We start from the raw sequence: 121,896 nt of genomic DNA, 5'->3' as shown, positions 1-121,896 counted from the left end.
ATAAAAGCGTTTTTAGTAGTTTGAAAATTGTAACAACTCTTTATTTATTTAAAATGTACAACAGAATTAAATAGTCACTCAGTGTTTTTCTTATACATGTTTATAAATTCGCAGAAATAAAGACACACTTTATAATGGACACGAATTCAATTGAAAAACACAGCAAACTTTAAGGCACTCAGTTGATGTTAACTCTGATAAACTCACTCACGACTGCAACCTCTGTCACTATTTATAACACTGCCATCTGCACTCTAGATTGTTCTTTAACTGTCAAAATTCGAATATTCTAGATCTTACTAATACATACGCCATCTGTGGTGTACTTTCTACCATAGAGAATAGACATAGAGCGGAAACTCTCCTGTCAAAGACCTAACTCAGTTGTCAGAAACCTAAGTGGTGAGAATGTATTAGTAGAAAAAACTATGTGAAAACAAAAACAACACTCGTATGTGTAACTTTTTTGAGTAATTTTTTGTTTGAGTTTTTTTCGAGTTTCCGCTCTATGTTCTCTATGCTTTCTACAATGTTCTTTAACTGAATATTCGAATTCGAATACAGCGTTGCCAACTTACGATCAAATCAACTGAAAGCAGTTTGCTATTACAGCACTGTTATTTGAAAGCATTATGCTACTTTTAAATCAGCCCTTAAAATCGTTATATTTGAATTCAAGTACAATTTCGTAACAATATGAAGGACTGCTTAATGAAAGTTAAAGTCAAACATTTTAAAGCTGAACTTGGAGAGTTAAAAAAAACAGAAAATGGCTTTGTGCCCAAGTGGATTAGAAAGTGAATTCGATTAGCCCCTAGTAAAGTTTGTTTTTATTCTCAAACATTACTTGGATTACTTAGAAAACCCTCAGTACGTGTCATTTAACACAATAAGCCCCCCTTGGTTACTTTTATTTCATACGTTTGGAATGTGAAATTTTATGAATTTAAATAAACTATTCAACCAATGCGTAGTAATCAGGTGAGAGCGTCTCGGCTACAAATACAACAAAGGCAATTTTTGTTATATTGGGAAGAACAGTAATTCCGTTTAGATTCGAATACAATTGTTCAATGAATAAATAAGTAAAACCCTCTAGTTTTGTTTTAATACATACATTTTATCTTACAATTCGAATTACGTAGCAACTGTCATTTAAGAAATTCAGCCCCCTTGGGGTCCTCACATTTTCCACTAAAGCTACGTTTCCGCATACACCGTAATCGGTGCCGATAACGAAAACTGAAAAACGTTTCTGAATTGTTTTCGTTTCAGTTGGGTGTCTTGCGGCATAAAACAGAAACGAAATTGTTTTTTTAATTTTGGATGTCGCACATTAAATAGAATTTCATTATTTTCGACGAAATCTATTATTTTTTTCTCTTCCGATAAAGAAAATGTATTTTTTTATTCATTTTGATTTGAAATAAAAAAATAATTAAAATAATTTCGTTCCCACAGCACCGAAAACAACCTACTTGAAGTTGTTTTCGTTCCGGCCCCAAATGACAGGTTTTTCGTTACTGATCGGTGCCATTTCGTTTCCAATTTTCGTTGCCGATTTCTGAAACGAACTTCTTTTCGGTGCAAATGTATGGAATTTCGTTTTCGGTGCCGATTACGTCGTATGCGGAAACGTAGCTTAACTCCTAGTCCCTTAATGAAAAAATTGCACACTTTGTTTTGTATATTTTTTTATTAATAATTTTATTTCTTGAAATTGCATATATTTATATATTATTTGAAAAAAGAGATGGGGGCGGGGGGGCCGTAGAAGAGAAATTGCATAAAAATATAGAATATATATTTTATATAAATGGAATACAAACTAAAATAATAGAATTAATAATAATAATAAAAAACCCTACAAATATAAGCTTAAATGAAATAAAGAAAATCTTATAAATGGTGTTTATATGAAAATTGTAAATGTGTTACTTGTTTTTTTTTTGGCCATGGTAAACAAAACTTTTAAACTTGTTAAGAAAATTCAATAAATTTTGAATTTAAATTAAGAAAAAGAAAAGCTTTGCTGTAAATACCACCAGTTTTTTCAAAGTTTTATAATTTTTTTTTTATTATTAATTTTTTTCAATACATTTTTTTTGTTGTGCAAAATAAAATTTCTAAAAAAATATTAAATTATTTCATTTTTAAAAAAAGGAGAGAGAGTTAAAGTTTAAAACGAAAAAAAAACAAAAGCCCTTTTGGATGGAATTGTTTAAAAATAAAAGAAAAAATATAACAAGTAATAAAATTTAACGTTATAATAAAATTAATTAGAGGAAGAAGGTTTTTAATAAATCAAAAAATTAAAAAAAAAAATCTATATTAATATTAATTAAGGTAATATTAAGTAAAAAAAATTTAATATTTCAATAAATGTTGTAGCAGGTCTGGGATTTGTTGGTTAAAAAGTAGAAAAAGGACTTATTATTTTGTTTAATTAAAGACTTTTGCCAGTGTGTGTTAGTATCGTTTGCATTTAGATATCATCGATATCAATCTCCTCGCCATCATCGTCCTCATCAATGACCTTCTTGGCCACTTGCTTAACAGCCTTCAAAGGCTCCACACGAGCACGATCATTATATTCAATCTCCACCTCTGAATCTTCATCATCCTCTTCTTCTGAGGAATCCTCCTCCTCGGCCTCCTTAAGCCATTGTATAAAAGGTTTGGTCTTTTCATGTATCTCAGTGGCCACATCCTTGGACACATACTTCTTGCTCACCTTTTGCGACCACTCCAATATCACTTTCTCATCCAAAATGTCGGCATCATAGAACAACTTAAAGACACCAGCCACTTTGGGTAAAAGTTTGTCCTTGTGCAAGGCAATGACCTGTTCAATGCCACCAATCAAATAGCGCTGAGCCTTTTGATTGTTATGAGTGAAACGCAATAGTAAGACACGATGTTTGCGCACATCTTGTGGTAGATTCTCGGAGAAGAGTAATTCGGCCAACACCAAAGAGGCCTTGTTGACAATGTCCAAACGTTCGGCTTCGATCAGGAGATCCTTGTGTTCGGCCACCGATTCCAATTGGCCAGCATCCAACTTCTTCTTGACAATTTCATAGAAAATGTCAATGCGTTCCTTTTCGGTTTTATCGTAGTCATCCGAAATGGTCATACTCTTGGCGCCATCGGTTAAATCTTGCAGACGAGCACGTATGGCTTCCTATAAAGGGAGAGTTAAATGAAAGTGGTCAATAAGGGGGGCCGCTACAAAACGCAAGTTGTATTATTTGTTAGTAAATGAGCGAAAGATGGTGAAAATGAAGTTTCGGATGCAAATATTTTAAAATGTTTGGAAAGAATACTCATTTTGATGAAAATTAAAAGTAATAAAAATTTAGGTGATGTTTTTAGTAAACAATTAACTTGTCTTTAGAATAACAGTTTCTTTCTTTTGAAAAATAAAGTTATCGATAACTTTTTTCTTGAAAAACAAAGTTATTGATAACTTTTCTTACGAATAATAAAGTTATCGATAAATTTTCTATAGAAAACTAAAGTTATCGATAGCTGTTCTATAGAAAAATAAAGTTATCGATAACTTTTCTATAGAAAAGTAAAGTTATCGATAACTTTTCTATAGAAAAGTAAAGTTATCGATAACTTTTCTATAGAAAAGTAAAGTTATCGATAACTTTTCTATAGAAAAGTAAAGTTATCGATAACTTTTCTATAGAAAAGTAAAGTTATCGATAACTTTTCTATAGAAAAGTAAAGTTATCGATAACTTTTCTATAGAAAAGTAAAGTTATCGATAACTTTTCTATAGAAAAGTAAAGTTATCGATAACTTTTCTATAGAAAAGTAAAGTTATCGATAACTTTTCTATAGAAAAGTAAAGTTATCGATAACTTTTCTATAGAAAAGTAAAGTTATCGATAACTTTTCTATAGAAAAGTAAAGTTATCGATAACTTTTCTATAGAAAAGTAAAGTTATCGATAACTTTTCTATAGAAAAGTAAAGTTATCGATAACTTTTCTATAGAAAAGTAAAGTTATCGATAACTTTTCTATAGAAAAGTAAAGTTATCGATAACTTTTCTATAGAAAAGTAAAGTTATCGATAACTTTTCTATAGAAAAGTAAAGTTATCGATAACTTTTCTATAGAAAAGTAAAGTTATCGATAACTTTTCTATAGAAAAGTAAAGTTATCGATAACTTTTCTATAGAAAAGTATCGATAACTTTTCTATAGAAAAGTAAAGTTATCGATAACTTTTCTATAGAAAAGTAAAGTTATCGATAACTTTTCTATAGAAAAGTAAAGTTATCGATAACTTTTCTATAGAAAAATAAAGTTATCGATAACTTTTCTATAGAAAAGTAAAGTTATCGATAACTTTTCTATAGAAAAGTAAAGTTATCGATAACTTTTCTATAGAAAAGTAAAGTTATCGATAACTTTTCTATAGAAAAGTAAAGTTATCGATAACTTTTCTATAGAAAAGTAAAGTTATCGATAACTTTTCTATAGAAAAGTAAAGTTATCGATAACTTTTCTATAGAAAAGTAAAGTTATCGATAACTTTTCTATAGAAAAGTAAAGTTATCGATAACTTTTCTATAGAAAAGTAAAGTTATCGATAACTTTTCTATAGAAAAGTAAAGTTATCGATAACTTTTCTATAGAAAAGTAAAGTTATCGATAACTTTTCTATAGAAAAGTAAAGTTATCGATAACTTTTCTATAGAAAAATAAAGTTATCGATAACTTTTCTTTTGAATAATAAAGTTATCGATAAATTTTCTATAGAAAAATAAAGTTATCGATAATTTTTCTATAGAAAAATAAAGTTATCGATAACTTTTCTATAGAAAAATAAAGTTATAGATAACTTTTCTATAAAAAAATAAAGTTATCGATAATTTTTCTATAGAAAAATAAAGTTATTGATAACTTTTCTTTTGAATAATGAAGTTATCGATAACTTTTCTATAGAAAAATAAAGTTATCGATAACTTTTCTATAAAAAAATAAAGTTATCGATAACTTTTCATTCGAATAATAAAGTTATCGAAATAGAATAGCAGAGCTATCGCTAACATTTCTAATACCAAGAAAAGAAAAATATGAAATTTTGTTCAAATCAAATATTTGGTATAAAGATTTGTTTTTAGTAAAAATGATTAAAACGAACTAATGAAGAAATTCTGAATTGTCTCACTCACCTTCGACACATCAACACTCCAATCTTCATCGTCATCAGTCTTCTCCGGCAAAGCGGCACTAATTTTTGCCTCCGTTTGACTGGCCTGATTGCCGCCATCCGAATCATCGGAATTCTTGCCCATCGAATTGTTAGCATCACCATTCTCACCGTTCTTACCCTTGGAACGTTTAGCACGCTTGCCCTCGGTCAACGAAGAACCCTGGACAGCCGGGTTAATAGTGGGTGGATTTTTCAAAATGAAAGTATTAACCTTGTGATGGACTTTCAAAAGGCCATGGAAACCACAGGCCTTGCAAGACTGAGAAATGGTTTGATTTTTGGCCGAAACAGTTAAATCGGTTTCGGGATTATCGCATTCGGGACACAAGACATATTTGCGGATGAAACCGTCCAAGAGATCTTGTAGTTTGGCAGCATCATGGGAGCCATTCACAATGAAACGTTCATTCTTAAAATTGAAAATGGAAATTAAAAAAAAAAACATTTTATTTGGGGAAAATTCTTCAATTTACCTTGTAATCAAATTGAGTTTGAGCACCCAATTCACAACCAAAATACTTGGTTGGATAGGTGGCTGGTCGGCCAATGGCCCTAGCAACTTCGGCCATATTGACAATGACGGTTTTAATGCCATTACCCTTGCCCTCGACCTTGGCCAAAATGCGCGGCATTTTGTAGCGATAGAAAATGTCAGTGACATTGCGATTAACATTAACGGAACCCATTTTGAATAAAAGTCTGTCTCAGGTTCACAACAATTAAATATTTCCGTAGATTTCCTTTGTTTGTGTGTTTTAGCGTGTTTTTGTATGTGTGTAAAAGCTTTAAGCCGTTTTTGTTAACAATCCAAATTCTTTAGTCCCTTAAAGGATATCCAAAATTGTCTAATCCTGTTTGTTATTTTGTGATGATGAAATTAACTCAAATAACGCTCAGATAGTTGTGTGTGTGGGCAAAAAACCTCATTACCAGCGGCGACAAAATCGTTTTCAATAAACATCAACAACTGGTTTAAGTTATAATAGGAATCGTAGGTCTCCTCTGCTTGGCCACAGTTTGCTGACGACTGCAGTATGTTGTTGCTGTTGTGGGTGTTGTAGGTGACGTTTGGAATAAAAGGTTTAAGATTTTTATTTTTTGATTTATTATATGGTTTTATGCAGTTTGGTAAATTCATGAAGTTTGTTTTTGTTTTTAAGGACTTTGGTTTAAAGTTCAAATTGAACGAACAACGAGTTGGTTGGTTGGTTGGTTTTTAGGGTTAGAAATTAATTTGCTGTTTGTTTGAAACTGTAACTAGTTTCAAATGTCCTTTTTTATATATATTGTTGTTGTCTTTAGTTATAATTAGTTAATATAAAGTTCTTGTGATTATTCTTTGTATTGATTTTATATAAGGGCTTCTTTATATTTTTGTTTTATTTAATAATTCTTGTTGAATTTATTTGATTTGATTTGTTTGTTTACACTCCTCCTTTTTTGGGTTTAACGCGGATGTGTTTTTAATTTTTTTAGAAATTTTTGTTTTGCTTTTTTTAGAAATTTTTTTATCAATTTTTTTTACATTTATATGTTTAATATTTTTTGTGTGTATGTGGTATTTGTGGTTTATTATTTATATTTATAAAAAATAGTTTTTGAAATTCGACAAACGAGGGCGCGTTTTTAATTCATTGAATAAGAGCCTCACGTTTCTCTAAAAGGTTGAAGTTTCCGATGTCTGTTACTAGAAAATTTTGAAGTCCTGCAATAAAAAATATATAAAGAAATCATTAAAATTAATTATTGGTTTTTAAAATTAAAAATTAAGTTTAAAAAGTCCTTAACCCAATTCTTAAAAATTTAATTATTTTCTAAAATAATAAATCTCTTTCTTTTTAGCCTTGACCGCTTAGTAGTTTTGAAATAGCTGAAAATCTATAATTATTTCCATATACACACATCCTGGCAACATGTTATTTTGCTGCCACCATGCAAGAATTTCCATTTCAACAACATTTTTTCTTTATTCTTTCATTTACATTTCAGCTGCCATGTTTTTAAATGTACTAGAAACACGTAATGCTGAATTGTAAACAGAGGAGGAGAGGAGGGGAAAACAACAGCAGCAGTATTATTACGAAATGTTAAATTTACTGCAGTAAGTCATTTATTTGAAAAGTTGTAAACAAACAACAACAAAACAAGTAAATCAAATACCTACTATACATACATGCATACTATTTTAAAAACGAAAAGTTTTGTCTGTGAAAAGCACACTTTTAGGCGTTAAAACTAAAAAAGCACACAACATTTTACCCTTAGTATAGAGAACAGAGAAGAGCAAATTAATGAAAACAAATTAAATTGTGAAATTTCATTCGATTACTTTACTTTTCTATAGAAAAGTTATCGATAACATTTGTTTTCTATAGAAAAGTTATCAATAACATTTGTTTTCTATAGAAAAGTTATCAATAACATTTGTTTTCTATAGAAAAGTTAACGATAACTTTGATATTTCATAGAAAAGATATCGATAACTTTTGTTTTCTATACAAAAGTTATCGATAACTTTTGTTTTCTATACAAAAGTTATCGATAACTTTTGTTTTCTATAGAAAAGTTATCGATAACTTCTGTTTTCTATAGAAAAGTTATCGATAACTTTTGTTTTCTATAGAAAAGTTATCGATAACTTTTGTTTTCTATAGAAAAGTTATCGATAACTTTTGTTTTCTATAGAAAAGTTATCGATAACTTTTGTTTTCTATAGAAAAGTTATCGATAACTTTTGTTTTCTATAGAAAAGTTATCGATAACTTTTGTTTTCTATAGAAAAGTTATCGATAACTTTACTTTTCTATAGAAAAGTTATCGATAACTTTACTTTTGTATAGAAAAGTTATCGATAACTTTACTTTTGTATAGAAAAGTTATCGATAACTTTACTTTTGTATAGAAAAGTTATCGATAACTTTACTTTTCTATAGAAAAGTTATCGATAACTTTACTTTTCTATAGAAAAGTTATCGATAACTTTACTTTTCTATAGAAAAGTTATCGATAACTTTACTTTTCTATAGAAAAGTTATCGATAACTTTACTTTTCTATAGAAAAGTTATCGATAACTTTACTTTTCTATAGAAAAGTTATCGATAACTTTACTTTTCTATAGAAAAGTTATCGATAACTTTACTTTTCTATAGAAAAGTTATCGATAACTTTACTTTTCTATAGAAAAGTTATCGATAACTTTACTTTTCTATAGAAAAGTTATCGATAACTTTACTTTTCTATAGAAAAGTTATCCATAACTTTACTTTTCTATAGAAAAGCTATCGATAACTTTACTTTTCTATAGAAAAGCTATCGATAACTTTACTTTTCTATAGAAAAGCTAGCGATAACTTTACTTTTCTATAGAAAAGCTAGCGATAACTTTACTTTTCTATAGAAAAGTTATCGATAACTTTACTTTTCTATAGAAAAGTTATCGATAACTTTACTTTTCTATAGAAAAGTTATCGATAACTTTACTTTTCTATAGAAAAGTTATCGATAACTTTACTTTTCTATAGAAAAGTTATCGATAACTTTACTTTTCTATAGAAAAGTTATCGATAACTTTACTTTTCTATAGAAAAGTTATCGATAACTTTACTTTTCTATAGAAAAGTTATCGATAACTTTACTTTTCTATAGAAAAGTTATCGATAACTTTACTTTTCTATAGAAAAGTTATCGATAACTTTACTTTTCTATAGAAAAGTTATCGATAACTTTACTTTTCTATAGAAAAGTTATCGATAACTTTACTTTTCTATAGAAAAGTTATCGATAACTTTACTTTTCTATAGAAAAGTTATCGATAACTCCTGTCTTTTATAGAAAAGTTATCGATAACTCCTGTCTTTTATAGAAAAGTTATCGATAACTCCTGTCTTTTATAGAAAAGTTATCGATAACTCCTGTCTTTTATAGAAAAGTTATCGATAACTTTACTTTTCTATAGAAAAGTTATCGATAACTTTACTTTTCTATAGAAAAGTTATCGATAACTTTACTTTTCTATAGAAAAGTTATCGATAACTTTACTTTTCTATAGAAAAGTTATCGATAACTTTACTTTTCTATAGAAAAGTTATCGATAACTTTACTTTTCTATATAAAAGTTATCGATAACTTTACTTTTCTATAGAAAAGTTATCGATAACTTTACTTTTCTATAGAAAAGTTATCGATAACTTTACTTTTCTATAGAAAAGTTATCGATAACTTTACTTTTCTATAGAAAAGTTATCGATAACTTTACTTTTCTATAGAAAAGTTATCGATAACTTTTGTTTTCTATATAAATATTATCGATAACTTTGGTTTTCTATAGAAAAATAATGGATAACTTTTGTTTTCTATAGAAAAGTTATCGATAACTTTTGTTTTCTATAGAAAAGTTATCGATAACTTTTGTTTTCTATAGAAATGTTTCGATAACTTTTGTTTTCTAAAGAAAAGTCATCGATAACTTTTGTTTTCTGAAGAAAAGTCATCGATAACTTTTGTTTTCTGAAGAAAAGTCATCGATAACTTTTGTTTTCTATAGAAATGTTTCGATAACTTTTGTTTTCTATAGAAAAGTTATCGATAACTTTTGTGTTCTATTGAAAAGTTATCGATAACTTTGCTATTCTGTAGAAATTCTAAAAAAAAGTTTTCGACAACGTTATTATTCTGTAGAAAAGTTATAAATTTCCCGTTAAATGCCTTGACATTTATCATGACAACATTATAACACTGCGCCAAAATTGTTTGTGCTTACATAACCTTAACTCTTCTATATAATTTAGCTAAACTGTCCTATTATATTAAATAGGTTCGTTTAAAAACAGTTGGGTTTTAGGTTATAATAGAAATAGAAACAATAAAAAATTATTTGGTATAAACCAACATGGTGCTAGACTGACTGCAGGCATGTAATGAAAAACGATTTACATTATTGATTTTTTGTTGTTGTTGTTGTTTTGTTAATGTTCCCCACTATAAAACATGTGTTGTGTTCTATTTTGTTATTGTTTTATTTTACGTTTATTCTCTGGTATTTCAGATAAATTTTAATTATAATGTTTCAAACCAAGCAAATGAACCAAATTCTTACCTATGACTTAAATAACGCCGATGTGAATTCATGCACGAACTAACTAGCTTGCTCCGTTGAGGTGGAGATGGAGGTGTTTTCTGGTATACTGGTGTTTCTGCAACAATGTAGAGAAATAAAGAAAATTATTATTATTAAATAAATAATTGATATAATTGGTTTATTCCGCAATAAATTACAGATTTCTAAAAGATTTAATTGGATTTTGGCAAATAGTTTCGTGGGGTATTACACAAAGATTTATGGCAATTCGTTTTTATATTTAATATTATGCTGGCATAGTTTTTACGTTCATAATTATGAAAACATTTGTATAAACTTTTAAAGTTGTTACAAAAAAAAAGAAAAATAATACTTTTATTTTCAAGAGAAAAGTTATCGATAAATTTTATTTTCTAGAGAATAGTTGTCTAAAAAATTTATTTTCTAGAAAGAAGTAATCGATAACTTTAATTTTCTAGAGAACAGTTGTCGATAACTTTTGTTTTCTATAGAAAAGTAACGATAACATTTATTTTGTATAGAAAAGTTATCGATAACTTTTATTTTCTCGATAAAAGTTATCGATAACTTTCATTTTATCTAGATAATTATCGATAATTTATTGCCTCTAGAATAATTTTCGATAACTTTTGTTTTATTTTGCAAAGTTATCGATAACCTTCATTTTGTAGAGAAAAGTAATCGATAAATATTATTTTCTGCAGAATAATTTTCGATAACTTTTATTTTCTATGGAAAAGTTATCGATAACTTTTGTCTTCTGGAGAAAAGTTATCACTAAATTTAGTTTTCTATAGAAAATTTATCGATAGCTTTTATTTTCTAGGAAAAAATTATCGATAACTTTTATTTTCTATGGAAAAGTTATCGATAATTTTTGTGTTCTATAGAAAAGTTATCGATAACTTTTGAGTTCTATGGAAAAGTTATCGATAACTTTTATTTTCTATTAAAAATTATCGATAACTTTTGTTTCCTATTCAAAATTATCGATAACTTTTGTTTCCTACAGAAAAGTTATCGATAACTTTTGTTTTCAAGAGAAAAGTTATCGATAACTTTTGTTTTCAAGAGAAAAGTTATAGATAACTTTTGTTTTCTATAGAAAAGTTATCGATTTCTATAGAAAAGTTATCAGTAACTTTTGTTTTCTATAGAAAAGTTATCGATAACTTTTGTTTTTTATAGAAAAGTTATCGATAACTTTTGTTTTCTATAGAAAAGTTATCGATAACTTTTGTTTTCTATAGAAAAGTTATCGATAACTTTTGTTTTCTATAGAAAAGTTATCGATAACTTTTGTTTTCTATAGAAAAGTTATCGATAACTTTTGTTTTCTAAAGAAAAGTTATCGATAACTTGTGTGTCCTAAAGAAAAGTTATCGATAACTTGTGTTTCCTAAAGAAAAATTATCGATAACTTTTGTTTTCTAAAGAAAAGTTATCGATAACTTTTGTTTTCTAAAGAAAAGTTATCGATAACTTTTGTTTTCTATAGAAAAGTTATCGATAACTTTTGTTTTCTAAAGAAAAGTTATCGATAACTTTTGTTTTCTATTAAAAATTATCGATAACTTTTGTTTTCTATTAAAAATTATCGATAACTTTTGTTTCCTACAGAAAAGTTATCGATAACTTTTGTTTTCTATAGAAATGTTTCGATAACTTTTGTTTTCTAAAGAAAAGTCATCGATAACTTTTGTTTTCTATAGAAAAGTTATCGATAACTTTTGTTTTCTCTAGAATAATTTTCGATAACATTTATTTTCTAGGTAAAAGTTATCGATAACTTTTGTTTTCTCTAGAATAATTTTCGATAACATTTATTTTCTAGGTAAAAGTTATCGATAATTCTATGAAAATTATTATTGGCTGCTTCTATTTTCCATGAAAAACTTATTCAAAATTTGTAAATTTTTTAAATTAATTCTAGGTTTAAAATCCTTCTCTTTTTAGCTCGGCTTTATCGTTCATGGCCCTAAATCTATATGCACTAAAACACGAAGGACATTAAAAACTGCCAGATATACAAAAATTTATTTTCCAAACACAGGACGACAAAACCCTAAAAAGGAAATGATGAAAATAAAGCAGAATAGACAAGAAAAAGACCAACTCAACTGTTAAAGTATTAAGACTTGAAAGGAAAATGTATGTATGTATTTGCCACAGAACAACAAGGCAGGAAAAGGAAACCTTATTAAATCCAAAAAAAGAACAGAACAGAAACTAGAAAAATAATTGAAGATGCCTGCCTGAGATAATAAAGTATTGATTTAAAAAAAAATGGTTTTTGATGTTTAAAGCTGTTTTCAAAATATTTTTTTTAAGAATTTTTGAAAAACTTACTTGTGTTAGGTTTATGGTAGGCGTAAGACACCACAAATTGTAATAATGTTAAAGAGCCCACCATAAGATGATGATGCTCTTGTTTTTTATGTAATTTATTCAACACGTTTAAGGATATTTCACAAAAAGGCTTGTAATTGAAAGAAGAAATGTAGAAATGTAAGAAAATTATAATCAAAAGCACTCGCGTACACTTAATTAATTGTCTGGTTTATAAGATACTTCTTAAATTGTTAGTAATTATTAATGGTTTTCAATTAATAGCACAAATTGTAAATCTAAAACAAAATATAAGAAATTTAATAAAAATAATTTGAAAAATTTGTTTAATTTAAATAAAAAGATTTTTTGAATATTTTTTTTTTTCTTAAATGAAATTTAAATGTTTAGTTGCTGGGTTTTTTTTGTTTAAAAAAAAGTAATTTATTTCCACTTCCGTTTTGTTTTTTTTTTAATTAATTTCTGTCTATGTTTGTTGAAAATTTCTGTATATGATAATACTTTTGGTAATTAGCAAAAACCACTTGTGTTTTTTTGGTTGATTAAAGTTTTCTAGGTGTTGCACGGTTCAGCTCTTGAAAAAGACTAAAAGTTATGTCCTTATGAAAGCATACTTTTAGGTTTAGCAAGAGTAACTATTTGAAAAATATTACGCTCTTTAAAATTCTTGCTCATTTTCTCTGAATGCAAGAATTTCTCACAGTTTTTTTATTCTATTTTTGAAGTTAATCCTTTTAAAATTTCTTAAAAGTATTGTGTACTTTTAGGCTGGTTATAAAAATATAAAAAAAGTAAAGCATATGTTGAGGCTCTAGAGTATTAAATTATATAAATATTTATCACTAAACAAATATTTAATTTACGTCATAATAAGTTATTTTTTAAGATACTTGTTCTACTCTCTATTTCACAAGTTTTCTTTATATTATACTCTTTCTCTCTGTCTCTTTTTTCATTAACCATAACAGCGCATGCCTTTTTCCTTACAAATCCTATTTTCTTAATAGTTTATATAAAATTCCATGAAAAAACCCTTTTATAAGTATCATTTGTATTGCCTCAAAAGATGTGTTTCTGATAGATGTTTTAAAAAGCCATCGGGACTGCTGTTGAAGCTGTTTTGTTGTAAACATAAAAAGTTGGGTTAGAGTGTGTATTTAAAGTGTTAAGGTACAATTGAAAAATTATTATGCTAGGTTGAGTATTTCAGCAGAGCCTTATTATGTTTAGCAGCCTGTATTGTATTGTGCCTATGACACCTAGCAAAAGGAGAATGTATTTGAGCAAAAATAACAATTAAATAAAACCTAGGTATTATTTAGCTAATAAACCAGAGAGTTCATTTAAGGTTAAATTAGCAAGAAGACTTTAAATTTTATCACAAAATGTAAAAGCATGTAATTTAGAAAGGTGGGTATAAATTAATTTAATTAGTTTTAAGAAAAGACACTCATTAACATCCTACAAACAGATAAAATCTTAAAATATCTACAAAAATTGGGTAACATACGTCTTTAGTATAAGACCTAGTATTTAGTATAAGACCTAGTCTTTAGTATAAGACCTAGTCTTTAGTATAAGACCTAGTCTTTAGTATAAGACCTAGTCTTTAGTATAAGACCTAGTCTTTAGTATAAGACCTAGTCTTTAGTATAAGACGTAGTCTTTAGTATAAGACGTAGTCTTTAGTATAAGACCTAGTCTTTAGTATCAGACCTAGTCTTTAGTATAAGACCTAGTCTTTAGTATAAAACGTAGTCTTTAGTATAAGACCTAGTCTTTAGTATAAGACCTAGCCTTTAGTATAAGACCTAGTCTTTAGTATAAGACGTAGTCTTTAGTATAAGACGTAGTCTTTAGTATAAGACATAGTCTTTAGTATAAGACGTAGTCTTTAGTATAAGACCTAGTCTTTAGTATAAGACCTAGTCTTTAGTATAAGACCTAGTCTTTAGTATAAGACCTAGTCTTTAGTATAAGACCTAGTCTTTAGTATAAGACCTAGTCTTTAGTATAAGACCTAGTCTTTACTATAAGACCTAGTCTTTAGTATAAGACGTAGTCTTTAGTATAAAACGTAATCTCTAGTATAAGACGTAGTCTTTAGTATAAGACGTAGTCTTTAGTATAAGACGTAGTCTTTAGTATAAGACCTAGTCTTTAGTATCAGACCTAGTCTTTAGTATAAGACCTAGTCTTTAGTATAAAACGTAGTCATTAGTATAAGACCTAGTCTTTAGTATAAGACCTAGCCTTTAGTATAAGACCTAGTCTTTAGTATAAGACGTAGTCTTTAGTATAAGACGCAGTCTTTAGTATAAGACGTAGTCTATAGTATAAGACGTAGTCACAAGTGGTTTAGTATAAGACGTAGTCTTTAGTATAAGACATAGTCTTTAGTATAAGACGTAGTCTTTAGTATAAGACCTAGTCTTTAGTATAAGACCTAGTCTTTAGTATAAGACCTAGTCTTTAGTATAAGACCTAGTCTTTAGTATAAGACCTAGTCTTTAGTATAAGACCTAGTCTTTAGTATAAGACCTAGTCTTTAGTATAAGACCTAGTCTTTAGTATAAGACGTAGTCTTTAGTATAAAACGTAATCTATAAGACGTAGTCTTTAGAATAAGACGTAGTCTTTAGTATAAGACGTAGTCTTTAGTATAAGACGTAGTCTTTAGTATAAGACGTAGTCTTTAGTATAAGACGTAGTCTTTAGTATAAGACGTAGTCTTTAGTATAAGACGTAGTCTTTAGTATAAGACGTAGTCTTTAGTATAAGACGTAGTCTTTAGTATAAGACGTAGTCTTTAGTATAAGACCTAGCCTTTAGTATAAGACGTAGTCTTTAGTATAAGACGCAGTCTTTAGTATAAGACGTAGTCTATAGTATAAGACGTAGTCACAAGTGGTTTAGTATAAGACGTAGTCTTTAGTATAAGACATAGTCTTTAGTATAAGACATAGTCTTTAGTATAAGACGTAGTCTTTAGTATAAGACCTAGTCTTTAGTATAAGACCTAGTCTTTAGTATAAGACCTAGTCTTTAGTATAAGACCTAGTCTTTAGTATAAGACCTAGTCTTTATTATAAGACGTAGTCTTTATTATAAGACGTAGTCTTTATTATAAAACGTAAAACCTATTTAAAAAGAAGTAGTTGCGAAATTTTGCCTCATCCGCCAATTTGTTCTGATCGAAGCAGAAGGCTCTCTCTGGGATACGCTTCACCTTAGAACATAATATCTGAAATTGGCTTGATATTTTCTTTGCCTCAAAAGATGAGCAGTTCTTTTGGCTTCGAAACCAGAAAGAGCGAAAAAAAGTCATCGAATTAAAGTTAAAAATTTTAAAAATTACGAATTTTTAAGTCATTCAAACATTATAATCGGCTAAAACCGAATTATAGGAAACTATCCCTCTTGTTATAACAACAACATTACGATTTTCCTATGAAATTATTTGCTTTTTAGGTTTAAACTCGTGTTTAAGTGTTTTTCTTTAAACTGTTAACTAATTTCTCTGTATTTATTAATTTCTCATCCCCCCTTTTTAGGTGCTAATGAATTATTCTTAAGATTTTTCTTTATACTTATTACAAAAACATTATAATGAATGTCATGTCGTTATTTTCTAATAAAAAACACAAACTAGCAACAAACTATTCAAGGTTTTTTTTTATTTTGCAAATATTCACATGTGTGAATATCATTCATACATATAGAAATCTTATTTTTATTTTATTTTATTTTTTTTTTAGTATGCAAACACTTAAGATTGAAAATGTATTATTTCTTATTTGCAAACTCATACAATTTAAGAGACGAACAACACCGAACACCAACGTCATCATTGAAATAATTTATGCTCAAACAAATTCTATTTTTTATTTTCTTTCTGAATTTCATACAAATAAAAAAAGCAAGCAGCTAACAAACAGAAAAATAATCTAAAACCCACAATATACAACACTCAACTCAATCTCAAAGTAAAACACACAAAAATTAAATGTAAATATAGAAAGAAATATGTACTACTACGTCATTTCACAAAAAAAAATAAATATGTAAATAAATTAAAATTTATGAAATTTAAGATAAAAAAGACTTAGTTTTGCTGCAGATTTTTCTTTAAAAGTTATTTACTTTTTATCATAAAGGTTTGTTTGATTAATTAGCTCATTTTCTTGTTTTTTTGTTGTACATATTTAACAGTTGACACGTGCTATTTCAAAGATAAATTGAAGGTATGATATCTATTTTGTTTGCAATTTATGAAAGAAATTATTGTTGTTGTTGTTACCTCACATGATATAAATTTTGTGAATGAGGCAATTAGTTTTTTAAATGTTATGTGATTTATTATAAAGAAGATAGGAAAATATGGTGCTACTGTTTAATAAATATTACAATAATATTTTTCAATAATTTTACTGAAATTTTAAAAAAAATAAAATTGTTATTTTTTTACCATTATACAACAATATAAGGTACACTCAGTAAAACATAAACTCTCAATTATACAATTCTTGTAACGTCAAACAAAAGAAAATATAAAAAATATGAAAAAATCAAAATCAAAGTTTGACGTTATAGGGGTAAATATTGAAAACTCTCCCTCTGTTTCTACCTTTTACAATTATTGTATCATGTTTTTTACTTAATAATAATTATTTGATTTAAGGTATTTTATATACAAATTTTTATTTCAATTTTAGGAATAAAAAAGCATTTTCAGGAATAAAAAAGCTATAAAAAACTAAACAACATTTTTAAATTTTTTTTTGCAAAATTTAAAAGTTTTTTTTTACAAACAAAATTCTTCATTATTTATTAAATTTTTTTTGGGAAATTTTGAAATTTTTTTACAAAAACATTTTTAAAATTTTTAAAAATTAATAAGAATTAAAATAAATATACAGTTTTTACAAAAATAATTTGTGTAAAAACTGAATTTTGAAAAGTTTTGAAATTGAAAAAAAAAATTTTGAAAAATTATAACTTTTGTTTTCTATAATTAAATTATCAATAGCTTTCGTTTCTATAGATTTTCTATAGAAACTAAAAGTTATCGATAACTTTTCTATAGAAACTAAAAGTTATCGATAACTTTTCTATAGAAACTAAAAGTTATCGATAACTTTTCTATAGAAACTAAAAGTTATCGATAACTTTTCTGTAGAAACTAAAAGTTATCGATAACTTTTCTATCGAAACTAAAAGTTATCGATAACTTTTCTATAGAAACTAAAAGTTATCGATAACTTTTCTATAGAAACTAAAAGTTATCGATAACTTTTCTATAGAAACTAAAAGTTATCGATAACTTTTCTGTAGAAACTAAAAGTTATCGATAACTTTTCTGTAGAAACTAAAAGTTATCGATAACTTTTCTGTAGAAACTAAAAGTTATCGATAACTTTTCTGTAGAAACTAAAAGTTATCGATAACTTTTCTGTAGAAACTAAAAGTTATCGATAACTTTTCTGTAGAAACTAAATGTTATCGATAACTTTTCTGTAGAAACTAAAAGTTATCGATAACTTTTCTGTAGAAACTAAAAGTTATCGATAACTTTTCTATAGAAACTAAAAGTTATCGATAACTTTTCTATAGAAACTAAAAGTTATCGATAACTTGTCTATAGAAACTAAAAGTTATCGATAACTTTTCTATAGAAACTAAAAGTTATCGATAACTTTTCTATAGAAACTAAAAGTTATCGATAACTTTTCTATAGAAACTAAAAGTTATCGATAACTTTTCATTTTCTAGAGAAAAGTTATCGACAACTTTCATATTCTACAGAAAAGTTATCGATAACTTTTCAATAGAAAACATCGATAAATTTTCTACTTTTATTTTCTTTAAAAAATTATCGATTACTTTTCCAAAGTTACAAAATTTAAAAGAAAAAATATTTTTTCAAAAATTTTGAAAAAATATTTTTGTAAAAAAATTTTAAATTATATTTTTGTAAAAAAAAATAACATATTTAAACAATTTTTAAAACAAAAATAATTTTTAAAAAAATATTGAATAAAATAATGTTCTATAGGGAATGCTTGCTATCAAATCCAAGTAAATGTTCGTTGTAATTCAGATACAATTTAGATTTTTATAAAATAAATTTGGTTTTTTTATAAATCAAGAATTTTTTTTATTTTTTCTTAAATTTTTTATATCAAAATTTCAAATGTTTAAAGAATTTCGTTTAAAAAAAATGTAAAATTCTTTTAGTAAAGACGAAAACAAAAATTTCTTTCATTAGTCCCGGTCCACACTGTGAAACATTTGCTGCAAAACATTTGAGTTTGTTGATGAAAGGGGAAAGAGGAATGAAAAAGGGAACTTTGTTTCATGTACATGAAGTTTTTGTTGAGTATGTCATCCACATTTATTCGTTCGTATTCGTACTGTACAGAAATGTCAAAAACTGAAAAGCAAAAACTTCACTGTGTGGACACAAATGCAGTTTCAAAAGAGAATTTAAAAATGTTTTGCAGCAAATGTTTCACTGTGTGGACCGGGACTTACTGTAACTAATTCAATCAGCTAAACTTTTTATAAAAACATGGGATAATTCTAAAAGAATTCTAAATATATGAATTTTTTGGTAATTGCCAGTTAATTATTAACTGAAACCTAGAAAGATGTAATTTAAAATGATATACAAATTATTGTGTTATTAAAACTAAGTGAATGTTCTTTGTAATTCCCATACAAATTTACCAAATGACATTCACAGTGAATGAACTGTTAATGCTTGTTATCAAATCCAAGTGAATGCTCATTGTAATTCACATAAAGAATTGCCAGATGCAAATCACAAAGAAATTCTATTTTTCTTGCAATTTTCAATGACAATTGTCCACTATAGTGAGTTTTTCACTTATAGACTTTAAAATTAATTCAAAAAAGCTTTCAAAGGTACATTTATTCCTATAAAACCTAAAATGCTTAACAAACTTAAAACTGGCCATAATATAAATCTGTTCATACTAAAAATTACCTACAGCTGTTAAGTTTTCAATCTAGAATGAGTACTAATCTTTAAAATCTAAGTGTAACAAACTCCTTAAACATTTCTAGTCTTATGAATTTCTACTCTAAATCATGCACTTTTCTCATAAACAAAACTAAGCCACAAAATATAAATACTATGTATTTCACAATGGCAAATGAATAATAAAATAAATGTACATCGTACATATATTTTACTGTTGACGTTGTCTTGGAAGCTAAAACAAACTCAACCAAGTTAAACAAAATTGAAAAAAAGAAAAAACAATTAAAATGCATTATAATATAAAACAAAAACTACAACATTAAATCACCTTAGTAGCAGCAATGAAATAATAAAAAAAAGTAATGGTTTTTAAACTCAACAGTGTACAATCAAAATTTTGTTGATTTTTTTTTGTTGCTTCTCAGCTTTTATTTATTTTAGTAGTCTTAACGACTTGTTTAAATAATATCGTTCAGAGCGTATTTATTGAAGAAAACCGGTCTGATTTTGTGTTGTATTTTGTTTGTTTTTTTTTTGTTGGGTACATTTCAATGATGCACACGTCTTAAGAGAGGAAGGAGGAGGAGGGTGTGTGTGGTGGTAAAACAAGTAAAAACAAAGACATTAAAAAAAATTATAATCATTTTTGGAAATTAAACACAATTTGTGAAAGAAAAAAAAACATTGAAGATTGCAGTTTTTAATGGAAATGATTAAAATGCTAGAAATATCAATAAATAATTTACTCTAAAATTTGTATAATGTTCAACAAAATATTATGACAAAATATAAATTTTAAACCCAATTGCCATTTATAATATTAGCTGAATCATTGTAAGATTTCCAGTGATATATTGTGAATGTTATCAATCTGTAAAAGTACTTTTACTTTTGTTAGTAATTTATGTAAAAACTTGTTATCAATCTATGTGAATGAGTTACATCATTAAAAAATCCCTGTTATCAATCCTATATGGATGACTGCATTGTCATTCACAGTGATTGATAACAATATAGACTAATTCTGGCAACACCAAATTGTTGTTGTCATGACCGTGTGAATGTTTGTATTTTCATTCACTGTGTTTGATAACACAAAATTTATATCATTGGATATCTTAAACTTTCATAAAAAATAACTGTATATTTAACACTTACCTGTTATTCTTTCAAAAGTCATATAAAAAATATATTCCTTTGCACGGGGTTTCCTCAAAATTTGTATCCACTCAGTAATAATTGTTTTGTTAATTTAATTTAAAGAAAAAAACGAACTCAAAAAAATTCCAATAGAATTATATGAATTCAGCAATTTTAGCAGCTTTTAGATTTCAATTAGAAATTCATGAGAAGAAATACAAACAAAAAATTTTTAAGGTTTTTGTTTGCAAACAAAATAAAAAGAAAAACTAAATGAGGAAGAGTTTTTTTTTATATATAGATTATTTTGCAAATGGAATTTTTTGTTTTGTTTATCTCGGTTTTGCACTCAGCACAAAAATATGTGGCTTTTGTGTGTACCAGAAAAATAAATAATTAACAAATTTGTATTAACTGCAAAGAAAAAAAGAAGAGAAAAAAAAACAAGAAATGAATATAAGAAAGAAGACAATGATATGGATTATAAATACACAACAACAACAAGTATAAAGAAAGAAGAACTAGGTACATAATTGCAATTTTTTGTTATTGTGTTGAAATTGAATTAATTATTTATTGTATTCAAATGTATATAAATAAAACTTGTATAAATAAAAAAAAAGAAAAACTGACACAGTATTGTTGCTAAGCATGCAATTATGTGTGTTTACTAGGTTTTACTGGTGTTTTTCCCCGTTTGCAAAATAAACCAATCACAAACAAAGAGTTGCCAAAAGTAAAATTTTAAAAATTTTTAAAATTAAAAAAAAATCTATAAAAATTTTGAAATTAAAAAAAAAATCTACCTATAAAAATTGAATAATTAAATTAATCTATAAAAATTTTGAAATTAAAAAAAAATCTACCTATAAAAATTGAATAATTAATAAAATATAATTATAAAAAAAATATTAAAAACCATTTTTGGTGAAAAAAATTTGTTGAAATAATTTTGGGTGAAAAATAGGTTATCTCAGCCAGTTGTGGGCCAATTTTCTCGATTTTAAATAGGAATTTAAGCGGATATATTGATGTATTAATCATGGATGTAAGTTGTTTGGTAACTTCGGAAAGTTTATTTCAACATATAGACAGGATATGGCTAGTTCGATTTCCCTGTCTATAACGATCCAGAATATATATACTTTATGGGGTCACAAATGAAAAGTGTAGAAATTACTAACAAAAATTTTCACTCTAGGGCCTAGAGTCTAGGCCCTAAAATAAAAATTTGGTAACGAATCAAAGTGCAACCCTTAAACTAGACTTTAGCCAAAAAAAAATTTTTGAAATATTTATTTGAAAATTGGTGTTACTCCATTTGATATTCTTTAAAATATACAAATTTTTTATATCTTTTTCGTAAAATATATCCTCCTTTCTTTTAGAAAGAAAATTTATTAATCCATTTTCCACTTTTCCGTCTACATTTCTTGGCAACCCTTAACTTTAGTAATTTTTTTTCTTGGCAAAAACAACAAAAAACACACTTCAAAACCAAGAAAAACACACACATACACATAAACCACCACTATTTCCCTACAACAACAAAAAACATGAACTGTTCCCTTTGGACACGTTCTCCACCACGAAAAATTACAAATTTTTCTCGAATTTTCCAAAAAAATTTTGTCAATTTAACATTACTTTTTTCACTATATTTAACACGTCATTTATTTTATTCGCTTAGCCTTAAAATTAAGCAGTCCATCATGAAAAATTGCAAAAACCTTTCAAAGCTCTTTTTATTTTATTTTTTGCAATTCTTGTTGGCCTTTGTCTAACCTCACTTTATCTCTTGAAACGACTTGAAAAAAATTCCCTTTCTACATTTATTTACCTGGATTTTATAGTTAAAACGTAAACGTTTTTTTTCTTACGAAATAAAACACTGTTTTAAACAAATAAAATTTGTATAAAATGCACAGAAAATTTTGAAATTGTATAAACTTTTTAAAAACGTTTCGCAATTATTTCACAACGATTGCAATGCAGCTAAGTATATAACCTCTTGAAAAGCACAATTGATAATAATCGTCGTTTTTTCTTTGTGGCAATATGGCGTAGTTGGTGGAAGAAAAGCAGAAAAAAAACAGAGGCAGAGTTGTAGTTTTAGGGTAGCAAACAGTAAAACAGCTGTTTGTTGTTTCTAATAAGATTTAGGAAGTGTTCGGTTAAAAGAAAAGGAATATGAAGTACACATAGAAAAAATAATAGCTTAAAATATAAGAATTAAGCAATTAATGTTTATAATAAACTGATTTCAGTAATTTAATGTGAATTATTAAATAAACAACATGAATTTAAGTTCATATACTTTACTTAATGTCTGTTTAATAAATAAAACTTATACACTGAGAAAAATTATTATATTTCATGAAAAAATCATGATTCAATGTTTTTCTCGGTGTATGATAGTTCAGCAGAACGGAAGGAAGTGTTTTTAAATCCGGTTTAAGTTTTTTTTTAATTTTATCTATGTATAAAGGTTTATTTATAAATATTAATGAAAAAAACACATATTTTTTGGTTTGTATTTCAGAAAAATTTATTTTATTTAAAATTTTTTATTCATTGAAAGTAAATTTGTTTTTTTTGTTTGTTTTAACATAAATATTTTCTATTTAAAAAATAATACTGTGTTTTCTGGTAGAAAGCACTATATACTTCCTGATTTTTAACGCAAAAATAATGACTTCTTTAATTATACTTTGTTAAAATGCCCTTAACAAAAAATTATAAAAATTGTAGATAAATTTTGTGAAATTACTGCTGTTGCTCTAAGTTTATCTCTGGATAGAAAAATCTTGCATTTTTACCCGGCTGTTGCTGAATCTGGCGAGAGGTTTCGAAACAAAAATTCATTTTATTTCAGATTGAGCTGGGTAAATATTGCTTCGTATTTGTAGTATGCTGTGTCCTTGGGGTAAGTAAAAATACAAATAAAACTGCTTGATTTTGCACAAATTGCTCTGCTTGGCTTCCTTTTTTGTTCCTTAATATTTCCACTGGCATCAGCAGACATAAATATTTTGGCCTGGAAGTTATAAAATGTCAGCACGGGCGGCTTTTTAGTATTTTTTTAAAAACAGTTAACGACTTTTATACATTTAATATGTCTGCTTTTAGACACAGCAAGTTTACTTGAAGCAAGTCCATTCGATTCTCTTTTAAACTTGCGGAGGAGCTCGATTTGTGATCACTCATATTTCTGAACAAAAATCGATTTTTTTATATAAAAACTCAAAATATCTAAATTCGCTAATAACTTGGCCAATAAGAGTTTATTCAATAAAAGGAGCTCGATCTGTGATCACTCATATTTCTGACCAAAAATCGATTTTTTTATATAAAAACTCAAAATATCTAAATTTGCTAATAACTTGGCCAATAAGAGTTTATTCAAGAAAAGGAGCTCGATCTGTGATCACTCATATTTCTCATCAAAAATCTATTTTTATATATAAAAACTCAAAATATCTAAAATCGCTAATAACTTGGCCAATAAGCGTTTAATAAAGAAAAAGAGCTCGATCTGTGATCACTCATATTTCTGGCCAAAAATCGATTTTTTTTATATAAAACCTCAAAATATCTAAATTCTTTAATAACTTGGCCAATAAGCGTTTAATCAAGAAAAGCAGATCGATCTGTGATCACTCATATTTCTGACCAAAAATCGATAAATAAATAAAACTCTTGTGTGGCATGCAGTGCCGTCGCGTTGTCGTAGGTGTTCTTATCATCCAGTTCAGTTCAAAATAAGTTGGTAATCATCGATATATAGCGCTTATCGTTGACGATGATGGCCTGGACATATTTCGTTCTCAATGAAATATGGTCCGATGATGCCTCCAGCTCAAAATCCACACCAAACTGTGACTTTTTCGGGATGCATTTTAAGCTCTTGGATCTCATATGGATTGGTATCGTCCCAAATTCGACAATATTGCCTATCAACTGAAGTCCCTATTGTAAGACCCATAACCATATACTCCAAAAATTCCTCGGGAGTTTGTTCCCTGGGAGTTTTTTTCCATTGTATTTGAATAGGAAAAATGGGAAAAGGGAAAAAACTCCCGGGGAATTTTTATTCATAATTGGGCTGCTAGGTGATCAAGTCCATTATCTTCAAGTTATATACACACCTAAATACTTTTAAGAGATTTACACGGTGACTTTTCAGACAGGCAACTTTCGTAATTCTTTTTTCCATTTGCTTTTACTCTCTTAAAGTCACCAAAAAAAATCATCATGTAAATCTTGTATTCTACGTTTGACTTGGACTTACCTATTTCCTTTATATATATAATTTTTAATGTCAAGACTTGACTTGTCCCTTATCCACTTAATCCAACCTGCTTAAGGCAATCTTAAGATCACTGGTTATAACAAAAGTGTTGGCAGTTTGGACTTTGGGGGAAAATTCAAGCTAAAAACACTCACAAATAAACAATTCACAATAACAGCAATGCTACAGGTAATAAAGAGTAATAAAGATTAAATTTAACATTAAGATTTTATTAAAATTAATTAAAACAAACCTTTACTTTCATTTAGGGTAATTCATAATCCCAGGAAATTTAGTTTGTATCTTAGGACATTCACTTATATTTCCTGTTAAAACCTCGGAAGTATTCCAGCATTTTGTTTTACAATTCAGTCTTTCTGCAAAAACAATAATTTAATAAAAAATATAATCTTAAATATAATTTTAAAACAAACCTGCAAAATGAATGTTTTAAAACATTCTTAAAAAGCTTATTCAAAATTTCCTCCACTCGCCTCATCATCCTCCTGTGGCAATTCCACCTGCAGACGATTTATGCCATAACGTATTTCACCTTTAATCTGTCTGAGACGTCTCAGTGATGTGGAAGAAATACTTATGTACAGATTTTTGCCATTTTTATTACTCATTTCCCGGCTGTTTATCAGTGTCCAGTCCAAGGTATAAAGCGTATGATTTTGTGCCTTTAGAATCTTAAAGATGGCGTTATCATCTAAATTGGGTGGCGGTATTGAAACTTTGACAATGGAACGCCGTGGCAGCTCTTTTACGGGTATAACATCGTATTGCGCGCCTGTGCTTTTCAGCGACAGTTTGATGATGAAACGTTTAATGAAATTCAATGATTCCATATTCTCACATTGCACAATTTTGATGCCATACTTCCAATGCATACCATCGAACATGGCAATGTTGGTGTTGTTGGTTCGCTCCACCTCATGCACTAAAGCTTGCAGCAATTCTTGTTCGATTTTAGACCAGGATATTTTGGGAATTTTAAAATCTTTTTCATTGCGATCGATGATGGCAATTTGTAGATCAGGGTTGTTGGTAATGGTGGGATAGGTATCATTGTCAATTGTGGATCGCGGAGATTCTGGCATATCTCCCCTTGGATTTTTCGTATACATTTCATTGGAGTTTTGCCAAGAGCTGCTGGAAGTTTGTGGATAGCTTTTCGTATTTTCGAATGTCCAAGATCTACTATGCTCGCCCGGCTTCTGTGTTGTTGGTACCATATCAGAGTTTGTAGGGAAACTCCGACGACTCCTCTTCTCCCTGCTAGCCATGCTGACTTCCTCATTGGAGACATGTGCAGTGGAGGTCATGCTTTTGTTGGCCTTCAAGCCAAACTGGTTTTCAAATTGTCTCACCATAAAACGGCTGGTTTCTTGAAAGCGTGTCTCTTGTTCACTGAGTGTATGGGGATCAAGGGATTCTAGCTTTCTCAAATAACCCAGAGCTTTGTAATATTCTTGTCTGGCTCTATCCTGCTCACAGTCGCTGTCATCCGATAAAGAAATGACCTCCATGGCATGAGGGGTTTTTGAACTTGTTTTTGAGCTGTCGGCCTTACGTTTTAGTTCTGCTGTAACCGGAATTCTCATGGAAGTGTATGCATGTGATGTTTTTCTAGGATCCGAGCTTCTGCTTAAAGTTTTTGTTTTGTCTTCAAAGCGATTGGCGGGACTTTTTGTTGAACTGTCAGACTTAGGTTTTAGTTCTTCAGTTATAGGATATGAAGTTAAGGTTTTTCTAGGATCACACCTCCTGCTTGAAGCTGTTGGCTTGTCTTCATTATTGGGCTGACAAATATCAAAGCGATCGGCGGAACTTTTTCTTGAACTATCTGACTTACGTTTTAGTTCTGCTGCAACCGGAGTTTTCGCCGAAGTGAATGAATGTGATGTTTTTCTGGTATCCGAGCTTCTGCTTAATGTTGTTGTTTTGTCTTCAAAGCGATTGGCGGGACTTTTTCTTGAACTATCCGACTTAGGTTTTAGTTCTTCAGTAACAGGATATGAAGTCAAGGTTTTTCTAGGATCACACCTCCTGCTTGAAGTTGTTGGCTTGTCTTCATTATTGGGCTGACAAATATCAAAGCGATCGGCGGGACTTTTTCTTGAACTATCTGACTTACGTTTAAGTTCTGCTGCAACCGAAGGTTTCACCGAAGTGTAGGAAAGCTCTTCTGGGTCCTCTTCATCTCCTATGTTATTAAGAAAATCATAAATTTGTTTTTCCAACATGGTTTTTTTAGATTCCCCCAAAGTGTTTGCTTTAGTTTTTAAATCGATATTCAATGGTGATCGGCCAGCTGCAGCGCACTCAACTAAAGAACTATTTCGCATTATATTTTGGTTCGAAACATCAGAATGAAATTGACTTGTTATAGTTTGGGGCCATACTGATCTTTGGCCTGAATTGCCGCTCGTTTTATTGTAACTTTCGACTTCCGGATGGCCATAGTTCCAGGAACTATTTGGCATTTTGTTGGTCACCAATGTTTGTATTTGTCTCGGCTCATTTTCAAACCTGTGGCTTGAAGAAAATTCTGCTCGTGGTATATTTGAGGTGGACTGGTTAGCTCTCATTTCATTGCCTGCTGCTTCATAGTTCCAGGAAGTATTAGGTATTTTAGGGGGCATCAAACTATTGCTTGCAGTTGAAGAAAAATCGGATCTTGGTCTATTTGAGGTGGAATGGTTTCCTCTCATTTCATTGCCTGCTGTTTCATAGTTCCAGGAACTATTTGACATTTTGTTGGACATCAAACTATTGCTTGCAGTTGAAGTAAAATCGGATCTTGGTCTATTTGAGGTGGAATGGTTTGCTCTCATTTCATTGCCTGCTGCTTCATGGTTCCAGGAACTATTTGGCATTTTATGGGGCATTTGTTCAATTTCCGTCTTAATCTTACTCCTTGCAGTTGCTGGATATACTGCTCCATGTTTATTTGAGGTGAAGTTATCAGATATTGTTTCCAATTTAGGCTCAAAGTTACTCCTCTCAGTTGAAAATCGTTGTGACATTTGTTCAGTAGAAGGATATGCTGTTCTATGTCTATTTGAGGTAAAGTTTTGTTCCAATTCAGGCTCAAAGTTATTCCTTGCAGTTGAAGTACATTCAATTCTTTGCCTTATTGTTGTATAGTCTCTTCTCATTTCATTGTAACCTGCTGCTTCCGGCTCACCATAGTTCCATGAACTGGAATTTTGTGTAAATCCCGACATTTGTTCAAGTTCCGGAAATTCTGCTCCATCTCTTTCCATTTCATTGTAGTTTTCTTCATCCCAATCGTGGTAATTCCAGCCACTATACTGTCCCCTGAAATCGTTTGAAGTTTGTGTTTCTGGGTAATCCAACATTTCATTGTTTATACCCAAAATTTGTTCATATCTTTTAATCATTTTCAGATATTTATTTTTGTACTTTTGTTGTTTATACGTTAAATCCGTGAATTCAGTCAGATTACGCAAAAAGCGAAGAGCTCGCTTGTAATTGGATTTGGTTTTAGATGATATATGCCGTCCAGTAAAACATTCCTCCTCCTCCGGCTGCTGGTTATTTAGGCCTTCAAACTCATGGTCATAGCTTGACCTGGAAGTTTGAGGAAAATCTCGTCTGAATGGATTGTCTGCCATGCTATCTCTAGAAAGGTTGTCGTCATCTGTATCAAAATAGTTAACTGACAGTTGAAAGCCTTCGTTTTGTTGTGGCGTATTCATTTCGTCGTCTATTTCTTTTCTGATACCATGACGTATTTCGAAATTACGAATCTTTCTTTCACATCTACGTAATTTTTTTTTGTCTCGACTTTTTAATTTGCCCTTATTAGTAAAATATTGATAACGCTGCAGGTAATTTTGATAACAGTTATTAGCGTTTTTATCAAGAAGTTTTATCTTATCTATGTCTTCCTTTCTGTCTTCCATATCAAGCTTGGTTTCAGCTGTGTCATTTTGCCAAGTAGGTGGCGGCGGTGCTACAATAAACTCTTCCTCTTTACATTCAATATTCGTGTTGGCATTAGTTGTTAATGTGTTGAAAGTTTTATCATCAAAACCCCCTTCCGGAATCTGCGCTGCCGGTATAAGCGTTAAGCTAAAACCTTTAAATGCATCGCGTACCTTTGTTACACAGTTACTGAGAAAGTCCTTAGAGAAGGTGTCCTTGCACTGTATTAAAAAGAAGCCTCGATATATCTCACCCGAATCATAGCGGGGAATTGGACAGCTTTTATTGTGTAGCAGGTATTTATATAAAATATTACTCATTTCATTTTCTATCATTGGCCATTCGGCCACCACTGGCTTCAGCTGGCCATTACTTTCGTTAGCCAAAGCCATGCACAGTTCATCTGTAATGACCTTGGTTGGCTTTTTGTTCTTCTTATCCTTAGGCACATATTCCTTATTTGGCGCCATACTAACTTCATCTCTAATGATCTCAGTTGTCTCTTTCTTCATCTCCTTGGGCGCCTCATTCACCTCCTTCTTTACTTCAGCCTTTGATTCCTGGTACTTTAGGCATTCATCAACCACCAGTTGAAATTTTTGACGATCGCTCTCATCATTTTCGTGAGGCGTACCATTTCGTGAATTATTTTCTATTTTCGCCAATATAAAGCAGGCTTTTGCATAGCGCGACTTTATAATATCGCCATAGGACTTCCTTCTCTTAGAGCGTCCCGGACGCTGCTCATTTGCATTATTTTGATTTGTTGTTTGTGTGTTTGTTTTTAAATTGTTTTGTTCCATATTTTGTTCCCACGAGTTGGCACGTAAGGGTTTGGACAATCCATGCAGTGACGGCGTACATGGACTAGGCGACTAATGTTTTACAACCGACCCGTGCCCTGACGTCGGAGGGGAGCTGTTAGCGACTAGTCCTCTTTAACCACTAACTAGCCATTCAGGTTCTCGGCACAGCTACCAACCACCTTAACCTTACAAGTGGGGGAGGGGGAATTGTGGATTTAGGAAAAGGAATAGAGAAAGGAAAATGCTAGGGAGGAATGACAGTTTTGGTCCGCGGGCAGTGACAAGACACGGCCTAAGCTATGCCAATCCTAGTGATCATTAATTTGGTATTAATTAACACTAAATTGATAATCACTAGGCTTGACACAACTCCCCCTATCCGCCACCTGGGGACGCGCTCGATGGGAGACTGACAACTCCACACGAGTTAAGCAATCCTTTTCTGCGGATCTATTGAGGCTGGATATTAGAAAAGATGGTGTGGTTTATTCGGCACAGAATTACACACCGACTTGTGAAGGATCTGTTTTGAGGACCTGAACATGATCCTTCAGGATATCACAAAGAGACAAATGAGCAGATGTAACTGTGGACTGTGACGCTACGTACCATATGGCGACCCCAAACATCGATTTATTGAAATCAAAATTTGACGACAAATTGATTGCGAAAAATGGATCTGTCAATTGGTCGTGCGATTTGACACCTATATTACATGAAGTTACTGATTTATGCTGATAAACCAGCAAAAAATTACGCTTGAAGGCTTGTTCGAAAATCTGACCCAAAATTGGACGTTTAGAATGCGTTCCCGAAATAGTTTTCAAAAAGCATAACTTATTTTGAATTTTAATTGGCCATAGCAAGTTGAAAAGCCTAAAACCAAAAGTTAAGCCTTAAATTCTCTGCAAACTTCAATAGGACGAAATTGTATTGAAAGTTTTTTAAACATCAAAATAGGTTATATTCGTAATAGTGCATCACTGCTGCATAATGAAAATTTTTGCGCGCAAAAAGCCATTATTTGGCATCACTGTTTAACGTCAAACTCTGATAATGCAAATGGCGGCTAATAATGCCAACTTAGCGATTTGACTAAAGGATTAAACCAAAAATTTTAACGCGGAATTAACCTCTAAACACAAACACCTGTTTTCTGCAGTGAAAATAAATGAATAAAATGTAAAATAAATGAATAAATTTTAAGAAATAAAATTTGTTCAAACATTTTAAAGAAAATTCTACAATGTGGTAAGACTTGAAGTGGAATAGATTTAAAATAAAGTCAAGACCATAGATAAATATAGATCGGACTGTCCTGTCAAATACCTAACTCAGTTGTAAAAAACCTAACTCAGTTGTCAAAACAAAAAAATTATTCAAAATTATGTTATTTTCACTAATACAAATCTCACCATTTTGACAACTGAGTTAGGTATTTGACAAGAGAGTTACCGATCTGTGTGTATTTATCTATGGCTCAATGTACTATATTTCTGAATGATCAAGAAATATTTAATTTTTAAGAGATTTTATTTAAAACAAGCAAAAGTTTATATTAAAAAATATAGTTGTTGAAATTATTTCAAGTTTCCAGAATGACAGTTTTCCCTTATAGAGTTAATTATAGGTTGAGATAAGAACAACTCAACTAATTAGCCAGACTAAAATACAGATCACAATTCTAAAACATAAAATAAAAAAGTTTAAAAAACAGACTAGAGCAAAACTACAAATTAGTTAGACATAGACACAGCACAAAGTTTCTGCTAATGACAACTACAGAGATTCAACAATACTAATGAATTCGCCTTGTTATAAAAGATATTTAAAACTACTTTTGTAAGACAAAGCTCTCTTGCTTAAAACTTATTAACACAAAAGCATTAAGTGTTCAAGAGAGAGTCAATTTCTTAGAAATTTATAGCTGTTAGTAAATTAAAACAATACAGATTTTATGTTTTTTTTTTATTATTATTATTTTTATAATAATTATAATTTTATTTAAGAATTTTCTGGTTTTTTTATGTTTTTTTGAAACATTTTTTTGTTTAAAGATTGGTTTTGTTTTATAGATTTTGTTTAATTAATATTATTATTATTATAATTTGTGGTAATTTCAAGAATTAAACGAAAAGCTTAAAGCTTTTAACGTTGAGTAATTACTTTAGTAATTAAATATTAATAATACTTTAAGCTAATTATAATTAATTTGTTTTAAGATGTATGTTTTAATAATAATATTTTAAAGATAAATATATTTATTTAGTTTTTTTTGTAATAATATTAAGCTTATTTAGGAGTTATAAATATAAAAAAAAATTAAACTCAAATAAAATAGAAATAGAAATATTTAAAAAAAAATCAAAACTATAAAAAATTTTTTGTTTTAAAATAAAAACTTAAACATATTAACAAAGTACCTATGTTTTTAAAATGTTTATATATACAAATGATATTTAAAGAGACAGACAAGTTTAATTTATTAGAAATTTTATTTCTTTTGATTTTTTTTTATTATTTTAAGATTTTTTTTTAATATTTTTTTTTGGAAAAATAACCCTATATACATTTATTTTATGTTTATTTAATGTTTTTAATTAAAAAATTAAAAAACTCAAATTATTAATTTTCATTTGATATTTTTATAAAAAAAAAAGTAGAGAGTAAGTAATGTCTAAATATTTAATTTACACATTTTATTATTAAGTACTTAATAATATAAACTATTTAATTTAGTTATAATAATTTCTTTTTTTTATAAATTTTATTATTAAATATACTTTCAGTTCTGTTTAAATTTATTTTTCTTTTTTTATGTTTAAAGATTCTTCTCAAAATTTGTTCAAGTTCAGTTATAATGGTTTTTGGTTTTTATTGATATTTTATTTCTTAAAAAAAAAAATGTTTATGTTTTTGGCAAGCTAATATTGTTGGTTGTTGTTTTATAGAAAGTATAGATTTTGGAATTATGTAATTTAATTAAATTTTAAGAAAGAGTCATGATGTCTATTTATAGATTTAATAAGCCTTATTTGTTTTGTAGCCTTTAATTTGGTTGTACTAATTTTTAAACAAATATTTATATAATATAAAGTATAAAATAATTACAGAAATTTAATAATAATAAAGAAAACTTAACAAAAAGTTTTCATAGAAAACAATTTTATATAAAAATTTAAGGACTTTATAATAATAAAGCCCTTAAGCTTAGAAAACCAAATGTAAAGCAAGAAATAATAAAAAAGAGTAATTCTTTAACTTTCTCCGTTGTAGCAAGAAAACAGAGATTGTAAAAAATCTTAAAAGAGAGAGTAGTGTTTTATTAAAAGAAAATTTAATTTTAAACATTTCGTTTAAAAAGAGTTTGGTTAGTTAATTTAACACAAATATTTAAACATTTTAGAGCTTTTGGCTTAATTGAAGCGTTTTGTTTACATCAACAAAGGCATCACTGTAAATGAATGTCTATCACTAAGAAGAAGAAGCTGTAAAGAAATAAACAATTTAACCAACTCTAACCTCAAAATAAATTTGTGCAAATTCACAACATACTGCAGCAGTTATAAAGGGAAGTGTATTTAACAAAATATCATAAATCTATAAAAAAATTAATGTTTACGTTTTAATTTAACACAAATATTCATAAATTTTAGAGCTTTCAACATAATTGAAATAAAATACATGGGAAGCCATGTATTTTGTTGTTGTGTCAGCCATACAATTTGGGAAAGAGTAAATATTTTTAGTATTTTTTACTCTCAGTTGCGCCTTTAGTTCTACTCTATGTTCGTAACTATAAAATTCTATTGCTTATATAGAAATGTTACATGGAGACCGCATGTGTTTGTGTGTGGACATTTATTTCCCAATAAATCAAGGCATATTCACATTCAAACAGCTGACAGCTTGTTTGGTTCTAGCTTCTGTCAAAGCTTGTTTTTATATTTCATATCTACACATATTCTAAGTTTATTAACAAAATATTTGTTTTAAACCACCACTATTCAATTATCCTCTCTATGTTGAGTTTTAAAACGAATTTTTTTTAAATCTTTCATTTCTGTTTTTTGACATTTGATAAGACCAATTGTAGTTATTGTAGAATTACCAGCACTTTATATGAATTCACCTTGCCAATAAATGTTTTAACATAAACGTTAATTTTTTCTTTTAATATTTCTGTTTTTACTTTGCAAAAGTAGAACAGAACCAAAGAAATTGAGTACATATTTATTTCCTAGATTATTGCGCGTGGAGACACCATGTAACGAATGTCAAATGCCTTCATCAAGGATGGAAAAGTCAATGCAATAGTACTTTTCAAAAAAAAATTGCTTAAGTGAATTTTTGTAGATTTTTAACTAATAATAATAATTATATTTATAAATATAACCAAATAAAGCATTTAGTTTGAGTAAACTGAAGATATATTATATTCTATTTTAACATTTTTTGTCAAAGCAAACAATATTTGCAATTTCCATCCCTGTCAGGATATCAATTTATTTTGAATGACAACTTATGCAAAGAAGAAAAATAAAATTAAAACGTTGCGAACTGGACAAATATTTCAAGTATTTTGGGTTCTAACTGGCAAAATGAACTGTTAAACATAACAAAGGTCTTGTCTATAATGATATTCTTTGGATAATTGTATTGAATATCCCGGCCGGAGCAAACAAATTTCCAAAAACTTGCGGCCTACTGTAAATAACAGGGGGACAATAGCAATTGGATATTTTTGTACCAGAAAGAAACTTTGCTGGCAAAATAAACTCCTAACTTAAGCTAAACATAACAAAGGTGTTCTCTATAATGATATTCTTTGGATAATTGTATTGAATATCCCGGCCGGAGCAAAAAAAGTTCAAAAAACATGCGGCCAACTATAAACAACAAGGAGACAATTGCAATTGGAAATTTTTTACCCAGTAAGGAAATTTGATGACAAAATATTATGCTAACTTAAGTTAAATACAACAAAAGGCTTGCCTATAATGATATCTTATAAAGAAATCATTACATTTTAAAGCCATTTATGTTAAATTCTATTTTTTTTTGTAAAATAAACTAAACCCTTTCTTTTTAAATGTTGAAAAATAAACTTTCTTTTTGATACATTACTCCTTTAAATCTCTTGTTTTATTTTCCTTAAATTTTGAATAAATTTCTTGCTTTTTATGGTTTAATAATTACTCTTCTTATTATTTCCTTTTTAGTAAAAAGAATATTAAAGAAAATTTAAAGAATTTTCAGCCAAATTTGGTTTTTCTTTTTGGGGAAACTTGCAGTAAACTAAATTCTCTTACAGCTTCCTTACTCTTACTTTCTTACACTTACACTCTTATTTAAGAACAATAAGAGTTTTTAATAACAAATTAATTTATTCTTCTTTGAAATAATTTCAAATAGATTTTTGAAAGTGAAACGTAAATGAATACTAACTACAGTACAAGAAATAAATAAAAAAACAAATAATCTTACTTAGTTCTCCGTTTAGAAAGTGTCACCAGCATACCAGGGATGTATCCAAGGAGCCGAAGGCGGTGGTGTGGGTGGATATATAGTGGGCGAGGGTAGGCCATGGGCACCGGCTGCCGCAACTCCCGGCAGATGAGGAGGATAGGGATTAACTAAAGCGGGTGCTGAAAAGGGAGCGGCTACACCGAATAAAGCTGCCGAGGCGGCGGCCGCATGGGCAGCCAATGTAGCCGAAGAGGCAGAGGCCGTGGAGGCAGCATTTGCTGACGCACTGTTATGATTGTTTGCATTATTACTGGAGGTGGAGCTGTTGTTGTGGTTGTTGCTATTTGAGGTTAAAGAAGCCACTGAAAAGTTGGAGGATTTATTACCCACTGTGGCTGTGGAGGAGCTGGAAGCCAACGAAGAGGCTGAGGCATTCGACGAAGATCTTTGATGATGATTATCTGTGTTATTGTGATTAGCAGAAGAGTTTGCATGGCCACTGCTAAACATGGACAGAAAATCACTAGCGGTGGCCGCCAGGGAAGAGTGAGCTGTATTAGCATTACGCTGGTGGTTTGAGGAGGAACTGGAGTTGTTTGAAGATGCAGAACTGGAACGTTTGTGGCCGGCTGAAGCAGCTGATGAGGCAGCGGCCGCTGTGTTAGAGGCACCCAACCAATCAAAGGGATTGGCAAATGGATTAACGGCACTCAAGGTAGAATTGGCGGCCGCAGCACTTAGGGGAGGACTTAACATGGTGGCAGCAGCTGCCGCCGCTGCTGAATAATAAGCAGCTGCACTTTCTGCAGCAGCAGCGGCGGCTAATTGATGGGCGGCCGACAGTCTTTGGGCAGCAGAGCTGGCCGTAGTGGAAGCGGAGGTGGAGGAACTACTATTGCCACTGGTTTTATGCGAGTGGGAGCCAGAAGAACTTGAACTGGTTTTACTTTGGTTTGCTGCTGCTTTCTCAGCATGTTGTAGTTGTTGTTGTTGCTGCTGCTGATGCTGGTGATGTTGCTGTAAGAGTTGCTGTTGATGCTGATGGAATTGTTGCAAAGCATTTTGCTGCTGTTGCAATAAATGTTGTCGGGCTGCTGAGGAAGCTGAGGTGGCTGATGATGATGTAGAGGATGAGGATGACAACGGGGAGTACAACATATCAAGCGCATTGTGAGGTGGCGGTGGTGCTAAAGGTGTTTTGTGGCTAGAATTTGCGTTTGATTTATTACTGATACTGCTGCTGCTGCTACTGCTATTAGCAGCAGCTGAAGAAATAGAGTTTTCCGCTTTCGCAGCACCATTTGTGGAATGATGTCTGGAAGAGGAAGACTCTCTTTGTGTTTGTGGTTGGTGTTGGTGGTGGTTGTGATGTTGTTCTTGAGATGTTGCTGATGTTGCCGATGTTGCAGCTGCTACTGCTGCGGCTGCTGCTTGTGCATGTTGTCCTCCCCAGCCCAATTCCTAGCTTATACGCGATCTCTTATTGGGTGGTTGCTCTTGATTTCTTATCATGAATGTCAGTTGGGTCATGTATTTCAAAATGTCACGCACTTGCACCAGCGGTATATTCTCATTGTGTTGCCGGTCATGCTCCATCAAAACCTTTAATTGGTGTCTAGGAGAATAATGAAAAATAAGAAACAAAATAAGATTTGACTTGACTTGAAGATTTAATCCTTTAAACTTACCTATTGCCCTTGTACAGTTCCACACCCAAAGCCTCGATCAAACGCTTGCACTGATCCAAAGGTACTTGGGGATAGAAGTACTTCTGGAAATCGGTCAATGTCATCAGCTGCTCATTGTCATTGTAGGCCTTCATATTGATACACGGCACCAGATTGTTCTCCACATAGACCTTTTGCACTTTGTAGGGCTGCATGTTTAGATTGTTGGCGGGTATTTCGGGTATAACATTCAGGCGCTGGGCATTGTCGGCCGCGGCTGCTGCTGCCAGGGCGTGACGCTGTAAATGCATACTGGCCGAGTTGACCTGGGAGGAGGCAGATGAGTTTGATGAGCTGCGACCATTTTGCTGCGAGTGATGTTGAGCCACGGCGGCCGCCGCCAATCTCTGTTGGCTTTGTTGCTGGGCCGCGGCTGCGGCAGCCGCCTGTTGTTGCTGCTGCTGCTGTTGTTGTTGTTGCTGCTGTTGTTGTTGTTGCAAATAGACTGAGGCAGCTTGCAGAGACCTTCGGGGGGAAGATAAATCGATTACTTCCATTGGTGTGGGTGTAGTAGAAGAGGAGGAAAGTTGTGGTTGTGAAGTGTACGAGTTGTGGTTAAGGTGGTGGTGGTTGTGGTGGTTGTATGCAGTCAGTTTCGTTCGACCGGCCGAGGGCGAATGGGAGGAGGAGGAGGACGATGAAGAAGAGGTGGAGGGTGAAGGCAGCAATGAAGCTGCCATCGTATTTGTGGAGCATATGACACTCTTTTGCCGGCTGCCTCCCGTTGAGGAGGAGCTAGAGGAGGCGGAGGAAGGCGAGTGCGCTGCACTACTGTGGGCAAAGTGTGAAGGCAGTTGTGGCGTTATGGTTACATGGGGATTAGGTACTATAGACACTGAAGTGCCGCCAACACCCAAAGCCCCATTAGCCGGTGATATGGGCGGCGAGATAAAAGGCACAAAGGTATTGGAGGCATTAGTTTGTATGAACGTAGAGAGATCTGGATTTGATAGTACCTTTTGAACTACCGCTCTCATTTCATCGTTCATTTTGAATTTCTTTTCAAAATCTTCCAGGGCGGCGGAAGAATTTAAAGGTACTGTACTGGCCGCTGGACCAGAGCCAGCAGTGGGACGTTGAGCTTTACGCTGAGCCTCTAAATTATTGACGGGAATCAAGGGCGGCACATGAGGCTTAGTAAACTGGCCATTGTTATTGCGTGCAGCTGTATCAGTAGCCTGTGGTGAGGCTGCACTAGCACTTGGCGTTGTGGATTTTGCCTTATTGGGATTGTAGTCCAACATGGTAATTAAATCTGTATCCAGGGGTAAAGAAGGCAAGGGAGGGAAAGGATTCTTAGCATTATTGCCCAATAAACTGCCAGAATTTTTAAATTGCTGGGTCAAAGCCAAACGTTGGCTGGGCGTTAATTGATTCCACAAAGCCAGATTATTGAAATCTTGTGGCGTGGCCGGTGCCGAAGAGGCAGCTAAATTGAAATTATTCGCCAGCAAAGCATTGGCATTTGAAGAGGCCGAGGCCGTGGAGGGAGAGTGTGATTGTTTGTGATTGCTCAAGCTATTGGGAGAATGTACGGGATTCAGGGAGGTATTTATGTGTCTTTGTTGTTGGTTTACTGTTTGGGAGGGTCTCTGTTGTTGTGTTTGTTGTTGTTGTTGTTGCAGCAACGTTTGCTCGATACTAGACCTAGAAACATTATATACAAGTTGGATGATGATCACACACATTGGTTGGTTTGATTTAGATTTTTTTTCTTCTTTTTTGTTTTTTTTTTTTTTTGTGGTAATTTTAATAAACAATTTTAATCTTTTTCTGAATTATTTAAATTATTTCGAGTTTTTATAAAGAATTTTTCAAATTTAATTGTAATTTTTCTTTTTCATTTCTTCTTAAAAGGCAAATTATTGAAAATATTTGTTTAAATAATAAAAGCGAATAGGTTTTTTTTTTACTTAAAATACCAACATTTTTAGATAAAATTAAAGGGCTGCCTAAAAATAAGATCGCAAGAGATGTTTTTGAAGGGTTTTCTAAATATTTCGTCAAATTTAAGGAAATTTATAATTTTTAGACAGGAGGAATTTATGGGGATTTTAAAAAACTTTTTGGGAATTTAAGAAATTTAGGTTTTTCTTAGATTTCTTTATAATTAAATGAATATATACAATCAATTCATTAAATTTGTGTAAAAAAAGTGAAAAATTTTTATCTGGGGAAAAACATTTTTCAAGGAATTCTTTACAAACCTTTTGGGAATTTAAAAAATTATTTATTTTCTTGAAATAAATACAAAGTTTAAAAGAATCTAATAATATTTTTAAGAAATTTATAATTTTTAAATTGAAGGAATTTATGGGGATTCTATAAAACTTTTTGGGAATTTGAGAAATTTATTTTTTTTGATAAATTTCAATAAATGAAATCTTAAATTTATGTAAAAAAACATGAAAAAATTTTATCAGGGGAAAAAAAATTTCCCCGCAATTCAAAAATTTATTTGGGAATTTATATAAAAATTAAGGATTTTTTGGAATAAAAAAGGAAATCCTTTCCTTGATAAATTACTTAAAATTTTAAATGAAACTAATGAATTATTTTTATGGGGACACATTTTTTTGCAGGGGAAACTTTTGGGAATTTAAAATACCTATTATTTTCTTTCATTTTCTATAAATTTTAAATTAATTTAATGATTTTTTCTTAAGAAATAATAAATTTTAATAAAGGGAATTTTGGGGATTCCCAAAATTTTTTTGGGAATTCAATTAAAGCTTTATATTTCCACAATTTCTTAATATTTCTTATAAATACAATTAATCCCATGAATTGTTTTCAAAAAATACACAATTTTTAAAAGTGGGCCTTTTGGGAATTCTACAAAAACTTTTTGGGAATTTAAAAAAAATCAATTTTTTGGATTTTAAATTAATCTAATGATTTTTTCTTAAGAAATAAAGAAATTTTATTTGGGGAAATTTTAGGAATTCCAAAAAAAACTTTATTTTTAAAATGTCCCCATTTTGGGAATTCAAAAAAAAAAATTTATAATTTTAATAAATCCAATGAATTACTTTCAAAAAATTTTGGGATTCTAAGAAACTTTAATTAAATTAATCTAATGATTTCATTTTAAGAAAAAAAAATAATTTTAAATAAGGGAATTATGGGGATTCCTAAAAAAATTTTGGGAATTTAAAAAAAAAAATATTTTTTTTAAATTTTTTAATATTTTTCATAAATCCAATTAATCCCATGAATTGCTTTCAATAAATACACAATTTTTATAAGTGGGCATTTTGGGGAATCTACAAAAACTTTTTAGGAATTTCAAAAGAAACAAATTTTTTGCAATATTTTTAAATTTTTATTACATGTAATAATTTTTTTCAAGAAATAAACTAATTTTTTCTCTTAGGAAATTTTGGGGATTTCCAAAAAATTTTTGGGAATTTGAAAAAAAATTTATTTTTTTTAAATTTTTTAATATTTTTCATGAATCCAATTAATCCCATGAATTGTTTTCAATAAATACACAATTTTTCTAAGTGGGCATTTTGGGGATTCTTTAGAAATTTTTTAGGAATTTCAAAAAAAAAATTTTTTGAAATGTTTTTAAATTTTAATTACATGTAATCATTTTTTTCAAGAAATAAGCAAATTTTTGTCTAAGGAAATTTTGGGGATTTCCAAAAATTTTTTGGGAATTGGAAAAAAATTAATTTTTTTTTAATTTTTTAATAGTTTTTATGAATCCAATAATTCAATGACTTTTTTTTAAAGAAATACTAAATTTTTATGTGTGGGCATTTTGGGGATTCCTAAAATACATTTAGGGAATTTGAAAAAAAATGAGTTTTTCTACAAAATTAATAGTTTTAATGAATCCAATTATGTTTTTTTAAAAAAAACACACAATTTTTGTTTTGGGAGATTTTGGGGATTCTGAAAAATAGTTTGGGAATTTGGAAAAAAAAATTTTTCTACAAAATAAATAGTTTTAATGAATCCAATTTGAAAAAATATAAAATTTGAGGATTGAAAACAAAACTAGAACAAAACTAGAACAAAACTAGAACAGAACTAGAACAGAACTAGAACAGAACTAGAACAGAACTAGAACAGAACTAGAACAGAACTAGAACAGAACTAGAACAGAACTAGAACAGAACTAGAACAGAACTAGAACAGAACTAGAACAGAACTAGAACAGAACTAGAACAGAACTAGAACAGAACTAGAACAGAACTAGAACAGAACTAGAACAGAACTAGAACAGAACTAGAACAGAACTAGAACAGAACTAGAACAGAACTAGAACAGAACTAGAACAGAACTAGAACAGAACTAGAACAGAACTAGAACAGAACTAGAACAGAACTAGAACAGAACTAGAACAGAACTAGAACAGAACTAGAACAGAACTAGAACAGAACTAGAACAGAACTAGAACTAGAACTAGAACAGAACTAGAACAGAACTAGAACAGAACTAGAACAGAACTAGAACAGAACTAGAACAGAACTAGAACAGAACTAGAACAGAACTAGAACAGAACTAGAACAGAACTAGAACAGAACTAGAACAGAACTAGAACAGAACTAGAACAGAACTAGAACAGAACTAGAACAGAACTAGAACAGAACTAGAACAGAACTAGAACAGAACTAGAACAGAACTAGAACAGAACTAGAACAGAACTAGAACAGAACTAGAACAGAACTAGAACAGAACTAGAACAGAACTAGAACAGAACTAGAACAGAACTAGAACAGAACTAGAACAGAACTAGAACAGAACTAGAACAGAACTAGAACAGAACTAGAACAGAACTAGAACAGAACTAGAACAGAACTAGAACAGAACTAGAACAGAACTAGAACAGAACTAGAACAGAACTAGAACAGAACTAGAACAGAACTAGAACAGAACTAGAACAGAACTAGAACTAGAACAGAACTAGAACAGAACTAGAACAGAACTAGAACAGAACTAGAACAGAACTAGAACAGAACTAGAACAGAACTAGAACAGAACTAGAACAGAACTAGAACAGAACTAGAACAGAACTAGAACAGAACTAGAACAGAACTAGAACAGAACTAGAACAGAACTAGAACAGAACTAGAACAGAACTAGAACAGAACTAGAACAGAACTAGAACAGAACTAGAACAGAACTAGAACAGAACTAGAACAGAACTAGAACAGAACTAGAACAGAACTAGAACAGAACTAGAACAGAACTAGAACAGAACTAGAACAGAACTAGAACAGAACTAGAACAGAACTAGAACAGAACTAGAACAGAACTAGAACAGAACTAGAAAATAATTAGGAATTAAATTTTATATACAATAAAAAAACCACAGCCTCTTTTAATCCAAAAATATTTACATTTAAAACTTAAAAACTAAAAACCTAAACGATTTATATTCTTTGGCTAAATATTTATTATTATAGGTGGTAGAGATTATAAATAAAAAAATTGTATTCGCTTTTATTATATAAAACATATTTTATAAAATGATTATTATATTGATTTTTGGTTTAATAAATTGTGATTATATTTTTGATAATAATTATTATTTATCATTATTATTATTTTAATTATTTTGTTTAAATCTGTTTGTACACGCATTATATATAATGTATCTAGGAATTGTTTGGTTTTCTTTTTTTTTTTTTGTTGGCGTAAAGTATATATTTCATTATTACCATAAATATAAATATATTTCATTTGAGATTTTCCGTGGGGAGTTTGGTTTTTGGTAAAAGGAGTATTTTTTTGTTTGTAGTTTTATATTATTTTTTATTAAAAAATTCAATATGGTATTTCAGTACGTAAGGCAACAACAAGAAAATAAACACAAATAGTAAGTAGTAGAGTATTTTTTTGTTGATTTTGTTTGGGTTTAAAATTGTTTATATTCAAATAAATAGTTTTAAACAGCAAAACAAACAAATATGTACTTAAAACAAATGTTGTGGTACGTATAGTAAAGGAGTTTGTTTTAAAGTAGTAGTAGAGAGAGAGAGAACATGTTTTATTTTTTTTTAATAGCAAATCAAAACAAAAAGTTAAATTTAAATTTAAGAACAAAAAAAAAAAAAGATTATGTTTTTCAAATGTTGTAGTTCTTTTTTTTTATATGTATATAAAATAAATTATAAGGAAATAACATTTATTTATATTATTTTCAAACAACTTTAGCTACAATTTAAAGTTATGATTTCCAAAAAAAAATTCTAAGAAAGCTTTAAAAATGCATGCAGTAACAAGCTTTTGTTATAAGAAATAGTTTAAAAAGTTTTAAAATTTTTAATAAAAAAAAATAGTCGTAACACGCATTTTTTTGTTTATAAAATATAAAAATTAAAAATGTTTAATTTTTGTAAATTATTGGATAAAAATTAAACTGTTTTAAATAAATTTATGAAAAAAATCAACAAAAAATAAAGCTTATATTACGACTTCTAAAATGCTAATCTTTCACAGACATTTACAAATATATATTACAACAAATACAAGACTTAGGACTCCCTCAACTAGAAATTTAAAGGAATTTAAAAAAAAATTATTTTTTTAATTCTGTGAATTTTGCTTTCAAAAATACCATTTTTTTTTTTAGGAAATTTTTGAAATTTTAAAAAAACTTTTTGCAAATTTAAAAAAAAATATTTTTTTTTATGAAACAAAATTGTTTCAAAGTAATCCCCAGACATTTTCTTTGAATAATACAAAATTTTATTTTGAGGAAATTTTGGGTATTAAAATTTTTTTTTTGGGAATTTAAAAAAAATAATTTTTTTTATCAAACAAAATTGTTTCAAAGTAATCCCCAGACATTTTCTTTGAAAAATGCAAAATTTTATTTTGAGGAAATTTTGGGTATTGAATTTTTTTTTTGGGAATTTAAAAAAAAAATATTTTTTTTATCAAACAAAATTGTTTCAAAATAATCCCCAGACATTTTCTTTATAAAAAACAAAATTTTATTTTAAGGAAATTTTGGGAATTTAAAATAAATTTTTGGGAATTTAAAAAAAAACTTGTTTTTTAGCAAAAAAAAATAATATTTTAAATAAATTCAATGATTCCTTAAGTATGCTTTCAAAATATAAAAAAAATGTTATGAGGAAATTTTGGGTATTGAAATTTTTCTTTGGGAATTTAAAAACAAAATTATTTTTTTATCAAACAAAATTGTTTCAAAATAATTGTTTCAAAATAATCCCCAGACATTTTCTTTATAAAATACAAAATTTTATTTTGAGGAAATTTTGGGAATTTAAAATAAATTTTTGGAAAAAAAAAAAAATCTAGGTTTTTAGCAAAAAAATTAATATTTTAAATAAATTCAATGATTCCTGAATTTGCTTTCAAAATATAAAAAAAAATTGTTTTGAGGAAATTTTGGGTATTGAAATTTTTTTTTTGGGAATTTAAAAAAAAAATATTTTTTTATCAAACAAAATTGTTTCAAAATAATCCCCAGACATTTTCTTTGAAAAATACAAAATTTTATTTTGAGGAAATTTTGGGAATTTAAAATAAATTTTTGGGAATTTGAAAAAATCTAGTTTTTTAGCAAAAAAAAATTAATATTTTAAATAAATTCAATGATTCCTTAAGTTTGCTTTCAAAATATAAAAAAATTGTTTTGAGGAAATTTTGGGTATTGAAAATTTTTTTTTGGGAATTTTGAAAGAAAAAATATTTTTTTATCAAACAAAATTGTTTCAAAATAATCCCCCAGACATTTTCTTTTAAAAATACAAAATTTTATTTTGAGGAAATTTTGGGAATTTAAAATAAATTTTTGGGAATTTGAAAAAAACTAGTTTTTTAGCAAAAAAAAAATAATATTTTAAATAAATTCAATGATTCCTGAAGTTTGCTTTCAAAATATGAAAAAAAATTTGAAGAAATTTTGAGATATTTTGGGGATTTTGAAAAAAATTTAGGAATTTGAAAAAATCATGTTTTTGCAAAAATGTTTAATATTTAAAAAAAATTACAGTTTACTTTTTGTGAAATCCAAAATTTTTTTTTGGAAAGTTTTGGGAATTCCAAAAAACTTTTTGGGAATTTATTAAATTTTGTTTTTTTACAAAAAAAAATTACTATTTCGTAGAAATCCCATGATTGATTTGAATTAAAAGTATTCCATGACTCTTTTTTTTGATAAATCCATATTATGGTTCTGGGGATATTTGAGGATTTTGAAAAAAATTTTAGGAATTTGAAAAAAATCATGTTTTTTCCAAAAATTATTAATATTTAAAAAAATCACATGTTTACTTTTTGGGAAATCCAAAATTTTTTTCTGGGGAAGTTTTGGGAATTCCCTAAAACTTTTTGGGAATTTAAAAAATCCTGTTTTTGTTTTTAAATTTAATATTACATATAAATAACATGATTGATTTTAAGAAATTCTAAATTTTTCTGTCGGGTAATTTTGGGAATTTTAAAAAATTTTTGTGGAATTTAAAAAAAAAACTATTATCATGTTCTAAATTGATCTACAAGATCATTTTTAAAGAAATACAAAACGTTTTTCGGGGAAAACCTGGAAAAATTCTGCTAAATTTAAATGTCTCTCTTTTAACAGCCTAAAAGTATGCAAAACAATAGCACGCCTAAAACTATACATTTAATATTTAAAACTCCCTGCCTATTGTTTAAATTAAAGCATGCACAAAAGAATTTTATTTTATTTTTTTTGTATACAAAATATTGAATTTAAAAACTACAACAATACGAAAAACATGAGTAAAAAAGGAAGAATTTTTAAAAAAAAATATGTTTATAAAAAAAGGGAAATATTGAAATTTATTTTTTTGTTTATTTTATAATGAATTTGTTTTCCATAAAAGTAGAAGAAAAAAAACTTTTTTTTTTGAACTAAATTAAATGCGTGCACAACAAAATTTTTTTTTAAAATTGAAAAAAAAAAATCAACAATAAAATTTTGAATTTGAAAAAAAGGTGCTCTAATTTAATAAAATCAATTTAATAAATATAAAACTATATTAACAAAAGGAAATTAAAAATAACAAATTTAAGGCACCTTTTTTTAAAAAATGTAATTAGGGTGTTTATATATGGTATACCAAAACCAATAATGTTATCAACAATTAAAAGCCAATTTTACTCAATTAGTTTTGTAAAAGTTTTCTTACATTTTACGCAAAATAATTGATTTTGTTTTTAGAATTGAGAGAGTGAGAAAAAAAAACGAATTACAACTAAATTTGAAAAACACAATTATATATTGAATGTAATAAATATAACAAAGAAGAAATTATATTTTATTTTTTGTAAATGATTGATTGTCTACTAAAAAAACTTTTTTTTTTGAAAGTATTGAAATTTGTTTTCTGTGGGAAAATACTTACATATGATTGGCATTTTGTTGTCCTGCCGAACGTACTAGGGGAGGTGGAGCATTACCCTGGCCATGACTATTCACCGGTTGCATTGATATGGTGGCATTGTTGTACGCTCCATAGGGTTGGCGATTATTCAAAATGAGATTCTCCATGGGATTGCGATATTGATTGCGGGAATTGGCGGCATGATTTTGTTGGGCTGCCGCCTGCTAGAAAAATCATAATATAAAAAGAAAACAAGTTGAAAAAAGCAATTCAAACTAAATTGTTAAATATAATTCAAGTATATAATATTTATCTTCAAAAACCCAGTTTTTCAAATATTTTAATATGGTTACTTATAATTTTTTCAAGTGGTTACTCGAGTTTATTTCAAGATTTTGTATAATTTTTTCCAGCTTTTAAACAATTCAAGATATTTAACTGCAAAAATTTGCTTTTTTAAAATAATTTAATGTGGTTACTCGCTATTTTTAAAATGGTTACTTGAGCTTATTTCAAAATTTTGTATTACTTTTGCATAATTTACACAAATCAAGTTTTTTATATTCAAAAATAATTTGTTTATTTTATTTAAATATGGTTACTCACTCTTTTTTCAAGTGGTTACTCTAGTCTATTTCTGAATTTTTTGTAAACATGTCTTTAATTTATTTTTATTAAGCAAAAGTATTATTAAAAACCAAATTTTTTAAAATAATTTTATGGTTACTTTTAATTTTTTAATGGGTACCCGTTCTAAATTAAATTTTATTGAATATTTAATATCAAATTATTAATTCACTGTTAATTGTAATTAATATTATCTTCAAAAAACATAAAATATTCCAAGAAATCGATGGTTACCCGTTAATTTTGCAAGTGGTTACTTATAAAAAAAATAAAATTTTGTCTTTATTTTATTTAATTATGCAAAATTATTATTAAAAACTTGATTTTTTAAAAATAATTTTATGGTTACTTTCAATTTTTTTATGGGTACCCGTTGTAAATTAAATTTTATTAAATAATTGTTATTAAATTATTAATTCACTGTTAATAGTAATTAATATTATCTACAAAAAACATGATTTTTTTAATAATTTTATGGTTACTTGTAATTTTTTAATGGGTACCCGTTTTAAATTAAATTTTATTTGATATTCTTTATCAAATTTTTATAAGACTTTTAATAGCAATTAATATTATCTTCAAAAAACCTGAATTATACCAAGAAATCTATGGTTACCCGTTGATTTTGCAAGTGGTTACTTATACAAAAATAACATTTTGTCTTTAATTTATTTTTATTAAGCAAAAGTATTATTAAAAACCAGATTTTTTAAAATAATTTTATGGTTACTTTTAATTTTGTAACGGTTACCCGTTCTAAATTAAATTTTATTAAATAATTGTTATCAAATTATTAATTCACTGTTAACAGTAATTAATATTATCTTCAAAAAACCTGAATTATTTCAAGAAATCGATGGTTACCCATTAATATTGCAAGTGGTTACTTATAAAAAAAATAAAATTTTGTCTTTAATTTATTTAATTATGCAAAAGTATTATTGAAAACCAAATTTTTTAAAATAATTTTATGGTTACTTGAAATTTTTTAACGGGTACCCGTTCTAAATTAAATTTTATTAAATAACTGTTATCAAAATATTATATCACTGTCAAGAGTAATTAATATTATCTTCAAAAAACATAAAATATTCCAAGAAATCGATGGTTACCCGTTAATTTCGCAAGTGGTTACTTATAAAAAAATAAAATTTTGTCTTTAATTTATTTTTATTAAGCAAAAGAATTATTAAAAACTTGATTTTTTAAAAATAATTTTATGGTTACTTGTAATTTTTTAATGGGTACCCGTTGTAAATTAAATTTTATTAAATAATTGTTATCAAATTATTAATTCAATGTTAATAGCAATTAATATTATATACAAAAAACATAAAATATTCCAAGAAATCGATGGTTACCCGTTAATTTTGCAAGTGGTTACTTATACAAAAATTAAATTTTCTCTTTAATTTTTTTAATTATGCAAAATTATTATTAAAACTCAGATTTTTTAAAATAATTTCATGGTTACTTGCAATTTTTAACGGGTACCCGTTCTAAATTAAATTTTATTTAATAATTGTTTTCAAATTATTATACCACTGTTAACAGTAATTAATATTATCTACAAAAAACATAAAATATTCCAAGAAATCTATGGTTACCCGTTAATTTTGCAAGTGGTTACTTATAAAAAAAATAAAATTTTGTCTTTATTTTATTTAATTATGCAAAAGAATTATTAAAAATTTGATTTTTTTAAAAATAATTTTATGATTACTTGTAATTTTTTAACGGGTACCCGTTCTAAATTAAATTTTATTAAATAATTGTTATCAAATTATTAATTCACTGTTAATAGTAATTAATATTATCTTCAAAAAACTTAATATATTCCAAGAAATCAATGGTTACCCGTTAATTTTGCAAGTGGTTACTTATAAAAAAAATAAAATTTTGTCTTTATTTTATTTAATTATGCAAAAGTATTATTAAAAACTTGATTTTTTTTAATAATTTCATGGTTACTTTTAATTTTTGAATGGGTACCCGTTCTAAATTAAATTTTATTAAATAATTGTTATCAAATTATTAATTCACTGTTGATAGTAATTAAAATTATCTTCAAAAAATATAAAATATTCCAAAAAATCGATGGTTACCCGTTAATTTTGCAAGTGGTTACTTATAAAAAAATTAAATTTTGTCTTTAATTTGTTTAATTATGCAAAATTATTATTAAAAACATGATTTTTTAAAAATAATTTTATGGTTACTTTTAATTTTTTAATGGGTACCCATTCTAAATCAAATTTTATTAAATAATTGTTATCAAATTTTTATATCACTGTTAATTGTAATTAATATTATCTTCAAAAAACCTGAAATATTCCAAGAAATCGATGGTTACCCGTTAATTTTGCAAGTGGTTACTTATAAAAAAAATAAAATTTTGTCTTTAATTTATTTAATTATGCAAAAGTATTATTAAAAACTTGATTTTTTAAAAATAATTTTATGGTTACTTTTAATTTTTTAATGGGTACCCGTTCTAAAACAATGTTATTGAATATTTGTTATCAAATTATTATATCACTGTCAAGAGTAATTAATATTATCTACAAAAAACATGAAATATTCCAAAAAAAAAAATGGTTACCCGTCAATTTTGCAAGTGGTTACTTATACCTAATATTGAAAAAGGTACTTAATATTGAAAAAGTACCTAATAATCTCTATTTTTATAAATATATTTATTTAAATATTTTAAACAAAATAGTGGCCCCTTAAATAAATAAAAAAATACATAAATAGTTTTGTTAGAATTTAGTTTTATTTAGAAACTGTATCACTTTTATGTAAAAGTACTAAAGAAAGATCTTAAGATTATTAAAAAAAAATATATTTATATCAAAAGCTAAAATGTTAAGAGTTTCAAAATGTGTACTCGTATTTAAAAGAGAAAGAAACAAATGACCAGCATTTAAAAAAATTTGTTTTTTTTTTAAAAAGTAATTATTTTTGTTTAATTAAAAAATTTACACCAAAAAAAGTAGTAAGTAGTAGGTAAAATTAAATAAATTACAAACTTAAATCACTAATTTAATAGTATGTAAAATTAAAAAAAAAGACAAACACAAATAAAAGTATTTAGTTAGAATAAAATATTAAAATTAAAACTAGTTTAAAAAAAAAATACTAAAAAAAATAGAGTTTGTGTTATATTTTATAAAAAGTGCATATAGTAGAGATGATGTGTTTTATGATATCCTGAGGGGCGGGGGGGTCTCTCCTTGAGTTCGTTTAAACTTTTCATTTTAGTATATTTTTTGGTTTATTTTAATTGTTTTGTTTCAAACAACTTTGTCCTGTACATAATTTGCTTGTCTTTTGGATTTGGATTTAGCTTGGAATTATCTCCTTTGTCTTGAACGTTTTGTGCCATTGGCAGCCGGGCCTGATTGTGAGCTACTAGTAGTGTATTGTTTTCTGTGTGTAGTGGTGTAGTTGTTGCTGTTGTTGCTGTTGTGTTGGTGTTGGTTGACGTTTTGGGAGGCTTGATAGGCTTGATGTAAATACATCTATAAATGGGAGTGAGTTTTGGAATGGATAAACAACTAATTAATATTGAGTTTTTTTTTTTTGGTTTGTTTAGGTTTGATTACTTCAAGGCAACAAGCAAACAATTAACACTACTACAGAAAAACAATACAATAATCTACACTACACTAGATTAGATTAGACTAGACAGACTACGTAACGATTTTAAAAATACAGGATTTTGAAAACTAAACTACTTTACTTACTAAACAAAAAGGAGAGGAAAGGGTGGCTGGCCATTTATTTATTTAATGATTTAAGGGTTTTATTGAAACAAATTATTATAATATGGAAAAAAGTACTTAATATTGAAAAAAGTACTTAATATTGGAAAAAGTACTTAATATTGAAAATAGTACTTAGGTACTAAAGGTACTTAATATTGAAAAAAGTACTTAATTTTGAAAAAATATTGAATAAAGTTGAAATATTGAAAAAAGTATTAATTGTTAAAAAAGTACTAATATTGAAAAAGTACTTAATATTGAAAAAAGTACATAATATTGAAAATAATACTTAATATTGAAAAAAGTACTTAATTTTGAAAAAAATATTGAATAAAGTTGAAATATTGAAAAAAGTACTAAATGTTAAAAAAAGTACTTAATATTGAAAAAGTACTTAATATTGAAAAAAGTACTAAATATTGAACTTTATATGGAAAAATGGATTTAATATTGAAAAAAGTACTTTATATTACAAAATGAACATAATATTGAAAATAGTACTAAATGTTGAAAAAAGTACTTAATATTGAAAAAAATACTTAATATGTATTAAAATTTTTAAAAATGTTCCTAATAATAAAAAAGTACATAATATTGAAAAAAGTATTTAAATTGAAAAAGGTACTTAATATTGAAAAAAGTACTTAATATTGAAAAAAGTACTTAATATTGAAAAAAGTATTGAATATTGAAGAAAGTATTTAATATTGAAAAAAGTACTTAATATTGAAAATAGTACTTAATATTGAAAATAGTACTTAATTTAGAAAAACCTACTTAATATTGAAAAAAGTACTTAATATGGAGAAAACAACCTAATATTGAAAAAAGTACTTAATTTAGAAAAAAGTATTTAATATTGAAAAAAGTACTTTATATTGCAAAATGTACATAATATTGAAAATAGTATTAAATGTTGAAAAAACTACTTTATATTGAAAATAATACTTAATATTAAAAATAGTACTTAATATTGGAAAAAGTACTTAATATTGAAAATTTAGAAAAAAGTACTTATATATTGAAAAAAGTACTTAATATGGAGAAAAGTACTTAATATTGAAAAAAGTACTTAATATTGAAAAAAGTACTAAATATTGAACTTTATATGGAAAAATGGATTTAATATTGAAAAAAGTACTTTATATTACAAAATGAACATAATATTGAAAATAGTACTTAATATTGAAAAAAGTACTTAATATTGAAAAGAGTACTTAATATTGAAAACAGTATGTACTTAATATTGAAAAGAGTACTTAATTTTGAAAAAACTACTTAACATTGAAAATAGTACTTAATATTGAAAAAAGTACTTAATATTGAAAAAGGTACTTAATATTGAAAAAAGTACTTAATATTGAAAACAGTACTTAATATTGAAAATAGTACTTAATTTACAAAAAGTACTCAATATTGAAAAAAGTACTTAATATTGAAAAAAAGTACTTAATATTGAAAAAAGTACTAATATTGAAAAGAGTACTTAATATTGAAAAAAGTACTTAATATTGAAAAAAGTACTAATATTGAAAAGAGTACTTCATATTGAAAAAAAGTACTTAATATTGAAAATAGTACTTAATTTTGAAAAAACTACTTAATATTGAAAATAGTACTTAATATTGAAAAAAGTACTAATATTGAAAAGAATACTTAATATTGAAAACAGTACTTAATATTGAAAACAGTACTTAATATTGAAAATAGTACTTAATTTAGAAAAAGTACTTAATATTGAAAAAAGTACTTAATATTGAAAAAAGTACTAATATTGAAAAGAATACTTAATATTGAAAACAGTACTTAATATTGAAAATAGTACTTAATATTGAAAATAGTACTTAATATTGAAAATAGTACTTAATTTAGAAAAAACTACTTAATATTGAAAAAAGTACTTAATATTGAAAAGAGTACTTAATATTGAAAACAGTACTTAATATTGAAAATAGTAGTTAATAATATTGAAAAGAGTACTTAATATTGAAAACAGTACTAAATATTGAAAATAGTACTTAATTTACAAAAAGTAATTAATATTGAAAAAAGTACTTAATATTGAAAACAGTACTTAATATTGAAAACAGTACTTAATATTGAAAATAGTACTTAATTTAGAAAAAGTACTTAATATTGAAAATAGTACTTAATTTAGAAAAAGTACTTAATATTGAAAAAAGTACTTAATATTGAAAACAGTACTTAATATTGAAAATAGTACTTAATATTGAAAAAGGTATTTAATATTGAAAAAACTACTTAATATTGAAAAAAGTACTTAATATTGAAAAGAGTACTTAATATTGAAAACAGTACTTAATATTGAAAATAGTACTTAATTTAGAAAAAGTACTTAATATTGAAAAAAGTACTTAATATTGAAAAGAGTACTTAATATTGAAAACAGTACTTAATATTGAAAATAGTACTTAATTTACAAAAAGTACTTAATATTGGAAACAGTACTTAATATTGAAAAGAGTACTTAATATTGAAAATAGTACTTAATTTAGAAAAAGTACTTAATATTGAAAAAAGTACTTAATATTGAAAATAGTACTTAATATTGAAAAAGGTATTTAATATTGAAAAAACTTCTTAATATTGAAAAAAGTACTTAATATTGAAAAGAGTACTTAATATTGAAAACAGTACTTAATATTGAAAATAGTACTTAATTTAGAAAAAGTACTTAATATTGAAAAGAGTACTTAATATTGAAAACAGTACTTAATATTGAAAATAGTACTTAATTTAGAAAAAAGTATTTAATATTGAAAAAAGTACTCAATATTGAAAAAAGTACTAAATATTGAAAAAAGTACTTAATATTGAAAATAGTACTTAATATAGAAAAATTACATAATATTGAGAAATGTGCATAATATTGAAAAAATTACTTAATATTGAAAAGCGTACTTAATATTGAAAACAGTACTTAATATTGAAAATAATACTTAATATTGAAAAAAGTACTAAATAGAAAACCTAATATGGAAAAAAATAATACTAAAAAACTTAATATTGACAAAAAGAAATTAATATTGAAAAGAAGTATAAAATATTGAAAAATATACGTCATATTGAGAAATAACTTGATACTGATAAAATACTTATTGGAAAATGTACTGAAAAAAGAACATAATATTGAAAAAAGTACCTAATATTGGAAAAGTACTAAATGTTGAAAGAAGTACCTAATATTGAAAAAAGTAGTTTATTTTACAAAAAGTACTTAATATTGAAAAAAGCACTTAACATTGAGAAACATACTAATAAAAGTGTTTAAATTTGAAAAAGTTCTTTATATCGAAAAAACTACTTTAAAGTGAAAAAAGTACTAAATATTGTAAAAAGCACCTAAAATGAAAAAAGTACTTAATATTGAAAAAAAGTACTTAACATTGAGAAGCAACTTGATACTAATAAAAACACTTAATATTGGAAATATACCGAAAAAAGTACCAAAATATTGAAAAATGTACTTAAATATTGAAAATAGTTCAAAAAATGACTTAATATTGAAACAAAGTCATTGATAATTTATGAAATTGTTTAAAAATCTATATAAAAATATCATAAATTCTTTAAAAATTTTCCTATAATTACAACTATTTCAAAATAAATCGAATTAACTTTATAAAAAGAACCATTACTATTGCTATAATTATACAAAAGGCAATTAAAACAACCATCATAGCAAAACCACAACTAATTTTAAAATGTAAAAAAAAAGAAGAGAGAAAAAAACAAGACCTTTAGTACCATTTGACAATAAAACCGGGGCCCTTCTTGAAGCTTAAAATCACAAATAAAATAGTTTTTGTTTTTAATCATTGCTGTTGTTATTATATTATAATATTATTGTTGTTTGAAATTATCTATTTGTATTTAGATATAGACAACAACAAAATAAAGTTGTTTTTGTTTATTTTCTTAAACAAAAAACACACATTCACAGAGAAGAAGCAATAGTAATGACAAGAGTCTACAAGAGGAGAAGTAAAACAAAAAAAAAAAGCATGCAAAGAGTAGAATAAACCCAAGAGTACTAAATACAAGTAGTAGCAGCCAGTCAGACTGTATGACTGACTGACTATATGAATGACTTATAAAAACAATTTGTAGTAAAATCTAATAATGATGTTGTAGCTAGCTGTGTTTATATATAAAAAAAAATCTATCTATGTATGTCGTCTGCATGTTTAGATAGTTAGTTACAAATGTATCTAGTAGTAGTTAGAGTAAAGTGAGTTTGATGTTTTTGTATAAGTAGGCCAACTTCTTTTGTAGTTTCATTTTATTTTTCTTAAATGCCTTTCTAACGTTGTTTTATGCTAAAAAAAAACAACAACAGCAAATTGTTGTACATATGAATGTACATTTTTAACTTCAAGTATGTTTTTACATTTGAAACGACACGACAGACACGTCATATGCGAAGTTTATTCATTGAATTTATGAGATTTATTTAAAAGATTTATAAAACCAAAACAAATAATAGCAAATAAATGACGTTTTAAGATGAAAAAAATAAAATAAAATAGTGGTAATTGGTTTTGAGGTCACAAAGTAATATAGAAAAATTAAATAGAAATAGAAATAAAATCAATAAGAAAACTAAAAACTGAAACAAGTACTAAATGGAAAAAAGTACTTAATATTGAAAAGAATACAAAATATTCTCAATTCTAAAAAAGTAGAATATTTTGAAATAGTATTAAAAAAAAGTACTAAATATTGCAAAAGTACCTGATATTTATAGCAAAAATACTAAATATAGAAAAATGTAATTAATAATGAAAACAAGTATTGAAAAAGTACTTAATTTTAAAAAAAATTTAATAATGAAAAAACTCTATCTTCAAAATAGTACTAAATATTGCGCTTAATATTGAAAAAAGTTCATACATAATATGCAAAATAGATCTAATATTGAATCAAATATTGAAAAAAAAAGTACTAAATATTCGAAAACGTATTTAATATTGAAAAAAGCACGCATTGTTGAAAAAGTACTAAATATTAAAAATAGTACTAAATATTGAAAAAAGTACTAAATATTGAAAAAATACTCAATTTTGAAAAAAGTATTTAATATGGAAAAATAGTACTAAATATTGAAAAAAGTACTAAATATTGAAAAATACTCAATTTTGCAAAAAAAAATTATTTAATATTGAAAATAGTACTAAATATTGAAAAAAATACTAAATATTGAAAAAGTACTCTATTTTGAAAAAAATACTAAATATTGAAAATAGTACTAAATATTGAAAAAAGTTTATAAATTGAAAAACGTAATCAATATTGAACAAAGTACCTTAAATTAAAAAATTTTCTTAAAAAGTACTTAATATTGAAAAAATTAACACATTATATTCAAAATAGATCTAATATTGAATCATGTATTGAAAAATGTACTAAATATTCGAAAACGTATTTAATATCGAAAAAAGTACTCATTGTTGAAAAAGTACTAAATATTGAAAAAAAGTACTAAATATTGAAAAATACTCAATTTTGCAAAAAAAAAAAATTATTTAATATTGAAAATAGTGCTAAATATTGAAAAAATATTAAATATTGAAAAAGTACTCAATTTTCAAAAAAGTATTTAATATTGAAGATAGTACTAAATATTGAAAAATGTTTATAAATTGAAAAACGTATTCAATATTGAACAAAGTACCTTAAATTAAAAAATTTTCTTAAAAAGTACTTAAGATTGAAAAAAGTTCATACATAATATTGAAATGCACTTACTTAATATTGAAAAAAATGAACACTTTATATTCAAAATAGATTTAATATTGAATCAAGTATTGAAAAAAAAGTACTAAATATTCGAAAACGTATTTAATATCGAAAAAAGTACTCATTATTGAAAACAGTATTTAATTTTGAAAATAGTACTAAATATAGAAAAAAGTACTCAATATTGAAAAAAATACTCAATTTTGAAAATAGTATTTAATATTGAAAATAGTACTAAATATAGAAAAAAGTACTCAGTCTTGAAAAAACTACTAAATATTGTAAAAAGTACTAAATATTGAAAAAAGTTTATAAATTGGAAAAGGTAGTCAATATTGAAAAAAGTACCTTATATTAAAAAATGTTCTTAAAAAGTATTTAAGATTGAAAATAGTGCTAAATATTGAAAAAATTACTAAAAATTTTAAAAAGTACTCAATTTTGAAAAAAGTATTTAATATTGAAAATAGTACTAAATATAGAAAAAAGTACTTAGTATTGAAAAAACTACTAAATATTGTAAAAAGTACTAAATATTGAAAAAAGTTTATAAATCGAAAAAGGTACTTAATATTGAAAAAAGTACCTTATTTTAAAAAATGTTCTTAAAAAGTACTTCAAATTGAAAATAGTGCTAAATATTGAAAATAGTATTTAATATTGAAAATAGTACTAAATATTGTAAAAAGTACTAAATATTGAAAAAAGTTTATAAATTGAAAAAGGTAGTCAATATTGAAAAAAGTACCTTATATTAAAAAACGTTCTTAAAAAGTACTTAAGATTGAAAATAGTGCTAAATATTGAAAAAAGTACTAAATATTGTAAAAATTACTCAATTTTGAAAAAAGTATTTAATATTGAAAATAGTATTAAATATTGAATAAAATACTCAATATTAAAATAATTACTAAATATTGAAAAAAGTACCTTATTTTAAAATTGAAAATAGTATTAAATATAGAAAAAAGTACTAATTATTTTGAAAATAGTACTAAATATTGAAAAAAGTAGTCATTGTTGAAAAAGTACTAAAAATTAAAAAAGTTTATAAATTGAAAAAGGTAGTCAGTATTGAAAAAAGTACCTTATATTAAAAAATGTTCTTAAAAAGTACTTAAGGTTGAAAATAGTGCTAAATATTGAAAAAAGTACTAAATATTGAAAAAGTACTCAAATTTTGAAAAAAGTACTTAATATTGAAAATAGTACTAAATATTGAAAAAAATACTCAATATTGCAAAAAGTACTAAATATTGAAAAAAGTACCTTATTTTAAAAAAATGTTGTTAAAATTGAAAACCGTGCTAAATATTGAAAAAGTACTCAATTTTGAAAACAGTATTAATTTAGAAAATAGTACTAAATATTGAAAAAACTACTAAATATTGTAAAAAGTACAAAATATTGAAAAAAGTTTATAAATTGAAAAAGGTACTCATATTGAAAAAATTACCTTATTTTAAAAAATGTTCTAAAAAAGTACTTAAGATTGAAAATAGTGCTAAATATTGGAAAAAATACTAAATATCGAAAGAGTACTAAATATTCGAAAACGTATTTAAATCGAAATAAAGTACTCATTGTTGAAAAAGTACTAAATATTGAAAAAGTACTCAATTTTGAAAAAGTATTTAATTTTGAAAATATGTAGTAATAAATATAGAAAAAAGTACTAAATATTGAAAAAGTACTCAATTTTGAAAAAATTACTTAATATTGAAAATAGTACTAAATATTGAAAAAAATACACAATATTGAAAATAGTACTAAATATTGAAAAAAGTTTTTAAATTGAAAAAGGTACTCAATATTGAAAAAATTACCTTATTTTAAAAAATGTTCTTAAAAAGTACTTAAGATTGAAAATAGTGCTAAATTTTGAAAAAATTACTGAATATCGAAAAAGTACTAAATATTGAAAAAGCACAAAATATTTTGAAAAACGTACTCAATATTGAAAAAAAGTACTTAATAATGAAAACTGTATTTGAAAAGGTGCTCAATATTGAAACATTTTCTTACTATTGAAAAAAGTACTAAAAGTACTGAATAAAAATAAATATTTAGGGCACTATTTTCCAAATCCAGGCGACAAGTTATAGTTTCCCTAGTTTTGTCAACTATTTTGGTGATGTTTTGGCAGCGAAGCCTTGACAAAAAAAATAAAGAAAAACTTGAATTTAAAGACGACATTCCAGCTTTTATGAATTCGTACTAAAATGAACTAGTGAGTCACTGATTCCAATATTTACATATGGTAACAAAAGAAGTACCTAGTCAATAGAAAACATCCAATGATATCTATAGTAAATAGCATTGTCTGGGATATAGTAAGTCCCTAGTACTGGTGACTGTGTCACTATTGACATTTCCTGCTGGCTTTATAAGGAAAACAAAAATGAAATATCAAAAATTTGTTTTGATTTCATGCAAATTCTAAGCATAGAGAAATCCACATAGATCAGAAACTCTCCTGTCAATGAAACCTAACTCAATTGTCAATAACCTAAGTGGTGATAGCTATTTTGAGTAATTTGTTCTCATTTATAAAAAAAAACTAACCTATTATCACAAATCTACAAATTTTTGGAAGAAAAAAACCAAAAAATTTCTAAATTTCTAAAAATTTATGAATGATTTTCATACTATCTTACAATTTCTATTTAAATTTAAAGCTTTTTTGCAATTTTTTTATAAAATATATTAAAAAATGAAGTTGACACTTCAACAGTTGGTTCAAAAATCAAAAAAATGCTTAAATATGGACTCAAAATGGCTTTGAATCATCAGCAGTGATAAAAACAAAACCTTCAGCAAGAGACCTTACATACACAATAATAACATTACATTGGCTTTATAAGTCTCTTGCCAGGCCCTAGCCAAAGATGTTATAAACATAACCATTAAAAGCCAATGACACAAACAACAGACTCAACTGTATACATATGTTGTTTATGTATATAAATATCCCCGCAAAAATAAAACTTAATATTTCCCTGGCCTTAACAACAATAATGGACTGTTTGTGTTAAGAAATCTTAAGTAACAGTTTCTTCCCTGCCCCTAATAATAATAAAATAGAATTTGTTTTTAAAAATCTAAAATAATTTTATGCTAAATATCCTTTGTAAACCAACAATATCTAAAATATTTGTAGTTAAGCTTTATAAAAATTAAATTATTGATTAAACATGACAATAATCTGCATACCTCTTAAATTGTTTGGTCAACTTTAACTTAGTTCTCCTTAAAAATTGTTGAAATTAATATTTTTATATGAAAATAAACAAAAACTGAAATTTTTATACAAGAAAAATATTAAATTCTTTTAAAATACGCTAGCTTTTAACAATTTTTACTATTTTTTTATAAAAAAAACTTAAATGTCTTTTTACTTTCCACTTAATTGCTATTTATATTCCAAAAATAATTTAAATTCGTTCAAAAAACTTTAAAAGTTTTGAAATCTTTCGAAGTTTTCCCTAATTTTTATTTAACATGTTCTTTTTTTATTGAAAAAATACATAAATCTTATTATTCTCATCAAAAACTTTTTGTTTTTATATTCCCCCCTTTATTTTCTATTAATTTTATAAATTTCCTTTAAATTCTTTACACAAATACTTTAATTAAACTAAATTCTTTAAATCTCAACAAATTTCCCCTTAAACCTAACCTCACTTTTAATTTTTATGCCCCTGTCTATATGCTATACTTATTAAAACAGAAACTTCACTTTTTTTAACTTCCTGTTCATTGTTCCTGTTTTCCTATTAAAAAAACTACTACTATTTTACTAACATTTCATTCAACAGTGTAAATTAAGGCGGCTTGAGTGATTTATTAATGAAAATTAAAAGGAAAAAAAGTGAAAATAATGAAAATTTAAAAAAAGTGTTTAATAATAAATAAGCTAATTTAAAAAAGGCCACTATTTTGTTACAAATAATATAAATTAAACATAAATTTCAAACAAAACAAAAAAAGAAAAAACACTGACCTGTGAAGCTAACATTTGAGCATGTATTAAAGGTAGGGAATTTTGTTGCTGAGACATCCAGGAACCATTTGCAATAGCCTGTGATGATAACAATGAAAAAATAAAACACATAAACATATAAAAGCAGTTCTTTATAGGAATTGTTGGAATAAATTTAAAAGGAAAACAAATTATAAGCACCTGTACGGTGGCAGCTTGTGCTGCTAAAGCTGCATTCGAGTGCATTCTATGAGCCGCTGCAGCTGCTGCCGCATTGGGCTGTTGCAAAATATTTTGGGCATTAAATGCTGAGGCAGCTGCCGCTACAGCTGCTGCCGTCTGACCACGTTTCATGATTTGTTGCTGTTGGGCTGCCGCCGCTGCTGCTGCGGCCGCTGAGGGATGTTGTTGTTGTTGCTGCTTTTGCTGCATACTCGTTTGTGTTAGAACTTTTGGCGGTGGCTGTGAGGGTTGCCTTGTCCAATTCACCGAATTATTGGCATTCGATCGATTGCCTATAAGCAAATTTGAGTCCACCACTTTGCTGGGCCAATAATCCTCAAATTCTGTGCCATTGGGAAAATAGCTTTTGATATCTGTAAGGCTTATGACCGCCACATTTTCACTGGAGAACAGTTCATTGCGTATACCCTGAACCTTGCAGCAAAACTTCAAATACGCCAAATCCCAGCCGGACAATAAGTCGGCCTTTTGCTTAAGATTCTCAGTTTCGCCTTCGAAATAAAACAAAGGCACCACCTGTTCACCATTGCGCACCGTATACGGCACCACCGACTCTTTGTTTATGCGTATAAAACCACATTTTTCCGAGGGCGATTTGCTGCCCGATATCAATTTGCGATAGCAAATATCCAAGAACTGATAGAATTTGGTGGCATCCGACAGACGCACCACCAAATCCTTTTGCGTAAACATATCACGGCCAAATTCACCATCACAGTGTTTGTGATTGATTTCTATAAACAGTCTAGCCTCCGCCTCGGTTATATAGTAGGAACGTACACAAGTGCAGCTGGAATAGATGTCGGGATGCAGGCAATTTAGATATTTACCCAATAGTTTCATTTCTATCATGCGCACCGAACAGTATTTTTCCTGTTGCCGGTATATATAGGGTATATAGGTTTTGCCAAATGTGGTCCAGCCGAAATGGCCCTTTTGTGATTCCTCATCACAGGGCGGTTTCTTGTTGTCATCGGTGCTGGAGGAACGACCATTGGAGGTGACGGAGCCATTGGCGGGTTTTTGCGGGCGATTTAAGTAGTTGAGTATATTGGTTTGGCCATTGGCGGCTACTGGAGGCTGCATGCCGCCATTGGCCTGGCGCAGGGCCAGTTGGGCCGCCTGTTGCTGCTGTTTGGCTAAGGCATCTTTTTGGGCCTCTTTCATTTTGGCGGCCAACTCTTGGATTTCGGCATCATCGGGTCGCTCTTGTTTGACGGGAGCCGCCCAGGTGGAGCCCAAGCCGGTACCGTGTATGGGTAAAGGCTGGCCATTGGTGCCCAAAACGCTGGTAATTTCTATATCAGCTGACATTTTACACAAATTACATTCAAAATTTTAAGTATTTTGCAGTAAATTTTGCAGATTTTGTGGGGAATTTATTTAAATTTAGCTTTGATTTGAGGAAATTTTCTTTTTGTTTTTTTTTATTATTAATAGGTTTTCATTTTATTTGTTTTGTTGTTTGTTGTTAGAAACTGTGTTTTCCTTTTATTTTAATTATTTTTAAAGGCTTTTTTTGCTATTTAATTTAATAATTTTTCTTGTTTTATTGGAGCTGTTTTCTTTTGCTTTTTTAATAAACACTTGCTCTCTTTTCTTCTTTTTTATATTTAATATTTGCCTCTCTCTCTATTTTTATTAATTTTCTTATTGTACTCATTTGTCAAAAATAAGTAACTGCATTTTTGTTGTTTCTATTTTTGCTTTAATTTTTGTATAGTAGTGCGGCTGTTGTTGTTGTTGATTTTCTTTCATTTACTTTTATTTAAAACACACACACAAACACTGTATTTTTTTCCATATATACACTCTCTGCATATACAAATAAATAACGTTGATTTTGTTGCTGCTGCTTGTATTGATGTTGTTGTAGATTTTAGTGAAGGAAGAAAGGCCGTTTTGTTGTTGCTGCTACTTTTCTATTAAACACACACAGTTGTAGTAAATTAGGCATACATTTTTATTACTTTTTTTTTTATTTTGTTAATAATATTAATGTGTTTGCTTCTTTTTTTAAACTATTGGCACTATTTTGTTGATTTTTTATGTTATAATTATTGATATTTAATAAAAATTAAATACTTTTATGGGTAAATAAATAAATTTTTATTTATTTATTTTTTGTGAAATTTTTTTAATATAAACAAAAACACTTAACGCGTTAAGGAGAAATTTTTTTTTTTAATTTATAGATTTCTTTAATTAAAGAAATTTATTTAATTTAATTTTTTGTAAAGGTAAGGTGTGTTAGATTTTTGTTGTTTTAATTGGGAAAAAAAATGTTTAATAACAAAAATTACGCGCTTTCTGAAAATATAACCACGTACGTACACATTCACCGTTCAATAGTCAGTATACGAGTGTGATCGTTGTTTCTACTAAAATTTCATACAAGCCCCAGTCATGCAAGTAAAACAACAAAAAACCCAACAACAACAATACATAAAACCATGTATATATGGGTACATACATACATATATATATATGTACAAACACACAGATTCAAGCAAAAGCAATAACACCAGCAATGTTATTTCTTGTTGTTTTTGTTGTTATTCCCTCATATATATATAATTTTTGTGCCGATGATGATGATGACGACGATGTCGTCGTCGTCAACGCACGAATTTCGTTAAGCAAGCAAAAATTTTGAAGTATTTTTGTTGCTTTTGTGTATAAAATGTCTTGTATTTGCTGTAGACAGGCCCCGCTTCGTTTTTGAAATCGTTTTATTCGTGTTGGGTATACATTGTTCAATTTGTTTTTTTTTATACGATTTTTTTGCTGCTGCTGTTTATGTTTCTCTTGAAATTTATGTACAATTCATATTGGTTTTTTTTTTTGCTTCTACTTCTTTTCTGCTGGCTGTTTTTTTTTTGTTAAAGTTTGTATGTATGTTTATAATTTGCGCTTAAAAAAAGGCAAAAAAAAATACACCAAAACTTCTTTTTAACGAACATTTTTTTTAGCGAAATTACATACCAAGTTTTTGTTTTATAATTCTTAATTTCTTAAAGCAAAAAAAAAGCATTAATAATTACCTTTAAATTAAATTAATTCAAGAGCTCTGCAAAAGTTTTTGTAAACTGCCAACTGGTTTTGTTTCAGGTTTTTCTTCTCTTTACTGGCAAACAGCTGAATTTGACATTTAAAGCTTTATTTGAAAAAAATATATAAAAATTTAAACAGTATTTTTTAGCACAAAGAATTTTTTTTTTTTACAAAATACATATAAAAATCATACAAAATAATAGAAAATTTTATTTATTTTCCTATAAAACTTGTTTTTATTTAAGCTAATTTCCATTACTTACTAATTTATCTTTATTTATAACTCAAAATTGCTTTCATTTATCTTTTACTTTTATTTTACATTCAAAATTTTAAGATTTCTTTGCAAATAAACAAAAAATCGTTTTTAACCTCAAATAAGTTTTTGCTTATTTTTGCTCTATCAACTATTAATCATTAATATTTAATACTAATTAAGTTTAATTACAATTATCCCGCTATTAAAACATACATTTTTTCTCAATTCCAATCAATAAATGAGAAAATCGTTTTTAACCTCAAATTTTTTTTCGCTAGATTTCACTTTAAACATATTTAAACTTATACATTTAAGTCTTTATAAACCATTAAGTTTAATTTGTATCATGATTTATTATAAAATTTAAGTAAAATTGAAAATTTGTTTAAAATTTTTCATGAATTTAAACAAAAATTGATTTTAATTAAAAAAATTTAAGCAATTTTATTGAATTTAGCATTTACTTTTAGTTTATGTTCATAATTTATAGATTTCTAAACAAATAAGAAAAAAATCGTTTTTAACCTCAAATTTAGTTTTAGCTTTATTTTGCTATACTGACCTTTTAACTTTAACATTTAAATTTAATTTATTTTATTTATACTTTAAAACATTATTTAAAGTTAAATAATTGTAATTTTCTAACCAGCTAATTAAAAAAAAATAATTTTTAACCTCAAAAACAAAAGAAAGAAATCCCTTTTAACCTCAAATATTCCTTTTCCGTTCATTTGGAATTCAAATAAAAACTGAAACAATTCAAATAGAATCTAATGAAAACTTATTAAAATCAAATAAAAATTCATTTGGATTTAAAACTGAATCGGTTCCGCTTTATAATCTTTCAAGAATCAAATAAAATTTAACCTTTTCATTTAGAATATAATTGAAATTTAAATCGACGGATAATCACTTAGCATCGAATAAAAACTGAAAAGATTTATTAAAAATCGAATCAAATTTTATAATAAAATGAAAACTGAAGCAATTAATTGGAATCGAATAAACATTTAATCGGTTCTTAATCGAATAAAAATTTAATCGGTTCTTAACCGAATCAAAACTGGATCATTTAACATAAAATCGAATAACAACTAAAACGATTTTTTAAAAATCATATAAAAACTTCGGTAAAAATCAGTTCCTAATCGAATAAAATGTTAATCGTCTATTAATCGAATAAAAACTGAAACGATTTATTAAAAATCGAATAGAATCTTTATAATCAAATGAAAACTGAAGCAATTAATTGGAAACGAACAAAAACTTAATCGTTTTTTAATCGAATAAAAACTTAATCGGTTCTTAATCGAATAAAAACTTAAACGATTCATTCAAAATCGAATAAAAAACTTTATAATGAAATGAAAATTGAAGCAATTAATTAATAATCAAATGAATTAGCTCTTTAAGAATCGAATAAAAACTGAACCGAAAGATTAAAATTACAAAATAATTTATATTCAAATGAAGACTGAACAGTTTTTTTTTTGAATCGAATAAAAAAAAAACTTAATCGGTTATTAAGCGAATAAAATTTTAATCGGTTGTTAATCGAATAAAAACTGAATCATTTTACTTAGAATCGAACAAAAACTTTACAATAAAATAAAAACTTAAGCAATTAATTGGAATCGAATGAAAACTTAATCGAATAAAAACTGAATCGGTTCTTAATCGAATAAATACTGAATCGTTTCACCTAGAATCGAATAAAAACTTCATATAAAATGAAAACGGAAACAATTAATTGGAAGCGAATAAAAACTTAATCGAATAAAAACTGAATCGTTTGTTAATCGAATAAATACTGAATCGTTTCACTTAGAATCGAATAAAAACCTCATACAAAATGAAAACGGAACCAATTAACTGGAATCGAATGAAAACTGAATCGGTTATTAATCGAATAAAAATTTAATCGGTTCTTAATCGAATAAAAACTAAACCGTTTTACTTAGAATCGAATAAAAACTTCATATAAAATAAAAACTTAACCAATTAATTGGAATCGAATAAAAACTTAATCGAATAAAAACTGAATCGCTTCTTAATCGAATAAATACTGAATCGTTTCACCTAGAATCGAATAATAACTTTACAATAAAATAAAAACTTAACCAATTAATTGGAATCGAATGAAAACTTAATCGAATAAAAACTGAATCGGTTCTTAATCGAATAAAAACTGAATCGTTTCACCTAGAATCGAATAAAAACTTTACAATAAAATTAAAACTGAACCAATTAATTGGAATCGAATAAAAACTTAATCGAATAAAAACTGAATCGGTTCTTAATCGAATAAATACTGAAGCGTTTCACCTAGAATCGAATAAAAACTTTATAATTAAATTAAAACTGAACCAATTAATTGGAATCGACTAAAAACTTAATCGAATAAAAACTGAATCGGTTCTTAATCGAATAAATACTGAATCGTTTCACCTAGAATCGAATAAAAACTTTATAATTAAATTAAAACTTAATAAATTAATTGGAATCGAATAAAAACTTAATCGAATGAAAACTGAATCGGTTCTTAATCGAATAAATACTGAATCGTTTCACCTAGAATCGAATAAAAACTTAATATAAAATGAAAACGGAACCAATTAATTGGAATCGAATAAAAACTGAATCGGTTCTTAATCGAATAAATACTGAATCATTTCACTTAGAATCGAATAAAAACTTTATAATTAAATGAAAACTGAACCAATTAATAGGAATCGAATAAAAACTGAATCGGTTCTTAATCGAATAAAAATTTAATCGATTAAGAACCGAATAAAAACTGGATGGTTTCCCTTAGAATCAAATAAAAACTGTTCTGCTTAAATTATATTGAAATGAAAAAAGCAACAATTAATTGGAATCGAATAAAATAATCGATTCAAAACATAGAAACGAATGAAAATTGAAACTTTTCATTTAGAATCGAATGAAAACTGAAATTTTCCTCATAAAATCAAATAAAACTGAAACAGTTCGTTTATAAAAGAATAAAAACTGAAAGATTCATTGAGAATCATATGAAAATTGAGACCAATTCATTAGAAAATCGAATAAAAACTGAGGCGTTTAATTTAAAAACGAATGAAAATTGAACTAGTGCCTCTATTAATGAAGAAAAATGAATTAAATTTCCATTAACTGACCTTTAACCTTGAAAATGTATCGTTTTTCTAGCATAAAGCGAACATATGGCACATATGGTCATAAAATTTCTTCATATTCCATGAAATTTTCTGAGAAGAATTTATTTTTTTTTTTTTTTTTTTTTTTTTATTAATTCTTCAATTACATAACCGAGCCCTTAAGGGCCTTATATGGTTAATAAAAGCTACTAACTATATAAAAACTACAATTAACAAAAATATATACATTTAAATTTAAAGTACTATACATAGTAAATAAAGTACAAAATAAGTAATCATTAAGATTTGAGATCAATAAATAGTAAAAGTGAAAACAAGCCATAATGAATGCTGGATAAGATTCTTATTGTTTTTCATTGCTTAACAGTACATAGTATAGTTTTAAATAATCTTTATAAATCTGTTACGCGTTAAGATAAACATGCGATTCTGCAAGTTCTAATAATTTTAATTTTAATTGAGGAAGTGTATAAGAAAATTTTCTCAATTCTCTCGGTAAGGCATTCCAAATTTTAGATAAACGAATTTGAAACGATTTCTGAAAGCAGTTCAAGTGTCTAATGGGAAAAATTATCTGAGTGTTTCTGGTCGAACGAGAAAAATTAAACATGCCAACAATATACCCAGGGTAACCTTTAACAATTGATTTATAAAAAAATAATAGCATCCTAATACCAATAAAATCATCAAAAGATGATCCAAGGAACTTATATATATGCTGAGTAACATGATCTCGTATTTTCAAACCAAAAACGTAACGGATAATCCTGTTAAAAATCTGTCTATATTTTCTTAGTATCTGGGCCCCTGTACCCGAAAATACTTCGGCGCAATATAGTATATGTGGCATTAAGACAGCCGAAGCAACTCGTCTTCTGATTGAGCAAGGTAAATGAATATTTAGTGAATATAATCTTTTTAATATAAATGATATTCGGGAGGATAACAAATTGAGATGTGGAGAAAAATTCAATAGGTTATCTATAACAAGACCTAGACATCTCATCTTACTAACAAATTCAACAGGAACATCATTAATTCTGATATGCATACTGCCAGTATCAAAACCAAATCCCATTAACTTTGTCTTGATTGGGTTTACACGGAAACCATTGTCAGATGCCCATGATGCAACACTATGAATGATGTAATTAACACCCTCCTCCAACACATCCACAAATTCAGCATCAGAATAACAAACAAATTGGACATCGTCAGCATATACAAAGGGCAAACAGGAAACGCCGTTAAACCTAAGTAAGAGGTCGTTAATATAGATCATAAAAAAAAGTGGGCCAATTACGGATCCCTGTGGAACACCACTAGTGATCCGTAGAGTGTGGGAAAGAGAAGTGCCAATGGATATATACTGATGTCTATCTTGTAGGTAGGATTTAATTAAGTCACAAGCATGACGTGAAAACCCAAAATCATGAGACAATTTAAAGAGTAATTTTGAGTGTATTACCCTATCAAAGGCTTTGGAAAAATCCACAGAAAGTAATACAACATTCTTACGGCTATCTAAAAACTGCCTGATCGAATCAGTCAAGGATAACAGTAGAGAAGTAGTGCTATGGCCACGTCGAAACCCCGATTGTGAGGGATGAATCAACGATCTACAATCTATGTACTCAATCATCTGGTCCTTTAATATATGTTCCACAACTTTTGAAAGGACTGGAAGTATAGAAATAGGACGTAGATTATCCAATTCAGTGGACTGTCCTTCCTTAATTATGGGTACAACTCTAGCTATTTTCCAGTTACAAGGGAAAGATGACGTAGTGATTATTGTGTTCACAAGATGAAGCAAGTGTGATGAAATAAACGAAAAAATAATCCTTAAAAATTTTAATGGCATGGCATCATGACCAATAGCATTCGATTTAATTCTCAGAAATGCTTGATACAACACATCAGGACCAATACCTGAGAAAGAAAAGCCGCTACCAGACTGACTATCTATGTAGTCATTATAACACCCTACGTCTTGTATTTGGCAACCAGCAAAATAATTATTCACACCATCTGGGTCAGACAACGATAAATGTTCCCTAGACTCAAGACATCCATTTTTCTTTAAGAAGCGCCACATATTATCCGGACTACAATCTTGAAAAATTTGTTCGTGAGCACGCCTCCTGAGCCTCCTTATAACTTTTTTAACCCTATTCCTGTAGCCACAGAAGATTTTCCAATTCTGTGGAGTCCTACACAGTAGATAATGGTTATACGCCAAATCTCTTAGTGAAATCTGGTAACAAATTTCTCTATCATTGAACCAATCATCCCTACTCAAACTCACCCTGCGACGAACCATCGGAACTAAAGCATGTAAGATATTAATATTCGACATAAAAATCGAGAGTTGCATATTGACATCATTGGTCAAGTACATGCCACTGAAATCACAGTCGTAACTAGCAGCCTCCAAATCCTCAATTGCTACTGCATTATAATCTGGGTATGATACAAATTTCGGACAAACTGGATTTGGAATGTCAATAGCCATAAAAATTAGGGAATGTCGAGATACACCAGGACATTGCATTTGGCCTGATATACCTAAAGAAACTGTGTTACTCAAAAGGAAAAAGTCTATTAATGAAGTCCTATCGCAACCAACATGATAATGGGTAGGTATGGAATTATGATGGTAAGTCAAATCCAAGCGTTGACACATAGAACGGACCAAAAGTGAATCAATTGGACAAAATAAATTCGTGTTAAAATCACCCATCACGACACAGTGAGAATATCTGACAAATAAATCACCCACAGAGCTCTCAAACGCACTCAAATCACCATCAGGCAGATAACAAACACCAACAAGTACTTTAATGTCCCGTATAGTGACCTCTACAAACAATGCTTCGCAGACGTCACCACTTGCAGACTTAAATATTGTTTTGTATTCGAGACTTTCTGATAGCAAAAGAGCAACACCTCCACCTCTTCTTCCATCCGATCTATCATTTCTACAAATCTTATACCCAGGTATATTTATCACCTGTGACAAAACGTAAGGCCCTAACCAAGTCTCACTCAACCCAACAATGTCCAGATAATTTCCTTCCAAAATATGCCTTATTTCATTAAGCTTACCAGAACCCGCAGATGCGCAGAAACTAGTAATATTCCAATGTCCGATCTTTAAAAAATTTTTAAAACTATTTAAACTGTTACATATTAAAGAGTTATTACTGCAAATAGGACCCAAATTAGCAGCATTCATTATAGGTATGTATGTACATGTAAAATATGAAAAAAAAATATTAAAATAAAATATATAAAAAATATAAACTAAAAGAAATTTAATTTTCTCTGGCAAAAAAAAATGAATAAGCTTTTCATTAATGTATTAAAGAAAAAACATTTTTTTGAGGAATATAAAATAAAGATTAATAGCTCCTTATTAAAAATTCAATAGTGCCGAATTGATATTGTATGTTTATAAATGCAACTAGGCAAAAGAAGTACTTCTTAAGAAGTTGTTAAAATTTAAGTTGTATTAAAATGTAAAACTGGGTAGTAAATGCTACTAGATAAGATAATATGAAGCCGAAAATCAACATCAAATTAATTATTTGTTCAATTCACAACCTGCATTGTATTGTTGCAGTATTATAAGGCAAAAACATTTTAACATCATTTAAAAAAAAAATATACAACGTACATCGATACAACACCGGATGTGAATTGGACAATTATATATAAGATAAAAAAAAACCCATTGAATAAGTTTGTATAAGATACACAAAATATAAAACTACCAAAAAAATTTTTTTTTTTTTTTTTTTTTTTTTTTTATGTATACGTTCATGAATATATGTATAAAGTCTTAGGAGTATAACAAATTTCAATGTATAATTTAAAAAATTTCAAGAAAAAAAAACCCAAAATTTAAAAAAAACTACAATTGTTACCAAAATCTTAAGTATGGTTTTAATCACATTGAAGTTTGATTAATTTATAAATATTTGCATATATAACAAAAAAAAAAATAAAAATAATTATATCTACATTCCAAACTTCAATGCAAGTTGTGCAAAAATTGTTAATATATTATTATTTTTATTTTATAAGTTTATGAAATATGTTATAGCCCTAAACGACATGCATATACAAAAATATATACATTTATGGGTCGATTATGGATGGTAACCGAACTTCAGTTAAGTTGTCAGTTGCCTAAATGGTTTTACGGATGGCAATTGGCAGCTCTTAGTTTCTGTTGCTAAATTGGCAACAAGAAATTTGTGTTTGCCCTCTGGCAACACAACTGAAGTTCGATTGCCATCCATAATCATCCCATTACACATATGTATATACGTGCGCACACATATCTCTACAAAAAATTGAATATACCGTTGATATTAGAAAAAACTACTCACATAAAACAACCTTCCAAAGAAATACATTCCATTTACCATCTTTCAAGAACAGTTATAGTTTCCACTTCAACTAAATGTTATTAAATTATAACGAAGATAAAAATAATAAAAACCTTCATACAATTTCAATTTGGCAATCGTGAATATTTACGCAGTGATATATAAATTTTAAACAAACAAAATAATATAAAAATTAGGAATATTATAATTCACCAACAGCTGGTTGATTGGATGAAAGAGGATCAGATGACTCGTTAAGTATATTAATACATTGATCATAGTTGAAAATTTTTACATCTCCACAATTCAATTCAACCCTAACTTTTGGAATATCATAATTTAGATGTGTGTACTTCCTTATTTTCCCTTTAACCCTTAGGTCTTTGCAGACAGCAATCATTTTTTTCGCAACAGAAGTTAAGTGGTCATTTAGATATACCCTTGACTCAATATTGCCTCCAATCACTTCCTTAAGAAGAATTAACCGATTTTTATGGTAGTTGATCATTATCTGGTCCCGAAGCTGGACAGAGTTGAATTTCACCAACACAGCTTTATCTCCACCAAAGTATGTGCAGTGTTGTATGTCTGAGTTTGATATGACAACATCACATATTGTTCCTATTTTGATGATAGGTTCCCTCAAGTTAGTAATATTTTTAGGTAAACCCCTTATTATTATATTAGACCTATTTAGACGTCTTTGGTCTACATTGTTTTGTATTTCCAAATTATGTATTTTGCTTTCAGTCGCATCATCAACTTGCTTAATCATGTTATAGCAGTTTTTAATTTCAGATTTAAGTTCTTTAATTTTTGACTTATTTTCAAAACATTGGTTAATTAATTCATCAATCTGCATTTTAATGACATTCACAGCAACATCCAATTTTTCTTGGAGGACACGTTTATATTCCTCTAATTTTAATGTAAATTCTTTCTCCAGCGACGTCGACAACGCAGAAAATCCTTTATTCAACTCTTCTTGTATATTGACAGTGTGAGACAAACTTGGACAAGTCTCACAAATGAACTTTAATGTTTTGTGTTTTACCATAAAATTAAATTCATCTAGACTAATTTTGGCACAGGTGATATGAAAAAATAAACCGCAACAACCACATCCTACCGACTTTTGCGATTTAGTTACATTTTTTTGGCAAATAGGGCATTTATAAGTTTCATGTTGTGGCGCCATTATGTAGTATAACTATAGCAAGCAATATTACGTAAGGTAATGTAGACGATGCACACCTGGAGTCAATCAGTCCAAAGCAGGAAATATAAAAGCAGGAACAAATTCTAATTAGTTAGCTTTTATGCAACTAATAATTAGAAAATATGTTGTATAAAAAATATACGATGATTGTGCTGTTTAAGAAGCAGTAGCAATTTTTGTTTGTTTATTTTGTTTTTGCCGGTGCACATACACACTTGTATGAGGTATGAGGTTTATATTTTATTGATATAATCAATGCAGCAATTTAAAAAAAAGTATCTTCAATTTATATATATGAGTACCGCAACTTATTTTACATTTGAGTAAAAAAACCACAATATTTATTTATTTTAATTATTTTCCAAAAAAAATTTTCTTTAATAACAAATTTTTACTTTACTCTTGCATGACGGTGATGCCAGATTTCATTAATCATGACTTAATCATGACTTAATTACACTTGGCTTCATTTTCTCAATCTCTAATTATTGTTTTTCGTAACGAAATACTTCCAGTTAAGAAAATCTCAATACAGAGATTGAGAAAATGGGGCTTAGTTGTTCCCCAAATTGTCCTATTTCTTTAATCCTGGCTGAAGACTATTATTATTATTTTTCCTATTATTACCATCTTAAAAGAAAATTTTTATCTTAAAATTAATTTAATTTATGATTAACTTGAATTTCCCCTTTATATTGCAAAGAAAAAAACTAGTTACTGTAAATAAAACAAAATGGAGAGTGACCTAACCTCAATAACAATGTATATATGTACCCAATACATCCATTTGTACATAAATACTATATACAGATACATAAAATTGTATGTATACAATACAAACACTTGCATACATTTACATATATATAAAACAGTTTTCTGTTATGTCTGTCTCTGTATGTAATCATTTTCCCCATTTCCTTTTTCTTTTCATTATTCTTTTATTTCTTTTAATAATTACCACCTCTTTTTGTTGTTGTTGCTTAATTAGAAATTAATAATAATTCTTGGCATTTCTCTTTAACCTCTTTCCAATCTCTTTCATTGCATCTCTCATAAATAAAAGAATTCTAAGAATAAACATCAACAAAAAAACAAAGCAAAACAAAACAAAGACAAAAAAGAAACGGTACCTTAACCATTAATAATCCAGTAACGTAATTTACGGTAACTAAAAAAAAACAAAGAAAGTAAAAATTTTAACTGAAAATGAAGCTATTCAGTTTGTTTAACAATAAATTGTTTTCTATATTTCTAAAACACTAATTTTTAAACTTTAAACAAAGCATTTTGTTAGCTTAAACTTTTTTCAAGCTAAAATTCGTTTAAAATTTGGTTTCAAACATTGAAATGTTCTTTTAATTCTTTAAAATAAGTAAAACCACGTTTTTTTTCTTTTCATTTCATTTAATTTTTGCAACGTTGCCAATTTTAAACCGTTAATCTAGTTATATATTATCCACGCCTTCTTCTTCTTCTTCGTTTTCTTTTATTGTCTGTCTCTCTCATTTTCTCTCTTTATAAATTTTCTCTTACTAATTGAAGACAATAGAAACTGTACTTAATTGTTCTTTATATAAAAATTTATAAAAAAAATAAGCAATATCAAGCCAATTAGAAGGCAATTTTCTAGGTAATTAATATTAAGACGCATTCAAAAAATACTGCATTTCTTTCTTAATTTTAATCTAAAATTAAAACCAATATTCAACAAAACTTATCATGGTTCTATACACAGGTTTAAGCCTCAATTTATTAAATCAGTAGCGATAGAACCTGAGCTTTAATAGAAAACCGCAAGAGAAATATAAAGATGCAGAGCTCAATGTCGGTTTTTACCGCTTCCACGAGGATTTATTCTGGGAGATCTATCTTTATAGCCTGTTTCACAATATCGAATGCAAGATTTCATTTACATTCTAAGCGAAAGAAAACAGATTAGGTCACATAATTATGAAGTTGGGGAAATCAAAATCAGTTTCCTTTCGCTTAGAATGCGAACGAAATCTTTTATTCGATATTGTGAAACAGACCTTTAATCTTGTCATTATAGTAAGAGACCTCATAAGTATTTTAGGAGTGGTCCAACTCCCTCAAACGAATTTTAATGATTGTAGGGAGACTATGTATTGATTTATAAGTTTTAAGAGGAGTGACTGAATAATTTCAAAATTAATGGAAAGTTTTAACTGTTTTATTTATAATCGTAAACAAACTAAAATAGATGATTTGAAATCAATAAAAACAGAATAGCCTTATTGAGAATCAAATTACAATTTAATCGATTAATTTTAAAGCGAATAAAAATTGAATAGGATCATTTAGAATTGCAGAAAACCCGAAAATAGAAGCAATTAATCTCGAATCGATTAAAATAAAACAGAATATTTATAATTGAATAAATGTAAACCGTTTTTTTGGAATCGAATGAAAAATAACACGGTTCATTTGGAATCGAATACAAATTGAAACAAAATCATTTAAAATCGAATAAACACTGAACCGGTTCGTTTTTATTCGTATCAAAATTGAACCCGTTCTTTGGAATCGAATGAAACTGAATCGGTTCATATGGAATCGAATGAAAACTGAACCGGTTTATTTTGAATCGAATAAAAATTTAACCGGTTCATTTATAACGGCCCTATGCTCCTTATAGGAACAACAGGAATTAATATATATATATTTATAATCGAATAAAAACTGAACCGATTCATTTCGAATCTAATAAAAATTTAATCGATTCATTTCGAATCGAATAAAAACTGAACCGATTCATTTAGAATCGAATAAAAATTTAACCGATTCATTTGGAATCAAATAAAAATTTAACCGATTCATTTGGAATCGAATAAAAACTGAATCGATTCATTTGGAATCGAATAAAAATTTAACCGATTCATTTGGAATCGAATAAAAATTTAACCGGTTCTCTTAGAATCCAATAAAAACTGAACCGATTAATTTGGAATCGAATAAAAACTGAACCGATTAATTTGAAATCGAATGAAAACTGAACTGGTTCAATCTGAATCTAATCAAAAATCAACCGGATAATTTTTAATCGAATGAAAACTGAATCGGTTTTTTGGAATCAAATGAAAACTGAACCGTTTCATTTGGAATCGAATAAAAACTGAACCCGAACAAATAGAATCGAATAAATACTAAATACCATTTAGAATCTAATAAAAATTTAACCGATTAATTTCAAATAGAATAAAAATTGAACCGATTCATTTGGATTCGAATAAAAACTGAACCGATTCATTTGGAATCGAATAAAAACTGAACCGATTCATTTATAATCGATTAAAAAATTAACCGATTCATTTGTAATCGAATGAAAACTGAACCGGTTTATTTATAATCGATTAAAAATTTAACCGATTCATTTGGAATCAAATGAAAACTGAACCGGTACTTCCAGAATCTAATAAAAATTTAACCGACTCATTTGAATCGAATACAAATTTAAGCGATTCATTTGGAATCTGAAAAATGAAACGGTTCTCTTAGAATCGAATAAAAACTGAACCGATTAATTTGGAATCGAATAAAAACTGAACCGATTCATTTGAAATCGAATAAAAACTGAACCGGTTCATTTATAATCTAATAAAAATTTAACTGATTCATTTGGAATCGAATGAAAACTGAACCGATTCATTTATAATCGAATAAAAATTTAACCAATTCATTAGTATCGAATAAAAATTTAATCGTTTCATTTGGAATCGAATAAAAACCGGACCGGTTCATTTGGAATCGAATAAAAACTTAACCGATTCATTTGGAATCGAATGAAAACTGAACCGGTTCATATGGAATCGAATGAAAAAGGAACCGGTTAAATTTGAATCTACTCAAAACTGAACCGCTTCATTTATAATCGATTAAAAAATTAACCGATTCATTTGGAATCGAATAAAAACTGAACCGGTTAAATTAGAATCGAATAAAACTTGAACCGATTCATTTCGAATCGAATAAAAACTGAACCGATTCATTTATAATCGAATATAATTTTAACCGATTAATTTGGAATCGAATAAAAATTTAAGCGATTCATTTGGAATCGAATAAAAATTTAACCGATTCATCTGTAATCGAATGAAAACTGAACCGGTTCATATGGAATCGAATGAAAAAGGAACCGGTTAATTTTGAATCTAATCAAAACTGAAAAGCTTCATTTATAGTCGATTAAAAAATTAACCGATTCATTTGTAATCGAATAAAAACTGAACCGGTTCTTCCAGGATCTAATACAAATTGAACCGATTCATTTGGAATCGAATAAAAACTGAACCGGTTCATTTATAATCTAATAAAAATTTAACCGATTCATTTGGAATCGAATAAAAATTTAACCGATGCATTTATAATCGAATAAAATTTGGAATCGGATAAAACCTGAACCGGTTCTTCCAGAATCGAATAAAAATTTAACCGATTCATTTGAATCGAATAAAAATTTAACCGATTCATTTGGAATCGAATAAAAACTGAACCGGTTCATTTGAAATTGAATAAAAACTGAACCGGTTCATTTGGAATCGAATAAAAACCGGACCGGTTCATTTGGATTCGAATAAAAATTTAACCGGTTCATTTTGAATATAATACAAATTTAACAGATTCATTTGAAATCGATTAAAAACTGAACCGGTTCATTTAGAATCTAATAAAAATTTAACTGATTCATTTGGAATCAAATGAAAACTGAACAGATTCATTTATAATCGAATAAAAATTTAACCAATTCATTTGGAATCGAATAAAAACTAAACCGGTTCATTTGGAATCGAATAAAAATTTAACCGGTTCATTTTGAATATAATACAAATTTAACAGATTCATTTGAAATCGATTAAAAACTAAGCCGATTAATTGAGAATCGAATGAAATTTGAACCGGTTGGTTTATAATCGAATACAAATTTAAACGATTCATTTGGAATCGAATAAAAACTGAACCGTTTTGATTGGAACCGAATTTAAAATTAACTGATTTATTTGAATCGAATGAAAACTTAATCAGTTCATTTGGAATCGAATAAAAACTGAACCGTTTTATTTTGAATTGAATAAAAATTTAACCGGTTCATTCAAAATCGAATAAACTTTGAAACGGTTAATTTGGAATCGATTAAAAACTGAACGGTTTCATTTAGAATCGAATCAAAACTGAATCGGTTCATTTAGAATCTAATACAAATTTAACCGATTGATTTCAATCGAACAAAAACTGAACCGATTAATTTGGAATAGAATAAAAACTGTACCGATTTATTTGAAAACGAATAAAAACTAAACCGATTCATTTGAAATCGAATAAAAACTGAACCGGTTCATTTAGAATCTAATAAAAATTTAACTGATTCATTTGGAATCAAATGAAAACTGAACCGATTCATTTATAATCGAATAAAAACTTAACCGATTCATTTGGATTTGAATAAAAACCGGACCCGTTAATTTGAAATCGAATAAAAATGTAACCGATTCATTTAGAATCGAATAAAATTTTAACCGATTCATTTAGAATCGAATAACATTTTAATCGATTCTTTTAGAATCTCAAAAAACTAACCGGTTCTTTTAAAATCGATTTAAATCTGCACCGATTCTTTCGGAAAAAACTTGATAATTGAATAGCTTCATCTAAAAACATTTTGAATTTTCCCAAAATATTTATAAATTCTGTAACTTTAAAGAGTTTAAGATTTAATCCTATAATCTTAAATTGAATTGTGTAGCTTTTAAAAACTTAAACTCATTTTCAATTTTGCATTGTTCCTGCTAGCTGTTTGTTGTATTCATACAATTTAAATTTAATTTATTTAAAAACGAAAAACAAAGTTTTTCTTTTCAACAAAATCCCATTAATTAACGTTGAATGATTTCTTGCCACCACCACCATCACCGCCACCAACATCATAATCACTAGCACAGCCGTGTTCCTCTCTGCACTCTACTCTTTCTCTTTCAGTCTTTAGCTTACACCTGCTCCTCCCACTCATTTGATGGTTATATGGCGGGCTGACTGGCTGGCTGGCTGAGTGTCTTACCATAGTTTCCGGTTTATATATGTAGATATGTACAATGTGGATGGTTATCTTTATATAATTTGCTTAAATTGCAGTTTGTATGTAAAAGTATTTCCTCATTAATGTTTTAAGCTTAAATTATAATTTAAATTAAATTTATTCATATATAATGGACCATATATTTGAAAAAAATCTCTTAAATACACCTTGACATTTACACACACGCTGGCAGGCAGATAAATTTCAAAGTATTTTTGCAAATCAATTCAAGTTAAACATGTTTTTATAAAGGTTTTGCAAATTTGCTAATTTACTTAGTTGAAAAGAGGTCAACAACGTCTTTGCAAATTAAACCGACGAGACATTCTAATTACCTGTTTTTTTTTGTGGGTATCTTTACAATAACCTGGTAATTTTACAATAGTAATTTATCTAATCAAATCTGAAATCTTTCTATTTGTGTAACTGTTATGGGTTTGGAAATTCTGAACAGTTTTTCAACTAAGGCTTTCTTTCAATAATTTATGTATCTCTTTCTTTGACACTCTCTTTGTTCATGCTCTTTCTCTCTTATATACAATACATAATACATTCATTTGTATATATATATACAAGATTGTACATTTACTATGTACAAATATTAATTTGTATGTATCTTGTAAATCGTGTAGATTTTTAATAATAATTTCTATGTGGGTTTACTTTGATAATTTTACTACTAACTTAAGTATATAGTAAGTATGAGGGCGTATTTTTAGCTGTGACTTTGATAATTTTATATTTAGAAATATCAGATAAATGAGTGGGCTCTATATAATCTGTTGTGTACTAATCAATAGAATTTAAATTTCTAATAGCAATATTTTCTATATTTTATAAGATTTCTGCAGATATTTGCTCTTTGAGATTGAATTTATTTACTAAAAACTTCTTTAACATGGTTTAAAATATCTTTATTATAAAAAATGAAAATTTTTTAAGTTTTAGAGAATCTTCGAAAATTCGAAATTAAGTTCGAATTTTCGAAATTCATTCTAAAAACAATTTTTAAGGCCAAATATCATCAAAAATAAAAGAATTTAATTAAAAATTAACATTTTCATAAAATATTTTCATCTTCGAAAATTCGAAATTAAGTTCGAATTTTCAGAATTAAGCTGAAAATTCATTTTGAAAGCTAAATATCATGAAAATAATTAAAATTTGTTTCAAAATAATATTTTCATAAGATTTGACTAAGTTCGAAAATTCGAACTTAATTTCGAATTTTCAAAATTTAACAGAAAATCAATTTTGAAGGCAAATATCATAAAAACATGAAAAAAATAAACATTTTCATAATTTTTGAGTATATTGTAGAAAGTTCGAAAATTCGAACTTAATTTCGAAAATTCGAATTTTCAAAATTTAGCTGAAAATCATTAAAACAGTCTATTTATCATATAAAATGTAAAATTTGATTTAAAATTAACATTTTTATGACATTTTGCTATCTTCGAAAATTCGAACTTAATTTCGAATTTTTGATGTTTCACAGAATATCAATTTTGAAGCTTAAATATCATAAAAATATGGAAAAATCATAAAAAAATTAAATTTTAATAAATTTTTTCAATGTTCGAAATTTCGAACTTAATTTCGAATTTTGAAAATTTAGCAGAAAATCATTAAAACAGCTTATTAATCATAAAAAAGTTAAAATTTCCTTAAAAATTTAAATTTTTATACATTTTTAGCAATCTTGGAAAATTCGAAGATTATTAATCATAAAAAAGTTAAAATTTCTTTCAAAACTTAATTTCGAATTTTCGATGTTTCACAGAATATCAATTTTGAAGGTTAAATATCATAAAAACATGAACAATTCATTAAAAATTTTAATTTTAAGAAATTTTTTCAATGTTCGAAAATTCGAACTTAATTTCGAATTTTCAAAATTTAGCAGAAAATCATTAAAACAGCTTATTAAGCATAAAAAAGTAAAAATTTCTTTCAAAATTTAAATTTTAATACATTTTCAGCAATCTTCGAATATTCGAACTTAATTTCGAATTTTCAAAATTTAGCAGAAAACCAATTTTAAAGTTTAAATATCATAAAAATATGAAAAAATCATAAACAAATTAAATTTTAATATGGTTTTAAGATGTTCGAAAATTCGAAGTTAAATTCGAATTTCAGAAATTTATCCTAGAATCAATTTTGAAGGCTAAATATCTTAAGAAGAGAAAAATTTGGTGGAAAATTAACATTTTCTTAAGTTTTTGTAATGTTCGAAAATTCGAACTTAATTTCGAATTTTCAAAATTTAGCAGAAAATCATTAAAACAGCTTATTAATCATAAAAAAGTAAAAATTTCTTTCAAAATTTAAATTTTTATACGTTTTTTGCAATCTTCGAAAATTCGAACTTAATTTCGAATTTTGAAAATTTCGCAGAAAACCAATTTTAAAGTATAAATATCATAAAAATATGAAAAAATCATAAAAAAATTAAAATTTTAATAAATTTTTAGGATGTTCGAAATTTCGAACTTAATTTCGAATTTTCCAAATTCAGCAGAAAATCAATTTTGAAGGCTAAATAGCATAAAACATAAGCAATTTAATGTAAAATTTACATTTCCATGAATTTTTTTATGTTCGAAATTTCGAACTTAATTTCGAACTTTCGAAATTCAGTCGAAAAGCTATTTTTAAGGCTAAATATCATAAAACTATAAACAATTTTATTTTAAAATAACATTTTTATGAATTTTTTTATGTTCGAAAATTCGAAATTAATTTCGAATTTTCAAAATTCAGCAAAAAATCAATTTTAAGATCTTAATACTATAAAAATATGAGAATTTTCATATAAAAAATTAATATTTTCATAAATTTTTCCAATGTTCGAAATTTCGATCATAATAACACCTGTAAATTGTTTAGTTTTTTTTTTTTGTTATCCAAAATATTAATTACATTTATTAAACAATTTTGAAGTTAGCAACTGAATTATAAAATGCCATATGACGTTTGCACAAAAAACTGGTTTTATCATTTAATATTTAAGAAGAAAGTTTTGATTTATAGACTTTTTAACAAATCATCATTAATAAAACATCTTTAAATTATAAACCCGTTTGACGACATTCTTACATTTAACACAATAAAAAACTCACATTCTTGAAAAAATCTCAATTTTTTTTACAAAGGCTTTATTTATAACATGATATTTTCCATAATAATTGTAACTTAAGGTTGTTTTTTTCTTCTAATTTTTCTTAACAAAAAGTATTAAATAACGTCTGCAAAATTACAAAAAAAAATCTCTTATTACATTGTAATGTTTATTTGCATTTTCTTGTAATTTTGGTTTGTAAAAATCTAGTATATTAACAAACTGCTACGTAATAATTTATTTGCTAATTTAATAAGTTGCTGCTGTCTTATCAAAGTATAAATAAAATTTATTTATTTTTTTAAGTATGTATTTAAGTTTATACAGCTTGTAATAATTGAAATGCCCTTCAAACGGCGCCAAACCTTACAAAATAGACTTATCAACTCACACATATTCATTCACTCGCCATTCATAAAAATCATAGTTTCAAATTTACACTCACTCATTCTCCCCTATACTTTTGAAAAAAATCATGTAAAAAATTATTGCAAAATTACACAAAACGTTAAAAGAAAATTTAGATAAAATAAAATTAATAAATTGGACTTTCGAACTTTAGATTTTCTTATCAGAAATGAGATAATAGAAATTCGCTGCTGAATTTTGAAAATTCGAAATTAAGTTCGAATTTTCGAACTTAAAAAAAATACATGAAAATGTTAATTTTAAATTAAATTTCACATTTTCTATGATAAACAGACTTTTTTAATGATTTTTGGCAAAATTTTGAAAATTCGAAATTAAGTTCGAATTTTCGAACTTACTTAAATATGCTGAAAAATTATGAAAATCTTATTCTAAAATATAATTTTGCATATTTTTATGATATTTAGGCTTTAAAATGCATTTTCTGCTGAATTTCAAAAATTCGAAATTAAGTTCGAATTTTCGAACTTACTAAAATATACCCAAAAATTATGAAAATTTCATTTTAAAATGTAATTTTGCATATTTTTATGATATTATGGCTTTAAAATGCATTTTCTGCCGAATTTCGAAAATTCGAAATTAAGTTCGAATTTTCGAACTTACTTAAATATACTTAAAAATTATGAAAATCCTATTCTAAAATATAATTTGGCATATTTTTATGATATTATGGCTTTAAAATGCATTTTCTGCTGAATTTCGAAAATTCGAAATTAAGTTCGAATTTTCGAACATAAAAAAATTCATGAAAATGTTAATTTTAAATCAAATTTTACATTTTCTATGATAAACAAACTTTTTTAATGATTTTCGGCCAAATTTTGAAATTCGAAATTAAGTTCGAATTTTCGAAGTTACTTAAATATACTTAAAAATTATGAAAATCCTATTCTAAAATATAATTTTGCATATTTTTATGATATTTAGGCCTTAAAATGCATTTTCTGCTAAATTTCGAAAATTCGAAATTAAGTTCGAATTTTCGAACATAAAAAAAATTCATAAATATTTTAATTTTAAATCAAATTTTACATTTTTTATGATAAATAGGCTGTTTTAATGATTTTTGGCAAAATTTTGGAACTTCGAAATTAAGTTCGAATTTTCGAACATAAAAAAAATTCATAAATATTTTAATTTTGAATCAAATTTTAAATTTTTTGTGATAAATATGCTGTTTTGATGATTTTCGGCCAAATTTTGAAATTCGAAATTAAGTTCGAATTTTCGAACTTACTAAAATATACCCAAAAATTATGAAAATCTCATTTTAAAATGTAAGTTTGCATATTTTTATGATATTATGGCTTTAAAATGCATTTTCTGATGAATTTTGAAAATTCGAAATTAAGTTCGAATTTTCGAACATAAAAAAAAAAATCATAAAAATTTTAAATTTAAATAAATTTTTTTAGTTTTTATGATAAATAGGCTGTTTTAATGATTTTCGGCCAAATTTTGAAATTCGAAATTATTTTCGAACTTACTTAAATATACTGAAAAATTATGAAAATCTTATTCTAAAATATAATTTTGCATATTTTTTTGATATTTAGCCCTCAAAATGGATTTTCGAAAATTCGAACTTAACTTCGAATTTTCGAACATTGTAGGAAACTATTAATTTAAAATATAATTTTCAATATTTTTATAGTACTAAGGCTGAAAAATAAATTTTTTGTTAGAAATAATGAAAAATTAATTTTTTAAAAAAGTAGTAGATTTAATACTATTTTAATTTTTCTCAAAACCCTACAAAAACCACAAATTGTTTTATTTTCTTATTTCTTATGATAAAACAAATTATTTCTATTGATTAGCAGCCATTAAATTGGTAAATATAGCTTTTGAAAAATAGTAGTAAATTTACTACCTTTTTGAAAAGTATATTTTAGTTAAGTTTTATATAGTTTTCTTTATAACAAAATTTATTGTTATAATTTACTTTAATAATTTCTACCAAAATTCTTGTTTTTAAAAAGTAGTAAAGTACTTTTTTAAAATTTTTTTTAAGATTATGGTTTTTATAACAAAAATTGTCTGTTATTATATTTTTCTAACAAAAATAATTAAAATTTTAATTTTTAAAAAAGTAGTAAATTTAATACTTTTTAAACATCTCAAAAATAACAAATGTATTATTTTTTTAATTCCCTATTGATAATATAAATCATTTCTATTAATTAACAGCTAAAAAGTAGATCAATATGTGTTTTTTTTTAAATAGTAGTAGATTTACTACCTTTTTAAAAAGTATATTTTAGTTAATTTTTACTTAGTTTCTTTATAAAAATATTTTGTTTTTATTTCGTTTGAAAATTTCTACCAAATTGGAAATTTTTAAAAATGTAGTAGAAAAAGTACTTTTTTTAAAATTTCAAAATTTTTTATTGCTTTTTGTTAAAAATAGTTTAATTGAACAGCTAAAGCTTTGAAATTGAACAATTTTGGAATTTTTCTTAATTTTTTTAAATAAAAAAGCAGAAATTTAAAATTTTTAAAAAGGTAGTAGAAAAAGTACTTTTTTCCATTTTAAAGCTAAAGCTTTAAAATGGAAAAATTTTGGAATTTTTCTTAATATTTTCAATAAAAAAACAAAAGTACTTTTTTAAAAATGTCAAAATTTTTGATTTTTTTGTTAAAATTAGTTAAATTGAACAGCTAAAGCTTTAAAATTCAACAATTTTGGAATTTTTCTGAATTTTTTAAATAAAAAAACGGAAATTTTAAATTTTTAAAAGGGTAGTAGAAAAAGAACTTTTTTAAAAATTTCAAAATTTTTAATTTTTTAGGCAAAATTAATTTAATCTTAGTTTTTTAAATAAAAAAGCTGAGTTTTTAAATTTTTAAAAAGGTAGTAGAAAAAGTACTTTTTTAAAAATGTCAAATTTTTTTAATTTTTTAGCAAAATTAATTAAATTAAAGAGTTATAGCTTTAAAATTTTAAATATTTGGAATTTTTCTTAATTTTTTTAAATAAAAAAGCTGAGTTTTTAAATTTTTAAAAAGGTAGTAGAAAAAGTACTTTTTTAAAAATGTCAAAATTTTTGATTTTTTAGGCAAAATTAGATAAATTGAACAGCTAAAGCTTTAAAATTGAAAAATTTTGGAATTTTTCTTAATTTTTTCAATAAAAAACAAAAGTACTTTTTTAAAAATGTCAAAATTTTTGATTTTTTTATTTGAAAATTTTTTGGAATTTTTCTTAATTTTTTCAATAAAAAAGCAGAGTTTTTCAATTTTCTATGTTAGAAATATAAAAACATTTATTGCTTTTGAAAATTTCTACCAAATTTATTATTTTTAAAAAGGTAGTAGAAAAAGTACTTTTTAAAAATTTCAAAATTTTTGATTTTTTAGGCAAAATTAATTTAATCTTAGATTTTTAAATAAAAAAGCTGAGTTTTTAAATTTTTAAAAAGGTAGTAGAAAAAGTACTTTTTTAAAAATGTCAAAATTTTTGATTTTTTAGGCAAAATTAATTAAATTAAAGAGTTATAGCTATAAAATTCAACAATTTTGGAATTTTTCTTAATTTTTTTAAATAAAAAAGTGGAGTTTTTAAATTTTTAAAAAGGTAGTAGAAAAAGTACTTTTTTAAAAATTTCAAAATTTTTTACGCAAAATTAATTTAATCTTAGTTTCTTAAATAAAAAAACGGAAATTTTAAATTTTTAAAAAGGTAGTAGAAAAAGTACTTTTTTAAAAAATGTCAAAATTTTTAATTTTTTAGGCAAAATTAATTTAATCTTAGTTTTTTAAATAAAAAAGCGAGTTTTTAAATTTTTAAAAAGGTAGTAGAAAAAGTACTTTTTTAAAAATGTCAAAATTTTTATTTTTTTTTGTTAAAATTAGTTAAATTGAACAGCTAAAGCTTTAAAATGGAAACATTTTGGAATTTTTCTTAATTTTTTCAATAAAAAAGTGGAGTTTTTAAATTTTTAAAAAGGTAGTAGAAAAAGTACTTTTTTAAAAATTTCAACATTGAACAGCTAAAGCTTTAAAATTAAATTTTTTTGGAATTTTTCTTAATTTTTTCAATAAAAAAGTAGAGTTTTTAAATTTTTAAAAAGGTAGTAGAAAAAGTACTTTTTTAAAAATGTGAAAATTTTTGATTTTTTTGTTAAAATTAGTTAAATTGGACAGCTATAGCTTTAAAATAGAATTTTTCTTAATTTATTCAATAAAAAAGCAGAAATTTTAAAAAGGTAGTAGAAAAAGTACTTTTTAAAAATTCAAAATTTTTTATTAAAATTAGTTAAATTGAACAGCTAAAGCTTTAAAATGGAAAATTTTTGGAATTTTAAATTTATTTTGAAATTTTCTTTACTATTTTTTTTTCTTATTTAGCTTATTTCTATGGGTACCTAGTTTTATAGTGTTTTTTTTTTGATTTTGCAAAAAAAGGCAGTTTTGGTTTATTTAGGGTGTGGTTTTTAATTCCATTATATAGAGTTGCCAGCTATTTTTAATGATAAATTAAAGAATTTATTTTGTATAGGTTTCTATGAATATAGGGTAAATGTTCTTTAAGTAGGTCATTGTTTACACTATTTGGTTTTATTTTTTGTTAAACTTAATTGTCTTAAGTTTAATTTCACGTGTGGAAAGTTTTTGTGTTTTATTTTTTTTTTTTTTTTTTGTAGATTTTGGAAAGATTTTTCTGTTTAAGTTTATAAAAAAAAATTTCATAATTCAAGTTATAATTAATCAAACAAGTGTATGTATGTGTGTATGTATTGTTTTTGGGTATGTATTAGATGTATAGTATAGTAGGTATTTATAGCTTTATCGAGGCCATTATTAATCAAGTAAAATAAATATGGAGAACTCTGTAGTGTAGCTTTCAAATATCTCTAACACCTCACTTGCTCTCTCTCTCACACACACACTCTGCCTTTATGTACATATTTCTCATGTTATTCGCCTCTCCTCCTCCCGTAAAAGTTCAATGTTTTGCGAAAAATACAAAAAAAAAAATGTGTGTGTATAACGAAAAAGATGATGTATTATGCTTGTTTTCACACACAAAAAAAAAAGGCCAATACATATCAAATGTATTAGAAAAAAAATTATGAGACAGACCCTGCTGTCAGTAACCGTGGCAGTGGCAGCAACAGCAACCTTAGTAATATTATTATGAAAATGTGCCAACAAAATCCCTAAATCTATACAAAATTCTCTGCTTTCATTAATTTTTATACAAAAAAAAATTATTTTTTTTTAAATAAAAATTTAATTTCAAAAAAAAATATATTTTTAAATTAAGCAATAAATATGTACAAAAGCAAAAAACATCAGCAATCGACAACAATAACAGCAGCCAGCAGTCAGCGTCTACTTGTATATATACAAAAATATACAAAAAAAAAAGTCTGCTAACGACGTCATCGCTCTTATAAGAGTATAAAACAAATAATAGCAAGCCAGCCAACACATTCATTCATTTACCAAACAGGGCCTCTGCACGAGACTACCGTTATTATACTTTATACTACAGCACTACGAAATGGAAAAAAATACACAAAAAACAACAATATACACACAATCCCCACACACTCTACTTATACTCACTCTCTACAACACTCAATGCTAGTCAAATATACACATGCAGCAGCAAAAACAACTAAAGAAGAGAAGACCAAAACAACAACTACAAAAACAATAATAAATGGAGGAACACACACAGCAACTAACACAACAACAGCAACAAGAAAATAATGGGCAAAAAATAAACACGATGTTGCTGGCCGGGTAATGACGATGATGATGTATGAACGAGAGAACAAACAAACACACTCACCCAACCAACAAACCAAAAAAAAAATACGAAAAACAAAGCAAAACAAAAGCAACCATTCATTCTTCATTCGGCTATCAACGAACCAAAAACATAACAAAACCGAACCTGACTCCTCTACACAACTAATATTATGATGATGATGATGACGATGAGTAAGCGAGTCAGCATGTAGAAAATATATTTATTTATTTATATATTTTATTATATAGAAGACGAACGACATCATGTTTTCTACATATTCAACTACAAAAACAAATGCTGAATGGTGTATAATTTTTGTAGTTTGTACCCTGCACATGCAGCTTAACAGGGTTAAGGGGGCGGGGTGGAATGGGGGGACGAGGTTAGGCCAAGGAAGGAATGTACTATATAAATATTATGGTATGCTTGAACTTTGTCATTGAGTTGTTTAGTTAGCTTGGTTGGCAGGCAGACAAGCAAGCTTGAATTATAACATTCCATTCCTTAAGAATAATTAACAAATTGAAAAAAATCCGAATAGATATTTAGCAAAAAACACAGTTTAGAATTATTCATAGAATTTGGAAAATTTTAATTCACTTTTTGTTTCACAAATATCTGTTTTATTGATAGCAAAGTGCAGATCAAGATTACTTGAAAAAGTCTTGAGTTTATAGAAGAGAGAGCAGAGGAGATTGAACAGATGTTCCTCTTTGTCTTTCACTCTCTTCTATAAACTCAAAACTTGCTCCAGTAATATTGATGTGTATGAAAACCAGCACTAAAGTAGAAATATTTAAACATTTTTGAACCAAATTTTTCAAAAACGCTTCACATAGTCCCGGTCCTCACTGTAAAACATTTGCTGCAAAACATTTTTAAATTATCTTTTGAAACTGCATTCGTGTCCACACAGTGAAGTTTTTGCTTTTCAGTTTTTGACATTTCTGTACAGTACGAATACAAACGAATAAATGTGGATGACATACTCAACAAAAATTTCATGTACATGAAATATTTCATTCCTCTTTCCCCTTTCATCAACAAACTCAAATGTTTTGCAGCAAATGTTTCACAGTGTGGACCGGGACTTATCTCAATTTTCAGAGCAGCAGCAGTAGTTTTGTCCCTCAAATGAGCCCAGAGAAAATATTCCAAAGACTTCCAATTGACTTTGTCAAATCGAAAAATTACAAATCAAAAAGCCTATACATAAGCGTTCGCTGCATGATCTAGTAGTTCAGCTTTAATTTTTAAACGAGTTGATCTTTATACTCTAGAATATGAAGAACTTTATGGAAAATCTGGTGCAAAGTAGCTCTTTATAGAGTCAAACATCAGCCTGAATCGTTGGTCTTTATACAACCAAACAACAGCATCAATCGTAGGTCTTTATAGACTCAATGATAAACATCAATCGTGGGTCTTTATAGACTCAAACATTAGCTTTCATTTCAGGACTTTATAGAGTCAAACATTAATATCAATCGTAGGTCTTCTTAGAGTCAAACATTAGCTTTCATTTCAGGACTTCATGGAGTCAAACATTAGCATCAGTCGTAGGTCTTTATAAAGTCAAACATTAGCTTCCATTTCAGGTCTTTATAGATTCAAACATTAGCATTAATTTTAGGTCTTTAGAGAGTCAAACATTAGCATCAATCTCAGGTCTTTAGAGAGTCAAACATTAGCTTCCATTTCAGGTCTTTATACAGTCAAACATTAGCATCAATGGTAGGTCTTTATAGAGTCAAACATTAGTTTCAATTTCAGGACTTTATAGAGCCAAACATTAGCATCAATCGAAGGTCTTTAGAGAGTCAAACATTAGCTTTCATTTCAGGACTTCATGGAGTCAAACATTAGCTTTCATTTCAGGACTTTATAGAGTCAAACATTAGCATCAATCTCAGGTCTTTATAGAGACATTAGCTTCCATTTCAGGTCTTTATAGAGTCAAACATTAGCATCAGTCGTAGGTCTTTATAGAGTCAAACATTAGCTTCCATTTCAGGTCTTTAGAGAGTCAAACATTAGCTTCCATTTCAGGATTTCATGGAGTCAAACATTAGCTTCAGTCGTAGGTCTTCTTAGAGTCAAGCATTAGTATCAATCGTAGGTCTTTATAAAGTCACAGATTAACATCAATCGTAGGTCTTTACAGAGTCAAACATTAGCTTCCATTTCAGGTCTTCATGGAGTCAAACATTAGCTTCAGTCGTAGGTCTTCTTAGAGTCAAAGATTAGCATTAACCGTGGGTCTTCATAGAGTCAAACATCGGCTTCCATTTCAGCATAAATCGTAGGTCTTTATAAAGACAAACATTAGCAGCAATCGTTGGTCTTTAAAGAGTCTAAGATAAGCATCAATCGTATGTCTTCAAAGAGTCAAACATTAGCTTCCATTTCAGGACTTCATTGAGTCAAATATTAGCGTCAGTCGTAGGTCTTTATATAGAGTCAAACATTAGCTTCCATTTCAGGTCTTTAAAGAGTCAAACATTAGCTTCCATTGTAGGTATTTTTGGAGTCAAACATTAGCTTCAATCATAGGTCTATAAAGAGTCAAACATTAGCTTCCATTTCAGTACTTTATAGAGTCAAACATTGGCATCAATCGTAGGTCTTCTTAGAGTCAAGCATTAGCATCTATCGTAGGTTCTTATAGTGTCAAACATTAGCATCAATCGTTGGTCTTTATGGATGCCCACATTAGCATCAATCAAATGTCTGCCATTCCCTTCAATCATAGGCTTTTAAGGAGTCGTACATTAGCTTTAATTGAAGTGTTGCTGGAATTCTTAGATTTTAATCGTAAGTCTTTATGGCATCACAACATTATTTCAATCGTTTGACTCTATTACGTTCGAAATTAGCATCATTTGTAGGAACTTATGGAGTGCCACATTTAGTTTACCACCTAGCTTCAAATTGTAGATCTTCCTGAAGTTCCAACTAAGCTTTCATGGAGTCCAAAATTAGCATCAATCTTGATTATCCTCATATCTTCCATTAGCTTCAATCGTAGTTCCTTATAGAGTCAAACATTAGCATCATAGACCTACCATTGATGCTTCCTTTATAGAGTCTCACATTAGCCTTGCTCATAGGCCTCTCATTAGCTTTAATTGTAGGCTTTATGAAGTTCAAAGTTAGTATCAGTCGTAGGTTTTATGGAGTTTTAAAATCAGCTTCAACTTTCAGATATTTATGCAGTCCCATCTTAACTGCAATAGTAGATCTTTATGGAGTCCCGATGGAGTCTCACATTAGCTTCAATTGTAAGGGTTAATTGAGTACCAATATAGCCTCTTTTTAGCTTCAATTATAGGTCTTTATGGAGTCTCAACTTAGCTTCAATCTTAGAACTTTATTGAGTTTCAACTTAGCTTCAATAGAAATTTTGTATGCAGCCCTAAAATAGCTTCAAATGAGCTCTTTATGAATCTTTAATCTTCTTACTTTAGCTTAGAAATTAGGTTTCTCATTAGTTTTCAATCTCAACTCAACTGTACATTTAATAGTTATTGAGAAAAACCTTCAATATTCTGCCAGACGCCCCCTCCCCTCTTTCAACTCCCCCAAACGTATGAAGAAAACAAACTCTTGCGTAAATAAATTTATTGCGCTTTTAAGTTCTTTAGTTTTGTTTTTTTCGATAAAGCAAACATTCCTCTATACATAAAAGACTTGGCAGTTCATACATATATAAAATTCAATAAGTAATGATGATAAATGATTATGACTAACTACATTAAGAGAAGAAAAATAAAATAAAAAAACTAAACTTAACATTACATTGAAAAAAGCACGTATGTAAGAACGAAACGTTTAAATTTAAGATTGAAATACAAACAAAATGGCTTCTTCTTGTTCTGCTAGTATAGATACAGACCTAAATTCGTAAATTCGAACTGGCTGGAAATACCTATTAAAATACGATATTTAGCAGCCAAGAAACTATACAAATAACCTTTTTGGTAAATGAATAAATACCCAAGCGAAAAATAATTCCTCAAGCAAGGCCTGCCATAGTCTTGTTCAGTGTAAAACAGCGCTGGCTCTGGGGTCGCTACTCTTTAGTTATTCAGTCAGTTATTCAGTCAAACACACGGGCAAATAAATATTTATTTATTTGAAGAATAAGATTTCTGGTTGTTTGTTGCTACATTTCGTTGGTAGGTACATATTTATTTATTTTACAGAGCTAGAGCTACAGACAGATATTGCGTTGTTGTTGTGTGTGTTTTTAACAAAATTCCACTTACGACGACAGACAACAAGTTTTGTAGTATTTTCAATATAATCAAGGCCTGTTTGCAAATACTGCTAAACGTATGGGAAATTCAAAGAGAGAGACTTCTCTTTTATTCCAAGCAATAATAATTTCACCATGGGATTTGTAGGTACATTCATATTTCTAGATACATACTTACATACATATTTATTTATTTATGTAAGTATGTCTGAATGTAAGTACTCGTACAGAAATTCAGTGTATTTTTATGTATACTATTGTATATATCTGTATGTAGATAAGGGAGTGTCAAATATTTTGTTAATAATTGCTTTTTTTATTTTTTTCTCTATTGGGATTTATTGGTAAAAGTTTGAAATGAAACGTGTTTAGTTTATTTCTCTAAGCAATAGATATTTGAGAGGTTTTATTATTTCCCCCCCAAAAAAAAACTGAATTTCTCAAGTATCTAACATTCTAACACTCACGGTCATGTTTCATCATGAATTGTTTTAAAAAAATACTTACCCTAGATTCTTATATAATTGTTTTAATATTAAGCCACATATGTAGGTACATATTTTCTATTTTAATAGCTTAACAATTCAAGTCTAAACTTATCATCAAAACCACTTAAAGATTTTAAAGATTTCTGAGAACATGCTAAAATACTGGAGTACAAAAGTTGAAGCCAAGTAAGGATTGTTTACGTACTAAATAACACACAAATCATTTAGCGATACTTAGACCATAATGTTAATCATAAGTCTTTTTAAGAAATTTGAACTCCATAAAGCCAACAATTAAAGTTAATGAAAGGCATATGAGTAAGGCTAATGTGAGACTCTATAAAGGAAGCATCAATAATAGGTCTATGATGCTAATGTTTGACTCTTTAAGGAACTACGATTGAAGCTAATGGAAGATATGAGGATAATCAAGATTGATGCTAATTTTGAACACCATGGAAGCTTAGTTGGAACTTCTGGAAGATCTACAATTTGAAGCTAGGTGGCAAACTAAATGTGGCACTCCATAAGGACCTACAAATGAAGCTAATTTGGGACTTAATAATAGATTAAAACGATTGAAATAATGTTGTGATGCCATAAAGACTTACGATTAAAATCTTAGAATTCCAGCAACACTTCAATTGAAACTAATGTACGACTCCTTAAAAGCCAATGATTGAAGCGAATGGCAGACATTTGATTGAAGCTAATGTGGGAATCCATAAAGATCAACGATTGATGCTAATGCTTGACTCTAAGAAGACCTACGATTGATTTTGACTCTCTTAAGACCAATGATTGAAGCTAATGTTTGACTCTATAAAAACTCTATAAACTATACGATTGATGCTAATGTTTGTCTTTATAAAGCCTACGATTTATGCTGAAATGGAAGCCGATGTTTGACTCTATGAAGACCCACGGTTAATGCTAATCTTTGACTCTAAGAAGACCTACGACTGAAGCTAATGTTTGACTCCATGAAGACCTGAAATGGAAGCTAATGTTTGACTCTGTAAAGACCCACGATTGATGTTAATCTGTGACTCCATGAAGACGTGAAACGGAAGCTAATATTTGACTCTGTAAAGACCCACGATTGATGATTATCGTTGACTCTATAAAGACCTACGATTGATGCTAATTTTTGACTCTCTAAAGTCCTGAAATGGAAGCTAATAAAGACCTACGATTTATGCTGATATGGAAGCCGATGTTTGACTCTATGAAGACCCACGGTTAATGCTAATCTTTGACTCTAAGAAGACCTACGACTGAAGCTAATGTTTGACTCCATGAAGACTTGAAATGGAAGCTAATGTTTGACTCTCTAAAAACCTACGATTGATGTTAATCTGTGACTCTATAAAGACCTACGATTGATACTCATGCTTGACTCTAAGAAGACCTACATCTGAAGCTAATGTTTGACTCCATGAAGACCTGAAACGGAAGCTAATGTTTGACTCTCTAAAGACCTGAAATGGAAGCTAATGTTTGACTCTATAAAGACCTACGACTGATGCTAATGTTTGACTCTATAAAGACCTGAAATGAAAGCTAATGTTTGACTCCATGAAGTCCTGAAATGAAAGCTAATGTTTGACTCTATGAAGACATACTATTGATGCTTATTTTTGACTCTCTTAAGACCAACGATTGAAGCTAATGTTTGACTCTATAAAAACTCTATAAAGACCTACGATTGATGCTAATGTTTGTCTTTATAAAGACCTACGATTGATGCTGAAATGGAAGCCAATATTTGACTCTATAAAGACCCACGATTGATGCTAATCTTTGACTCAAAGAAGACCATGAAGACCTGAAATGGAAGCTAATGTTTGAATCTATAAAGACCTACGATTGATGTTAACCTGTGACTCTATAAAGACCTACGATTGATACTAATGCTTGACTCTAAGAAGACCTACGATTGATGCTAAGGTTTGACTCTATAAAGTCCTGAAATGGAAGCTAATGTTTGAATCTATAAAGACCTGCAATTGATGCTAGTGTTTGACTCTATAAAGTCCTGAAATGGAAGCTAATGTTTGACTCTATAAAGTCCCGAAATGGAAGCTAATGTTTGAATCTATAAAGACCTGAAATGGAAGCTAATGTTTGACTCTATAAAGACCTCCAATTGATGCTTATCTTTGACTCTATAAAGACATACGATAGGTGATAATGCTTGACTCTATAAAGTCCCGAAATGGAAGCTAATGTTTGAATCTATAAAGTCCTGAAATGAAAGCTAATGTTTGACTCTATAAAGACCTACGATAGATGATAATTCTTGACTCTATAAAGTTACGAAATGGAAGCTTATGCTTGACTCTATAAACCCCTGAAATGGAAGCTAATGTTTGACTCTATAAAGACCTCCAATTGATGCTTATGTTTGACTCTATAAAGTCCTGAAATGAAAGCTAATGTTTGACTCTATAAAGACCTCCAATTGATGCTTATGTTTGACTCCAAAATTCCTATAATTGAAGGTAATGTTTGACTCCATAAAGTCCCGAAATGGAAGCTAATGTTTGACTCCATAAAGTCCCGAAATGGAAGCTAATGTTTAACTCCATAAAGACCTGAAATGAAAGCTAATGTTTGACTCTCTAAAGACCCATGATTGATGCTTATGTTTGACTCTATAAAGTCCTGAAATGGAAGATAATGTTTGACTCCAAAAAGACCTACGATTGCCCCAAATGTTTGACTCTGTAAAGACCTGAAATGGAAGCTAATGTTTGACTCTATAAAGACCTGAAATGGAAGCTAATGTTTGACTCTATAAAGACCTGCGATTGAAGCTAATGTTTGACTCCAAAAATACCTATAATTGAAGGTAATGTTTGACTCTATAAAGACCCATGATTAAAGCTAATGTTTGACTCTATAAAGACCTGAAATAGAAGCAAATGTTTGACTCCAAAAATACCTACAATTGAAGCTAATGTTTGAATCTATAAACCCTACGATTGATGCTAATGTTTGACTCTATAAAGTCCCGAAATGAAAGCTAATGTTTGACTCTCTAAAGACCTACAATTGATGATAATGTTTGACTCTATAAAGAGCTGAAATGGAAGCTAATGTTTGATTCCAAAAATACCTACAATTGAAGCTAATGTTTGAATCTATAAAGACCTCCAATTGATGTTTATCTTTGAATCTATAAAGACCTGAAATGGAAGCTAATGTTTGACTCTATAAAGACCTGCGATTGAAGCTAATGTTTGACTCTCTAAAGTCCTGAAATGGAAGCTAATGTTTGACTCTATAAAGACATACGATTGAAGCTAATGTTTGACTTTATAAAGTCCCGAAATGGAAGCTGATGTTTGAGTCTCTAAAGACCTACGATTGAAGCTAATGTTTGACTCTATAAAGACCAACGATTGCTGCTAATGTTTGACTCTATAAAGACCTGAAATGGTAGCTAATGTTTGATTCTATAAAGACCTACAATTGATGATTATCTTTGACTCTATAAAGACCTACGACTGATGCTAATGTTTAACTCTATAAAGTTCCGAAATGAAAGCTAATGTTTGACTCCATAAAGCCCTACGATTGATGCTTATCTTTGACTCTATAAAGACCTACGATTGAATATAATTGAAGACCTAAGATTCAGGTTAATGAAAGACTCTATCAAGATTGATGCTAATTTGGGTCTTACTCTTTAGGCACGAACTCTTTCAGCTTTTAGGAGCATCATTGTTACTCTTCATTACAAACGAGTATATTAAAGCAGCATACAGCATTTTGGAACTGAATTACATTATTTATGAGTCTCCTGATGAAATCTTTGGAGATATTTGCAGGTTTTAATGCTTTCTCTCGGTGGCTTGTTGTTTCTAGGTTTTCGAAATTTATTTTTTCAGCTTTTAGGAGCATCATTGTTACTCATTTTTCTCTTCATTGCAGTATACAGCATTGTGATAGTGAATTATGAGTCTCCTGATGGAATCTTTGAAGATATTTGCAGGTTTTAATGCTTTCTCTCGGTGGTTTGTTGTTTCTATGTTTTCGAAATTTCTTTTTTTCTGTCTTTTTTCTTTCAAAACCTAAATTTTTACCAACAAACTGTAAAACCCCTTCATTATTTGCCATATTTATTGAAGGCTAAAAATAGAATGTATATAGTATAATACAATAAATGTAGTATAGCTATTATAAAAAAATAAAACACCACCAACCAAGCAACCAACATGTATCATTACAATTTCATGCTAAAATTTTATAATTATATAAAAATGAGTCATGGAAAAATAACAAAAACAAAAATAAATAAAAATTTCCGGGAAATACACAACTATACAACAGTTTTCTGAACTTGCTTTGTTAAAGTTATAAAAATATATGTATTTTTTTTTGAGCAATAATGAACAAAGAAATTAAATTATATTAAAAAAACTATAAAAATACAGATAAAAATTAAAAAAAATCAAAGATTATTAATAATTATGAAAATAGAAAAAATGCAACTCTTGGTTAAAGCAAAAAAAAAAAAAAACAAATGGGAACACTGAATTAACAACAACAAAATCTTAATAGTTATGCAAAAAAAATACACAATTAATTTCTGTAAAAAGATCTACTTTAACTATTAAAATTTACTTAAACATGTTATAATTCAGTAACTAAGAATATAATATTTGATATTTATATCCTTTATCATTTTATTTTCATATAAATTTATTTAATTTAACTTAATTTTTTTAATACAAGTTTGTAGTTATGTTTGTAGCCATTTTTTTGTATTTAAGATGAGATGAAAAACTCCATATTAAAAGTTAACAGTTTTTCTTATTTACATCTCGCAGTAAGAAGAGTGAGTAAGTAAGTGAGAGAGAGAGCATAATGTAAGTAATTGTTATAGAGAAAAATAAATAAACAAACAATCAAACACACTGATGCAAACACATGCATGCATACATTTATGTTACAAGTGGGTGCAATGTCGTTTGTTTATCTTGTAAGTGTTGTTGTTGTTGTTGCTATTATTGGTTTCTCGTAGGTGTTTTTTTTTTGTCGTATTTTTCATGGTACGAGTGTATGCATGTTATTGTTGTTTTTAGATGATGTGCTTTTGTTTTGTTTACATTTTTACATTATTGTTATTGTTGTTGTTCATCTTGTCTGCTGGCAACATCATTATTTACTCCATTCTAAATGGCATTGTGTGTAATAAATGCAAAAATTACGAAAAAAAATATAAAGCAAATAAATAAAACACAGACACTTGAACACACACTCATAGTAAAACATTAATACAGTAATTTTCAAACATCAACAAAAAATAAAAGCAACAGCTTAATTACAATGAAAGCGTTAGGCGTCGAAGGCCACAATTTAAAGCAAACTATAATTAATAACTCAATAAAGAGAAAAAAAAATAAGTTTTAGAAATTCTTAGGTTATAAAATATTATCTAAAATCCTAAAATTAAAAACTATCAAAAGAAGAAGTCTTATATATTTTTAAAATTACTTTAAAACGCTTTAACGTTTTCATTGTAATTCTTTTTTATTATTATTTTTCTTTATTTTTTTCGTTCTATCTTTTTCTTTTATATTGCGAATTGTATATATAGAATGTTTAAAATGTGTGGGAGGTTTTGGGTTAGTGTTTTTATTTTTATAATTTTTATTTAACATGTTTTCTTTTATTTTTAGAGGTTTTTTCAAACATAATGATGCATTCTATAAATGAACTAAATAGAATTCATAGAAATGGCAAAAAAATTTAATAAAAATAAAGGAACAACAGGTTATAAAAATAAATATTCCTAAGTCTTTCTTTTAATATAAAACTTTGTAGGTATAGGTAGAAATTTTTAATGTAAATTTTACATTGTAAACTGTTCAAAACTCTTGAAATTTAAGAATTTTACCACAATTCTTACAGAAATTTTGTTAAACAGAAAGTTTAAGACATAAGTATTGAGAATTACTTAGATTTTTTCCTTAATTTAAGATTTTTAGAAATTCTAACCTAAAAATTTCAAATTTTAAATAATGAAAATTTAGCCTTTAAAACTTTAAATATGTAATTGTAATAAAACTAAAACAATTTCTCTAAACTTTAACTAAATTTGTGCATACTGTTTTCCTAAAAATATGGTTTTATTAAGATTTTTAAAAATTATAACCTCAAAACTTAAAATTTTAATTATTTAAAATATTGCTATAAACTTCATTTTCCTATAGTTTTTATCCACAAAATTTCTTTTATTTAGATTTTAAAAAATTCTAACCTCAAAATGTAAAAATTTAAATATTGAAAATATCGCCTTTAAAACATAAAATTTATAAAAATTTATAACCAAAAACAATTGCTATAAACTTTAGCTAAATTTTTCTATAGTTTTTATCCAGAAATTGTCTTTTATTTAGATTTTAAAAAATTCTAACCTCAAAATTTAAATATTGAAAAATTCGACTTTAAAACAAAAAAAAATAACCAAAAACAATTGCTATAAATTTTAGCTAAATTTTCACATACTTTTTCCTAGAAAATTCCTTTAATTTAGATTTTGAAAAATTCTAACCTCAAAAATTTAAAAATTTTTAATATTGAAAATTCCGCCCTTTAAAACATAAAATTAATAATTTGTATAACCAAAAACAATTGCTATAAATTTTAGCTAAATTTTACCATACTTTTTTTCTGGAAAATTCCATTAATTTAGATTTTAAAAAATTCTAACCTCAAAATTTCCAATTTTAAATATGGAAAATTTCGCCTTAAAACATAAAATTAATAATTTTTATAACCAAAAACAATTGCTATAAATATTAGCTAAATTTTCACATACTTTTTCGTAGAAAATTCCTTAAATTTAGATTTTGAAAAATTCTAACCTCAAAACTTAAAAATTTTTAACATTCAAAATTTCGCCCTTTAAAACATAAAATTTATAATTTTTATAATAAAAAGCAATAGCTATAAACATCAGCTAAATTCGCTTATACTTTTTTCTTAGAAAATTTCCTTAATTTAGATTTTAAAAAATTCTAACCTCAAAATTTCAAATTTTAAATATTGAAAATATCGCATTTAAAACATAAAATATGTAATTTTTGTAACCAAAAGCAATAGATATAAGCTTCATCTACATTTTCCTATAGTTTTTATCCAGAAATTTTCCTTAATTTAGGTTTTTTAAAATTCTAACCTCAAAATTAAAATTTTAATTATTGAAAATTTCGCCTTTAAAACATAAAATTTATAATTTTTATAACAAAAAATAATTGATATAATCTTTAGATAAATTTGTCCATACTATTTTCCTAGAAAATTTCCATAATTTAGATTTTGCAAAATTCTAACCTCAAAATTTCAAATATTGAAAATTTCGCCTTTAAAACTTAAAATATGTAATTTTTATTACAAAAACAATTACTATAAACTTCAGCTAAATTTTCACATAGCTTTTTTCCACAAAATCTCTTTAATTTAGATTTTGAATAATTCTAACCTCAAAATTTTTAATTTTAAATATTGAAAATTTCAGCTTTAAAACATAAAATTTATAATTTTTATAATAAAAAGCAATAGCTATAAACTTTAGCTAACTTTTTCATTAGTTTTTCCCAGAAAATATCTTTTATTTAGATTTTGAAAAATTCTAACCTCAAAATTTAAAATTTTTAATATTGAAAATTTTGCCTTCAGAACATAAAATATGTAATCTTTATAATCAAAAACAATTTTTATAACCTTGAACTAAATTTATCCATTCTTTTTTCCTAGAAAATATCTTTTATCTAGATTTTGAAAAATTCTAACCTCAAAATTTTTTATTTTAAATATTGAAAATTTCGCCCTTTAAAGCATAAAATTTATAATTTTTATAATAAAAAGCAATAGCTATAAACTTGAGCTAAATTCACTTATACGTTTTTCTTAGAAAATTCGTTTAATTTAGATTTTAAAAAATTCTAACCTAAAAATTTTAAATTTCAAATATTAAAAATTTTGAGTTTAAAGCACAAAATATTTAATTTTTATGATCAAAGACAACTAATATAAATAATTTCAACTTAATTCAGTAGGTTTTCTCAAGAAAATTTCTCTAATTTAGAAATTTTTTTTCTGAATTTTCAAAATATTCAAACTTCAAAAACTCGGCGGCAATTGATACAAATCTTGGAATTTTGATAGAGCAAGAGTTAAGCTTTCATAATAGACTTGAATATTTCAATGCCTAACACAAAAAATTCTAAATGATTTCAACAAAATTCTCTAAAAAAATGTGATTACATTTTTAGGAAACTTTTTTAGATTTTCAAAATGCTTAAACTTCAAAAATTCTGTGGCAATTTCTACAAAATTTGGTATATTTATACAGAAAGAGTTAAACTTTCATTTTAGACTAGAATATTAAAATTCCCAACACAAAAGAAGCTAAATGATTTCAACAAAATTCGCTAAAAAAAATGTCATTAAATTTTTGGAAAAATTTTGGAAAATTTTCAAAATGCTCAAACTTTAAAAAATCGGTTGGAATTAATACAAAACTTGGTATACACATAAAACAAATGTTAAACTTTCATTATAGATGTCAATATTCCAATTTCTTACACAAATTAATCCTCATGATTTCGACAAAGTTGCTAAAAAATGTCAAGGTTTTTGGGAAAATTCGAAATTTTCAAAATGCTTAAACTTAAAAAATTCAAAGACAATAGCTACAAAACTTGGTATAAGCGTAGAGCAAGAGTTGAACTTTCATTATAATCTTCAATATTCCAATTCGTTAGACAAACAAAGCTAAATGATTTCAACAAAGTTCAAAAAAAAAGTTTGAAATTTTTTGGGAAAATTTTGTTAAATTTTCAAAATGCTCAAACTTCAAATATTTTGAAACAATTGCTACAAAACTTGGTAAACACATAAAGCAAGAGTTTAGCTTTCATTATTGATTTAAATGTTCAAATTCCTTTTACAAACAAATCTTGATGATTTCAACAAAAATCACTTAAACAAATACTTTTAATTACTCTTCGCTCTTTCAAGTAAAATGCGTTTTAATGTTTTATGAGGTCATTTGTAATATGTTTTTTTTATTTGGTTGTGTATTTTGTTTGTAATTTTATTTATATTTTGCTTGTTTTACAATTCATTTTTGTTTATTTTTGCGATTTTTTTTTTACAAGGCAATAAACCAATACTCGGGCAGTGCTAGTTTACATACATGAGAATGTTTTTCATGTACATATTCATAGAAAATTAAGTACATTTATGTACATAAATACAGATATATGTACTTCAATGTATAGTTGTATGTTTTCCTTTATGGAACTGTGTGTTTTTCTGAAAAATTTATGAATAATTGACGTATGAGGTCAGCGTAATTAAAATAAACTTTAAAACAAAAATCACACTCACTCATACACACACACACTGAAAACCCAAATATAACACAACAACAACAAAAGAAAAAAAACCGAAAAGATTAATGAATATTTTAATAAAACATGACACCAGCAAAAACTTCTCCCATGCCAAAATGTTAAAACCAGCAATTTTATTGGGAAGCTAAAATTTCAGCAACATTTTTTAAACTCTTAACTGATTCTCAATGTTTCTTAATTAAATAAAAATGATCTTTAATTAATTGAGCGATAATTCTGTTTATAGATCCTTTAAGACTCTCCAAGACCCAATGTTATTACCAAAACCCTAAAAGGATGATAACCAAGGGATGTGAAAATTGTTTAAATTTTAAGGCAGATTTGTATCATACCCCGACCTAAGAACTCCATGTCTATACCAGCCATTTCATTGGAATCTCATGAACATCCAGTGCCAGCAAATAACGAACATTCATGGCAAAAGTATCGGTAGGAAATTCACAAGTCTTTCCGGTCTGGTCCTCAGCTCAGACGGTCCAATGCTCAAGGAGTTAGGAAGACTGAAGTCTCCTTTCCCACATCTTAGACTATCCAATACGGAAGCTGGAGCTGGAGACAACGAGCATTTGCATCTAAGTGGAGAGTAGTCTCGCCTTCATTATTCGTCTCATTTTGGGCTAATTTTTATGTCGATTAATTTTGGGTTCCTGGACATGAAAGAAGTCTAGGTTATTTGCTGAGGAACGTCAAAGAAAACGGGTCATCTTTGGGTGAATTCTGCAGTCGTATAGCGTCGTGTAATCCAAACACTTTTCCTTACATTTAACCTCCTGCAGTCGTCGTTTCATCTCTATCGATGACATTGAAATCTCTAAAACTTTGCAGGCAATACTGTTATTAATTGAATCTAAAAAAAACAGCTCACTTGGCTGTCATTGTGTTACTCTGCAAGTGACCTCCTTAAGAGTTTCCTGATTGGTTAAGCCATACAAGAGTAGAAGCCAGAATCCGTGCCAGTTCCTCCAAGGAGAGTAGTATTCTGAAACATTTTAGTTCCTACCGTTTCCTACTTCTCATTTTGACAGGCAGTGTTCAGTGCCCTATAATTGGCCAAACGGATAGTTTCGCTCTTGAATCATGAGCTTGACCGATTGTTTGGTGTACCGAAAGCGATTTTTACAGTGGGTTACACTATGATTGCGTGCAAACTAGATGGTCCTTTGAGACCACCTGCGCGACGACAAGGGCCATATGGTCTAAGTATAACTGTCGTCTAACCAAAGCACTGATAAACATTCCTCTCTGCTAGTGCCGGGCACTTACTGACCAAATATTGAAAATCATGGCATAATTCTTTCTGCACGACCTCACGAATTTGTCGTAGACGAACATCAGATGGTTGGATACCTTCTTACAAGCAACGGAATGGTTTAGTTGAGAACTCAGTGCAGTAGTAGTTCAGGTTCTACATCAGGTTCTTCTTCAGGTTCTACTCCAGGTTCTACTCCATGTTCTACTTCAGTCTCTACTTCAGGTTCTAGTTCAGGTTCTTCTTTAGGTTCCACAAGGTTCTACTTCAGGTTCTTCTTCAGGTTCTACTTAAGGTTTTACCTTAGGCTCTACTTCAGGTTCCACTCCAGATTCTATTTTAGGTTCTACTTCAGGTTTCACAAGGTTCTACTTCAGGTTCCACAAGATTCTACTTCAGGTTCTTCTCCAGGCTCTACTTCATGTTCTACTTGGGGTTCTACTCCAGGCTCTACTTAAGATTTTACTCCAGGTTCTACACTCAGGCTCTACTTTAGGTTCTACTTCAGGTTCCACAAGGTTCTACTTCAGGTTCTTCTTCAGGTTCTACTTAAGGTTCTACCTTAGGTTCTACTTCAGATTCTACTTCAGTTTCAACTTCAGGTTCTACTTCCGGTTCTACTCCAGGTTCTACTTCAGGTTCTACTCCAGGTTCTCCTTCAGGCTCTACTTTAGGATCTACTCCAGGTTTTAGTTCAGGTTCTACTTCAGGTTCTACTCCTGGTTCTATTTCAGGTTCTACTCCAGGTTCTACTTCAAGTTCTACTTCCGGTTTTTCTTCAGGTTCTACTTAAGGTTCTACTTCAGGTTCTACTCCAGGTTCTATTTCAGGTTCTACTCCAGGTTCTACTTCAAGTTCTACTTCAGGATCTACTCTAGGTTGTACTTCAGGTTCTACTTCAGGTTCTACTCCAGGTTCTATTTCAGGTTCTACTTCAAGTTCTACTTCAGGATCTACTCCTAGTTCTACTTCAGGGTCTACTCCAGATTCTACTTCAGTTTCAACTTCAGGTTCTACTTCCGGTTCTACTCCAGGTTCTACTTCAAGTTCTACTTCCGGTTTTTCTTCAGGTTCTACTTAAGGTTCTACTTCAGGTTCTATTTCAAGTTCTACTTCAGGATCTACTCTAGGTTGTAGTTCAGGTTCTACTTCAGGTTCTACTCCAGGTTCTATTTCAGGTTCTACTTCAAGATCTACTTCAGGATCTAATCCAAGTTCTACTTCAGGTTCTACTTCAGGTTCTACTTAAGGTCCTACTTCAGGTTCTACTTCAGGTTCTATTTCAGGTTCTACTTCAAGTTCAACTTCAGGTTCTATTTCAGGTTCTACTTCAGGATCTACTCCAGGTTCTACTCCAAGATCTATTTCAGGTTCTACTTCAGGTTCTATTTCAAGCTCTATTTCAGGATCTACTCCAGGTTCTACTTCAGGTTCTACTTCAGGTTCAACTTCTAGTTCGGGTTCTACTTCAGATTCTACTCCAGATTCTACTTCAGGTTCAACTTCAGGTTCTACTTCCGGTTCTACTTCAGTTTCTAGTTCTGTTCTAGTTCTGTTCTAGTTCTGTTCTAGTTCTGTTCTAGTTCTGTTCTAGTTCTGTTCTAGTTCTGTTCTAGTTCTGTTCTAGTTCTGTTCTAGTTCTGTTCTAGTTCTGTTCTAGTTCTGTTCTAGTTCTGTTCTTTTATGTCCTTAGATTCAATAGATAAGCCCCGTTCCTCTTACTTATTTTCAACTACCAGATATATTTCAGCTTCCCTCTTACCGAAACCATTTTCTTGTTTTTTCTTTTAGCTCTAAAATTCCTTTATTTATAAACAAATATTGATTTTTTGCACTCTCCTTTCCTGACTCTTGGAAAATTTATGCGGGAAAATGCATAAATTTTTATAAATTTCAAATTTTAATTTATTATCGAAATACATACAACATCTGGGTATAGTCAGGTTTCCTCTCCACATACATATGTATATACAAAATTCTTTGTTATATACATATGTATATACCAAAGTATATACAGCTATATACCGATATATCCCAGTGTATGTATACGTTTATAACATAAATATAAATAAATAGAAAAAAAAACCCATTAGAACCCATTTTCATGGCAAACAGTTTTTTTCTATAAATCACTCTTAGAGGAAAATGTACAAAAAAAAAAATATCAAATGAAAATGAGAAGAGGAGTAGGGGTAGGGGTAACAAGGAGGAAGGGTGGGAGGTGTTGAGTTAAAAAGCAGCCGGGTAATAATGAAAAACTGTTTAAGGCTGGTGGGAGTAAGGAGGTACAAATGAACGTTTTTCAAGTGTTGAAAATATCTATATAGATAATAAATATCGTTTGTATGCATTAAAAAAAAAGAAATACAGAAATCGAATGCCATAAATTTTAATGTGTATATAAAGGAAAAAACTAACTTTAAGAAAAAAAATGTTAACAAACTGCAGTTTCTACTATATAGGGAGGTAGGTATTAAACACTTTTTCCATTCCTTGAAGGAAATAAAGTTTGAAATATTAAAGAAACTGACTTAAAATCTAGGTTTCATCAACTTTTTAGCAGTCTGAGGAGATCAAGAGATCATTGAACCACTGAAAAGCGTCATTTAATATATTTTTGAATCCTTTTTCCTAAAATTTAATTAAATTATTTTAAAATTTATAAATTTACTTTAGTTGTTATCATAAATTTATGTTTTAACTTAAAAATTTACATAAATCTATGAAAAACTAGAGATTTTGTGAACAATCTTACTTTTTAGCTATTAACAACACTGGTTAAAATGTAAACAATGCAATAATTTGCTGTTAGCAACACTGATCAAAATGTAAACAATGCAGTAGAGAGAGAGCATAACGGTAACTGAGTAGAAGAGTACCGAGTACCGAGATACCTAATTAAACAACGACGTTACACAATAATAACGCCGTTAATTAAGATATTGTGATAATTTCACTATTTTAAAGCGATTTTAATGATTTTTTTTAAAAAAGAATAAGACAAATCTTTTTTTTAACCCTAAACAACATGAATGTCAACAAAGTTCATACAAATTAGCAAAACAAATCGCAATAAATAGCTGGACAGACTGCAACAGAGAAAGAAAGTGCATTACATGTTAACATAAGCGATATTCTCTTTATAAAAACCACTAATTTAGAGCCAAATAATAAAAACCCGGATCCTCAAGGCGGCGTCAGGAGGGAATAACATCCAAGTTCTCCATCAAATTGACAGAAACTAACAATTAGAGTCTCCAACTGCATTATAAACATTTTATCATCACTCAAGAGAAATAACAATTTTTCAAATTAATCGTTACTTTTCCAAAAATCATTCCATTTAGTTTATTTATCAAAAATTGTACAACAAAATTAAATTTTGATTACTTTTTAAACGAGTACCCGCTTCTATTTACTAGAACTAGAAATTATTTTGACCAAATTTTTGCTTATTTTGGTCACATTTGTGGTGCTAATTTGAAAATTAATGATTTTTCTTTGATTTTGTTCAAATTTATGAAAAGTAACCATTTTTGAAACTAATCGTTACTTTTTTTAAAACCGTTCGATTTAGTTTGTTTATCAAAAATTTATAAAATTTCTATAAAAAAAAATTAAAATTTGATTACTTTTTTCCCGAGTACCCACTAGTTTAATGAGTACCCGCCTATATTTACATGAATTCGAGCTTATTTTTACCAAATTTTTGCACTTTTTGGTAAAATTTGTGCTTTTAATTAAAAAATGTGTAATTTTTCCTTGATTTTTTCAATATTTATGAAAAGTAACCATTTTCAAAATTAATCGTTACTTTTCCAAAAACCCTTCAATTTAGTTTGTTTATCAAAAATTAATAAAAATTCTTTAACAAAATTAAATTTTGATTAATTTTTTAACGAGTACCCGCTTGTAGTTACTAGAATTAAGTCATATAATAATAACATTTTGGCTAAATATGGCTAGAATTTCAATTACCATTGTAAATTTAAACTTTTTTCTTAAAATTTTTAATAATTAAAGAAAAGTAACCATTTGGAAAATAAATGGTTACTTTAGCAAAGCTCATGTTATTTTATAAAAAAGTTCAGAATTTGTTTGTAGATAAAAAATATATTTAAAAATTTTACAATTTGGAAATTTGTAGCTTTTTTTGAACGAGTACCCGCTTATATTTTCTCGAATTAGAGCTTATTTTAACCAAATATTTGCTCGTTTTGGTTCAATTTGTGGTTTTATTTAAATACTTATAATTTTTCTATAACAATATTAAATTTTGATTACTTTTTGAACGAGTATCCGCTTATATTTCCTCGAATTAGAACTTATTTTGACCAAATTTTTGCTTTTTTTTGCTAAAATTTATGGTTTTAATTGGAAATTTTATATTTTTTCTTTGATTTTTTCAATATTTAAGAAAAGTAACCATTTTCCAAATTAATCGTTACTTTTTCAAAAACCCATCAATTTAGTTTGTTTATCAAAAATTAATAAAAATTCTTTAACAAAATTAAATTTTGATAACTTTTTTTACGAGTACCCGCTTGTAGTTACTAGAATTAAGTCATATAATAATAACATTTTGGCTAAATATGGTTAGAATTTGAATTTCCATTGTAAATTTAAACTTTTTTCATAAAATTTTTAATAATTAAAGAAAAGTAACCATTTGAAAAACAACTGGTTACTTTAGCAAAACTCATGTTATTTTATAAAAATATTTAGAATTTGTTTGTAGATAAAAAATATATTTAAAAATTTTACAATTTTGAAATTTGTAGCTTTTTTTGAACGAGTACCCGCTTGTATTTACTACAATTAAAGCTTATTTTGACAAATTTTTTTCACATTATGCTAAAATTTGTGCTTCTAATTTAAAAATTATTGTTATTTCTTTGATTTTTTCAATATTTAAGAAAAGTAACCATTTTCGAAATTAATCGTTACTTTTCCAAAAACCCTTCGATTTAGTTCGTTTATCAAAAACTAACTTAAATTCTATAACAATATTAAATTTTGATTACTTTTTTAACGAGTACCCGCTTATATTTCCTCGAATTAGAGCTTATTTTGACAAAATTTTTGCTTGTTTTGCTAAAATTTATGATTTTAATTGGAAAATTTATAATTTTTCTTTGATTTTTTCAATATTTAAGAAAAGTAACCATTTTCCAAACTAATCGTTACTTTTCCAAAAACCCTTCAATTTAGTTTGTTTATCAAAAATTAACAAAAATTCTATAACAAAATTAAATTTTGATAAATTTTTTCACGAGTACCCGCTGGTATTTTTTAGAATTAAGTCATATATTGACAAGATTTTTGTTTAATATTGTTAGAATTTGAATTTGAATTGGAAATTTAAACTTTTTTCTTAAAATTATTAATAATTAAAGAAAAGTAACCATTTGAAAAACAACTGGTTACTATAGCAAAACTCATTTTTTATAAATATTTTGCAAATAATTAAATTTAATTAATGCTCTGAACTGCTCTACACTCTTAGTCCCTGCATTTCTATGTATTAAAATATAGTAACCCCCTAAACTACCTACCAGTGTATGTATAAGTGTATATGTATATAACTACCTCTGTATACTAGATATACAACAACTTAATATTTAATATATAGAGCGAGGAAATTTTGATTTTTCCAAAGAGCAGCGGGTGCCATTTTGTTGGCTAGCAAAAAGGTAATAAACACTCCTCCTCCTCCTCCGCCTGTACTCCTCTGCACTCGTTTTAACGAAACTACTTGCATTCATTCAGCTTTCATACATATTTTATGAGTTTGTTAAGGAAAAAACAACAACAACAAAAATTTTTCAAAAGCAATACTTTTAAAAAGTTAGTTCAGTTTTGTTTTTTTTTTGTTTTTTTTTGTTAACCAACTACAATAATGTGCAACATATCTATACATTTATTTAAACTTATAAATAAAATACATATAAATGTATATACAACTTATGTGAGTATGTATGTAAGCCTGATATTGGTGTTGCTGTTGTTGTTATTGTGTTTTTGTTGTTGAGCTGTTGGTGCATGCAGCAGATGCATTTATGTTATACGAGCTACAATTCTTCTTACCAATACATAGTCGATTTTGATATACATATGTACACGATATATACAACTGTATATACATATATATGTATATCGTTTTATATGTACATATATCTGATAGAAGACCTAGTAGGTATATGCTTTGGCTCTCGGGTTTATGTACTCGTACTACATGATTTTCTGTATCTATAGTTATAATAAACGAGCCAAACTACACCATTTGCTCAAAAGAAATATTGACTTAACTGAAAAGAAAGTTCTAGATCAATCAGGGAAATATTTGGGGTATTTGGCTCCAACTTCAGCTATATAGACAGAGTCTAAATTTAATTATTCATCTTTATTAAAAAACATAAGATTTGCTAAAGTAACCAGTTGTTTTCCAAATGGTTACTTTTCTTTAATTATTAAAAATTCTTAATAAAAATTACAAATTTCCAATTGAAATTGAAATGTTAAGCATATTTGACAAAAAATTTTTCAATATATGACCTAATTCTAAAAAATACCAGCGGGTACCCGTTTAAAAAGTTATAAAAATTTAATTTTGTTATAGAAATTTTATAAATTTTTGATAAACAAACTAAATCCAAAGGTTTTAAAAAAAGTAACGATTAATTTGGAAAATGGTTACTTTTTATAAATATTGCAAAAATCAAAGAAAAACCAATAATTATCAAATTAGAACCAAAATTTTTAGCAAAATGTGCAGAAATTTGGTCAAAATAAGTTATATATCCAGTAAATACAAGCGGGTACTCGTTTAAAAAGTTATCAAAATTAAATTTTATTATAAAATTTTTGTTAAGTTTGGATAAACAAACTTAATTTAATGGTTTTTGGAAAAGTAACGATTCATTTTGAAAATGGTTACTTTTTAGAAATATTGACAAAATCAAAGAAAAAACAATAATTATCAATTTAGAACCACAAATTTTACCAAAATATGCAAAAATGTTGTCAAAATAGGTTCTATATCTAGTAAATACAAGCGGGTTAAAAAAGTAATCAAAATTTAATTTTGTTATAGAAGTTTTGTTAATTTTTATAAACAAACTAAATCCAAAGGTTTTAAAAAAAGTAACGATTCATTTTGAAAATGGTTACTTTTCATAAATATTGACAAAATCAAAGAAAAAACTATAATTTTCTAATTAGAACTACAAATTTAAACAAAAAATGCAAAAATTTTTTAAAAATAATTGCTAGTTCTAGTAAATACAAGCGGGTACCCGTTTAAAAAGTTATAAAAATTTAATTTTGTTATAGAATTTTTGTAAATTTTTGATAAACAAACTAAATCCAAAGGTTTTAAAAAAAGTAACGATTCATTTTGAAATGGTTACTTTTCTTGAATATTGAAAAAATCAACGAAAAAAAGCTACAAATTTCAAAATTGTAAAATTTTTAAATATATTTTTTATCTACAAACAAATCCTGTAAATCTTTATAAAATAACATGAGTTTTGCTAAAGTAACCAGATATTTCTAAAATGGTTACTTTTCTTTAATTATTAAAAATTGTAAGAAAAAAGTTTAAATTTCCAATGGAAATATTTCTAAAATGGTTACTTTTCTTTAATTATTAAAAATTGTAAGAAAAAAGTTTAAATTTCCAATGGAAATTCAAATTCTAACCATATTTAGCCAAAATGTTATCATTATATGGCTTAATTCTAGTTACTACAAGCGGGTACTCGTTTAAAAAGTTATCAAAATTAAATTTTATTATAGAATTTTTGTTAATTTTAGATAAACAAACTAAATCCAAAGGTTTTAAAAAAAGTAACGATTAATTTGGAAATTGGTTACTTTTTATAAATATTGCAAAAATCAAAGAAAAAACATTAATTTTCAATTTAGAACCACAAATTTTACTAAAATATGCAAAAATTAGGTCAAAATAATTTCTAGTTATAGCAAATACAAGCGGGTACCCGTTTAAAAAATAATCAAAATTTAATTTTATTATAGAATTTTTGTTAATTTTTGATAAACAACCCAAATCGAACGGTTTTTGGAAATGTGAGTTCATTCTCTGGACACAGTGTGTCGTCGTTAACAAGAAAAAACTCTAAAACTACCAAAAAAAAAAAGAAGAAATTGCACGACGAGGTAGAGGGAATCGGAGTGGTGCAATCGTAAACAAAGGAGAGTAAGCGAAATTGTTGCTATATATAGAACTGGATGTTAGGGCAAGGGGCCAGCTAAAGGGAATTCGCAAGAAGTTAGCTTAAATATACAATACAAACAAATAAACTGCACACATACACTGGCACTTCTCTATACACAGATACACAAAAGAGTATGTGTGAGTAGAGAGGTTAGTGTATGGGTTCTGGCTTTCTTCTAGCTTTGAACAATGACGACAATGAGTTTGTGGAAATACATATTATGTATCTGTATCTAGTATATGCAACGCCAAGTACATACCTAGATATTCATACATACATATATTGCAATGTATCTATGGCGATCTATGGGTATTGTTGGCAGCTGTCTGTAGATACACGTAGGTACCTATATTTTAAAACTTACATACAAAAACAAAACCCAAACTTGCAACAACTACAACTAAAACAACAAATTTGAACCAAAAACAAAAATTCGTGTACTTGTACGTGTTGCGAAGAGGAGATATGGAGATACTCTACAAAACGAATCAGCGGAATGTGAAAAGTGGCAGAATACCATTAATAAAACAACAGCAGCAACAACAACAACAACAAAATCCAATGATGATAATACACAAACTGCATTTTAGACCTCAACAGAGTTGGCTGGCTGGCTGTCATGCTGACGATGTTTTGCCGAGTTGAGTTCCAGCAAAAGGCAACCCGGAGGGCAAGAGGCAATCTGTACTCTGTTTACAAAGAGCACATTTAAAGCCAGAGGTAGCGAAGAGTTATAAAACACAACAACAGAGGTGAGAGTCAATGGAGCATGTATGTATGTATGTAAATTGGGTAGTGGGGGGAGGGGGGATCTGGAGATAGAGGCCAACTTAGAGTAATACAAAATGCAAGACCTAAGTATAGATACACATATTCTGCTTTGCACACTCCAAAACAACAAAAAAACAGAAGAAAAAGGTCAAAGTATCTATCGTTGGATGGTAGGTATTTTTTTGTTTTTGTCATAATGACAAGCAACAACAACTGCAGCTACAAAAAGAACAACAGCAAGCATTATTGGCAAAAGTAGCAGAAAACAGCAGCAACAACATTATTTTGTTTTTGTTGGTGTTTGCTTACTACTACATACTTACAACAATTTTATTACAGTTTTAGCAAAAGTTTGTTGCTGTTGCTTGTTGTTGTAGTTATTATACGTGTGTCTCACCCAATACTTTGGGTGAAAATTTAAACAAAAAACCATCAGCCAAATTTAACAGCTGTATGGTGTATACACCATCAAAACTTACAAATATATATTTATACTTTTGTACAGTGGGGCAAAAAAATAAAAAGCAACAATTTTCCATAAGAATTTTGTATATATTTTAAAGATTTCTTATAGTTTACCTATTGTTTACATGATGTAATTTATGTAAATTTGTAGAATTTTTTATGGTAAACAATAATCCATATGAATTTTTTGAATTTCATGAAGATTTCATATTGTTTACCTATTGTTTACATCATGTCAATAATGTAGAATTATTGTAAGAATTTTTTACTTATCTCGACTATTTCATATTGTTTACATCATGTCAACAATGTAAATTTTAGAATTTTTTATGTTGAACAATATTTTAGAAGAATTTTTTATTTATCTTCAATATTTCATATTGTTTACCTATTGTTTACATCATGTCAACAATGTAAACTTTTAGAATTTTTTAGGGTAAACAATAATCCATAAGAATTTTATTAATTCCTTAAAGATTTCATATTGTTTACCTATTGTTTACATCATGTCAACAATGTAAAATTTTAGAATTTTTTATGTTCTTGACTATTTCATATTGTTTGCCTATTGTTTACATCATGTCATTAAAGTAAATTTTTAGAATTTTTTATGGTAAACAATAATCCATGAGAATTTTTTCTATTCCTTAAAGATTTCATATTGTTTACCTATTGTTTACATTATGTCAACAATGTAAAATTTTAGAATTTTTGATGGTAAACAGTAATTCATAAGCAATTTTTCAATTCCTTAAAGATTTCATATTGTTTACGTATTGTTTACATCATGTCAACAATGTAAACTTTTAGAATTTTTTATGTAGAACAATATTTTAGAAACATTTTTTACTTATCTTCAATATTTCATATTGTTTACCTATTGTTTACATCATGTCAACAATGTAAAATTTTAGAATTTTTTATGTAGAATAATATTCCAGAAGAATTTTTTACTTATCTCGACTATTTCATATTGTTTACCTATTGTTTACATCATGTCAACAATGTAAATTTTTAGAATTTTTCATGTAGAACAATATTTTAGAAGATTTTTTTATTTATCTTCAATATTTCATATTGTTTACCTATTGTTTACATCATGTCATTAAAGTAAATTTTTAGAATTTTTTATGGTAAACATCATGTCAACAATGTAAATTTTTTTCAATTCCTTAAAGATTTCATATTGTTTACCTATTGTTTACATCATGTCAACAATGTCAATTTTTATAATTTTTTTCCATAAGAATTTTTTCAATTTCTTAAAAAATTCATATTGTTTACCTATTGTTTACATAATGTAAACAATGTAAATTTTTAGAATTTTTTATGTAGAATAATATTCCGGAAGAATTTTATACTTATCTTTCATACTTCATATTGTTTACCTATTGTTTACACGATGTGAATAACGTACATTTTTAGAATATTTGATGTAAACAATAGGTAAACAATATGAAATATTCGAGATAAATAAAAAAATCTTTCGGAATATTATTAAACACAAAAATTTTTAAAAATTTACTTTAATGACATGATGTAAACAATAGGTAAACAATATGAAATATTCGACATAAGTAAAAAATCTTATGGAATAGTGCTTGCATTGTTGACATCATGTAAACAATAGGTAAACAATATGAAATACTCAAGATAATTATAAAATTCTTGCAGAATATTATTAAAAACAAAATATTCTAAAAATTTACATAAATGACATCATGTAAACAATGTGTAAAACATGTCAACAATGTAATTTTTTAGATTCTCTGAGAAGTTTTTTGCATATCTTGTTTTTTTTTTGAGAAATTTACTTGTTTGTCCCACTGTTAATACTGTTTATGTGCAAATATAGTGGTATATAGAGTGCATACGTTCCTTCACCACCAGTTTATTAAAAATTTGGTATAGAGATGGTAATTTGCACTTTCATCTAACATAGACACGGTGGTATATGGATGGATGGTTTTGATGGCGAATACGAGGAAAATGCAGCAGTCTACAGAAACTGTATAAAACATACATACATACATAAATATTATCAGACTTTGTATATATGTATAAAGCAATGTAAGTATATTATATATAAAGGGGTTTACATACTTATGTATGTATGTTTACATAAATAAATAATAATAAACATTTTCTTTTACATTGTTTTGTTTGATATTTGAAATTATATTTATTAGTTACAGCAAATCTAATGGTTTTTATTAAATGTTATTTATTGTTAAGCTGAATAACGAATTTTTGGTACTAAATGAACTGAGGGAAAGAAAGGGAGCTTTGAGTCTAAGAAACAGAGATAATTACTTTTGATTTAAGAAATTGAGAAACATTAAAATTATGTTCTTTAAAAATTACATGTAAAGTTTTGGATTTGTAAGCAATTCAAAGAGATTTTATTACTAAATTATGGCCATTAGCAAAAAAAAAGTAACTTGAAGGGATTATTTAGGTACGGTTTGATACTTTTCTTTAAAGAAAATTTTTTTTTAGAAATAATTTTTGCAAAATTTTACTATTTTAGAACTTGAAATAAATTAAATATGAAAAATTTCATGTTTTTGGAAAATTTCCCTTAATATAAAAAAATTTCCCTTTTAGGGAAATTTTATTTAGAAAATAAATTTTCAAAATTTGATTATTTTTGATTTTGAAATAAATTGAATATGAAAAATTTTAAGTTTTTTAAAAATTTCCATTAATATTAAAAAATTTCCCTTTTAGGGAAATTTTATTTAAATCAGATTTTTCCCAAATTTTTTTAGTTTTGAACTTAAAATAAATAAAATTTGAAAAATTTAAAGTTTTTTAAAAATTTCCCTTAACATTAAAAAATTTCCCTTTTAGGGAAATTTTATTTACATCAGAGTTTTTCAAAATTTTATTATTTTTGAATTTGAAATAAATCAAATATGAAAAATTTCAAGTTTTTTAAAAATTTCCCTTAACATTAAAAAATTTCCCTTTTAGGGAAATTTTATTTATAACTGATTTTTTCAAAATTTTATTATTTTTGAGTTTAATATAAATTAATTATGAAAAATTTTAAATTTTTCAAAAATTTCCCTTTACATAAAAAAATTTCCCTTTTAGGGAAATTTTATTTATATCAGATTTTTCCCAAATTTTTTTAGTTTAGAACTTAAAATAAATTAAATATTAAAAATTTTAAATTTTTCAAAAATTTCCCTTTACATAAAAAAATTTCCCTTTTAGGGAAATTTTAATTATATCAGATTTTTCCCAAATTTTTTTAGTTTAGAACTTAAAATAAATTAAATATGAAAAATTTCAAATTTTTTAAAAATTTCCCTTAACATCAAAAAATTTCCCTTTTAGGGAAATTTTATTCAAATCAGATTTTTCCCAAATTTTTTTAGTTTTGAACTTGAAATAAATTAAATATGAACAATTTGAAATTATTTAAAAATTTCCCTTGATTTTAAAAAATTTCCCTTTTAGGGAAATTTTATTTAAATCAGATTTTTCCCATATTTTTTAGTTTTAAACTTAAAATAAATTAAATATGAAAAATTTACAATTATTTAAAAATTTCCCTTTGATTAAAAAAATTTCCCTTTTAGGGAAATTTTATTTAGATCAGATTTTTTCAAAATTTTATAATTTTTGAAACTGAAATGAATTAAATATGATAAATTTTCAGTTTTTAAAAAAATTCTCTTGAATTTAAAAAATTTCCCTTTTAGGGAAATTTTATTTAGAAAATAAATTTCAAAAATTTTATTATTTTTGGTTTTAATATAAAGCAATTATGAAAAATTCAAGGTTTTTTAAAAATTTCCCTTAACATTAAAAAATTTCCCTTTTAGGGAAATTTTTCACAAATCAGATTTTTCACAAATTTTTTTAGTTTTGATCTTAAAATAAATTAAATATGAAAAATTTAAAGTTTTTTAAAAATTTCCCTTTATTTTAAAAAATTTCCCTTTTAGGGAAATTTTATTTATCACAGATTTTTTAAAAATTTTATTATTTTTGATTTTGAAATAAATTAAATATGAAAAATTTAAAATTATTTAAAAATTTCCCTTAACATTAAAAAATTTCCCTTTTAGGGAAATTTTATTAAGAAAGTAAATTTTCAAAATTTTATTATTTTTGGTTTTAATATAAATCAAATATGAAAAATTTCAAGTTTTTCAAAAATTTCCCTTAACATTAAAAAATTTTCCTTTTAGGGAAATTTTATTTAAAAAATAAATTTCCAAAATTTTATTATTTTTGGTTTTAATATAAAGCAATTATGAAAAATTCAAGTTTTTCAAAAATTTCCCTTAACATTACAAAATATCCCTTTATTGTTTTTAAGATTACTGTTAACAAAATTTTAGTTTAAATGTTTGTTTTTTAATTAAATTGATTTATCTTTAATCTGAGCCATAAATTTAATTGTTTTTAAATCTTGATTTAATATTAAGAAACCACATGTAAAAGTTTTTTTTTTTAAAAAAAAAGACCTTCAAAATCTTTGAATTAAATCTTGATTAAAAAATACTTTTGACAACTGTTTTTTTCCATGCCATAAATTATGGAAAAAATATAACAAATATGACTCATTGTTGTTTTAAAATGAACTTAAATAAAGAAAAAAGTTAAGGTCTTTAAAATAAATTCAGTTTCATTTAGAATTTAAACAAATTTTCCTTAAACTGTTTAATTTGACCCCAGTTATGGTATTTATAGACAATGCTTTTGTATTTGTGTTTCATAATTACAAAATTAAATAATTTTCTTATGTTTAAAAACTAAAATTGAATTTATTTCTATTAAATCTCCCCAAAAAAACCAGATCCCCCAACAAAATACAACAGAATCTTAAAAATCCCATGAATAAACATACAGAATTGCAACAACAATGATTGAAATTAGAAAACAAACAAAAAAATTAGCAGTAATTACAACAACAGGCTACAAACATACACACAAACACATACACTCACTTAAAACAAAAAAAAAACAGAAAAAGAGTACGAACAAAAAAAGAGCTAAACACTACAACAAAACACAACATGATGAACTCAAGTCATATTCCCAAGACAATAACAACAACAAAAGTAATAGTAAAACAAACAAACAAACACAATGAACTGAACTTAGGCGAATTATAATTTCGAACTTTTTATATACAAATCGTTATTGTTCTTGTTGTTGTGTCTCTGACGTCGTCGTCGTTGTAGCTGTGGTTGTACTTATTATAGTTTGTGTAATTGTTATTGTATTTACTAAAATATAACGATAAGTACGAATGAATAGTAATATAATTTGGCTGTTTTAATAAGATAACTAAAATTTAGTAAATAAATTTCAAGGCATTATAGTTTAGTTAGTATAGAATTTATAAACAATGACAAAATATTTAAGAAAATATGTAATTAACTGGATAAGAATTCAATAATTATAGAAATGTAAAAGAAATTTCAAAAATTTTAATACAAACTTAAAAATTAAGAAATTAGTTCTTAAAAATTATTCTTCTTAAGTTAAATTTTTATTTAGGAAAATTTGAGTTATTAACAGAATTTATTACCAAAAATTAAACTAGTATTTCATACAAATGCAATATAAAATTTAACTGTGAAAGGAAATGTCAGATTAAAAGAAAAATTTTGAAAATATCAAACAATTTTGTAAATCTTCTTGCATTTTACAAAATTTTCCTTTAAGGGAAATTTTTGTTATAAACAAAAATTTGTAAATAACATTTAAATTTTAGTTAGCATTAAAAATTAACTTCAATTTCATAAAAAAAAATTTAAATTGCTTTTGAAATAAAAATTTCCCTTTGAGGGAAATTTTTTTTAAAAGGGAAATTTAAAAAAATTACCCCAAATTTTTATTCAACTATAAAAAGTACATATAAATTTAATAAAAAATTTCCAAATTTCTTTATTTGAAAAAATTTCCCTTAGGGGAAATTTTTGTTTACAAGGGAAATTTCAAAAATAATAACAAATTTCTTTTAATTAAACAAAATTAGCTATAAATTTAATACAAAATTTCAAAATTTCCTTATTTGAAAAAATTTCCCTATAAGGGAAATTTTTGTTTATAAGGGAAATTTTGAAAATTCTTCCATATTTGTATTCAGCATTAAAAAGTACTTAAAAATTTAATAAAAAATTTCAAAATTTCTTTATTTGAAAAAATTTCCCTATAAGGGAAATTTTTGTTTATAAGGGAAATTTTTAAAATAATAACAAATTTCTTTTAATTAAATAAATCTAAATTTAAATTTAAGAAAAAATTTCAAAATTTCCTAATTTGAAAAAATTTCCCTATAAGGGAAATTTTTGTTTATAAGGAAAATTTTGAAAATTCTTCCATATTTGTATTCAGCATTAAAAAGTACTTAAAAATTTAATAAAAAATTTAAAAATTTCTTTATTTGAAAAAATTTCCCTATAAGGGAAATTTTTGTTTATAAGGGAAATTTTCAAAATAATAACAAATTTCTTTTAATTAAATAAAACTAAATTTAAATTTAAGAAAAAATTTCAAAATTTCCTAATTTGAAAAAATTTCCCTATAAGGGAAATTTTTGTTTATAAGGGAAATTTTGAAAATTTTTCCATATTTGTATTCAGCAATAAAAAGTACTTATAAATTAAATAAAAAATGTCAAAATTTCTTTATTTGAAGAAATTTCCCTATAAGGGAAATTTTTGTTTATAAGGGAAATTTTGAAAATTCTTCCAAATTTGTATTTAGAAGTTAAAACTACCTTTAAATTTAATAAAAAATTATTGAATTTACCTTTTTGAAAAAATTTCCCTATAAGGGAAATTTTTTTTTATAAGGGAAATTTTGAAAATTCTTCCAAATTTGTATTCAGCAATAATAAGTACTTAAAAATTGAATAAAAAATGTCAAAATTTTTTTATTTGAAAAAATTTCCCTATAAGGGAAATTTTTGTTTATAAGGGAAATTATGAAAATTCTTCGAAATTTTTAAAAATGTAATCTTAGAAAAGATTTGCCATTGAGATTTTTAAGCAAACTTCAAAATTTTTAATAAAAAGTATATTATTTTTGTTATCTAAACACTGTAGTACCAAAATTCATGTATAACTCTAGCCTTAATCTGTATATATTTACCACCAAACGCCCCTATTACCAAGCCATATTCCCCTTCTATACACTCTGCTTCTAGCTAGGTATATAGCAAGAAAAATATAGTATACATATTTTATTGTTATATGCCACGTTACGATATGGTACGATATTATATGCTTATACAAACATCTACACATAAATCCATATAGTCTGATATATAGACACAGTCAGGCAATGTTAAGGCATGGCAAGTCAGGGCAGAGGAGTCGTTTTTTTTTCAATACACTACAACTGAGCAAAAACAACAAAAAAAAAACACTGTATAAAATAACAAACGACAGCCATGTAGTGAGTGAGTCGTATACAAATAATAAAAATAAGCAGCAGCAAAATTGCTTTTTGTTGCTGCTAACTTAAAATTAACTTTATTATGCAGGGCCCTGGCACGAGACTATCAAACAACTTGTGTGAGAGAGCAAGAAAGACAGACAGACGACAGAGAAACAGACGGGAAAAAAATATATAAATTGAATTGAAATGAAATACAAAACCAAAATCAACACACACAGTTACACACACACGAAACGTGGGTATAAAAATAAATAAATAAAAATAAAAACAACAACAACAATAATTGACTTTCCATTGTACCCACTGAGAGGGGAGTGCTCTTTAGACTTTGCACAATGCTACTAAAATAAACACAATTACAAACACCAACCACAAACTGCAAGAATTTATGTTTGTTTTTGCATAAATTTTAAACAATTTTAGTATTTTAAACTGATTGTGGCTTAAAATTATGTATTTTCTTAGTTTAATTTAGATTTCTCTCAAAACAGTTATCTTTTGTTTACTCTACGCTTTATTACAAGGCTGATTGCTAAAACATAACTTATTATGCAACCCTGCATACTAAAACCAGAGATGGCAATGCTGCTATGGCAAACATTTAATAGTAATAAATTGTTTAGCTTATTTAAGCGATTTTATTGCAATTATTTTACAATTTTTATACAAATGATTTGTTTATAGTTGGCCGCTTGTGGCTGCTATTGTGTTTAACACCATAAACATAACATTAACAAATCTATAGTGGAATTTAAGAAGAGTGAAGAGCAAAGTAATGTAGAATGAATACAAGTCCATACACAACAACAAATTTAAATGCACAATAATAGCAATAACAACTACATACATATGTACGTAGTGATGTTACTTACATATTGTGAAAAACGACTAGTACACAATTATGACGATGACGCTGTTATTAAAAGCAGACACCACTGACAAACAGTCAGCCATTCAGTCAGCCAGCCAGCCATTCAAGCAAACCAACAACAACGACGAACTACGAACCGAACAACGACCGACTAAAACAAAACAAGCTAAAATCAACGAAACGAAAATTTGTCAAGACAACAACATCAACCAGAAAAAACGACCGACAACGACAACAACTGCAAACAGTGAAAAAAAAGCAACACAAAACGAAATCGAAAAAAACGTGCTTTTTCAATGGATTTTTTGTTGTTGTTTTTTTTCATACAGAGATATGTACAAACATACATACGTATGGAATTTCGCTGATTTTGGGTATTTGAGGAATGATGGGGTCA

The 121,896-nt window shown here is 27.1% G+C and overlaps 3 protein-coding genes and 1 long non-coding RNA gene across 5 annotated transcripts; 1 reads left to right on the top strand and 3 right to left on the bottom strand.

The window, feature by feature from the left end:
- Positions 1-1,677: 1,677 nt before the first annotated feature.
- eIF5 (eukaryotic translation initiation factor 5) lies at positions 1,678-21,006 on the bottom strand. 2 transcript variants are annotated; one of them, XM_065510193.1, is made up of 5 exons: positions 20,846-21,006; positions 10,330-10,426; positions 5,707-6,938; positions 5,193-5,642; positions 1,678-3,184 (listed from the first exon to the last, which is right to left on the bottom strand). In XM_065510193.1, exons 3-5 carry the CDS (start codon positions 5,917-5,919, stop codon positions 2,486-2,488), a joined length of 1,362 nt encoding a protein of 453 aa, XP_065366265.1. In that variant the 5' UTR covers positions 5,920-6,938; positions 10,330-10,426; positions 20,846-21,006; the 3' UTR covers positions 1,678-2,485. The 2 variants fall into 2 exon arrangements, with proteins under 2 accessions (XP_065366265.1, XP_065366266.1); XM_065510194.1 differs by lacking the exon at positions 20,846-21,006 and adding an exon at positions 12,682-12,722.
- LOC135959148 (uncharacterized) lies at positions 7,112-10,522 on the top strand. The gene is made up of 2 exons (XR_010576506.1): positions 7,112-7,334; positions 10,279-10,522. It is a non-coding gene; the product is annotated as an uncharacterized LOC135959148 (long non-coding RNA).
- Positions 21,007-23,349: 2,343 nt separating the features above from the next.
- On the bottom strand, positions 23,350-30,290 carry LOC135958912 (uncharacterized). Its single transcript, XM_065509856.1, has 4 exons — positions 25,553-30,290; positions 25,372-25,495; positions 25,119-25,301; positions 23,350-23,864 (listed from the first exon to the last, which is right to left on the bottom strand). Exon 1 carries the CDS (start codon positions 29,876-29,878, stop codon positions 25,589-25,591), a length of 4,290 nt encoding a protein of 1,429 aa, XP_065365928.1. The 5' UTR covers positions 29,879-30,290; the 3' UTR covers positions 23,350-23,864; positions 25,119-25,301; positions 25,372-25,495; positions 25,553-25,588.
- Positions 30,291-35,297: 5,007 nt separating this feature from the next.
- On the bottom strand, positions 35,298-63,243 carry LOC135958984 (myb-like protein AA). Its single transcript, XM_065509952.1, is given in 5 exon segments — positions 35,298-36,965; positions 37,039-38,724; positions 46,437-46,639; positions 60,576-60,653; positions 60,756-63,243. Coding segments are annotated over 5 exon segments (4,908 nt in total). The 5' UTR covers positions 62,112-63,243; the 3' UTR covers positions 35,298-35,380.
- Between the last annotated feature and the right edge of the window lie 58,653 nt (positions 63,244-121,896).

The sequence above is a fragment of the Calliphora vicina genome, chromosome 4 (genome assembly GCF_958450345.1).
Source record: "Calliphora vicina chromosome 4, idCalVici1.1, whole genome shotgun sequence".
Taxonomy (NCBI): Eukaryota; Metazoa; Arthropoda; class Insecta; order Diptera; family Calliphoridae; genus Calliphora; species Calliphora vicina.
This window is presented reverse-complemented; position numbering and strand designations above follow the sequence as displayed.

Bases quoted from the DNA above. Each gene is read 5' to 3' on its own strand.
- eIF5 (XM_065510193.1), bottom strand. From the start codon at position 5,919: ATGGGTTCCGTTAATGTTAATCGCAATGTCACTGACATTTTCTATCGC. The intron at 5,643-5,706 runs GTAAATTGAAGA...TTCAATTTTAAG, and splicing joins AAACTCAATTTGATTACAAG to AATGAACGTTTCATTGTGAA. The intron at 3,185-5,192 runs GTGAGTGAGACA...CTCCCTTTATAG, and splicing joins GGAGTGTTGATGTGTCGAAG to GAAGCCATACGTGCTCGTCT.
- LOC135958912 (XM_065509856.1), bottom strand. From the start codon at position 29,878: ATGGAACAAAACAATTTAAAAACAAACACACAAACAACAAATCAAAAT.